The following is a 142456-nucleotide window of genomic DNA, read 5'->3' on the forward strand; positions in this document are numbered from 1 at the left end:
GAAATTTCAATCCACAGAAAATTGTTGGGACATGTCCGCTGGGTGGTAATTATTCCAAATCAATTAAAAAGTAGGAATCTGAATCATACTCCACAGTTGCTTCCCCCCTTCCCCAAATAAGGATTCTGATTCCTCCACAACAAACAGAAATTCAGTAAGCGACGTTTTCTTCAGCATTCAGCGTTAAGAGCAGAACACGTTTCACCTGCCCTTTCTTTCCTCACTGTCTTGCATCTGGTTGAAAGGCCAGGTGCCCAGCCACCAGTTGAGATGGGGGGGCAAGAATCTAGCTTCCGCTGCTTCTTAGGCAAAACACTGAATAAGCCTTTTCTTTCCCTTTTTATTCAGTCATGCAAATAGCCGGAGGGGTGCGTGTGCATTTGCTTTGCCTAATTCAAATGTATACAAAATCCTAATCACATTACCCTCTGAGTTGACAAAGTTTGCATTTTTATTAAATCAATCATAAGTTACAAAGGAGGAAAAAATATAGAATTATATGTACAGCATTTTCAAAGACAAGCCAAAGAGGATCATGGGATAGGAGGTGGGGCATTCCTTGGAGCAGCCAAAAATAAAAAGGGTTAAAAAGAGATAGAAGCTTCTTTTTGCCAGCGGGTGATGCAGGGAAGTGAGAGAGATTGGGACCAGCCAGGGAACAAGGCGAAATGGACAACTGGTTAGATTGGTTTGTAGGAATAGGAAATTTTGGCTCCATTCCCCTGTGTTTTTGTGGAAACCAAATAGTGGGATGCCTCAGTGCTGAATTACACCACCTGAGAATTTGACGCGTTCAATGAGCATTCCCCAGCTTGGTTGCCTCTGGCCAGAACTCCTGTCAGCCCCAGCCATGATGGGAACTGTAGTTCAAAGCACCCGGAGGGCACCAGCTTGAGGAAAGGCTGCAATAAATACATGAAGCTGCTGAAACTATTTAATCAGTGCCTAAAGAGGCGTAGATAGTCTACTCTATGCTACCAAATCAATGTGTAACTGAGGGCAAATCTGAGATCCTGTTGCTTCTTGAGATTGTAAAGATACTACTACACCAAATCAACCTCAATTGTCTCCTTTTTGCAGCCTGTTTGGCTTCTTTTTCCCCTCCCCTGGCAGCTTTGGTTCAGTAAATGAGTCCCAACATAATCAGGGCTGAGTGTAGCCTGTGATTCCTGAAGGAGCACAGAGGAAGCATTGGCTATGCTGCAAAGACGTGCTTCTCAGTGGCTGAGATGAGCCCCCTGCACAAGATTCCCAGGCAGTGGGGTTTGGGTGAGGCTTCCGTGCTTTTGCCCCTGCCATGTTTAGCAAATCCAGTATTATTTATTTACTCATTCATACCATTTATACCCTGCCCTTCCTCCCAAAGGAGGATTTATTTTATTGCCAAATAGCAAACAATATTATACAAAAATAGGAGAAGTATATGCACATTTGTATGATTTATGCTGGTCATAGAAAAGAGCTTTCCAGGATTTGCATCAACCGCATGCAGAATTTCAATGTTTCGTTTTTGGTATGCATTTCCTCCACACAGGCCTGTGACTACTAACCTTTGCTTATCATGAGCCAACTACTTCATGGCTACAAGCAGGGCCAGAGCCAAGTTGAGTTTTGCTGTGTTCGTTTCATCCGTTTTCTCCAGGTCTGTTCAGCAATCACCTTCCACTTAATGCCTTATAAAGTGTTGACAGTGAATTGTGCAGTCTTTTGACAACCTGTCAATTAGCCAACAATCCGACCCAATTTGGTGAAGCCATGCCAATTTGCAAACCAACTAAGAAATTAGCCATGGAATCCTTGGCTATATGGTACATTTAATCCATGGGGATAATTTTTGGGGTGTGGTTTGGATGAATTATATGTTGTTGTGATGGCCATCTGTTTAGGACGCAAGTGCTAGTGCCAGACATGCATGTTGGTAACTTTAACCAGAAATCACCAAGATGGGCATCTGCTTCAACCTGAGGTCTCAGGGCGCCACCTCTTGACTCTCATGGGCATGTTCTGACTAGACAAGTGCCCTTACAAATACTGATACAAAGAGAGAAGGGCTGACAAGAGAACAAAATGTGGCAGAATTTACCAAGGCTGCAGTCCTATATCCACTAATGAGTGACGGAAGGGGTAGGGGCTTATTTCTGGAGCAAATATGCTTGGGATTGCACTGCAAGAGATGAGAGCAAAATTAGAAAGCACTTATTGGAGATGTCATCCCATGACAGCAAGAGATAAACCCGAAGATGAGTGGCATGGCAAGATATCGCAAATCCTGCCAGATATATATGAGGACGGATTTCTGCCATAAAGTTAAATGAGGGGAGATCTCGCCCACATACGATAAGGTGACCAGCTGGGATTGCCAGTGCTGGAAGCTCTTACCTTGTAACAGATAGGGAATATTTATAAAGAACTGCTCTGTTTCTCAGTGAGGAAAGACAACTATATGCCTCTGGTCTTCCCATGGGCATCTGAGTTGGCCAGTGGGTGAACATAATGTTGGGGTGGATGGGGCTCCAGTCTGATCCAGCAAATTCTTGCATACACTGTGTCAGTTCATGCTAAATATTAGAGGGATGTCGGTGAAAACTAATTCCCTTCAACCACTTGTAGGAGGTCAGGGGCCAAGCTGAACAGTCATGAAAACCCCATCCTGTATTCTAATCCAGCTAAAATGGAACTCACAGCCAGCTTCATATATTAGGAGAGAAGTGCTAGACAAAAAGCAAAACAAAAAAACACTGCAGAATTTCCTTTTTGGTACATTCTGTGATTTCTAGGACATGCACAGCTTCCAGTTCTATAGAAATCAGAACCCTTTTCCAGTTCTGCTCTTGGAAATGTAACCCATGAGAGAGAGTAGCATAGCATGTTCTCTGTTAGGATCACCAAAGGTCTAACAAGCTCTAGCCAGTGCCACAGTCGAGATGGGACCTTTCCCAAGACCTCCAGCTCTATCAATACAGTACAAAGAATTTGAGTGGGGTTCCAATTGTCTTTAAGTAACATGTTTTCCTTAAAAAAGAAAACATGTCAAGAAACCAGATGGAGAGAGAACCTCTTCATCTTCATTGCTGAAAGCCATCAGGAAGGTTTATGGAAGGTAAAGGATAATAACACCTTATAGTGTGGGGCAGAGATTTGTTCCACGGAAGCAAAACTATGAGGCTTGATTGCTCTTACCCATGATAGACATATCTTTAGCCAGGATCAGGTGGGAGCTCTGCAGACACACCATTTCCCTGACTGTCTCATGGCCAGCACTGCTTGCAAGAGCTGTCTCAGTTATCCTCTCCCACATACACTTCCTTTCCTGCACATTTGGCTCCCCCCCTCACCTCTTTCCCCAGGTAGTCTCGCTTTGGAGCAGCCCGACGCTGATGCCATCTAACAAAGCGTGTGAGGGTCCTCCTAAGGTTTCCCCTCCCTGCCCCACCTTCCTGTTTCAGTATGGGGAGAACTTCTGCCTCTCAGCCTTCTTGCTGGCATTGGCTGTCGAGATCTTGGTCGTGTAGGTGGCAAGGCTGCCATTGTGCCCCGCGGCTGAGGAAGGCAGCGTCAAGAAGGGGACGGGTTTCAGGCCAATGAAGTTGGAGAGGGAGATGGCATAGGGGGCACCAAGCAAGGCTGGGGGAGGCGCGGCCACTGCTGTCAGCGTTGGGGCTGGCGAAGGGGTGAGGGGCTGGGAGAAAGTCATGCCGAGGTCAACGGGGGGCGTCTGGGAGGTAGATTTGGCCGTCTCTAAACTGAAGAACAAGAAGGGAGAAAGAATGAGACTCGTGCGCGCATGCACAATTTACACATACAAATGCAGCGTGTGAGGACATATACTTGGACGTATATGTGCTGTTATATGCATGTACAAGCTTGCACATGGAAAAATATGCATAGGTGTGGGCAGATATGTGCAGTTTGTATAATACATACATACAAGTATGGATATGCACATGCGTGCGCACGCGCACACACACACAAACAGGCAAGTGTTTGAGCTGACATGTGCAAAGGAATAGGTACACACAAAGAATGGAGCTAGTGAACAAGGTACTCTAAATCGCTTTTGCTTCCAGATAATGTCTTCTCCAGAGTCCTCTCCCTCTGGGACTACATTCATGTGGAGAACCTCCAGTATGACACAGGGCTTGTTTGGAACTCAGAAGTGGCTATGTTAAGGATGTTATACCTTGTCATGGTCCCTATTTAAACAATCATGGAATTGCAAAGCATTCCAGCCACATATCCTTCTTGGCTTTTTCAGGTCATTGACAGACCACTGAAATGAGAACCTCTTCCACGTGAGATGCACGGCACTGTTTATCTATTAACTTCTCCCAGGAGGAAAAGAATGGCGATGGGGGCTGTTAATTCTCCTTCAACACACAAATGCAACAAAAGTTGAAATGAGTTCTGGGGTCATCACCACAGGGAAAACTGATTACGAAAACGCTTACATGCATCCGTCAATGATGGGCTCCACGCCTTGAAAACTTGCACCCTGTAGTGGTGGTGATCCCTGAACTGTGAATGGCTATTTCCTGCTCTAAATCTTGAAGCATCCCAAATGCCAGGTCACAACAGCGACCAATGACAAATGTTGCTCTGTTTAAGTGAGGTTATCTTTTGGACAGGATGGGAGAATTCCCTGCTGTGACACAGCAGTTCTTCCTGCACTGAACTAAGGTCACATCCACACTTGACATTTAAAGCACTCTTATGTTACCTTTAAGCATCATGGCTTCCCCCGAAGAATTCTGGGAACTGTAGTTTGTTAAGGGTGCCGGGAGTTGTTAGGAGACTCTTAACATACCACTGTTCCCAGGATTCTTTGGGGGAAGCCAAGATGCTTAAAGTGGTATAAGAGTGCTTTGCAGCTGCAAAGGGAACATTGATGCCCAACATATTGTAGGCAAGGATATTAGAAATCACGGTGGCTCCTGAGAAACTCAAGGCCTGGTTACTCTCATGTGTGTCAGAGACAGGCAGGCATTAGTGTGAAAGACAGACAACAAAGCAATGAGAACACTTCGTGGTGCTATGCTTAGCACTCCTGTCTCTTGAGCAGAGGGCCAAGTGTTTGCAAACCGGCAAATTCAGCCATGACAGCAAGGCACTGTCACTTGCTCTCCGCAAAGCTGTCCATCTAAGAGGCCACAGGCTTGGGCACAGCAGGAAGAAGCTGCAACGAGACGGCTGCGCAAGTGCTGCGTTACTCCCCACTTGACCTGCCCAGCAGTCCTAATGGCTCTTACCAGGCTGTGATGAGGTACTGAGCCAAAGTGATGCTGACTGGGGTGCCGGTGATGGTCACGTGACGCTCAGCAGAGCCCTCGGTCTGGTTCCCAATCTTGATGTGTGCTCCGGACATCTGCCGGATCTCGCTGATCTTGCTGCCCTGGCGGCCAATGATGCAGCCAATGAGCTAGGAGGGGAAAGGAAGGATCAGTCTTTGGAGTGGAAGCGCGCTGGAAACCTCATTGCCTAAGAACTGGACAGGACTGGACAAAGCGAACAGAGAGCGCTACTCATTTTAGGCAACTCTTGAGTGAGTGGATGAGTGAACCTTCCCAAGCCTGACCTATAGTACACAATGGTCTGCTTGATTGATTGTTGTTCAGTATTGGATGAGTCTGAGCCACAACCCATCAAGGCTTCAGGCTTATCTACACTTTACCTTTCCAAGCCTGAGATTTAGCCATTTTTATTCACTCTCAAGGGAGTGGAAAACACGAACTGAGCCATGCAATTCAGGGTTCCTACCACACTGTGGCAGGAATTGGCCTATTTAAAAAATAAAACAGTCCAGATAGTTTCATGAGGCTTGTTCCATAGACAAAAACTTCAGAAAGAGCTACTTTTCCCCACGCAGGGTCGGGGGGCAGAAGTAAAGGTCAGCTTTGCCCTCCTGCCCACTCGTTTCCTGCCTTCTGAGACGCTACAACGGCCTCCTGTGTGCCCAGCAACACATGCTGACATCTGCAGAGCAGGCCTGGGACACTGGCAGCCGGGCTGGCAAGTGGGTGGGCACAAGAAATGCTGGCACATTCCTCTCTTATCATATTCACCCCTTCTGGGCTTCAGCTTCCACAGAAACACACAGAGAGAGCGAAGGACAGCTCACAAGGGAGTGATGGCGAAGAAGTCGAAGGAAGTTAACCTTTCCCACGGCTGATGCTCCTCTCTCTCAGAGGACTGTTTATCGCTGCCCCTTCTTTTCCCACCATTTATCTCTGGGCCATGATAAGCTTCACCTGCTTAATGTCTCTCCATGCCAGGCTGCTGTTAAAGCACAGGAGCATAAACATGTCTGTGTACATACTAATAATCTTGGGAACTGTACTTGGGAATCGTAGCTCTGATAGTTCCCAAGATTCTCTTGGGGAAAACTTTCCTTTAATGTGTTTTGAAGGTACAGTGGCAATTGTGTGGAGGAGAGAAGGCTTGTGAGGGATGAACTTGAGGCAGTAGCCCTTGATTCTGGAATTTGTGTGAGAGTGAGGATAGATAAAACAACCCGGGACTTTGCTGAACTTATCTTCCTTTCAAGGACCATGGCTGAGCGGCAGGTCACATGCTTTGACGAAACACTGAACTTTTGCAAGCTAGGTAACAGTACTGGCAGGAGGGTTCACAGCTTGCTAGGAAACTCTACTCCAAGACTGTTCCTAAATGGTCTCTCACCAAATGAGGGAGCTTCATGGAGGGTGCCCTGATGCAAAAGTTCAAGAGTTCTACAGTGGTACCTCGGGTTAAGAACTTAATTCGTTCTGGAGGTCCGTTCTTAACCTGAAACTGTTCTTAACCTGAGGTACCACTTTAGCTAATGAGGCCTCCCGCTGCCGCCATCGCACGATTTCTGTTCTCATCCTGAAGCAAAGTTCTTAACCCAAGGTACAATTTCTGGGTTAGCGGAGTCTGAAGCGTCTGTAACCTGAGGCACCACTGTAGTTTGCATGACAAGCTACACCTGGTGAAATTTCCTCTTCTACACAACAGTTGAAACTGCAAGAGCCCTGTCCCCTTTTCCAACCTAGTTTTGACTGAGAAAGAAGCCAAAGGACTCTGCAGCAAAATATTTAGGGCTGTTCAACTTTTGTTTGAATGGAATCACTCTCTGAAGATCTCCATAAAGAGTGGAATGGGTTTGGCTCCGATTATAACTTTTTGGGGCCCATGCACACATTTGCAAACCGGGGGAACTATAATGGGCACAACACACACAACTCAACACACACCACAACTTATTCCCTTTGGCTGCGATACAAAGCTTCTTTCAAGCACCAAGTGGGATGGGGAGGACCCTATGAGCACCAAGGAATACCTCTGTGGACACGTGTGTCAGCTTACTAAATGTACACCATACATTTAAAGCACATGACTACCCCCAAAATATATTTGGGAACTGTAGTTTGTAGAGGCAAACTTACATCGTTAGGAACCAGGAACTCCTGAGAGCTATTTTGAGCGTTCGTGTCCAGTGCTGAAAAGGGAGAAAAGAAGCACAATGTTACTGGGGCTGTTCTGTCCTGGCTCTTTCTTGCCTTCCTAAAAGGAGGAGCGCTAGGATGACCACATCACAAGGCTACAGAAGAAGGGAAACCCAAAGAATCCTTTCCAGGCACTGCACGGTGCAAAGAGCAGGAGGCACGTAAACAGGACTGGACCGTTTCCCAGCTCCTGCAAAGCCATCAGAAGCTCCAAGAAGAGGCTTTTGTTTTATGCCACTTTGCTTGGGTCACATTACACCGGACTAATTTTAGACTAAGGGAGACTGTGCTGCCCTCCTCCTGTCTGATGCAGACTCCCATTGGTTAATGCTGTTCTTTTAACATAATAAGAAAAAATCCTAGGTGGAAAATCCTTGGATTATTTTTCATAATGAATTAAAAAAAATCCTGTTGACAAGTATGGTGGGGTGAGAGAGGGGGGGGTATGTCTACATCTTTCCCCTGGCAATCGTAAGTACGTATGCATGAATCCACATTCCCTTGCCTTCAGATTCTTTTGTTGTTTTTGTAACCAAGAGTTCGAGATTCTCAGAAAAAAATCAACCCACCTCCCTTATTTATGTGTGTGCACATGCCAGAGAGTGCACTCCCGTTTTTAGTCTTGTATTTATCCAGTGTTGTGCTTTTTAAAAAAAATAAAATAAAAATAAAATACAGAGCAGGGATGCAGAACATGTGACCTTCCAGATACCGTTGGACTGACATGCGTATTATCCCCAAACAGTGTGGCTAATGGTCAGGGACGATGGGCTTTGTAGTCCAGCAATATCTGGATGGCCACAGCTTTTCCTGAGTCAGAAGATAAATGCTCCAGTTCTCCTTCTGGTATCCCACTCTAGCATAAGAGTGCTGATCCAGCCTTTGAAAAAAGACCAAGTGGTAGGTTCCAACAAAGCTAACCCCCTCCCTTACCTAGCAATTCTCCATCATTTCATGAGCATTTTGCTAATTTATTTAGTTCTTTGAAGGTCCTGCATTCCCCATTCTAGGGCCAATTATTCGTGCACCATGTTCTTTCCGTGGAGACCTGTTGCCTAAAGGCAGCTGGAGCACAGGCTCACTGTTCATCTGAGTAAGCCCCTAGGGCCATAGTCTGCCACAGAGGATTGTGGGAGTTTAAGTGGCTTCATAGCTCTTTAGGGTTCCTCACCTGCTACTATTGACGGAGATTGTCCCAAGGAAGCGAATGAGACAGGCTGCCCAGAAAGCTGCTGCAACTTCGACACCTAGATGAGAGGAAGAAGTCAGTGGAATGACAGCAAAACCTGCATTCCCATCTACCTGCTCACATTAGGAAGTAGATGGGTCAGCCATACACCTAGAATACAAGTGTTGGCTACTCCTGAGGTATAGTACTGAGGATGTGAAATTTAATTACCATATATTTTCATGTATAAGACGCCCCCATGTATAAGACGACCCCTATTTTTTTAACCCAAAATTAAGTTTAGCTTGGGGGGGGGGAGGTCACTTCCACCAATCGCTCACCCGCCTGCCTGCCTGCCATTGCCGATCACTTGCCACAGCCACTGCTGATCACACACCTCACCACGGCCGCCAATTGTCTGTCCACTCACCGCCACCAACAGCCCACCCGTCCATTTGCCGTAGCGGCCAATTGCCTGCCCAATTGCTGCAGCCACAGCCAATCACCAGCAGGCCTTGCCGCAGCCAATCACCTGCCCAATCACCGCTGCCAAATTCCTGCTTGCTGCTGCCATTAATCACACGTCCCCCTTCTGCATTCACTATACGTGTATAAGATGACATCCAATTTTTGCCTTTCTTTTTTTTTTGCAAAAGGCATCATTTTATACATGGAAAAATATGGTATATGAAATGGAATAAAATGAAAGTTACCAGTGGTGCTGCCTGCTGTCATAAATTATTGTATAGCCTTACCCAACAAGGTACTCTCCAAACGTTGCTGGATTACAGCTCCCATCATCCATAGCCTAGCCATTGGCCATGCCTGTTGGGGCTGATGGGAGTTGGAGCCCAGCTATGTCTGGAAGCAAAGATCACCAGTGTCGAAGCAATGATTCTTCAACTTTGTTGGACTGCTCGTATTGTGTGGAAGTCTGATTATCGTCTTCTAATGGAACTACTCTATTCTGAACTTTAAAATGGTAAGCGTAATCCTGGTGGTCAACAAAAGAGTTTCAAAGACTCTATTAAGGCAAATCCAAAAAATGTAGTATAAACACTGACAATTGGGAAACACTGGCCTGTGAGCGCTCCAATTGGAGAACAGCCTTTACCAAAGGTGTCATGAGCTTTGAAGATGCTCAAACTCAGGAGCGTGCTAAGAGGAAGGCATGCTTGGCAAACCCTCACCGTGATCAACTCCCGCCAGGAAACCTATGTCCCCCACTGTGGAAGGACGTGTTGATCCAGAATTGGCCTCCACAGTCACTTACAGACTCACTGTTAAAACAGTGTTCATTGAAGACAATCTTACTTGGCTATGAGTGATCGCCAAAGAAAGATGTCTGGAGGTACCAGGATTTGCCATCTGGATGCCAGGAGGGACAGAATGGGGAGGCAGAATGGCAAGTCCGTAACAGGCAAGCAGCACAACAAGACATGGGGAACAATGGAAGGTGAAGGCTTGAAGAAGCTGGTCCTAGCCATACATTGAACTACTTGGAAGTGTGAATTCAAAATGGAGCCTCCTTTTAGTTTGTAAAGCTTGACTTACCTCTGCTTGAGACATACCACTGTACTGTCCTTGCATGGAGAATCCCTGAAAAAAGGATGACAAAGGAGAACAGCGCTATAAAAAATGTGAGAGAATGAATAGGCCCAGTTCCAGATTTTGGAAGGGGGCTGGGGAAACTACCCTTGTTGCCTGCCAGTGCTTGCCACCACTCTGACCCTCTGGTAAAGGTAGCACGGTTAGTAGCCACCAGCCTCCCACTCCCCCTTGTGCAGGCTCATGAGGCATTGCTGGCAGGTAAGCACGCATGTTTGTGAGCACTAGGCAGCTGCCAGATTCCCCCTTGTGCTTGCCCACGAGAGTGGGCTTACCCTCACAGTGCTGGTACTGAAATGAACTGGAAGCAGAGCGGCCATGTGGCTCCTGGCTCATTACAGCACAGGATAAGTCAGCTCACAAGTTAGCAAGCAAGAGAGTGGGGTTGCAGGGACACTGGTGCTGCCAGGTGCTTAAGGGCCAGCAGGAGCTCAGGGAGCCAAGGCAAGGCATCAGCCCCAGGGGGCCTTGCTGCTGTAAATGATCCTTGGCCACTGGGTGCTGGTGCCAGAACTGGGAATAAGAGTGGATGGGCTTACTTGTCATTTGTATTTTGTTGATGGTAAATCTCAAAGGACTTAAATAAATAAGAAATTGGGGGGGGGGGCGGGGAGAGAAGCTCGCAAGAAAGTAGACTTCCTGAGAACTACTGTTGTTACTGAAATGTCACTTTTAAGGTGAGGAAAGGACTAAGACCAGTCAGAAAGAGGCTGTAGAAATTCCATAAGCAGTTTCATCATCCTACCCAGAAACAAATGAAGAAGCAATATGGGAGGAGTGAATCTCATTCATTTTGCTCACCTTAGAAAATGAGTGTAGAATAAAACATAGATGATAATTATAATCCTAGAATTGTAGAGTTGTAGAGTTGGGATCCCGAGGGTCATCTGGCCCAACCCTCTGTGATGCAGGAATCTCAACACACGATTCCCCATCTAATTTGAAACCATACTGGACCCTGCTTAGCTACGCAAATGTGCAAGCAGTTTTATAGCTGCACCACTAGGAGGACACTAGTAAATAATGAAGTCAGATGTATCTGTGCAATTCTCCCTCTTATCTTTAATATACAGTGGTGCCTCGCAAGACGAAATTAATTCGTTCCGCGAGTTTTGCCGTCTAGCGAATTTTTCGTCTTGCGAAGCACGGTTTTAACGGTTTAACAAAGTCGCAAGATGTTTTCGTCTTGCGAAGCAAGCCCATAGGGAAATTCGTCTTGCGAGGCAAATCGCAAACGGAAAAACCTTTCGTCTAGCGAGTTTTTTGTCTTGCGAGGTACCACTGTATGTGGTATTTCCAAACTCAGTGTGTTAGGTCTTCTATTTCTCTTAAATTCAGAATAGTTTATTCTATTGACCCCGAATTATGATGATTTCATCTGGCTGAAATGCAAATGAGTAAATGTTCCTCCTAATATAAAATTCAAATCAGTTATGCATCATTTCATAGTAAATGAAAGCTTAAAGTAGATTTGAAATGGGGCAGCAGATTACAGATTTACACCTAATATAATCTGTTTGGTGATACCAATAGGCTTTAGGCTTATTGTCTAGTGCCATTGTGTGGGAACTGGGTCACCATCTTACTGAGATAAATTATTCTTATACAGTTGTAATTTTATTTTATTCAGCCAATCAACACTTTTCAGCCTCAATTTTTGGTCATCTGGTAAATAAGTTCTGCTTTTTACTGGCTGTCAATACTACTCAGATGTTCTTGAGTGGCAACATTTGTTAAACCTGACTGTGTGCATCGCAGCAGGGCAGAATTTTGCAAGGATAAACAACTTTTAACAAAATAGCAGATGCTATTTTAGGCATATAGCAAAATATCCATGTTAAATCCCCACGTCCTATAAACTGGTTCACCGTAACGTAGATTCTCCTTTTTCTCTGTAAACTTTAAAAGATTCCATTGCGCTATTGCTGGTTTAAGCATACAAAAAATTAACAGCAACAACAGCAACAACAGCAACACCTCCCCGCCCCCCCAGCCCACAAAACCCCCTATCAATACCAAGAGTCTGTTCAGCAGCCTCAGTTTTTGCAGCTGGAGTCAGTCAGGGCCCTGCCCTCCCAGGCCAGATGGGGAAAAGCCTGCAAGGCAGGGAGCAAGTTTCCTAGGACTCACAGCCAAGGTGGTCCTTGTATATATGGTCTCTGAGGGATCTGACAGCAAGTGCTTGGTCACATGACACGGAAGAAGCCAGAAGTCAAGGTGGAAAGATAAAATCAATACCCATTAAGTCATTCTGATACTTTCTAATCTGGCTTGATATTTGATGTGGTGGTGAATGTAGGCGTGGGGGAAACTAGTGGCTCTCCAGATGTGGTTGAACTCCAACTCTCATCAGCCCCAGCCAGCATGGCCAATGGGCAGTGAAGAAAGAAGTTGTCACCGCACAACAACATCTGGCAGGCCGCAGTCTTACTCACCCTTTGATTACAGAGTAACAAAAGAACCAAAGCCTAATGGTTCTCTCTCTTTTTAACCTCAACAGAAAAATGGTCTCCTGTGAATTTATGAGTCCCTTACCTGATTGGCTGAAAGAAGAACTGATCCCAAGGACAGGCTGGGGTGGTAGGGAATAGTGGCGCCTTTTGGTGGAGACTGAAGGAAACCAAAGGAGGAATCACTGTACCATATACACAATACCACTTCCATCCCATCCCATCAGTATCCCCCCACCCATGACATCCTAATGGCCATGGTACCCTTGTTACTTCCTGTGCATTCCGATGCATTTCTTTGAGTTGCAAAATAGGCACTGGCTGGGATTATCTTTAACTAACTCCTGTTTGGTATGATATGATATGAGTAGTGCCTAGGGATGCCTGGTTCAGAGGAGAACAATAAAGGTGGCATGTAGTTTTTTTTAAAAAAACAGTCCCATGAGGAAAAGGTTGAAGGGACTAGGTATGTTCTTTCAGTCTTCCTCATGAGCTGGTATGTTTATTTTGGAGAAGAGAAGACTGAGAGGGGGACATGATGGCACTCCTCAATTTCTTGGAAGGGCTGCCACACAGAAGAAGGCAAAATCTGGTTCTCAGTTCCTCCAGAGAGCGGTACTAGATCTAATAACTTTCAGTTTCAGGAGGGGAAATTTCAGATGGAGAAGCACCAGATTTAAGTTGGTTTGGGTGGTTCTCCCGCAGAGGGCGCTGAGCCAAGGGGGAACAAAATACTACTACTACTACTACTACTACTACTACTACTACTACTACTACCTATATTTATACAGGTACCTACTAAGAAGATCTATTAAAAAGCAACTGTACCAAAACGAATAATTGTGGAAATAGGAAATATTGGGGGAGTGCCAAATTTTGTCCTTGCTCAGGACACAATATTACCAAAATCTGGCCCTGATAACAGCAATTCTGCCATGGAACCAGTGACCTCGAGGGATGATGCACCCTCCCTTTGCTGGAGATTTTCAGAGGATATTATCTGATTCTGTGATTTCACATGCATTGTGTTAAGGAGCAATGTGTGACTTCATGACACTGGCAGCAAGGAAAGGGTGATATATATTCCACTGATGGAACCAACTTTTGACAGGGCTGTCAGATTTACTGCAGGTGCCATTCATGCGGACTGAAGCTACCATGAGACATCTAGGGCAGAATTTATCTTCAGCTCTGCAAACAGCGTTCACTATGGGCCAAACTAGATCTGACATGTGAGCAGCCACTGAAGGAAAGGAGTGTAGGTAAGTGGCAGAGCATCCGTTCTGCATGTAGAAGGTCCCAAGTTTGATTCTCCAGGCGTCTCTAGGCAGGGCCAGGAAAGATCCCAATCTGAAGTGCTGGAGAGCTGCTGGCAGCCAGTGAAGACAACAGAGATAGATGGAGCATATTTCAGACTTGGTGCAAGGTAGCTTCCTATGTCCCACCTCCTTCCCTCCTTCCTTCCTTCCTTCCTTCCTTCCTTCTTCCCTCTCCCCCTCTTTCTTTCTTTCTTTCTGATTCAACAGTAGCATAGTAGGGAAAGTATGTTTAACCCTTTCCCCATGGACACTTTTTTTGTAATCAAATCACCCACCCAGCTGTTCTTCTTCTCCTTACAGGGGAAAAGTTACAGGGATCCGGTACATTTCCCCCTTAGAGTAGAAAGGCAGATAGGTAGGAGGATATTGGTGCTTGCAGGTATACACCCCTTCTTTGGTCAGATTTACAATGATATAAATGAATTATATTGGGCAATATCCAGCTGTTAAGGATTTACACTAGCAAAACGGAACTCCCTCCCACACACCATATGCACCCCCTCCCCAAATCTGCTTTGGAGGGTTGAAAAAATCAAAGGGGAATATCACTGATTTCTTCTGCTTTAAGGGGGGGGGGAGCCAATGTGACTTATGTTTGTGACATCAGCACCCATAGCACCAATCCCCATTCTCAACTGTGTCCTAACAAAGGGGGCAATGATAGTTGAGAGTGCTGATTGGTGCAATGGCAGCCGGTGTCACAAAGGCAGTACTGTTCCTTACTCTAGATATGGCTGATAACCCTGGTCTCTGAACAAAGCCACAGTGATGGGCTCCAGCGGAAAGAGAAGTGCAGGAAAAGGAAAAGGAAGCAGGGACCCAAGATACAGAAGCAGCAGATCCGTGGAAAGAAAGGTACAGCAAAACCAGCTGGGAAGGGGTGCAGCCAGCTTATAAGTATTATCACCAGTGGGGTGGCATTTTCTAACAATTCTCCATGCATGTTTGGAAGGAAATGTAGGACAGTCTAATTTGGAGATGTAGATACCCAGCCTTGTGTTGTCCTCGCCTGATGAGGTGGACCCAATGACCCATACCTCCAAGATGACAGCGCAGATCTGTCGCACGCACTGGATGATGGCATCTGGTACTCCAGAGACTGTCACAGCCCTCTCGGTGGAGTTGGGGAGGAGGTCTCCAGCCACTTGGACTTGTGCTCCTGTGGTCTGTGTTAGGGGCCAAAAGCAAATTCTCAGTCTTTCTGGGCATTCTGATGAACCCTGCCCACCCAGAGAACGGCCAGGTCAGAAACAGCACATGGATCACTAGAAGGGAAGTATTTCAGAGTCTTCTTCTAATGGTATGATTTCCTAAGCAGAGATTAATCTACATGCAATTAAAAGAATTCATGAGACCCTCTCAAAGAAATGTTTGTAGTTTAGCTCAAAATTTTGTTTATTACTATTATTTCTTATTTATTAAATTTGTATACCACCTCTTCTATTTCTCTAAAACTGTTTTTTTTTAAAAAAATAAACAACTCCTCAATGTCTCTCTATCCCTGCTTTCTTCAAACCTCTGCTGTTGTTTAAAACCAGTTTTCATTTCTGTGACCCTCCATCTCTGCTTTACTCAAATTTCTGTCGCTGTTTGAGTACAGTGAGAAAGGACAGAAAGTGAAAGGGGGGGAGGAAATGGCAGTTTCAGATTTTTTACTCTTTCATTTGTGCCTCACGAGGGGCACCAAACCCCATTAATCAGTCTCCCCTGGGTCAGTCTCCAACCCTCCACCACACACTCATTAAGAGTCCCTGACAATATGTTATTAACAACCAACCACACACACACACACACACACACCACCCATCCATTTAATTCTCCCTAACTGAGCAAGCCAAATGACACCTTTGCTCTTAAAGATGCAGTAACATATATCAGCTTTGCATACACACCCCATGCTGGTAGGAGACTGCAGAACAGGAGAGAGGAAAAGGCATGAAAATGTGGGAGGTCTGTGGGGAAGGGAGATTTGTAAGTAGGAAGTAGGAAACGGGGGACAAAGGTGATAATGTTGTGTGTGCGCAAAAGCGGCTGCCCAATAGGAGAACGCATAAGGCAGGGGCTGGCAAACTACAGACCGGGGGCCGGATGCGCCTCCCCAGGCTCATAAATCCAGCCTGCGGACCCTGCTGCCCGCTCGGTCAGTCCCTGTGCGCTGCGGATGCCTCGCCACGCGGGGACTGACTTCCTCAACGCTGGCACGGCTTCTGGGCAGGCGGCAATGCTAGTGCAGCTTCGGATTGGCTGTAGTTCCTGCAGCCAATCTGAAGTCTTGCCACCCGCGGCTGAGGTAAACCTGCCACAGCCATGGACAGAGGGGCCAGCTAGCTGGCAGCGGGACTGGGCCACACCATGGGCATTGTGACAGGCGTGTTGCAGGACCCCTGGCATAAGGCATGGAAATGTGTGTGGGGGGGTGATCTATGTGCAGGAGGCAGGTGGAGGGGGGAAAGGAGTAAAGGTGAGAAGGAGGCAAGGAAATGGGGTTGAAGAGGAAAGCATGAGCATGCAAGACTGCAGAATAGGCGGAGATGGTGGCTTCATAACTGGACAGAAGGTAAAAAGGGTGCTTCATATTTGCAATGTGTGGGTGGAGGAAGAAGCAGGAGGTTCCCATGGGGGTGGTTTGTGTACAGGGGGGGGTTGAACAAAAGGAGGGGGAGGCGTGGGCATGGGGGTGGAGATGCAAACAGGTGTGAAGTGGAGCTGCAGAACAGATGAGAGAAGCCTAGAAATGGGGTTGGGAAGGTGAAAAGTGAGCTTAGTACCTGCATGGGGTGAGAAGAGGAAGTTCTGGGGAGTTAATGCAGGGGAATGGCAGACCCTAGTTTTATAAAGAGTTCACTCAGGTATCTTAGGATGAGTAGCAAATATGAAAACTAGGAAGAAAAATGGTTCAGGTACAGAAAACAAACGTAGAAGAAACAGGTGTTCTTGTCCATGGAATGGAAAGGAATGAAGCAATAGGAGAAGACCTCAGATAATTGATTTCCAAAGTTTTTACCTCTCGGATCTCCTTGATTTTGGCTCCTGCTTTGCCAATGAGTGAGCCACATTGGCTGGCTGGAATGACCAGCCTCAGTGTGACAGGTGGCCTGGAGACAGTTCCTCCATTGGCAGCTCCTGTTCCCAGATCCTGAAACAAAACCATGAGGTTCAAGATTCAGTGGGTTCCTTCAGAATCACCTTTTTGGTAGTAGTGTGCATAGGACCATTCCGGATACACCACTGCTGTTGTGACACTCAGATGGTCTGATACCAACACCTGACCAATGAGGAGTTTGTCAGCAAATGGCAGAAAACCATGGATAGAAAAGCCACCTCTATTGGTCTGTCACACCCCCCCCCAACTTTATTACCTGGGTGATGAAGGCGCCCTAAAGACGTCAAAGCAAAGATTATGGGATAATACACACAGTGACTTGTGATCTCGATCACACACAGTCTGTATTCCGTTGGCAGTAGGAGTGCAATATGAGAATGTCTTTAAGTTAACACCTTACATTAAAAACCTGACAGTACCAAATTATCGAAGGTTATTCACCAAAGCCAGACTACCGTATTTTTCGCCCCATAAGACGCACTTTTTCCCCTCCAAAAATTAAGGGGAAATGTGCCTGCGTCTTATGGGGCGAATGCAGGCTTCAGGAAGCTCTGCGCAACCCTCGGGAGACCAGCTCCTAGGGTTGCGCAGAGCTGCCTGCAGTCCCGGGATCAGCGCAGCTCTGTGCGGCCACCAGGAGCCGGGGGAGAAGCTCCGCCCCGCTCCCGGTGGCCGCGCAGAGCTGCCTGCAGTCCTGGGACCAGCGCAGCTCTGTGCTGCCATCCGGAGCGGGGCACTAAGCTCCGCCCCGCTCCCGGTGGCCGCGCAGAGCTGCCTGCAGTCCTGGGACCAGCGCAGCTCTGCGCCGCCATCCGGAGCGGGGCGCTAAGTCCCGCCCCGCTCCGGATGGCGGCGCAGAGCTGCCTGCCATCCCGGGATCAGCACAGCTCTGCCCATCACCAGCCCCACAAGCTCGGGGGACAGCGGGGAGGCAGAGCGTGCCTTCCCACTGTTCCCCGACCTGGTTCTTCCAGCCCCGCACCTGGGGGGGGGGGAATAAAATTTTTTTTCTTTATTTCCCCCCCAAAAAACTAGGTGCATCCTATGGGCCGGAGCGTCTTATGGGGCGCAAAATACGGTAAATGTCTTTCCTTCTGCAGTGTTGGATGGCAGGTTGAGAGGAGTTCCCTACCAGGACAGACTTTGCTCGTGTGCTCAAGACATCGATTCTATAAAACATATTTTGCTGCACTGTGTAAATACAAGCAAGCCAGGGCTGAACTGATATTACCCTTGCTGGTACCTTTCCTGGGAAAATCAGAGACTCACTATGTCAGGTTCCTACTGGAAGACCAGACAAATGCTAGAACAGCAGTGGCAAAGTTTTTATCGGTGGTTGCAAGAACCAATGATCCCCATCTTTAAGTCTGAACAAAATGCTTGTTTAACCTGGAGGTAGGCTGTCTGAATTGTGCATTGCTTTGTAATGATTTGTTGGGTCTCTGGACCATAATAAAGATTGATTGATTGATTGATTGATTGATTGATTGATTGATTATTTCTTTTGGTACCACATCCTCCAGTTTCATCTGTACAAGGCACTGAAACTGAGGAGGAGACACCGCCATGTGGAGGTAGAACTGAGTGACCACCTTACCTCCTCCAGCTTGAAAGCAATCATGGAAACAGCTCTAAAAACTGCATCAGTGGATCCTGTGATAGTGGTGATCCGTTCTGGACAGGATCCCTCTGAAATTGTGATCCTGGCTGTACTCTAAGAAAGCAAACCACGAGTAATGTCATTAATAATAATTTAACATTGCTACCAAGTGTTTAGAATGCTTTGTTGATATAAGAATCCTGTAAGATGGGTTCCATATTACAGACATGCAGCTGAGAGAGAGAGAGAGAGAGAGAGAGAGAGAGAGGGAGGGAGGGAGGGAGAGAGGGAGAGAGAGAGAGAGAGAGAGAGAGAGAGATGCTTGCCTCTCTAAGGCAGTGTTTCCCAAACGTTTTTGGGCAACGGCACACCTGTTTACTGAAAAAAAATCTCGCGGCACACCACCATTAAAGCCCCGCCCCGTGACGTCAGCGCGCAGCGTCACGCCGGGAGGGACGCACAAAAGTGAAAGTTTTTTCCCTCCCCCTTGCTGGGGAACCTCCAAGCTTTGGGGGTGGGAGGAGGCAGCAGAGCGAGGGACTGAGGGACGGCGGCAACTGAGGCGGCGGCGGCTGCTGTTGTGGTGGTGGCGGCGATAGCGGGCGGAGGAGGGGGCGGCGGCGGGGCTTGAGGAGCCGTCACCGGGAGTTGCTGCTGCTGCTGCTGCTGCTGCCCGGACATGCCGGCCTCCTCCTCCTCCGCTGTCTCGCGCTCCTCCCTTTTGCACGCGCTGCCCCGCCGCTCGGCACCACCACCGCGGAGCCGCCCCCGGCTCGACGCGGATCCTCGCCGCCGCCTCAGTTGCCGCCGTCCCTCAGTCCCTCGCTCGGAATTCAGCTCGGAATTCAGCCTGAGGAAAACCCCAAGTCCCCACATTTCTAGTTTCCCCGCGCCCTTTAAAGGGCGATACAAGCCCCACGGCAGGCAGGCAGGCAGAGCTGGGAAGGGGGTTTCCAGGGGACACGGCAGCTCCTCGAAAGGCTTCTCTCAGCTGCGCTCAATCCGCCTCGGAGAGGATTTCCCCTCCGGTCCCATGCGTTCGTTTGGGGCATCGCTCCGGCTGCTCCCTCTCCCGCCGCGCAGGAGCGATGCCTCTCTCTGGCTCTCCCTCCGCGCAGGCTGAGGGAGGGAGGGAGGGGCGCGTGTGACCCGTCTCTGCTGGGAGACCAAACCCAGCGAGGCAGAGTCGCGCGGAGGCGCCCAGGCAGCGCTGCCGGCTGCGAGGAGGAGCGCCAGGCAGCAGCAGGAGGCGCGGCCTCTCCTCGCCGCCGCCGCCCCGCCTCTCGCCGCCGGACTCGCCCGCCTCCCTCCAGGCATCTCGCGGCACACGAGGCAACGTCTCACGGCACACTCCTGTGCCGTGGAACACCGGTTGGGAAACACTGCTCTAAGGAACACAGGAAGCTGCCTCACACTGTGCACACATGACCATTGAGACAGCTGTTGCACATGCACAGACACTTCACTGAATAGGTGTTCAGGTGGTTAAAAGCACAGAGAAACAAATCAGGGAATTTGCACCAGGCAAAGACATCCCTGCCCCCTCTCTGGTGTGTACAGCAATGTAAAAATGTGTCTTGAAAAGCAGTGAGGGAGTGGGGTGGTGGTGGAATCTCCCTGCATCTCAAGTCACTGATTTGCATCTCACCTTTGTCAGATAACAGATCTATCTAACTCTATTGTTGACAATAGTTCACAGTGGCTCCCTCTCCTGGGTTTCAGAGGAAAAAAGCCTTTCCCAAATCACAGTCCTCCCTGGAGAACCCCAGGGACTGAACCTGGAGTTTTCTGCATCCACAAAATGTTATCTACCAGAGCTATGGTATTTCCCCTCAGTAGAATAATCATGTAACTTTAAACTTCATCTGAATTTTAAAGAAATGCTGACAAACAAGGCTTGTGCAGGCTGCTCCCCTGCCTTGTGCCTCTTCACATTTCTCTGCATACTCTTCTCAATTCTCATTCAGGATACCCACTTTCCTCACAAAAAAACCTTTTACCAGATAAAATGTCCAGAATCGTGTAGGCATTCTACACCATTCCATGTTTGACCGGCAGCCAATTCCAATCTAGAATGGAATTACTTCCACACTTACTTGTTCCCGTATCCTCTTCACAGTCTCTCCTTTCTGTTGGATTAAGGACAACAAAGTTCGTCAGACTTCCGCAGCTTCACAGATGCAACAAAGAAACAGCCGCCACACACAAGAGCCTACATCAATCTTACCTTGCCTATGATACTGCCAACTTCCTGCAGAAACACAAAAGACATGAGAAGTTGAATTAAGGGAGATTTACAAATCAGCAGGAGTTTGGCAATGTCTGTATACTTTCTGCCACAAAATGAGAAGGCAGCACTTTTCTCCCCCCTGCCCCCCAATGGAAAACATGGGTCATTCAGGATTTGACAGCTTAAATGAGAGGGATATCCCTCTTCCCAGGCATTGGCAATCTCAAGACCTTCCTTATTGGAGCCTTTACAAATAAAAAATGTTACGGTGAATATACATGTTAATCCAGACACCTTGGCAACGTCTTCTGCTGAGCCTATTTTGTAATTCCAGCTCAAGATTCCCCACACAGAAAAGGTATTGTGTGTAGGAAAGAATCACATCCACACGATACATTTAAAGCACATGGCTTCCCCCAAAGAATCCTGGGAACTGTAGTTTACCTATAAAATAACTACAACTCCCAGCACCCTTAACTAAGTTGGAGGGAGAATCGTGTACATTAAATATATGGTGTGTATGTGACTAGTATTTCAAGATGCCCTCCTGATTTAGAAATAGGGTAGTGGCTCACTGAGTTTGGGGACTTAGGTTTGCATCATGGCCAATGTTCCCCGTCAAGGCAAACAGCAAATCTGATCCAATGAGAGGTCTGCTATGGACGCTAATGAAATCAGGATCACAACCTAATACGGGAGTCTCTGTTTACTTACCTTTCCATGCATAAGCATTCGAAGGGTGAGAGTGATGCTGAGTTCTGCTTCGTCTAATCCATTATCTGAGCCACTCATCCTATCTGGTGATGCCATGATGTAGGAATGCATGGGTCTGCTCCTAAGGAAACCAACACCCAGGGTCTAGCAGGAGCGGAAGGCGCCAAATCTGTAGACGCAGAGAGAGAAATAAAAGAGCCTCAGAAGGAACCTTGCTTGTAAATCAGCCCAGCGAGTTGGCAGGGCTGCAGCGATGAGGAAGCAGTGGTTGAGTTTCATGCAACGTCCTTTGATGCTTCTTGTCTCAGAGTCAGGGTGCCCTGGAGGATAATGATTACAACGATGAAGAGAAGCATCACATAAGGAAACATAGCAGCCTTTCCAGATGCAATTCACTGAAAACCCTTCAGAGAAACTCAGTCAAACATTATGATTTATTAATCAGATTTATATCCCAAACTCCCTCCAACAGGAGAACATACAATGATGATATACATATGCAATCTGGGTTAAAAGGTAGGTGACATTTAAGAATATCCTGCCTCTCGACAAGTTTATTTCGATAGTCTATTTGCAGAGTTCTTGGATGGTATGAAGTGGGGATCCCTGGGTCAAAGCCACAGTACCATGTCCTGCTGAACACTTGATCTCCATTTTGTTCAGATATGTGATGGAAATGACCAGCTGTGTAATCCCTCCCTCACCTCCAGTGTATTGCATAGCTGGCTGCTGTTCAAGTGAGCGAAATTCTTGAATATCATAGATACCATATATATGGGTGGGGTGGGGTGGGGGTGGAATATGAATCCCTGTGACCCACATGTGTGGGGTAAATAGCAAAATAATAGGCTGGGTGCCTGGATTCAAACACAGGGCTAAACTCACCCGCCAGCAAGAGAGAGTCCCCAGTAGTAGAACTTACACAAAAGTCAAGCAGTAGTATAGTCCTAGGAATATAGGTTGTTAGACCCTTTTATCCCATCTCATCCACTTGCAAACAGTGCTGCTCTCTTTCTACCCTTCTTACAATGAACAGTCCATACCCTGTTAATTACCGTATTTTTTGCTCTATAACACGCACCCGACCATAACACGCACGTAGTTTTTAGAGGAGGAAAATCCGTAGGCATGCCACCTGTAGGCATTCCCTCCATAACACGCACAGACATTTCCCCTTACTTTTTAGGAGGAAAAAAGTGAGTGTTATGGTGCAAAAAATACGGTAAGTTTAAAAAACTTTACTTACAAAACATTCCAAAGGTCAGATTCATGCATTTATCCAAGCAGCAGCAAGGAGAACATAGGCAGAATATTTTTGGGTAGTGAACACAGAAATATAGCTTCAAACATGTGCCCTAAGCTTAGAGCTTGCTTAGAAACATTTTCCTTTGTCAGTTACATGGAGTGGAATGAGTGGGAACAGGAAGAGAAGGCTTCACTTTCTCATCGGAGAAGGGGGGACATAGCAGAGTCTAGGAATCCAGGTCTATTTTCTTAACTCTTTGTGCGGTAATTAGCACTTATGTGTAGTTATGTTTGACTGCAATTCCCCTACTATATCTCTCTTTTCTGAATGTTTGGTAATCTGTTCTAGAAAGGCGTCAGCCATGTCTTCAGTACAGCTTTGTGGTCTATAGAAGACTCGCACAGAAAAGTTGCTGTTGTTTCCCTCTCCTACAATTTTTACCCAAATACTCTCAACCTCTCTTCCACCATCACTTGTGGCAACCCTCAAGACTTTTGGACTGGGCTGAGGATCTTCAGCCCCTTCCCCCTGTTGTTATTAACTTTTAAAAAGTTTGGTTTTATTTACTTTGCTTACAGGGTGGCTCTCCCTCTAAAAAAATGCCTAAATGCTCAACTATATCTATAAATTAGCATATGCAAATTTGCACCATGAAATTTTAAGGATCTAGCAACACCCCCAACCCTATTTTGATATCTATTTCTTTGTAAAGGGAGAATCTTTGAATTAATGCAGTTGCCTCAGAGATTCTTTGGATCATCTGGTTTTAATACCTGGGTTTTCTGCAGAGTCCCCTCTCAGTGTTTAGACTAGTTGCTCCATTATAGGCTTTTTTGTGAATCCATGAACACTACAGCTATAAAATAGGAGCAAGAGTATTAACTTTCTGCAAACCATGTGGACCAGAGGTGTTCCTCCTCCTGTGTTTTGTCTTGCAACACAGAGTGGAAGCCATGTTAGCCTGTTGCAGCAAAAAATGCAATTAGTCTTACGGCACCTTAAAGGCAAATGTATTATGTCATAAGCTTTCGTGGACTCAGGCCCACTTCGGCTTGCAAGGTAACTTCAGTTCACTTGAGAGGGTTAGAAATCGCAACTGACACAGAAGGGGAATTACGACACAGTTAACGCATTTTACATGTTCAGCTGGCTCGTTCACGAAGCCTCTCAAAAGGAAGATAATACTTTATTCAAGAAAGATAATACTGTAAAATTAAGGTCAACACGTTCATTACAGAATGCGAGGCCTTCTGTAGATGCACAGCTCTTTCTATCAGAACAATCTACTGCCAGCAATTTACTGTAATCCTAACTAATCATTCTGGGCTAGGCAATAAATATAAACCAAAATCTGCACACACACACATCCTCACTGCCAAGGTGAGGCATGTAAAGGAGGGCACTCCAATGATCCAGCGCAGGCATTTAGAGACATGGCACATGCTGGATGAAAGCACAATTTGGAATTCAGATACTACTGTATCAGGCAAAGTCTGAAATATTCATCAAAGCTTCTGATTCTATACCTCACCTGCTATTAAAGGTACAGCCAGACCATCGCTCTTGTCACAGTTCCTTTCACTTTTTCCTTTAGGGCACAGCAAAACTCAATCTGCCACAACCAACCAACCAGTCCTAGTGTTTTCCCCAGGTCTCTCTCCTTGCTCCTAGTCCAACATTCTCTCCACTGTGCTATGGGCCCCTGCAGATTAGTGTTTTATTGCGGGTGTCTTCTGCAACATGTTACTGAGACAATAACAGTGCATTAGTGGGTGGATTTATTCTGCTTTACAGTGGTACCTCTGTTGCGAACGGGATCCGTTCCAGAGGCAATTCGCAACCTGAAAGGAACGCAACCTGCACCAGCGGGTTGCGATTTGCTGCTTCTGCGCATGACGTCATTTTGCACGTCTGCGCATGCGCGAGTGGCGAAACCCGGAAGTAACCCTTTCCGGTACTTCTGGGTCGCCTCAGGACGCAACCTGAAAACGCTCAACCTGAAGCAAATGTAACATGAGGTATGACTGTCGTTTGTTCTGCAATGCGTCCCCAATGTTACCACATTATTGCTGGCCTGAGAGGCTATAGCGCAACAAATGCAGGACGAAAATAAACCAGAGCATTTAAAAATAAACCAGGCATTAAATAAAAGTTTCAGGATATCAGCAGAAGATTGCAGAATATGCACTGACTGGAAATGAAGCTTTTTCCACGGTATTGAAAGCAGGGTCATGTGTCACTGCGCCAAAAGCATCATGAACACAAATTATCACAAATGTACCCCCCAAAAAAAGTCTGGACAGGCCCTACTGTAACTACACCCTATTGATTCTATTTTGGTTTGGGCCTTTTCATATTTGAGGAAGCTAGACAATAACTTTTTTGTTTCATTTTTATTTTAAAAACTTGCATTCCACCTACTTTCGAAGGAATTCAAGGCAGCTAACAAATCCAAATACCAAAAACAATATATCAAATATAAAACAATCACTTTTCCTGAACCCAGCCATTAACATCACAAAAGTCATGGTACTAATTCGGACACAGCCAAGCACCAGGCAGAAAAATAATCCGCTGAAGGACTTTTTTAAACAGCAACATCCTTACCTCTTGCCTGAAACCAAGAAGTGAAGGGGCCTGGTGCACTTTGCCTGCCAAACTACTTGTCAGAATGGGCACCACCACACAGAAGGCCATAGCCCAGATTGCAATCAGCCACACCTCGTGAAGATAAGGAATCTGCATCAGAGCCGCAAATGATGGCCAGAGCATGTGGTGAGGAAAAAGCCAGCCCTTAAGAGGTGCACTTAAAATGCCAGAGTGGGTTTGGATATCATTTTTGTTTTATTTTTACTTAATAAGAAATTGCTGAATTATAAATATGTGTGCATACAATAATAAGTTATTGCAGCTTGCTGGAAAATTAAGTTTTTGCGACAAGGAAGATTGAGAACGGATCATGAAGTTGCTTCTAAGTAGATTTGGTTTTGGCTAAAAGAGCTTAACACACATAATTCAGTAGGTGCATGAGTACAATAATGTACATTCACTGTCATTTAAGATATTTAAAAAAACGCTTTGATGAGGTAAGAAGATGAGGAGCAGAGTTGCTCCACACTCAATAAAAAACACACTGAAAATTATGTCCCTTTAATAAGCATTTCTGTGGCAGCGGTGGCGGGTGCTGGGGAGGGGGGGACAGACTCAAGAAGTAGCATGCAGGAAAAAGGAACGGGATGTACACTGTACAAGCTCATACAATTTTCAGCAGTTGTGTGAAAAACTGCCAGTTTGGATGTGTCCAAAGTGTATTGATGACAGGTTTCCCATGTCTGCTTTTTGTGCCATGAATCTGTCACTTTGCTCAGTGGTCGCACAGCAAACCTTTGTACAGACGTCACCTTTTACCCTTTTGCTTCTGGTGGAGCAGAAGTGAGCACAGCAGCTGTCAAAGGCCTTCGCTCCCTTTCTTTATGGAGCAGCCTCATTCAGGCTGTCAAGTGGATTCAGAGATAGGAGAACAAACTGCAGCCCCAGCAATGGAGCCTTGTCTATCCTTCAAACGTAGGAAAGGGGAAAGCATTCCAAGCTCACTTACTCAGTATTAAAACTGTTGGACAGAAACGTCCTCTGGAGCCATTATTGCAAGCTAGGAAGTTCAGCAGGCAAGACACTCTCACCTCCATCACACTGGCAACAATAACAAGTTAATGCTCAATACCCAGGGAGCAGCCAGTATTGATTGACTGTTTCAGTGAAGACATCAGGGCTCTCATGTTCCTGGAGTACCGTCCAGATCAAAGAATCATTCTAGTCTTTATAAGCACTAGGAAGGATGGGGAATCCACGTCTCACAGAACGTGCTTTCAAATGAATTTTGAAGTGAACAGATACATGTTCTTTGTGTTTGATTGTCGTCAAACCATCTGATGATGCAATGTATATTCAAGAGGAGGCATGTGAGGGTGCCTGCTGCCACATGCATCAGAAACAGCAATGCTCCCATGTGAGATACGTCCCACCACAAAATCTCAACTGAAAGTTTCCAAAATTCTTCAGCAAGGAAGTCCAAGTTCTGGGGAGACCAGAATCTGATGGAACCAACATACTTTAAAAACCTTGTAGTTAAGGGCCATACGAGACCAAGCTTTTTTTGTGTGTCCACCCCATCTCCATATGGAAAAACGGTTAGTCTTAGTTGAGCAGAAAAATGAGAACATAGGTAAGCGGTGCTGATGAACTTTGTTTGCTTCTGTGCCTTACTTCCCCTCAGGCCATTGCTCCTCGCTTTTCTCTGACTGCAGTTCTATGATTCCTAAGAGCAGATCTGCCCCATCCTTGGCAGTCCTCAAAAACAATAATAATTCACATTGCTTAAGATTAATCAACCTGAGCTTTCTGCTTCTTTCCTCATCTTGGAAACAAGACCTTTCCAAGAGACTCCTCTCCGTGCTCTGCCTGTGTTGATTTGCCTGTTGGATCTATGTTTGGTCTAGCGTTGCCCTCTGCGCAACCTCCACCATGCTGCCTCAAACCCAACCTTCCTGCTAATAATGTGTGTGGCTCTCTGCGTCAGGCGCATCATCGGAGGCATCTGTGGAATGCAAACCCACACAGTGATGTGCCAGCCCATGTGCTTCCCCTCCCCCAACCAGAGTCCCTAATCACCCTCTTCTGAGGGAAACGAGGAGACACAGAAGCAGCAGCAGCGGAGGGCATGGGCTGCCCCCCTCCCCTTTTGTTTCTTCAATAACCCGAGCCAAAATGGTCTTAGGTCCCTTCTGAAAATCCATAAGGAAAACAGGCTGAAAATGCTAGTTAACCCAGTGATGAGGCGAGAAGGCGACAGCTGTGTAAATGCAGACACTGGACACCCACCCCCCTTTCTGATCTTTCTCAGCTGTCCCAGGCGGCAACTGTCCCTATCAAAGAGTCCTCAGGGGGCTTATTTAGACTCCAGCGCCTTTATTCTTGCCTGAGAGACTGAGTGCCAGGAAAACCTGGGGCTTTGTTTGGGACAACAACAAGTTATGGCAGGCGAGACAACAGAAGAGAAGCCATCAGGCCTCTTCTTTCATTTGCTGGGCTTGGAGGGCTCCTCTTTCCTGTCAGACAAAGGCTCCAGAAAAAGACCCCTCTGAGGCAGAGGACAGAAGACCGTGTGTGTGTGTATGTGTGTGTGTGTGAGAGAGAGAGAGAGAGAGAGAGAGAGAGAGTGAGTGTACCACAGACTTCAATTATGTAGTAATTATTGGTTGTGGGTATTAGGCTGTGTGCACAACACATACATTACCAGGGGAAAACATATCAAAACACTGTACAGCGGTACCTCGGGTTAAGTACTTAATTCGTTCCGGAGGTCCGTTCTTAACCTGAAACTGTTCTTAACCTGAAGCACCACTTTAGCTAATGGGGTCTCCTGCTGCTGCTGCTGCGCCGCCAGAGCATGATTTCTGTTCTCATCCTGAAGCAAAGTTCTTAACCTGAAGCACTATTTCTGGGTTAGCGGAATCTGTAACCTGAAGCGTATGTAACCTGAGGTACCACTGTATTCAATTTAAAAAATGCTAGGATGCACATGGATTTTGTGGCTAACACTGTGTGCATACCTCTTTGCAAACCAGCTGTGGGGGTGCACTGGATGAAGAGTAAACAGGACTACCTACACAGCCTAAGATTGGTCCTAGACACACAGGGCTTGGCTTTGCTTTGCCACTTTAATACAAAGCAAAAAGTGGGTAAGTCCCTAATATTGCAAACCGATATTTATGAAAGGACTTTTATTCTGAACCTCAGCTATTCCTTGGAAATCATACAGAAAAATAAAGAAACAAAACCATAGGTGCTCATGCAATAGCAAAAGCCATTACATTTTGCCACAAACTCCAGTTTACACGCATAGCATATACATCGTTGCCTCATTAGTACTGAAATAAGCATTCATTTAAAAAAAATTAAATGGAAGAAAAAAAAATACGTTGTCCTGTTTATTCAGGACATTTGGTCAATTGATAACTTTTTAAAAAGTCAGGCCTCCTAGTGCTAAAGGTCAAGTGAGACAAATATGACACTCTGATGTGTTGAGGAATAATTCAAACCCACCCTTTTAATCATTATACTTTTCAGGTATTTTCAGGTCAAGTGAATATTATGAGAAACCTGTGTCTTCCTCCATTCCCAAACCTACTTCCTGTCTCCAAGCTAGGAACAGATATTTATGTGAAATGATGTCATCATTGCATCACTGCTGTTGTTTTATATACAGGAAGAGAGATTTGTTTTTCGTATAGATACTATCATTAAAAATTTGTCGGTTTTGAGCTAATCAAAAGCATTTTGATTATAATTTCAATTATGATCATCAAAATATTTATTATTGGCTCACAAACATCTAATTTTTGATGACACTTCCTGAACCTGAACCAGAATTATAGATGAGATTTGTTGTTGTTTAGTCATTTAGTCGTGTCCGACTCTTCGTGACCCCATTGACCAGAGCACACCAGGCACTCCTGTCTTCCACTGCCTCCCGTAATTTGGTTAAACACATTTTAGTAGCTTCGAGAACACTGTCCAATCATCTTGTCCTCTGTCGTCCCCTTCTCCTTGTGCCCTCAATCTTTCCCAACATTAGGGTCTTTTCCAGGAAGTCTTCTCTTCTCATGAGGTGGCCAAAGTATTGGAGCCTCAGCTTCAGGATCTGTCCTTCCAGTGAGCACTCAGGGCTGACTTCCTTAAGAAAGGATAGGTTTGATCTTCTTGCAGTCCATGGGCCTCTCAAGAGTCCCCTCCAGCACCATAATTCAAAAACATCAATTCTTTGGCGATCAGCCTTCTTTGTGGTCCAGCTCTCAGTTCCATACATCACTACTGGGTAAACCATAGCTTTAACTATATGGACCTTTGTCGGCAAGGTGATGTCTCTGCTTTTTAAGATGCTGTCTAGGTTTGTCATTGCTTTTCTCCCAAGAAGCAGGTGTCTTTTAATTTCATGACTGCTGTCACCATCTGCAGTCATCATGGAACCCAAGAAAGTAAAATCTCTCTCTGCCTCCATTTCTTCCCCTTCTATTTGCCAGGAGGTGATGGGCCCAGTGGCCATGATCTTCGTTTTTTTGATGTTGAGCTTCAGACCAAGCTTCAGACTCATTGAGACTGAATGAGATAGATATATTCAAATCTATGGTTGCTGAAGGGCAGCAATATGGTAGGAAGCAGAGATATGGATAGAAATCATTCTTGTTTTGTGCTCTGATTGAAAAGAGCAAATGTATCTGCAAACATACTGGAAGCATGTTAAGATTTCTCATAACTTTCAGCATTTTGGCCTTGATTTCTAACATGTACTGTCTTCAGCTAAAGTTGCAAACTGGTCATAAGTACCACTGAATTTAATGGGACTTACTTCTGAATGCACATGCGTAGTGTTGGGCTTTATTCAGGAATTTTGCAAAGGTAGCTTTCTATATCTGAAATTATGTTCTGCTGTTTTCCCTAAGATAAACCTTTTTATGGTTTAAGATTTAACTCATTTTGCCCTGGGTTATTCTTACATCTCATGACAAATAGCAAGCTGTATACTGCATGGCACTTTTGTTACCTGAAAATTACATTTCAGAGCAGAATGAATAGTGAGATCGGAAAGCTCCTGGATTAAAATAAGAAATGGTGCATATATGCTATGGTTCTCCAAGAATAATAAAATTGGGTGGTGCCTCAATCTAGCCTATTCCCTGACAATGCAGAAATCTACTGGTGGAGAATCCTTGATATGTGGCCACCCAATCGGCTTAGAAACCTCTAATGAAAGAAAGTTCACCACCTTCCAATATAATTTCTGCCATTGTCAGACAGCTCTTAGCATCAGGAAGTAATTCCTCTTTTTAAGGCAAAACCTCTTTCCTGATCATTTGTACCTGTTAGCTCACATCCTACCGTCTGGAGTAACAGAAAACAAATTTGCTCCATCATCCGTGCAAAAGCCTTTCAAGTATTTGAAGACAGCTATCATATTTTCTCTTAAATGTTTTCATCTTCAGGCTAAACATACCCAGTGCCTTTAGCCTTTCCCCATAGGACTTGGTCTCCAGATCCTCACCATCTTTGTTGCCATTGCCTCTGAACACATTCCAGTTTGTCAATATGTTGTGCAGCCCAGAACACTATCTCACATCAAAGCTGACCAAAGCAAAAAGTAATGGCGCCATTACTTCTTGTGGAGCCAAACACTACATTTCTGTTGATAGAATTGCATTAGCTTTTTAGCGGCTACATTGCACTGCCAACTCCTGTTTTGACTTGTGGCCAACTAAAACCCCTACAATCATCTTTTTTTACACGTGCTTCTGTCTAGTTCTGGCTACCTCAAGATCGTTGGATGGAAGTATGCTTTTAAACTGTAATTGCTTTTAAAATGTTTTCAACTGCAACTGCTTCTAGATGTTTTTAATTCTAATTGTTTTTAGAGTGTTTTAATCTGTTTCAGAAAGTTTTTGCTTTGTTTTTGTTTTTAAATTGTGTATCTATTTGCTGCCATGGCCTCCTTAGCAAGGAAGGGTGTGATATAAATTCAACAAACAAGTCACGTGCCACCCATTCTATGTGCATTTGGTTTGTCCAACTGGAATGCAGAATGTTACATTTATCTCTGTTGAAATTCATCTTGTTTTGACCCAGTCATCCTGAATCCTGTTTTTATTTCTAAGGGATTAGCTATCGCTCCTAGCTTCATGTCATCTACAAAATGGATGTGTATTCCCTCTAATCCTTTGTCCATGTTATTTGTAAAGATGTTTCACAACACTGGACCCGTGACAGAACCCTGGGGTACCCCACCTGTTGCTCTGATGTTTTGTTTTGTTTTTTTAAAAAAATAACCTGTCTTGTGTGATCATTCTAGTGGAAGGCTATGTCTAACTGATTTTAACTAAAATGAAAACAAATAAACATTAGGAAGCAATTAATCTGGTGCTGAAGATTTGAATTCATTTAGAGGGCTATATTGCCTCTTTACTTATCTTGGGCTGCAACTTCCCTCTCTCTCTCATTTGGTCTATCTTTGCAAGGTTGAGCAGAGTATCGCTTGTGGGAGAAGAGAGGGCTGGGGCAAAGTAAGAGTTAATCAGTTCATTCTCCTTTGTTACCCACTAACATATCTCCATCTTCTCCATGCAGTAGATCTACCATTTCCCTCTTCTTCCTCTTGCTCCTAACATAGAAATAATAATCATCCCCTTTGTTATTTTCAACATCTTTCAAGCCTACACTCATTCTGAGCTTTAGCCCTTCTGACACACCTCTCCCTATAATATTTGGACATTCATCCTTGGTGGTTTGCCTCTCCCTGCATTTCATGCACATGCCCCTTTCAAATCTAAGCGCTCCTTGAACAACCAACCTAGATTTCAAAGCTTATTTTTCTACCCCTATTTCCCCGCCACTAAGTTCACAAATTAGTTCCATTTTGCTAATTCTTCCACTGAGATTGGTTTTCTAATACATTCATTAATAGACTGTTTTCAATACTTTTTTTTTTTTACCTACAAGTCAATGGGCAGTGGGGCACACCCGTTGCCAAAATGGTGCCATAAACAACTGCTGCCAAATAACATTGTCTCCCCCTTTTGTCCTAACCAAATATTACTAAAAAGAAATAAATTCTGCCAGCAATAGCATTCTCCTGGTAGAGAGGTTTCAGTCCTTGACCTAAAACAAGCATTTATAGTAATTACTGTGGAACGAGGAGTGTACAAATAAATCAGGATTGAAATATATATTTCTTATTCCCTGGGAACAACAAATCCGCTACTACCTATGCCACACACTGGCATGCCGCCACAGCCACTCGCCTGATCTACCACAGCAACATGTTTTGAGGAGAAAATTCCTCCCTTAATTTTTCCAGAGCAGGTGATCAATATAACCCCCTGCATGTGATTGAAACACAACCTCCTTAAGCATTTAATCCCACTTATACCCTGATCCTTTGTTAGTGACCACAGGGACTCGTTCAGAACTGGCTTAGTTTGGAAGTTTCTACAGTGAAGTCAATGGTGTAACAACAGTGGGAGTCCATTTGGAATCTGGATCTATTGCTCATACAATCCTAGCAGTTATTTTTGCCCTGCCAGGGAATCCTGTTACTGCAAAGTCCGCTCTGTAGATTACTGTAGGCATTTTACAGCCCCTTTCAGATTTCTGCTATAAAGCAGTAGGACTGAATTTTTGAGGTGACAAGGATGGGTGTTTCACAGGAGGAGAAGGAACCTGAGGAGTCCTGCGTTATCTCTCAAGGGATGCAGGTTGGATAAAATTTCAAAAAGGACATTAGAGAAAACTATGAAAGCACTGCTATTGAATTTTGGGGGAATGGTAATAAATAAACAGTCTCTCTCTCTTTTTTAAGGGATACATGGCAACCCCAAGACCTCCACCCTATGAAGTTCACAGTCCATGCCTCTGTAAATATCACAAATAAAAAATCCTGAACTGAAATCACCTGTGAGTTATCTGACTCCATCCAAAATCCCAAGCCTAAGGCTACAATCCTAAACATACTTACTGACTAAGGAGTAAATCCGATTGAGCCCACTGAGATCTACTTCTGGGTAAGCATGCTTAGGATTGTGCTGCACAAATGAAAAAGTGGCCTGATTTGGCTTTCGTTTTGATGCTTAGTTGCCCTTTTGAACGACTTCTCCCACCCCTTGAAAATTAGGGCAAAGGATGGTAAGCACAGCAAGCTAGATGGGAAATCCCAGCTCTGGCTGTTGCTGGGTTCTCAGAGGACGAGAAGAGCAAAGACGATACGGATCGTATGAGCAACTGGCAGCTTGAAAAGGGAGCAGATGGCATGAGTGACAATATCTGCCAATGGAAGGGATCATCAGCCCACGCCTCTTATTAGTGCCTGATCCATTGACAGCACTTCGGCTCCCAGGGCTCAGTGCAGCTCTCCATCAAAGCACCCAGATTACTTGGCAGAGGCTAGGAAGCCTGAGGAGAGGGCTATATTTTATCCAGCTGAAGAAACAAGCAGGACATACTGTGTACCCTTCCCCCAAAGCCCCCATTGAGCATGCTGAAGCCTTGGGCCAGAAGCCACAAGGAACAGCTCTTGTTTACCATCATAAAGACACTAAACTCTCCTAGTCGATGTTTTTCTGCTTCACACATTACTAGTTGAGTGTTTGCAGGCGCAGGGGTCACTTCCAGACTGTTGCTATTTTCAGATGGGATTCCGTCGCGCAAATTCAGGTTGCACAATTAAAACTGATTTGGTGCTCTTGCACAACACAAGTGTTCCTTGCACCCCACCCAAAAAATCGGTCTTTTGTGATAGGGAACGTGATGGGAGGAAATGCACCAGGAAATATGGGATAACAATTGCTTCATGCAACATTATATTATGTCCCAGGCAAATAAATCAGAATGAATGCTCAGTAAATAGCTGACATGGTACAATCTCCCCACAGACTGTGCAAACAAATCAGGACGAATGCTTACAAAAAAAAAAAAAAGCAGTCATGGAAGACCAATGTGATCATCCATCATATATACACCATAAAGAAATGCAATGCAATGCACACACCCATTTACTCCATAAAGTATGGAGCAGTCCTTAGATATTCCTATAAGCTGATATAAAGCTAGAGTGACTAGAATATCCCCAAAGGAGCGACAGACTAGGATCCAAGCAATTGTTGCAGTATCACCAAATATTAGGGTAATTACTGCTCAGATAGTAGCAGTATTCCATGACATAGTACCATTTGTGTTACATTCACAGGAGGAATCCATAAGCACTGAATCACAAAGGGATAGGGTGCAGATTCCTATATGTTGAAGGGAGCAATACCCTTTCAGATCACCACCACCACCATATGGACCCTTCTTTTGAGGCCAAACACTGCAGGACTAGACACATTGAGGCCTACAGGAGATGGATGCACACATGCCACATTAATCCTAGCCCCGAAATCCAATATATCTAGCCCTCTTCCTTCATAGAGCTATATGGAAACCATACAAGACTCTACCCAATACCTGCTAGATAGGGCTGGGAGACAACTCAGTCTAAAAGCCTGCCAGTCTGTGTAGACAATACTGAACTAAATGGAGCAATGGCCGGGCTTGGTACAAGGCAGCTTCTACTCCAAAGTCCTGCCCCGAATGTGCCATGAGAGAAAAGTGAGTAGTTTTTGTCATGCATGTGAATTGATATTTGCATCTCCATCTCACACCTCTATTCTGCTTCATCCTCATCTAGGGCACAAGCTGGGCATTTTGTTTCCAGCATCCCATACAATACAGGCATGCCTATTTCCATCGCTTGCTTCATGCTGAAGGCACGTACAAATTTTACAACCTTGGTCCAGAGGGACTCTTCTTTCAAGATCCCCACACTGTACATGCAGGGGTTTGCCTTGGAGAATGTAGTTGCAGGATATACCAATCAGGCTTTGATAAAGACCTCTTTGTCACTCTTCTACAAGACAGGCAAATTTATGAAATTAAATTTACACCCCACTCTTTCTCAGGGAGGCTTAAAGCATGAAAGTAAGACAAAGAGGGGTAAAACTTAAAATATTTAAAAACTGCAACTTTCACAGCCAGGTTTAAAATAGGAGCCGCTAAATTCCGTGGTGCAACAAAGGTCTGACCAAATAAATGTTTTGGTCTTCTATCTAAAAATGGCCAAAGCTGGGGCAGGGGGCTAATTCTGCCTGGGAGTTTCATACATGGGGTTCTGCCACAGAAATGCCTTGTCTGGTGTCACTGCTCTTTGCCACCTTAGCCAATGGGACCTCCTGATCATAGCATGTAGCCAGCAGGTGTTGAAAAAGGTGTTTTGTAAAGAACTTAGTTCCCAGACCACTTAGAACTTTGTACACATGTTCTGACCAATCGAGTTGGGACAGGTAGCTCATAGACAACCAGTGCAGTGCTTTGAGGATGAGAGTGATATGAACCCCTCTCACTGATCCAAATAACAATCAGAAAGCAGCATTCTGGACTGAGTGCAGCTTCTGGGTCATCTTCAAGGTGGCCCCATGTAATGCACATTACCATGATCTATACAGGGTTACTCTATCATGTCTCACTCTAGAGCAAGACCCCCAGCTTATTAACCTATAAAATTATCAACTTTAAGTTGGGGGGGCATTGCCCTTCCTGAAACATAATAGGGCAGCAAAAGATCATTTAAAATACAGCTTCTGAGCCAATTCTACCTCTAAGCCCTATTAAGGCCTTGGGCTGAAAATGCTGAGCCCAACACTTTCTATCCATAATCCTTCAAGTAAGAGAAACCTCTGAATAAAACAGCTGTCTTCTCAAAAGCTCACACTGAGCGTTTTGTAAGAGTTATAAATGTTGGCTTTTGTAACTAATGCTGAAAGTCGAAAGGATACCAGCTCTCTCTTGTCCCGGTGCTCCCTTCTAAATGGATTCTGGAGGAAGAAAACGAAGCCCCCTTTGTAATCTGATATCTGAAGCAAGTGGTTCATTCATGTGGTTTTGTGGTAAAGAGGAGTCTGCAGCACGGCTAGACCTGATCTTGGTATACTGCAACTTCATTTGTTATTTCATTCTGCAATCCTGAGAAAACAACTCCCAGTTTCACTACATCATCCACCTTTGACTAGGGGTGCATGGGGTGTTAGGGGAGGGGTATTACAGTGGGGGACACGTTGTGCTCCTTCTGGGGCAGTTTGTCCACCTTTGGTCCCCACACCCTGGACTCAGCTCTCACCTGTGACTCCTGGAAGCTGTCAGCATGCGAAAGTGGCCACACCCTGGGAATGGCTCCGACTGATTGGCTAAACCAGTTAAGGGTATCTGACAGGTCTCAAACCCTCAGTGAGTTAGGGGCTTTCTCTGAATGTGAATACAGGCTCCAGAAGATGAAGTGGACAAGACTAATAGTGGGTCCAACAGTCAAGAAGGTGGTATCTGCATATGCGGTAGAGGGAAGTGAGGGGCAGGTGGGGCTTGTCCACCTGGGAAGGTGGCCCATCTAGGAGAAGGAAAACTCTGCTGCCTTGCGGGATATCTTCAGGAGAAGTAAAGGCTAAGGAGTAAACCGTACACATATCCCTAAGACAGTTGGATGGAACCTTGTACACCTCCTTCCGGCAACTCCTGCAACCAAGCTGGTGCCAACGTATTGCTTTCCTTTCCTTTCCTTTGGACCACATCAGTGAGGCTGAGTGGGGGGTGGAGGTGGCCTTGTTGTCTGGACAGCCCAGGACCTTCACACATACTTCCCAGGCTGTGCCATGGGTAGGTCACTTTGGTGCTGCTAAAGCAGTGGTTTGGCTTTGTCCCCGGAAGAACAATCCATTGTCTCTCGAGACAGATGGATGCCAGTAACAACCGCTAATGCGTATATCTATCTTCAAAGTGCCACCACACATTCAGCTAACTGTAAGGACTTTCTTCTCCATTGTAGTGAAGGAGAAACTGAAACACAGAGGTGAAACCGTTGGGTAGTCTATTATCATGGCAGCAGAACCATGATTAACATTTAGCAGCATGTTACCCCCAGCCAATCTTTTGCTATTTTAAAAGACATTTTGCAGCAAAATCCTGTGCATGTGCGCTCAGAAAGAAGTCCCTCTGCTTTCAGTGAGTGAGGTTATAGGATTGCAGTCTTACAAAAGCTTTCAGCCCTAAAGGGGGACTCAAACATGAATCCAGTCACCCATTGGAAGGAATTAAAAATAGAACTCTTTAGGGCTGCAGTAGCTTACCACTCTGAAAATAGATATCAGCAGCTCGACTTTTTAATTTTTCTTTTATCACATGGTAGTGGCGGCTATAGATCTTTGGATTTAGTTTTATTCCCACCATGGGATAAAAAGACAATAAATCTCAAAGCACTTGGTGCCTTATGTCATCTCCTCAATAATGCATGTATGGTTCCCCCCGCCCCCCCCTTGAGGTGTCTATGTTACGAATTGTATCTTAGCTTTGTACAAAGCCACTCTAATATCTCTCCTTCCATCTCTTACAATCGCATCCAGAGTGCACAAAGAATAACATAGTTTTAATAAGCCTCCAGTGGAAGCTTGCTTGCGTGGGTAGCTTTCTAATTAATCCTCCCTCAACTCACCCCCGGCTTTCGCATGAGAGCGATCTCTTACTGGAGCATAAGAACAATTCCTGGTGTGTTCCCTGAATGGTGAAGAGGAGGAGAGTGGAAGCCCTTAGAAAGATGACCTCATAGCTGCTCTGAATATTGATGCGTAGCTCCCAAACTGAATGAGCAGGGCAGAGTTGGAGGATGTGTGGACTTAAAAGGACAAAGGGGCAAATGTTTGAGGACAAACGGGGAATTTGGATAATTCAGATGGAGTTGTAAAAGCACCATAGCAGGAGGATGACTTCCTTGGAACAGGGCTGTTACTGTAGAGAATGCCCTGCGGCCTTCCCTAAGAGAAGCCCATATGGAAAAGGCTGTTGGTCACGTGACAAAGAGGGCTGCCTGGAAAGTTTTCTCCTGAATTAGGAGGCAGAATGAAGGAGGCTGCTCTATTCCCAAAAGGCAGAGATCCTAATTAAAAATAACATTTCAGCAGTTCATCAACTGCTGTAGAAGATCTGCTGGGCAATTCTGCTTTTAAATTAAGGATACGCCTTTGGGGAAAATCATTCCTGTTAGGAAGGTTTAACTTTGCAACATGGTGGTGGAGTTGATGGAGGCATCATTATATGCTTTTTCTGATGCCTGGAGAAGGTCCATTCCAGCATAAAGTGACAGGGTTATGATAAATCTATTCCTTCTGAACAGCCAGGAATAGTATTTTACCTCCATCACCTCCTTCTTGTCCTGCTTTTTATGGTCCTTCAGCTGGACAAAGGCAAAAACAACAGGCCATTTTGGCCCCACAGCTTCTCTTGCACCTTAAAACGTATCTAGGTTAAGATGACTTACACAATGATTCTTAACATGTTTACTTGGAAGTAAGCCCTGTACGCAGACTGAATATCCTTAGGACCTTAAAATTCTTCTGTGGCAGCCACATACATTCCCCCACATACAGATGGAGCAATTACAGTATTGCGCCGCAAAACTTGCCCCAATAGAGCTCAGTACTGCCACAGCAGTCATGTGCAGACCATTCCACCAAGTAAGAAAAAGCTTTCTGCATAGCCAGAGATGGAATGAGTAATTTTTGGCCGGCTGAGACAACATCTCTCGCCCTTGACTGCCCCAGGGCCATCTTTTGTCATTATTTGTACCTACGTGAGGTTCTGGTCTGTATAAAGTGGCTAGAAATGACTGGGAGGGGACTGACATTCGGTAGAGGTTGGGAACAAAAGGATGTGCATTGTGAAGAACAAATGCAATCTGCTGCCAAACTCAGGGGCGGTCTGGGGGGCGGGCAGGTGCTGGAAATGGAGGCTGTGTCACAAATGGAATGAGCTGGGCAGAGATTCATCACCCAACACGTCCCCAGGGATCTTACCACAATAGTAAGCTGAGCTCAGAAGTAGGCCATGCCAGTTTGGAGATGCAAGGGGGTGGGGGGATGAATGGGGTACAATAGGAACAGAGGGCGGCGAGAGAGCAGACAGAGAGACGCAGAAGTGTGGAGAGCCGAAACTGGGGAAAGGCGCGTTAAGTTGGCTTGAGGGCGCGCTTACATTCGCTACTAGAAGGGTGCGGGGTGGGGGTGCAGGGGAGGCACATAAGATCAGAAGGTTTGGAACGAACAAACACCTGAATTTTCAAAGGAACGCATACAGGAGAAACAAATGGCACGAGGCAGGTGCTGAAGGTCATAAGAGAGCTGAGAAGAAAGCGGCATGAGGAGGATCGCGGGGGGCAGGGGTACCCAGTAAGTGCTTGAGGACGTTCGTAGGGTCTGGAGCTGGGAACGAAGTTTAGGTGGAGGGGGGACAAGCGTGCCCGATCTCCTCTTTATCGTCAGCAAGGACACGCCGCTTCTTCTATCCTCGGGAGTTGCAATATATCCCCCTTCCTCCGCTGTCCCCTCAATAACTTGTCTTCAACCGCGAGAGGCTACCGCAGGATCGCTCTCAGCCGCAGAAAACGAGCGCCGAAGTTCAGGAGAGGCCTCGGGTGTCAGATCATGCCCGCCGGGTGGGTTTACAAATCTTCGCGGTTCCGGGAAGAAATGAACTCTCCCCGGCCCATAGGAGGCTTTGCCTTTTTGGCCACGCGGGGCTTGGAGTGCGCGGGGCTGGCGAGGCATCCCGAGGCGGCGCGCAGTCTCCGAGGAGGCATCGCCAGCGCTTTCTCCTCGGCGCGCCTGCTCTGCGCTCCGCAGCAGCATCCCTTGCTCGTCGCTCCTTCGGCAAGTCGCTTTCGCGGAGGCGCACGGTCCAAATAGACGGCGGGCAAAACTTCGCCCCGCTCCCTTGCCCGGGATTCCCGCCGCTGACGGAGCGGCGCCCCCCCCCCCAATTTGCCAGCCTTGCGGCGCATCTTGGTGCAAAGTTGCTCTCGGCTTGTAGGAAATTTGGGGCGGGTGGGAAGGTGCTCTATGGAGTCCCCGACCCCCTCCCCGTGGCGGGGAGTCCTTCAGCGACCGTCCCCGCGCAACTCCCCCAAAGTTGGGTACTGGGCCAGACCCGCGCGCGCGTTCACACGCCTCGATTCCCCTTTTTTACTTACCTTCGGGGTCTGTCCAGGGGGGTCCTTGCCGTGCCTCCTCTTAGTCCCACATTGTCACCCGGAGAAGCGTCTGTGACAACTGGGAGTGACATCAGCCCGGAACAATGAAATCAAAGGCTTGACAGGCGAGGGAGGCCGAAGCCTCGGGACTCTTTTGCCTCCCCCTGCAATCCCGCCCAGCCGCCCTCGGCCCCTCCTTTGCTCGCCGGCTCCCTCCAGGATCCAATTACAGCGGATAAAGAAGACACTAAAGGAACAATGCACACTGGGTAAGACCATCTGCCAAGGACAGGGACATTCCACGCCCCCCCCCTCCCGGCAACGCAGATCGCTCACCCTCTTTTGTATTCATTTCCCGGAAAGCGACCCGCCGCGGGCCCGGGCCGCCTGGGGTCCCGCCATCGAGGGCAGGGTGGAGCTGGGAGGCTGGCCTCCTCCGTTCGGGCTGCAGGACTTGCACTGCCTCGTTTCACGCTGCTTAGCGCTCGCCCTCCCTTGATTTGTTTACTCGAAATCCAGGTGGCCGCCTTTGCCTGCTTGTTGTCTGCCCAGAAGCCTGCCTGATTTCTTTTGATCGTGCACTTTGGGTGGTTCAGAGATCTTGCCCCTGCTGCCCCACTCTGCGGGCTCTCTCTCAGGTCACTGGGCGCTTGCTGCGAATTAATTGTGGGCGCCGCGCAATTCTTTTAACTCAAGAGGAGGCCAATTGTTGGAAAGTGAAAGAGCCCCTGATTATCCACGGGTCACTCTCAGTGCTTTTAAACTTACGTAGTTCATTCATTGGATTTCCTCACTGATTGAGTGCACAGTTCTGAGGCTGGCGGAGACCCAGGGATTCGGGTTATTGCAATGAGCCTCTCCTTTCCCCAGATCCGTTGCATCAACTTCATTCAAGTTGAGCACAATAACTTGTCATTAATGTCAGCAGAGAGGAGAAACGCCATGGTGCATCTGCAGCAGCACAACTGGATACCTTAATTTGCCCCAACTGCAGCAAGACACATCTCCCACATTGGTCTCTACAGCATTATTATTTGGGTACTCTTGATATCTGTGTTCCATGCACTTCCCCCATCATGGTTTAGGAGGATTTGAGGTACCGGTCCTTGATTATTAGAGTAACAGGGACCCTTTCTTAGCTAAATTTGTCATTGTCCATCCAGCAGTGGGTCTTGTAATTCAACTACCTGTTTGCAACAGAGAATAGGAGAGGACTGAGAATTTACAATGGAAATAATGAAGTGAACTCCTTAGCATCCCATAACAGCATCCTGCTTGCCATCCTGTAGTCATGCAGCTACTGTTTAAGTGTATGTGTCTAGTTTAGCTTAATATAGAGTTGTTGGTGTCAGAAAAATAAAGGCATATAGAGTTGATTCGCATGTGCAGGTTAATCACCTGGTGGCTGCAGTATCATCATGATGACATCCATGTGTGAATGAACCATCATGGTCTTCCAAGCACCACAAGCATGTCAATCATCAGTCCCAAGCCCTAAACAAGGCAAGTTGTTGGCGTTAATATGTGTGGCTCCCATTTACTCATGCAAATAAATCTGTGAATGTGTGCATGCATGCACGCACACACACATACACACACACAGGCACTAAGGTGAAGGACCCCTGGATGGTTAAGTCCAGCCAAAGGTGACCATGGGATGCTGCGTTCATCTCGCTTCAGGCTGAGGGAGCCACTGTTTGTACACAGACAGCTTTCAGGGTCATGTGGCCAGCATGACTAAACCACTACTGGTGCAACAGGACACTGTGACGGAAGCCAGAGCGCACGGAAATGCCATTTACCTTCCTGCCACAGTGGTACCTATTTATCTACTTGCACTGGTACGCTTTTGAACTGCTAGGTTAGCAGAAGATGGGACAGAACAATGGGAGCTTACCCTGCTGTGCAGATTCAAACCACCGACCTTATGACTGGCAAGCCCAAGAGGCTCAGTGCTTTAAAACACAGCGCCACCCATACTGAACCTTTGCAACCTATACTACATTGTCCTATAAGAAAAGAGAAGGTACGTTGCAGAAAGGGATTTTCAGAGCACCTAGGTTTACTCACTGAAGTACATCTTTGGGGGGAGGAGAGAATACTCAAGATGGTCAGTTCCCAGTCTGACTTGGACAAAAATTCTTTCTCACCCCATATACTGGAGCCAGAAAGAGGGTGTATATGTGTAGAAAGAAAGGAAAGGAAGCTGTGTTAGACTATATCTCTATGATGCCACCCAATGCACTTGAATTTTCATCTTCTGGAAATACTTGATAACTGAAGTAGTTGGGTGGAAGAGAACTGCTACAAATGCAAAAGGGGAGGAAAAAACCCCTCCCTGGCCCTATTTGTCCACAACAGAATAGAAACTGAAGCATGGGATGAAGAATGCCATTTCTATCATCTAACAATTGCCAGCACAGCCTTGGCAGAGGAATGTGACACTCGTGTGGGATGAGAGAGAAAAGCTGCACAGTAATGTGATCTGCTGCTGCTGGCTACCCAAAGAGAGGAGTTGGGTGCAACTAACCACACAACAGGTTGTGTGTGCACTTCACCACAACTGCTTCGGAGATGGTGGGGTGGGGAGAGTGAGCCTGCCATTGTTGTACACCCCATGACTACATTTAAGGCTTAGTGCCAAGCATCTATCTGTCAGGAGCAGAAATGTGCCAGCCCTGAACCTACTGTAAGGTAGGACTGTGGATTGCGGAAGCAATGCCTTGTGTTGATGATGGAGCCAAGTCAGCGTTGCACAGAAATACCCCGTGCTTGTGGACAGGGCATAGATGGATGGGTAAGTAACAGGAGCTTCTTGGAAGGGAAGGGAGAAAGTGTGGGCCTAGGGCCATGGCTAGGAGAGGCAGATTTATTAACATTCTCTCTAGCAGTCCGCTAATGGCGGGGTCAATGTGACTACTTCTGGGGCAACTCTATGGCTGTGCAAATGTGGGGAGGTGGTTTGCCAGTCCCTCGATTGGCACCTAGATGGTTGTCATTCACGGGGCTTCAAAATTCCAGAGCATAGGTATGTTCCTAAACAAAGTATTAGCTGCTATGAGAAAATGAAAGGAAATGGCACTCTTTTTTTGCACAATAGATACTTGTTGGGTGGCTTTTATTTCTAGTTCTATTGATTTTACGATCATGTGTGGACATCCTGATGTTTCTCACCTCAGCTTCAAAGCAATGCAGCTACCAGTGTCAGTGAAAAACGGTAAGAGGCTACTCCGCCACAGAGCTTTCCACTTTCTAAAACTACTGCAAAGTTGACTTTTCCTTCTCAATTTCTAGCTGCCTTGAAAATCAGGTCTACCAAAGGTATGTAACTGCCTCTCCAAACTTATTTCTTTACTTATGCATACTCCATGTTTCCTTATGAAATAAGCTCAAAAGCAGCTTACCTGCCCCCAAAAGCTACTAAAATACATAAAGCCCTGAGGAAAAAATCCACATGACTAAATACATTTTGTATAATAAAACAGATTCAGCATAGAAACGAGACGGGATTTTAACCCATGCTAAAAGCTCAGCAAAATTAAAAGGTCTTAACAGCTCACCTGAAGCTTAAACAGAGAGGCTGTACAGTACTTGGCTCTTGTGGTGCAACAGTGATCTCAAATGGAAAGCAGGGGGAGCAAAAACTACATGGGGGGGCAGATGAGAAAGAGGACAGGGCTCCTGCTCCTTTAATAGGGGAGTAGAAGAGGGTATTTCAGTTGTAGTTTGTTGGAAAGGGGGGGCTTTCCCTAGAGGGATCTTTGCCCACAGCCCACTCAAACTGACACCAGGCTTGCCTGCTCCTCCTCTGCTCTGATATTTGGCCTTCAGCCAGTCAATGACTTCTGCAGCCTCAGCACAGGAAGCTGCCTTATAATTAATCAGCCCATTTCATCCATTTACCTCAGTACCGCCCATACTGCCTGGTAGTGGCTATCCAGGGTCTCAGACTGGGACATTCCCAACCCTATCTGAAGATGCCATGGATTGAGTCTGGGGCCTTCCCCATACACAGATGCTCTACCACTGAGCTATGGCCTCAGGCCCCTTTGTTCAAACTGGGTTGCAGTTGTATCTAGCTAGGCTCCAGGCCTGCCACTAATGTGGTTACACCTAGATGAATGGCTACCAAGGCTGTGTGAACTAAGATCTGCAGGAAGGACTCGTGTTTTGAAGTAGAATAGCAATAATTAATTGAGCTTCTGTTCTGCTCATATTCATTTTCAAAGTTCCATCGACAATCCAGACTAGATGAGATTTTCTTCAGACATTTTAGTCTTGTTGAATGCCAGCATGAATAGTTAGAGAAAATGGATTTTTTTTCTAGAAATAAGACACCCAGCTAGCATCTCTTGGCATGAAAATGCACTGAAGGTCACGTCACCTTGGCAGATTATATTCTTGGCCAATATAGCTGTTGCTGATCCTTGAGATTTGGATATCGCCCCATAAGAGATACTTATTTCACACTGATGGTATTCCACATATGGCTCCACTCCACATTCCATTTACTTTGATGTGTTTTCGTGCCACAAAATTTCAGTAGCGAGGAACCCAACTTGACTGACATGCCAGAGCAGAGCACTCTCCTTCCTTTGAGGTGCAGTCAATCCCAGTGCTTTAGATCCTAGCTATAGATGGAAGTTGCTGACTGTGTGGGAATCAGACTCCCGGACTTGCCAGCCCCCTGCCAGCAAATCCTCTGCCTAATAGGATAAAGTTTGTTTTTTGACAGCCATCACAGCCTTCAGCCAGTCAGGGTGCCATGTGACGATTAGAGTCCACCTCCCTACTTCTTACTGCTGGCTCCATCTGTCTGCTCTCCATCTGTGGAAAATGAGCACAAAGGAACCAGACCAGGTGGCTCTGGAATAGCCGTGCGGCTGACTTTAACCTGTCTCCCATCTGTTCACCTTGGCCATTAGTATGATAATCCTCTGGGCATTTAAAGGAATCCATTTGTGCTGTTACTCCAGGGGCTGGCAAGCATTTTCTCTTAAGCTGTAGAAAGCTAGAGCATCTAATTCCATCTCATGTGGATAATGGGAAGAGACAGTGCACTAATGATACAGGAAAGGTGGCAAGCAAAGGGACCATAGCTCAGTGGTAGAGCACATGTTGTGTGTTGGCCAGCCAGAACGGACCGTGTGAGTCTAGATTGATAATGGCTTCCTGTGTGTTCTGCACCAGTTCTGCTAGTAAGGCATTCCAGCACCTCCCATGATTTGCCTAGCTATATTTCCTATGAATCTCTTCTTCCTATACATTGCTAATTATGCCTGTGCATGGGCATGCCTAGCTAGGCCGATTAGTATGTCTATCATTTCAAAACCCTATTACCCAAGGCTACACATAATTTTGAAGACTGCTAAGGTTGGATAATAATAATAATAATTTATTATTTGTACCCCGCCCATCTGGCTGGGTTTCCCCAGCCACTCTGGGCGGCTTCCATAGAAACCAAGAATACACTAAAATATCACAGATTAAAAACTTCCCTGAACTTCCCTGGAGGACCCAAGACCAATATTGTTTATGCTATAGCCATGCATCATGAAATCTGAGTAAGTGCACATTTACTAAAACTAGAAATCTTTCAACAGCCCTAAAGGAAATTTTAAAAAACATTATTAGTTCAGATTTTGTCTTTTCCTTACAACTAGATTCATCATAACTTGACCTTGACACAACTCCCAAGACAGTGCTATTTTCCAGTGTTAGGTTCAAAACCCAGGTTTTGTGTTCTAAATGGCAGATTGAGCTTTCTGGATTATAATCACAATGTGCTCCCCATGTCTATAAGCCAACATGAAGACTAGTTCAACTAATAGCAAACATTCTTCCCAACATTCCCACATTCTCCAAAAACCTAATCCAAACTACAGTGTCAAATGTAATTGTGGAGATAGGATGATTCACAAATGTGTGGTTGAGCTATATTAAAAAAGAATGCATCGACAAAATAAGCAGATGTATAAATCAATGTTTTAATTGATTAAAAAAATTAGTTTCGACAAAATGTATCATTCAGCAGAAACTCACCGGAAAACCAGGTAGAGCCTGCACAGCTGATTTAATTCATTTTCTTTATCCAACTTTTATTATTGGAAGTCTGCACTCTTTGCTAACTTGGCAGTCCCTTTGATTCCAAGCAAGATAAAATTGTTCAGATATAGAGTAGCAGTGGTGAGTGATGCTTCCTCCCCCAGAGCACCCCAACTCTTCCAAGGTGCATAGCAGAGATGAGGAACATGTGGCTCTTCAGAGGTAGTTGGACTCCAACTTCCATCACCCCCTGCAAGCATGGCAAGTAGAGAAGGATGATGGGAGTTGTAGTCCCAACATAAGGAGAGCCACAAGTTCCCCAACAATAGTGTTCAGTGCCATTGCCATTGCATTTCTTCCTTCTACTATTGCAACCTTAGATAAACAATACTCTGACATATCCCATATGTTAAACTTCTAAGAAGACTCCCAGAACCATATAGTAATTCAATCACCAATGAGAGTGATAACCGTAGAGCACAAGGATGTTTCAAAATAGGTAGCCACATGTTCTTGCTGGGCTCAGGCAGAAGAGGTGATAGTATTTAACATATGCACATTGTTGATGAGCTGCAGTCCTATGCAGATTTCCCTGGGGGTAACTTAATGGGACTTCTGAGCAGACATGGGTACCAGATTGCACTGTTAGAAAGTGGAAGCCCTGGAGATGCTAAAGGTTTTGTCATACAAAATGATCCTCCCTAAAATCACTGAGTCAGCCTTAGCCCTGCCCTCTAATAATTGCTCACCACAAAGCAGCTGGCTGCCACCATGGCACGTCAAGAATACATAGCCTTGCCAACCCAAAGCAGGATGCAACAGATTCTGACAAAGAGACGGTGTGTACACCACAGCAGTGACATAGCAAAAGGTTCTGAAATAAAGACAGATTTTCCCTTGGCAAAGATGTCAAGGACAAAGATAGCTAAAAGTTCCACAGAGCAAGGCAGGCAGTCTCTAAAAAGACTGTTTGGTTGGGGAAACGTACATTGCCCCACCTTCATGACATCTGTTTCAGCTAACTCAGCATGCTGGCTTGTTGCCTTTTGTGTTCATTTAACTAAAATGAGGGGGAAATTTCACAATCATGGGTGAGTGATGAGGAAGAGGTGGATTTCACGCCAGATCGTGAAATGGCAAACTCACACTGAGGTGCCAATGTGCCTGTGTAACAGATCCATATTTATATATTAGGGTGACCCAATGAATCCCATGGCCAAGGGACAAATGGGGGGGATGTCACTCTGGATATGCAATTAATGGAACGCGATTCTATGATTCTATTAAGCAATGAGCATGTTTTGGATGCAGCATGATCCATCTGCTAAGTATTTTAGTTCTATAATTATTGTGTAGTCCCCAAAGGACTTGGCTCCTGTTCGATTGCCGACTGAATTGCAGAAAGAGAACCCAGTACCTAGGAAGCAAACACCAGACATTTGTGGAAGCCACTGATCATTGTGGGTGGGTTGGGAGCAGGCCAGGCCAGTTTGCTCTTCACTCTATGCTCTTCAGGAAGTCTAGAAGCCCATGGTGCCACTCATCTGGCTTGTCAAGGTAACAGGCATGGCCTGCCCCTTTCATCAGCATCACCTTGTGATTAGGTAAGTTCTTCAGGTTGTTCAGGCTCACTTCCCCCAGCTGGGCATCCTGGTCCCCATATACGATGAGCACTGGTGTCTAAGTATGGAAGAAGAGAAGTCAAGTGTGGTCAAGTCAACAAACAAGGAACTTCCCCCTTCTTGGGTGCTTTCAACAAATATCTCAAGTGAAACACAGGTTTGGGGTTGGAAATAACTCTATGCACATATAAACTGTATTGTGCACAAGCTCAGGAACTCTGCAAATGCAGTCCTCAATCGTACCCATGTAGTCACTTTTGCGCATGTGTTGGTGGCAGAGCTCACCACCCCAGTCCTCTCCCCCCCCACCCTGCTCCACTTAGATGTCCAATTTACCTATACTAAATGTGCAAATGTGCACATTGTGTCTGCGTGCTTCACTGCAATTGCCTTGATCTGTGCCAAACAAAAAGTTCAGGAAGCTAATATGTGCTTGCTGTCTCTTTGATCTCTGTGTTATTCAGTGTTTAAACCTTTATTAATGGTATTACTGCCAGTAGAATTATCCTTTCCTGGTTGCAGTACCTTCTCCTAGCAAGGAAAACAAACCTCTCCCACATTTTAAATAGCTCAGAATATCTGCGGTAGAGATGTTCAGGATTCACAGAAGTACAGAGAATTCCCACTGCTGTCAAAGCTATTGTCTTACAGGGTTACCAGGGCTAAAAAAAGGTCACATTTGCAAGGGGAGATTTTGCATTTGCCAGCCACATTTGCCTGGGCAAAGGCACACCCCAGAGATTAATAGGAGGAGGAGCTTAAAATATTAAAAAGTGAGGTATTTGGATAACAGTCAGATTAAGTGCTCTGCATTTGCAAGAGACATTACAAAGCTACACTTAGAGGTTAAGGAACGCTCAGAGATTTGCAGCAGTTACAATCTAATCCCTCTTGCTTCTAATGATGCATTTTCTCTTCTGAGTGTAGAAGCAGACTTACTTTCCTTGCTCATGTAAAAGATCACACTTACTCCATCAACCCACTAATGGGGAGAAGGCTATCAAAGCAGTTCTTTTTCTCATAATGGTGAAATGATCCCTGCATCACACTATCCTTGGAGCAGTTCTTATGAGATGATAGGCAGTCATTGCAGAAAGAAAAAAAGCGAACAAGCTTCCCTGTTTGTGTTTGTAGGCCTGATTATAGGCCTGCTTTGCATCTCTGAAAGCAGTTTTGTGCCTGAGAATGAAGCAGTAGGCACTGCCCTCTAGTGATTAGCTCAGGAACCCTTTCCCTGTTGTATGCAATTGCTGATACAGACGTACCTTGGAAGCTGAACGGAATCCGCTCCAGAAGTCCATTCGACTTTCAAAATGTTCGACTTCCAAGGCGCAGCTTCTGATTAGCTGTAGGAAGCTCCTGCAGCCAATCAGAAGCCACAGAAGCCGCATCAGATGTTCGGCTTCCATAAGAACATTTGAAAACCAGAACAATCACTTCCGGTTTTCGATCGTTTGGGATCCAAAACGTTCAGCAACTAAGCTGTTCAAATTCCAAAGTACGACTGTACTGCTGTTCTCTGTATTCCCCTCAATTATTTTTCAATGCCTTTTAATTCCCAGGGCTGGTGTCAGAAGTCTGCACTGCAAGGTACTGGCTGAGGCCCATACCCCTGCATTTGCCCTCTCCAGGAGTATCAGCAGTGGCAAGACTAAAGAAGAGGAGCTGCAGTGTGGTGTAGTGGTTAAGAGGGGTGGTCTCATAATCTGGTGAACCGGGTTCGCTTCCCCGCTCCTCCACATGCAGCTGCTGGGTGACCTTGGGCCAGTCACACTTCTCTGAAGTCTCTCAGCCCCACTCACCTCACAGAGTGTTTGTTGTGGGGGAGGAAGGGAAAGGAGATGGTTAGCCACTTTGAGACTCCGTAGGGTAGTGATAAGGTGGGATATCAAACCCAAACTCCTCTTCTTCTGGTCAGCAGTGCCAACTGGGCATGGATAGAGAGGGCTCTGAATAAGCAGTAGTGACAGTAGCCAGGAGATGGGCCCACCCAGGTAATTTTGGCCTCGGCGCGCACCCCCCCAACATCTGCACCTGACACTGTTAAGTGTCATTGGCTGAAACAAGACCTGCCCCAGTTTTAACCTCAGAATCCCCTCCCCTCTCCATGCCTAGCCGCCAGGCGGACATACTTTGACACCGGCATATTGTGTGGCTGAGAACTTCTCTGTGCAGATGGGTGCCACCGGGATATAGGCTTTAAGCATCTCACTGTGCTGGAAGAGGAACGGAAGCGAATACATCCCGCTGAGAGACGGGCTGATCACCACCGCCTGGTCTAGCTTCAGGGCCTCGAAGACAGACTTCAAGAAATTGGCTGGTGCTGGCTCTCCGACAGGAGCTGGGGCAGTAGCCTCTTTGGAACGACCTAATCCTGGACCGCAAGAAACAAGACACTGCACGTCACACATGTTCTGTGGGAAGCATGAATACTGAATAAATTGGGTGGAGGAATGAGTAGAGGGTGGCATTTCAGTGCTAACAAAGCAATGTGGATGTTGGGGGGGAGGGACACACCCTTGCATGCACAAGCAGCACCAATCCAGCAATGAACATGTGCCTGGAAGCTCCCATTACAGTGGTACCTCGGGTTATGTACTGAATTCATTCCGGAGGTCCGTTCTTAACCTGAAACTGTTCTTAACCTGAAGCACCACTTTAGCTAATGGGGCCTCCCGCTGCCGCCGCACTGCCGGAGCACAATTTCTGTTCTCATCCTGAAGCAAAGTTCTTAACCCGAGGTACTATTTCTGAGTTAGCGGAGTCTGTAACCTGAAGTGTATGTAACCTGAAGTGTATGTAACCCGAGGTACCACTGTATGCTCTGTTTCACATTAGGCTTGGAATTACACCAGCTTACAAACTGTGATTTGAGGGGGACTGCCAAACCAGGGTCTCAAAGCATGCTCTGGGGCTGGTTTTGAAACCACAATTGTAACTAACTGTGATTTGCTACTGCGGCCATTTATTTATTTTTCATCAATAGTGTGCATGGTGCTTTATAGAGTCCAAGAGGTCAGGTGTCTGACCCAAAGAGCTTTCAAATTAAAATCTGAAATTGGGGAAACAGAGGGAGAGAAAGCAGAGGGTGAACAGGGAAGCCAACAGCTGTTTGTTTCAGTTATACGTGTTTAGGCTTAGCCACAGGCTCAGTTATAGTGGGGCATGGGAATTAGGACGGGGATGGGGTTGCTGGACTTTGGAGGTAAATACATGCTCATCCTGGATCCAGCTGTTATGTCTGAGTTCAGGCAACGTTGATAAATCACAGTTATGGCCATTGCTGAGACTTCAGAGGACTGAAGAGGATGCTGCTGCAGTATGGAGATGAAGCTCACCATTGAAAAACAAAAGCAGGTGAGCAGCCCTAAACCTTGGTTTGCCTGTTATACCCAACTAAGCCCAAGCATAGTTTAGGATATTTATCTTTGGTTATGACATCCACGGCTTGGCAAGATAACTGAACTGAGCCAAATGTGTATGATCAGAACCCAAAGGCACAGACACCTGCATGACAATTTTTGCACATGTTCTTCCATACATGAGTGAGACTTACCACATTGTTAAAAAGCAAAACAAGAACGAGGGCCTGGATGTCAGCATCAGTTTTTTGACCTTGAGGAAGGGCCAGGTTCTTACATTTCAAATTATAACTGCACTGGAGTCGCCCACAGGTGTGGAAGTGATTCCCTTCACCTGTCGAGATCCAGACATACCTGGCAGGTCAACAGCCACAGCGCGGTATCCGGCTTCTCCCAACTTAGACAGAGTCTGCAGGTTTAGCCACGTCTCTGATGAGAAACGGATGCCATGAAGCAGCAAGACAGAGAACCGGGGGCTCTGCTGAGCAGGCTGGACCTGCCGGTAGAATAGCGTTTGCCCGCCCACTGTGATGGTGCTCTCGGTCAGTTGCGTGGTGGTAGCAGCCATCACTGCCGAAGAGGGTATTCTGGGAAGCCTGAAAATGAGAGCACCAAATAAAAAGAAGAAAATGGAACAAATAAATCATGGGGTTTTTTATGAGGGAGATGACACTACTTTATTTTCTGACTGACAAAGCTGGCACAAAATGGTGTGTGCACAAGTGCTAACATTTAAAGTGTTTAAAGCCCTAAATGACTCAGGCCACAAATATCTGAAAGGCTGCCTCCTCCTTTGCAAGTCCCTCGGGTGCTAAAATCGGTGGAGGGAGCCCTCTTGGTTGTTCCACTGCCCATAAAAGCTCAGGGTGGCGGCAGCCAAGGAGAGGGCATTCTTTGTGGTGGCCCCTAAGTTGTAGAAGTCCCTCTCACAGAGGTGAATCTTGCATCTTCATTATACAGCTTTAGGTGAATGCTTATCTTGGCTTTTGACACCTGAAGCAAAGGATCGTTCATTAGTATTGTAGGAACTGCAGGAGGAAATGCTGGCGGGGCTTTGCCTCCTCTCGCTGCTAAGCCTTTTCTGGTTAAAAACCACATTCTTGATGCTTCTTTCCTCAAACTGGCCACAGGTTTGCAATTGGGGGGCAATAAAAATGTTGAGCCACATGTGCAGATAGGTGACAGCTGTATGTGTACTGTGACACCATTGAAAAGCATTGTGTGTAGATGGAGTGGAAGAACCTTCAGATCTGTGATGGCCCAATTCACATGTGCAAATTGTCATCTGAGTTTGCATTGACCTGAGCAAGGTTTGCAGAAGCCTGCTCACAAGACCTCATTTGTACAGTTCTTCTCCCTTCAAATCTGGGCCTATTCTAGTGTGCTCTGCAATCCAGTAAATAATCTCCTAGCTCAAGATCTGACAGTTGTGTGAATTCAGAGGAATGCCAACAGCGCCCTTTTATGAGCCAGTGCTGCCATTTCATCTCCTTACAAACTCAGAAAGCAAACAATGCTCTCACCACCTCACCTAGTCCAGCCCACTTCCTCTGGGGGTTCAAGGTATCCTGAGCAAAAGGGGGTAGAAAGGTGGTGTGTGTGTGTGTATGGATATAATCAAGCACACAGGAATAATATTAGAGAAATCAAGTGGTGTGCATCGTGCTATCCTGTTTGAACCACCAGCACTTATCTTACTGCAGTGCAAATACTGCGAGAACTGGGGTGTAATCTGCTGTCATATATAATTGTAAAATAATGCAAGAGGCCGGGACACCAAAGTGATTTGAGGCACTGGCAGGACTAAACTATGCAGCCCATTTTCTCCATCAGTATTTATCCAGGGGACATTTTAAAGAGTGAGAAAGAGCACAAACACCTTTGAGTATCTGTAGATCATGTTCCTCACCTGGGATTAGGGAAGTGGGCGTAGCTTCCAAGCAGCCTTAGTTTCACACACTGATTTTAGCGTTTTGTCCAGATGTTATTTCCTGCCAACCTAGCAGTTCAAAAGCACCTCAAAGTGCAAGTAGATAAATAGGTACCGCTACGGCGGGAAGGTAAACGGCGTTTCGGTGCGCTGCTCTGGTTTGCCAGAAGAGGCTTAGTCATGCTGGCCGCATGTTCCGGAAGCTGTATGCTGGCTCCCTCAGCCAATAAAGCGAGATGAGTGCCGCAACCCCAGAGTAGTCTGCGACTGGACCTAATGGTCAGGGGTCCCTTTACCTTTACCAGATGTTATTAACTCATGTGTGATTATTTACACAAAGGGCATTCACATGGTACATTCAGAGAGTGTACACTCCCATCGCCCACAAAGATAGTTGAGCTGTATAACTCAAGAAGTGCACACTTGGTTCCACAAAGGGGTAACTTTTGAACAAGTCTATAGGGTGGGGGAGAATTTAAGCGGCCAGGATTCATTTTATGCAACCACATTCTATATGACTTGCAAGCCGCTTGGGAACCCAGCAAGAAGCAAGGTGCTCTGCTCCTTAAACTCTCCCTGCCTGGGTCTTTCCTGCACCTTCTTATGAGTGCATGGCGGGGCGGGGAGAGACAACTTCTGAACTTTGTCCCGTTTCCTGGCAGCTGCAGTGGAATGGCCAAGTTACCAGCTCAAAACGGAGGAACAGCTCTTTGAGACGGCGAGGGGACAGGCAGGCAGAAAAGCGAACCCACCACCTTACCCTCAAGTTGCTCCCTTTCCGAAACAAAGACACTGGAAGCTTCAGGAATGCGCCACTGTCCGTCGTGTCCGATCGCCGAAAGAGTTGATGCTCCGCTCGACTTCCGGATCCAAAGGTACCGTCGGAAACCCGACGAAAGAGAGCAACGGGGGCGGAGGCTGGAGGGGAGGGACAAAATGTGGAAATGTACAGCATTTCTAAGCAAAGGTTCGCGCGAACACTAGCGACACCTAATGGACATCAGCGAACTCATCTTGACAAGTAATGGCACAACAAGCGATCTTAGACGAGCAGCCTAAACACCGGGAGGTACGCAACACCTGGGCGTCCATGCGCACGTAGGCTGCACTGCACAGATCCAATTTTGTCCCTCTCGCGCACTTTCGTCCACATATGCGCGCTTTCCGCTTAAATTTGTCTCAGTGTTTCCCACCCACTTTTGTCGGCCGTGCTTGCTGGGTTATATTGGCCGTGTGTGATGTCCTCTTCTCGCAGTTAGTACAGTACTGGATACCTGAGGGCCATTAAGGGCATGCATGCAGGTGTTTTCCTGCACGGGGAGACTTCTTCTTCCTTATACTTTATCTGGAACAGTGCAACAACAAAATCCCACCAAAGCCAACATTTCAAGCATACTCCAAGTAGGCAAAACGGCCAATTAAAAAAAAGAAATAAATAAAAGTGCAAGAGTAGTTCCAAAATTTAAAACAAATGCATGTGTAGCTCATGCACGGCCACTACATAGAGAGTGAGTGAGCCATTGCCAGTGCAAGGAACAGCCAAGCAGGCGCAGGCGCTGAGATCTTACCTTTTTCTTCCTTTCTCCTTTTACCTGCAAGGGCTGTTGTTTTTGCTTGCAATGCAGCTATTTTGAACAAACGCTGTTCTACATGAGACAGTTGTTGCTGCTGTTTTTAAAATACTGGGAGTGTGCCTTTGGCAGCAACCTGTAGAAGTAGGTGCACTGCATCTTTTTCCTTGGGCTGGTGGAAACAAGATGGCTAGGCTGCGTTCAGGACTGAGGAGACAAGAAGATAATTTGAAGTACTTTGGGATTTGTTTTTAAAAAGCACAAGCCCAGACAAACTTGTTGGTTTAAAACATGACTGTGCAGGGAGTATATGCCAGTGGTGGAAAAAGCTGACCCTGAGTGGTGCCAGAGACAAATGCTCTGGATTACCTAACCCATAATAAAGACATCCATTCATTTTTACAGCCCTTTCCGGTTGTTCTGTAACTACCTAAGGGAGGGGGAACACTCTAATTAAAAAGCCAGGTACAATAAAAGGGAAATTAACAGGGAGGAAGAAACTCTCATGGGAAGTGTAAGTTCAGGAAGTGTAAATTGCCACATAAAATGAAGTCGCCCACCTGTGGTTTGAAACAATTAAAGATTTGAAGTGCTAAACTGAAATCAATCCCCCCTCCTTTTTTTTTTTTTTTTTGAAAAAAACAATCAACAGGTACAATATGTTGTGGAGGTGAGGGGGGGGTGATTAACAAAATCAACCCTCCTGGCAAACTGGGAATATCCCCTCATTCACCCAAGTTTAGGATATTCCACCATTCTTCAGCAGAGTTTCTTTTTCTATGATAAAAATGAGCGGCTCACATAAATCTAAACTAAGTTTTAATAATAAAGAAAACTAACAAAATAACATGATGAGAGAAACTTCTACCATTCAATTTAGGCCCCTGTGTTTTTCTTACACAATATGCTTCAGCATCATTTCCAAGCTTTTCTCTGAAACCACAGAGACTAGGAACTTGGTTGTTCTCACATGGGTTTCCAATTCAAACCAGTTTGTATTGTATAATAATATCACACACCGTGCATGTATGCATGTGATTTGCTGCAAAAGGGTTGAAATGTGAGAAATACAATACTGTGAGAAAACAATACACTTTTTCATGTGAGTGTAATTTGTAACTGGATCCATGGAAAGCTTGGCAGATTTTGGAACACACATCAGAATGTTTGAAAGGGAAGGCAGAAATGGTGGCTCTGCAATATTTAAGTTGAAATACGGGAACAGCATGGGCAGAGGAAGGACTGAAAAGGTTGGTGGCTTGTCTAGTATCTTCTGCTTGTAAATTAGAATGCTATTGTATCATACGTATGAGTGAATTCATGAAAAATTACCATACACATCATACATCACTGTTGGTGAACGTTTACATAATTATAGAGTTCTGTAAAACTGCATTCAACATGCTACATGAACTTTAAATGCTAAAGGTTTTCTCATTATGCTTCTATCTCCTCAAAGTGATAGAAGTATTATATAATTGAGATTTTTCTCCCTTTCTAGTTTGTTTTTCCCCCTGGCAAGTTTTTTTGTACCTTTCACAGCTAGACCACAGGTGGAAATTCAACAAATGCACACCTGCACTGCTTCTGTTGTCAATGAACCTGGCATTCCAATCACAAATTGGAGTCTGATAGTCACTGCAAAGGAAGAGAATCATTCCAGTGAAGGAGAAATGTATTTTTGTGCTTTGATTGAATGAGTCGTGTACACTTTTAATGCCTATTAATGTGTTCATTCATGTATTGTATAAGAAAAGCTGGTTTGTTTGTTTGTTTGTTTGTTTGTTTGTTTTTGATAACCAAGCCAGGGGATTAGACTTCAGAGATAGCATTGTAAGTTTGGGAGGGATTAGAAAGGAGAGAGTCTAAATGAGTGCAAATGTTTCTTATTTTCAGCAGGCCATGTTGTGAAACACATCCTTTATTAGCGAAACTACAGGTAGATGACTTGAGACCAGAGTGAGGGTTTGGAGATGATTCATCCCTATTGACACCCACCCCTTGCCAGGGAGACCAGGCAACCTGACTGTGGATGGAGAACCACAGACTGCAGTTTGAGTAAACCGAAAAGAGACATCCAGAATTGAGCTTTGGGGTTTGCACACCAACAGCATTTGGGAGGGAGGGTCTGGTTCTCTTTCTCCTTCCTGAGATAGGATCTGGAAGCAGCAAATCTTAGAGTAGGTTTTCTTAATGGCTAGATAATGTATGATGTTTGGGGGGTGGGTGGGAGCAGATTAGTTTACACAAAGGCTAAAGAGCATTGTATATTTAAAGCATATTAGTAAAGGTAAAGGGACCCCTGACGATTAGGTCCAGTCGTGACCGACTCTGGGGTTGCGGCGCTCATCTCGCTTTATTGGCAGAGTACAACTTCCGGGTCATGTGACCAGCATGACTAAGCCGCTTCTGGCGAACCAGAGCAGCGCACGGAAACGCAGTTTACCTTCCCGCCGGAGCGGTACCTATTTATCTACTTGCACTTTGACATGCTTTCAAACTGCTAGGTTGGCATATTACTTCCCACCAAAGAATCCTGGGAACATTTAAGATTATACAACCTTCTAAAATCAGTGTATAATCTTACCCTATAATTATACAATAACAATTTAACAATTCATGGGCAAGTGATTTTGAGTGCTCCAGTGTCTTCTTTCTGGGTGACTTAAGCTGTTTTTTCTTGACGTCCCATTGCAAGTTAACAGAGCTTGCACACCATTTTCCAGAAACTGGAGCATCTTATAATTCCAGGGTTCTTAAATGCTGAACTTTGGAGCACACAGAACTGCCCCTCCTTAGTGTTCTTCCTGCACACCTTCTTCAGAATGTCCTTAGGAGCCAATCCTCAGTGGCCAATTCACCTCCTTTCACTCTGATGAGCGTCTCAATTGCTAAAAAGCACCCCTTTCTTGCTCATTGGGTGGCTTGCTGATGCTGGATGCAGGCACCCTGCTGCAGAAATAATAGCAGATCTTGAACCCCACCATCACAACTGGACTTCAGGTTGTAAGTCGCTTTTACTTTTTGCAAAAAGTACTAAAGAATAAGTGCAATTAATAATAAGTCACATTTGACAGTGTCATTGCACCCAAGGCAGATTTGGGCTGGGGGGGGGGCACTCACTTGGAGTTTTGGATGCATGAGTTGGCACAGCCCAAAGCTACTGTGGGGTACACACGTACACACACACAGAGTTCCTAATTTGCCATCGCAATCTGCGATCATCGTGTATTCATGAGCAGCCATGCATATGAATATGCATAAGGCAAGCAGGGGATCTCCCGCCCTCCGCAGCTGACCAGGCCCCGACCACGCCTTCTGCGTCGCTCCTGCCCAAGACGCCGCGTAGTCCCTCCTCCGGCCGCTAGGTGTAGCCTTCCGCCTGGAGGAGAAGGGCAAGGCACGCAGGCCGACGGCTTCTTCTTCTGCTAGGCCCCGTGGAAGCGGGGCGGGGAGGCTTCGCCGTGGCGCCATTCGCTCCGAGCCAGCCGGGTCGAAGTGTGTCCGCAGGGGGCGGGGGAGGAGGCAGGACGCAGCTGCCGCCGAGGCTGCTAAGTGAAGGTACCGTCACGGGCCGGCCGGGCTGTCCTCTGGGCGGGGGAGCAAAGTGCTTGCCGGGCTCGCTCGCTGGCTGCCTGCAAAGCTCGTGGCTGGCAGAGGAGAAGCCGCCGCCGCCGTCGCGCGCAGGGACTGGAGATGCGCGCGCTCCCTGTAGGGGTTGGGGAGCTCGGACGTGGGGGAGACCAGCCGGCCAGACCCGCCAGGAGGGGGTGGGGGAGAGAGATGTGGGGGTCAGAGTTGGCTAAGAGACTCTCCCGCCTCCTCTCTGCAAGGTTTTGCATCGAAGGAGGCGAGAAGCCTAGCTTGGTTGTTGCTAAGCGCCGCGCAAACCCTTCTTTGTTTACTTCAGGAATTTTTATTCCTTTTCGTTTTAACTCTGCAGCGGCTTCACCTTAAACGGCAAAAAGCACACTCCTCCATGGCAAAGAACGCCCTCCCTTCTTTCCCAATTCTGCTATACTGTATTTAGTTTATTGGGATTTTGACCAGGCCCCCAAGACCATTGAAAATGTATACCTATTTGTTATCATTGAGGGAGTTTTCCAAAAGAGGGATGGAGCAGGTGACATTTTGGGGCTCCCTGGTTTTGCTTCCTTCTTCCTTTTTAAATCTATGAGCACCTGTGGCTGCAACTACATGGGAGACTAGTTTGCTGAGTAGAACATCTGGGGGTTCTGGGATGTGGATGTTGGCATGCATATAATAATACAATTGCCATAACAACTGACAACTCAGTTTTGCATCTGTGTTCAGCAAGTGTCTAGTTAGGGTTTCCTCATCGGAGGTGCCTGCTTTATGCTCCTTTTTGTGTCACTGAAGGAATTGGAGGAGGGGAAAAAGGGAAGGTGTGTGTGCAAGTGGGAGGTTAAAAAAAAAGGCTTGTAAACAAGGGTGTGTCTTGCTATACTTAACCAGGCAGGAGCAGTGGGAAGCTGTGTGCTTGTCCCGGCAGGAATGGTCTCTGCTTCTTCTTGAGGTTGTTAATGTTTCCTCTTTGCTGAGGTGAATGGCTGGGGCTCAGAGGCACCCAAGAGATAGTAGCGCTATGCTCCTGAAAGACGGTGGAAGAATCCGTCGGGTGCACCTCTCTTCGTCCGTGGCAAATTCGATACAAGAGCTGTTGGAGCAGATAATATCTGAGCGGGATGCTTTAGGTCAAGCCCTGGCTTCTCTCTCAGCTGGACTGGCCAGACTGGAGAAACACCTGGAAGAGACGGACCGTCGGGTAGAAGCTCTGGAAACAAAGGTGGTGTCCACGCAAAGCTGTGTTGTCAAACACTCCACTCTGATGAGGGAACTGGCGGTAGGGCGCCTGGTGGCCGACCGCAGGCTGGAGAGCCTAGAGAACAGAGTGCGAGCTCGGAACTTAAGGGTCACTGGTGTCCCAGCAGCTGTTGGAGATGTCAACCTCATTCCGTACCTAGAAAATCTGATGCCAGCTGCCTTGGATTTAAATGGGAAAGAGGTTCCCATCTGCATTGAAAGTGCATACCGTCTCCCAGCAAAGCATGCCTGCGAGGGTAGTGGCAGTACAGTGCTAATAACTCTCTCAGATGTACGCCATCGGGAGAGGATACTGAACGCACCGTGGGCTTCCCAGACAACAAAGTTCAACGGACACAAGGTATCCTTCTTTCCTGACCTCAGCCCTGCCACGTACGCCAGGCGGAAGCATTTCGTTGCACTCAAGCAACAGTTCCTGAAGGCAGGAGCTCGGGCTTACGTCTTGAGCCCTGCAAAGTTAAAGGTGGTGCACCAGGGGAAAACCTACATCTTCAAGGACAGCAAATCTGCAGCCCAGCTGCTGGATAAAATCCAACAAGGTAGCTGGTGAAAGGTTATGGTGAATAAGGATAAGTCTTGAAGGATAAATTGAAATCTGAGCCAGGAAGCTATGGCCCTTCTTTCTTACAATTTTGAATTTCTCACTAGTGTGCAGCTTTGTTTTGACTATCTCTGTCCCTTCTTTATTTTGAGTAAAAAGTAGTTAGTAACTGATACAAAGGAATGAAAACTAGCTAAGATTTACCATCACCGCAAGCCTTGTGAGGTATGCAATATCTTGGGAGAGCTTCTGTGAAAGTTGTTTATTCCTGTGAAGGAAGGTTGCAGCATTTGGGACTCTTCAGTTTAGAGAAAAGGCAAGTAAGAGGTGGCTTTATAGAAGTATGCATAGCATGGAAAAAACGGCTAGAGAAAAGTTTTCCTCCCTTTCTCATAACACTAGAACTTGCGGAGATCCAGTGAAGCTGGATGTTGAAAGATTCAGGACAGATTAAAAAAAGCACTTCTTCATGCAGTTCATAGTTAAATTATAGAAGTGGTGATGGGTACCAACTTGGATGGCTTTGAAAGAGGATTAGACAAATTCATGGAGAAGTCTAGCAGTGGCTACTTTCTATGGTGACTGTGCTGTGTCTCCACAGTTTGAGGCCGTACTGTTTCTGAATACCAGTTGCTGAAAATCAGCAGCACGTTTTGAAACATCTTCGGAATCTGGGGTCCCTTCCCTCTTTTGCCTCCCTCTTATCAAGGTGTGTTCTGTCTCACAAAATGTTACTGCAATTTCCGTCATCCCTGACTGTTGGTCATTCTGGTTGGGGCTCATGGGAACAGGAATCCCCCCCCCCTTCCTGCCCACTGTTGAGTGAGCTGCACAGGACCTCTTGACCAGGGCTGGGGAACTGAGGGCCCACCAAATGTTAGATTCCTGCCCCTGTTTCATTGCCCATTGGTAATAGCATGTAATGATATGATTAAAATGCTGTTTTACCAGAGAATATTGATATGACGGTTCACTCACTGACAGCTGCAATATTAGCTGTAACTACTAAATAGAACAAATATCAGTCTGCCTTCCCTGGAGAAAAAGCTCCTAAGAGTGTAGGATATAGTTTATGGTTGAATTAGCTATTATCGTTAGAATCAAAGGAAAGGGAGATTTAAGAGGCAATGCATTTACTAAAAAAAAATGAGCCTTTTCAATGTCTACTGGAATGCTAAGAGTTTAGGATGATGTACAGCCTTAGGCACTATAAGGAGAAGCATAAGGATAACTTTGTTTCCTATGGGAACATGTTTCCTATGGGAATAACAGCCTAGTGATAAACAAGCCAACGAATGAGAGTCCGTTTAGAGATACTAGCTATTCCATTTGGCTGCGAAGTTTGTATTATTTGTTACATTAGGTATATAGCATTATGCTTGTTTAACATGTGTGTTGTGAGTTAGCAAAATAAATTTTTGAAAAAAACTGGGGGGATTTGGAAAAGGTATTGGGAAGAGGCAACAGAGGGACACCTAGCAGGCTCCCTCTGAACGGGTATGAGAAAGGTGGGTTGCAAATGGGGAGAGAGAAAAGAGGATAGAGTTGTCACCTTTTCACTAACAGGTCTCCTGTGCAATAATAACAGTGTGAGTCGCTGCTGAATTTCTGCATTCATTAGCATAGAAATCCAGTAAACTGGGGAGTGAAACGCATTTTTGAATTTTTGCCAGATGTGTGCTGATAAAAACACGATAGGCCAGCCTTCTAGACAGACCCTGACCACTGTGCTGGGGAAGAGGCATGGTGCAATATACATTCTTTTTATTAATGGCAGGTTGTCAGTGTCAGTTGCAGGTTTTGGAGAGCTCTCAGTCAAGTTATCATTAGTCCCCTGCCTCTTAGTACAGGCCCAACCTTCTCATTGTTTCAAGCTGCTGCTGTACTTCTTTTCATTGTTACTGTCTGCTCATCTGCCATGGTGTGAGCAAGCAGGCAGTTGTTTACTCCGCCCTCTGTAGGTGAGGAGCACAAGTGCAGAGCTCTTGGTTGGGGCCCATTAAAAGTGTGGCCCATGCCAGCCCACCTTTTTTCTTTGCCTGGTGTAAAATCAGAGGGGCAGCCCTTCTGAGTGCCAGGGCAAACAGTGAGGGAGTGCCATTGTGCTCATGCCCAGGTTGTGGGCTTACCAGTGGCATCTAGTTGGCACTGCAGCAAATGGGACCCAGCAGAGCTCTTCCTGGAGGATGTACTGAAAATGTGTAGAAGCAGGCTGAAGCATTAGTAGAACTTAATTGTTCTTAAGCTGCTTGGGCAATTGCAACTTTTGGGCTCAGCCTACCCAGCTCCAGCAGGTATTGTAAAGACTTGGAGAATATCACTGATGCAGGGACAAACTTGAAGTAGCTAATGTTGAGCAAGGTGGGGTATCTTGGGTTCTCTGAACCTCTCAGCAAAAGGACTAGGTTTCTGTGGTACAAAATCAGAAGAGGTTTTGGGGATATACGGTTCCCACACTGAACCCGGATCAAAGCACCACTACCCAGTGGGATCATTTTATTATTTATTTGGAGTATGCATGCTGTTACAGAGAAAGCCACATGCCCAAAGAGAGGCTACTCTGGACACAGCCTCCTTAATTTTTCCTGAGCCTTTCTCCATTGTAATCCTGCAATTTGAGTTGCTGTATAGCAGGGGTGTCAAACTCAAATTCATCGGGGGCCGCACCAGCAGTTTCGTCACCCTCAAAGGGCCGGTTGTATCTGTAGGACTATGTGTCCACTCTTTATTATCACTTTCCCATCCCTCCTGAAATTGCCTTCCCTCTGCATCAGCTCCGCCTCCGCCACTTCCACCGCCCCCCCCCCAAGGCCTGGTCGCTCTTCTTGCGCTTGTACTTGTCCTTGTACATCTTGTTGCGGTGTCTCTTGCACATCCAGGGCTTGCGCTGCTTGGCCACTTGCGTGGTGGTCTTGCTGCAGCCTTTGTAGGTGCAGCTCTTGCAGCCGCCGCCTCCTCCTCCTCCCCCAACTGGGCGCTGCCCTCCTCCTCCTCGTCCAGATCCTCCAGGCCTCCGCCGGGGCTGCCGGCACTGTCGCCTCCGCCTCCGTCGCCGTCCGCGACGCCCCCCGCCGCCGGGCCCAGAAGACCATGAGGCCTGAGGGCGCCTCCGAGGCCCCCCGCGATGGTGGCTGTGGCTGCCGCACCACCTGGGGCTGCAGCAAGGCGCCCACTGCCTCCCCGCCCCCGCCGCAGGGCTGCATCACCAGCAGCGTGAGCGGCTGCGGCGGGGAGGGGGAAGGCGACAATGAGGAGAAAGTGGCCGAGCTGCCGCTCGTGTTCCTGGAAGGCTCCGTCCCTCCGGCAGGCCTCGCAGCCAGGGCCTCCCGCAGGGCCCCTCGGCTGCCACAGCAACGGCAAACGGGCGCCATGTGCCAGGCACTGACAGGTTGCCGGCTATTACGCATGCGCGGGGAAGGAGGCGCACACGCGACCTCCGCCTCCTTTCCCCGGAAGCTCACTTAAGCGCGCAAGCGCAGAGGCAGCACCGGCGGGGCTTTCCCCCCAATCCTTCCCCGCCTGCGCATGCGCATTGCACGCTCGACGTCGCGCATGTTCAAAAAAGGCCGCTAGGGTAAGCGATCTCCTTTATGATATTGGAGTTAGCGGGAGGATTCGTCGCACGCATGCACCGTCGCGTTGGCAGCCTGTTCGATGGGCGGGTGGGAAGCGACTGGGCTTCTAATAGCGGGCTGGGGCTACACGGGCCACATAACGAGGTCTGGCGGGCCGGATTCGGCCCGCGGGCCTTGTGTTTGACACCCGTGCTGTATAGAGTTCATCTGTTTCCTTGCCCGTGTTCAAATTCTCTGATCCTAGTGGTTTCTCTTCCTTCTTTTCTGTCTCAAACTCTTTCAGAAAAGATGACTATGACTTTGATCCGCAACAGGCTGGGGCTGCTGGTCTTAGGAGTCCTTGTCACCTTCGTCCTCTACCTGTTGCTGCCGGCAATCCAGCATGAGAGATTCACATCCTCGGTAGACATCCCCAAGCCACGGGCTATGGAGGAAGAAATGAATAAGGGTCAAGGCACGGGCAACATCACCATCTTGACAGGGACAGTCCTGCAAAATCCCTCTGTTTTCTTTAGAGAAGCTGTACAGGTACAGAAAGATGGGCCACCCTTCACTGAAAGGTAAGCCGCCCCCCCCAAAACTCTGACTATAATGAGATAAAATGGCCCTTGTCACCTTAAATAATAAACAAGTTCCATGGCAGCCTGTCCATACTGACAGTTTGCAACTGCATCAGCTTAGGTTATGATTCCACTAGTGTGTCCTCATGCAATAATCAGACTACTAGAGACAAAACAAATTTTGACAAATTGTTCTTCCTTTGATCCAGCAGTGCATTCTGTGCCTCTGCAGATACGCAAGCACTTGTTGACTAAACCAAGATGGCTGTTATCCAATGCATCTTTGAATTAAAACTATCCTGGTAGCTGCACTTCTGCTGTTAAAAATGATCCTTCAGCACTTGGGAGAATAAATACATTTTGGATTTTCAGTTACTTTTCCACTCAGAGGTGCCAAAAGATGATCTTTTTGTTTCTTTCCAGCAAAGTGCAGAAATGTTCAACGTAGCAATAGCCTGCTGAGTCTTGCTGATGCTGAAGTTTTCCTCCTATGTTTGTTGTGCTAACCTATTGGACTTTTCAGGTGGTAGCTTTATTGTGCAAGTCCTAGTACGCTATTGCAGAAGATCCAAACACCTTTTTCCTCAGCTAGCACATTTGTTGTAAAGAATCTCATTTTCCCAGCTGTCAAGCACGATATTTCAGCACTAAAGAGATAGATAGATTCCACCCTTGTCAGACCCAAAGCAACTAGATAATTTTATGTAAAGCTGCCAGTTCCCAAAGTTTTGTAAACTATTACCTCAGATGAGGAAATTCTTTCTCTTTCCAATATTTCACTAACAAAATCCTTGCTGTTAGTCATATAATGTAATAATTTCTCACTTTCTTTGACATGAGTTCTTATTGGTGAGCGCTGGTGACATCAATGGTGACGATCTGCAATCCTCATTCCCAATACCCACACCTATAAAATATTTTACTTTCATTTTTCTGTGTTGGAGAACCTGAGTACTGTTTACTATGCCACTGTACCTTAAATATGTGTATATCCTTTGCTGCAGTCCTGTGTTACTGTGTGAACTCTCTTCCTCATTTACATTTAATTTTAGGCTGTGTGTAGCTCAGAAGTGCTGGAGTGCGTATATACCCTCCCTTTCAGAAAATCTGTACTGCTTTCCTACCCCCATCCAACCTATCATTACTTCTGTATTTGTTGTTTGTTTCTTCATTTGCAAATAGACTATACACTCTGTTTCCTTTCCCAGGTTGGCAGTGATCTTCCTGCATGGTCAGTCCTTCAATTCCAAAAATTGGGAAGAATTGGGGACACTAGCTTTACTTTCTGAGAATGGATATCGTGCAATAGCCATTGATTTGCCTGGTGAGAATAAGCTGCAGACTTACCCATGTTGGAGCTTTATGTGCTCTTGCAGTTCATCAGGGAGAAATAACATAAAAATGTGTGTATCTAACTTCATCACTGGCACTTTAGTTGACAGTGAGCAAAGGTGTAAGAAAAAGCACCACTTACTGTGTTCACTGAACTACTCCCACATAACTGGGGCAGGGGTAAAGGTTTGGCGTGTAAGGGTGTTAGGGGAGAGGTAGTACAGTGGTACCTCAGGTTACAAACGCTTCAGATTACAAACTCTGCTAACCTGGAAGTAGTACCTCGGGTTGCAAACTTTGCCCCAGGATGAGAACGGAAATTGCGCACCACCAACAGGAGGCCTCATTAGCAAAAGCACACCTCATGTTAAGAACGGTTTCGGGTTAAGAACGGACCTCCAGAATGAATTAAGTTCGTAACCCAAGGTACCACTGTACCTCATGGGGGGGACGTGTCATGCTTCTCCTGGGGTAGTTTGTCTATCATTGGTCCCCACTCCGTACTCAGCTCTCAACTGAGGCTCCTAGAAGCTGTCAGCATGCAACAGCAGCCACAGCCCAGGAGCAGCTTTGACTGGCCATCTAACCAGGTGAGGGTAGCTGATGGGTCTCAAACCCTCAGTGAGTTTGGGATTTTCCCTCCATACAAAGACAAGCTTTGGCGAATTGATATAGTGGCTCCAACAGTCAAGGCGGCGGTTTCTGCTCATGTAGAGGAAGTGAGGGGCAGACTGGGCTAGTCAGTCTGGGAAGGTAGCCCTTCTTGGACAAGGAAAACTCTGGTCCTAAACCTTCTCTGTTTTGTGGGACATCTTCTGGAGAAGAAAAGGCTAAGGAGTAGATCCCTAAGACAGTTGAATGGCATCTTGTACGCCTCATTCTGGCAACTCCTGTAGCCAGGCTGGTGCCAAACGTAGTGCTGTGCTGTCCTTTGGACCACATCAGCAAGGCCGAGAGGAGGGTCTTGTTGTCTGGGCAGCCCAAGACCTTCACACACACTTCCCAGGCTTGCACCCTGGGGAGGTTACTTTGGTGCTGCTAATGCAGCGGTTTGACTTCACCCCAGAGGCACACTCCATTGCCTCTCAAGGCAGATGGAGGCCAACAACTGGTAAAGCAGTGGTGGCCAAACTTGGGACTACAACTCCCATCATCCCTAGCTTACAGGACCGGTGGCCCGGGATGATGGGAATTGTAGTCCCAAAACAGCTGGCGGGCCAGTTTGGCCACCACTGTGGTAAAGGGATCCTTAACTCCTTCACAACATGTATGCCACAGAAATAAAGGACCTGCCAAAATCCCTGTCCCATCAATCACATTGGGGGAAAAGTGACTGAAGTACTGTACAAAGTCAGGAAGTTTTCTTGAGTTCCCCAGCTGTTAGACTATAACTCACACCATTCCCAGACAGCTTAGCCCAATGGCCATGAATAAGCCAGTTATACTTCTGGCTGGCAAATGATTGCCTAGAAGATCTTCCATGAGGCCACCAGATTCCAATGATGCTTTCAGTGTTCTTTGATCTTAGGACCTTAGATGCTGTTGGACTACAGCTCCCATCATTTCAGGGTGCTGTAAGGTCTGTGACGAATGAGACAAGGGAAAACAGCACTGCCCATCTTTCTTGGATATATTCCTCTTTCAGGCAACACTGTTCACTAGAGGGCAATGCTTGGTCCCTGCTCTGGGATTCTTTGTCATAGTTACTCATTGCCTTGGAGATGTGACAGAACTAGCCTAGATAAGTTTGGCTTGCATTAGAGCACAAGGTGGCTGCTAATTAGCAGTAAGCAGTGACCTATGAGTTGAAGGTTCTTTTTGCTTAGTGGTATAAATTTTAGACAGATCGCTGCATCTTCTCCAAAGGAAGCCAGAAGTAATTGCTAGTAAGTTCAGGATGAAAATTAGTTGGTTTAGCAGCAAAGCCATGTAGTTATCTCTCCTTGAATGTTCAGCTTCCTTGAGTCTTCGTTTCATAGGAGCTAAACTCAGCTCTGCATTTTGCAGCAAACCTCAGTGCTAGTGGAGTGATTTCTCCCCCCACCCCACACACTTAACGCTGGTGCAGGTTCTTTAAATGACAATGATGCTTAGCATTCATAATCACTGCATTTTTGAGAGAAGGAATCAAATATGTTGGTAATTCCTACCATAGCACTGTAAGGTAATTCAATAATATTGCTCCCATAATACTGAGAGGCTGTGACTTGCAGGAGACCAACCTTATAGATTACTTGGTTGATTTGAAATGGAAGGCGCTTGGCTCATGGCTCACCCTCTTAACCACTAACTAACTAACTAAAGAAACCACCACTGGCAAAGATCAATTAACTCTGTCTCTGCAACCTTCCTAAGACCCTGATTGTCCACAGGATTGGACAGAGGAAAACCATCCTCTTGAGGAAAGAACCTAGATCTGTGTGCTTAACAAAGTGATGATAGTGGCCTGAGCTTGTGCAAGGCATAGTTTTCTTCACTTTGGGCAATGGGGATCGGTTGGTAAAGTTAGTAGCTGGAATCAGTCTCATGTTTTTCCACCAGTGCATGTTGATTGTTGCCTGTGTGTGTCCTGGCTGTCTTAATTACCCCAGTTCCTTCTGTTTCTCAACAGGCTATGGGGAGTCCCCAAGCTCCAGCACTGTTGAGACAGCACAAGGCCGTGTTGCTTTCCTGCAGCAAGTCTTCAAGGAGTTGGGACTCCAGCAGCCTGTTTTGATAAGCTCTTCCATGAGTGGTCGCTATTCTATTCCGTTCCTTCTGGCTAGTGGGGAGCAGCTGAAGGGCTTTGTGCCCATTGCACCTGTAGGCACCAAGGACTTCACTACTCAGCAGTATCAGCAGGTCAAGGTAAGAGAGAGGGAGCTGTGTCATGGTGTCCCTTCTAATGTTGTGGCCTGGAGCTCATTTGATAAAGATATAATGGGGGCAAGTCTTAGCACACGATTCTAGTGGTGGAGCGGAAAAAGTGAATGTCAGCCTAGTCTTCGTTCACAAGTGCATCTCTCATGCTTTGAAGGGAACCTGTGTATAACCAATAATGTGTACACACAGCAGGTACAGAATTTGGCATAACATCTGGCATCCCAGGGAAGCTGACCTACATTGTTTAGAAGGAAGCTTTAGGCCTGCTTGACTTTTTTTGCAGGGGGCGGGGAATGGAATACATACTGGATTAAGGATAAGAAATTTCAGGAAAATAACAGAGTTCAGTAACTTTGAACAGCTTCCAGGCTTTTCTGCCTCCTTGGGTTTTAGTTAACCATTTTTACTCAGAGTAGATCCATTGAAATCAATGCTTATGACTAACATTATTTTTAAAGGTTCTACTCTGAGTAAAAGTTAGTTTAATACAGCCTCTGTTCCTGGTTAGTCATCTTTCCCACCATTCCATTCTGTCTCTGCCTTTTGCTGCCTCAGTATTAACTCTTCTGTAGAGTGGTACCTCGGGTTAAGAACTTAATTCGTTCCGGAGGTCCGTTCTTAACCTGAAACTGTTCTTAACCTGAAGCACCACTTTAGCTAATGGGGCCTCCCGCTGCTGCCGCGCCACCGGAGCACGATTTCTGTTTCCATCCTGAAGCAAAGTTCTTAACCCGAGGTACTATTTCTGGGTTAGTGGAGTCTGTAACCTGAGGTGTATGTAACCTGAAGTGTATGTAACCCGAGGTACCACTGTATATGGAAACAGTTTCTTTAGGTACGGAAATGTATGCTCTCTTGTTTCATCCGCCTGATTCTGGGTGCAACGCTTCTGCAGAGCAGAAGTTGCACAGGACTCCACCCAGATTACAATGAGAACAGGGTTCTTCTCTCAGTTGCACTGGCCTACCTACTCCTTATAGCAAGAGGCAGCCACTGTGGTTCCCATCGGGTGTTGCAGACAACATTCCTGACCGCTGGCCGTGCTAACTGGGGCTTATGGGAGATGTCGTCCACAGCATCTGGAGGGCACTTCATTTGCTACTCTTGTACATCTTTCTTCTGTGCCAACACGTTTTGTACATTTAGTCCCTTTAGTCAGTTACAAATAAAGCCTTTTACAAAACAAGTCGCTCCTCACATGAGCGTGCAGTCATGTAAGTTTGTAATAAGGTATTCCTTTGGGAGATACTTGGTTCCCAACATCCTCTTCTGCCTGAAGGTCTCTAGGTAGACTTTCTGCTTTGCATCTTGGCAACAGGCACACTTGTTGAATCAGATTTATTTGGTGTACATTGAAATGCATAATTAGGAAGGAGATGTGGAGCTTTGCAAAAGTGAAGTGATGATGAGCGTTGCCAGGCATAGCAATCACCCTGGCTTCATAATCACAAAAGAAAGAAGCTGGTGGAAATAAGCCCTGTGGCCAGTCGCTTGGCCATTGTGTTAGTCCAGATGATGTATACAGCATGGTATGTAGCTGACCATATGGGACAGTGGTGCATCAAACACTGGCTGTCCTATCTCAGTTAACTCATATATATATATATATATATATATATATATATATATATATATGCCTTTCCATATCTGAATATTGTATGAGCTGCTGCTTTATGGAAACCCAGTCAGATGGACGGGGTATAAATAATAAATTATTATTATTATTATTATTATTATTATTATTATTATTATTATTATTCTCATCAGGTGAGAAAATCGAGGGGGAATAGTACGTCTGCAATTGTAAATCCCAATCTCAAACTTCCTACCAAGCTGATGATTGGCCCCTATAACCTTTTCACTTTCAGCTAAAATGTATATTATAAGGGTGCATAGCCTTATAGTAGTTTTCAATCTGCTGCTCTTTAATGTTCTGATTTATGTGTGCTTTTGTATGTCATCTTGAGCGCTTGCTTTGGCTGGAAAGGAAGCCCAGAAATGTTACAAATACATTTCCAGCAGAGCTTTCAAAGAAGCGCCCACAAGTGCCCATACATAAAAGTATGGCATTTCTTCATCCGCAGTGCTCCAGGGATTGTACTTCCCATGCTCACTTCCACCAGGCCCATTAGAACATTACTGATGTGTTAATGTTTTGATCTCTCTAGATTCCAACGTTGATTATCTATGGAGAGCATGATACTGGCTTGGGCACTCAGTCTCTTCAGAGCCTTCAACAGATTCCCAAATCCAGAGTTGTCATGCTCCTTGGAGCTGGCCATGCCTGTTACCTTGATAAGCCTCAGGAGTTCCACAAAGCACTCCTGAACTTCCTCGGTGAGCTGAAGTGATTGCGGTACTCTGTATATCTGCCCTGCCCTGCCGATCTCTTCTGGGAAAAGAATTAAGACTGAACCTTTGCCATGCCGCTGGGGTGCTGTGTGTTTGAATCCGTTTCTCCATATTTAAAAGGGCTGTAGGACTTGCTGACTGTTGACAGGGAATTGCTTCTCCCTGCTTGCTCTTGAGGCTGCTTTTGTTACGACTGCTCCAGGCTTGACTGTCTGAATCCTGCAGAAATATTGGAACAAGGCTACATGGAGCAGAGTGACACCGTTTTCAAGCTATTTGTTGTGACTGTGGCTGGAGAACTTGATCTGCACATCGCTGTCAGCCTCTTGCCCCATTTTTAAGAACTGATCCCTCTGGACAATGATGCAACTTCAGCACCAGTTTCTTCTTTCAGGAGCACAAGCAGCCCATGTTACATCGAGGCCGCACTTCTCCATCATCAGCTGACTACTTCAACTGGTGTGTACACTCCTGTTTTAAGGATTGAGTGTTTTCTACATGTATGTTGTTTTACTGCTCTCCTCTTTCTTGGAAGGGATCTCCTCAAACTTGCCCATCGGTGGAAGGCAACTAAGTGGGCTGTCGTGCTGAATTGTGGCACCCCAATAAGATGAAGAGAGTGTGTGTCCTTGTTTGGAAGATCTGAACAGGAACAAACCACAGCAAACACAAATATATATGAAATTGGCCAGGAGGCCTTTGAGGGACTTGGGGGAATTCTTTTTCTTTCTTTTTTTCTTTTTCTCCTTCTTTTCTTTTCTTTGGAAAAGCACTATGTTTAAATGTCTGTTCCATTTAACTTTTGGTGATAATTGTGATGCCTTGGGAACCCAGCTGTAACAAGTTGGCTGGTTGCGGGTGATTTTGTTTTGTTAGTGTTACATAGATGATCACCCAAGAAAGAGGAGGTGCGGGATAGAGGGGAAACGATGCTACAAGGTTTTCAGGGAATGTAGCTCATATGTCAGGGTTGTGGCTGATTGCTTCTATTTGGTGTCATAAGCTGTTTAGGGATACTTTTTTTTAGTGTTGCACAACTGCTAAAGGTCAATAAATAATTTGTACAGATCTTGTTGGGTGTATGTGTACACACACATGCTAGGTAGAGACTGGGTGGAGCAAGAAAGCCTTGCCTTGAAGCAGCATACAGTCATACCTTGGGTTGCGAACGTGATCTGTGCAGGAGGCATGTTCACAACCCGCAGCGTTCGCAACCCACAGCGCCACATCTGCGCACGCGTGTGATGCAATTCGGCGCTTCTGCGCATGCGCGTGATGTCATTTTGTGTTTCTGCGCATGCACGAGCGCCAAAACCCAGAAGTAACCCGTTCTGGTACTTCTGGGTTCGGCACAGTCCACAACCTGAAAACGCGCAACTCGCAGCGTTCGCAACCTGAGGTATGACTGTACATGCTTATTTGCTAGTTGTCATAGAAGATGGAAATTTCCCCTATACATTCCTGTGTGTTGGGGTCAGCTTACTCTCTGCTCATCCATGTGAGCAAATGTAGCTTGATCTATTCTTAGCTGATAACAGGATCCCTCCCCCTCCAACTCAGAGGATGCTCAACCTCTGAAGACTTTTCCAAATTAAGACTAAGAGGCCTCGCTGTTGCCAAAGACTTCAAAGCACCTACTACAAAGGAGCCACTGCCTTTGGCTTTATGATGCCTCACAAATTAAAAGCCTGATAACAGCTCTTGGGCATATTTGTGATACTACTACAACACAACTACTAAGCATGCCCCCCCCCACTCCAAGAAGACTTCACATGCCTTTTTAAAGCAACATCCCACCTCAGGTATTGTAAACTTGCACTAAACGTTAATAAATTCCCCTTAAAATATGTTCAGGTGATTGCCATCCTAATTCCTTTGCACACCAAACTGTTCAGGTTGAATTTATTTTAACTGCTGAGACGAATGAAATAAAAGGTTCTCCTTTGAGATTAAAGCAATTTAGTTGCCTACTAAGACACAGCAAACGTATGTTCAGACATCTCTGAGTAGAATATCCTCAGTGGGGTCAGAGTTTTGTGGATGACGTGTCACGGTGCAGACTGTGAGTGGTTTGAAAGCTAACAGTACAAAGTAGTAGGTAGCTGTTCTTTATAGAGCAAAGGATAGATCTGTCTGGTGAGTTTCTGCTTTGAAAACTAAATTCCATTGCTGAGCCCCTGCGAAGTAGGGACACTACAGAGATAGTTCTTGCTAACTTTCAGGTCTAAGTGCTGGTGTTAGTTTAGCATGGTGTCTATCCTATCTTAGTTCTTTAGGAGCCAATGGCCTGTCTTTGGGTCTCTCATTCATCTAGCACCTTCATGCATTTCCAGCTGACTCCTACTCACCTTTTATGGGTAACTATTTCTGGTTGTGGTACAAGTACTCTTACTTGAAAAGAGATACTGATGGAGTGAATGTGCTGCACATTAGGATTGGATCTGTCTCACAGCCTCACTGGGAGTGGTGTGCTCTTTGAGGGATGGTGAAATTATAATTTACTGTGAGTAAAATTGACTATTACTTAATGTCTCTAGGACTTCTTAGTTGCAAAATGACATGGATAGGAATTGTCTTCTGCACTTTGGCTCTTACTCATAGAGGCAGCCTAGAACTGGAAAGAATGCCAAGATTCAAAGGAGCTCGGAGGGGGGCAGGGTTAAATAGCACCAGATGCTCAAGATAATTATTAAAATGCTAGTTAGGCAGCAGTGCACAGGATACAAAGTCCAACGCTTCATTTTCTTTCCTGCACATTAGATCACTATTTTACCAAGCCAGATTCCAGTTAGGAACATGGAATGCTAGGAGCAAAATAATGGATAGAGTGCCTGCTTTGGACATTACATGACAATATGTTTGCTGTATAAAATCAGTGCTTTTAAATGATGGCGTGTATTTGACAAACTGTATTTGACAACTGTAGCCAGTTACAGCTAATTGCCATGACATGTGTCTACTACATTCTTTTCTGTGTTTACTGCTGCAAGCACAATAAAATCTGGAGCCGGAAGCACATCCCGGTGGATGTGCAGTATGAATACACATGCTGACCAGCTCCACTGGCCAACTGTGTATCTCCTGTACACATGCAAATCTGTCTATCTGCTACAAAAATATGAATTGGTCCTTAAAAACATGGCCTTTTTAGTATGTAACAGAAAAAGTATAAGCTTAATTTTATAACTTAGTTTTTTTAGAAACTTAGAACACAACCCTTGCATAAATGGGGAGATTCCTGTAATAAACGACGTTCCTAGGATTCTTTAGGAGAAGTCACAACAGTTCACTGTTATAAAACCAACAAATACATTTCAAGAATAGTCCTAAAAGTGATTAGCATCCAATCTGGTTTTCAGAGTAATTCTCTTCTACTCTCAAGCTTTAAGCCATTCCTCCTACTTTGAGTTGTTGGCCAGGAGTAAAATAAGAGCTAAAATCCAGATGATATTTCCAGGGAAGGATTCTCACTCAGAAGTGGGGTTGTTGGTAGAGAAGGCTCCAACATGCTCCTTGAAACAGAGTCCTCAGCCAGTCTGTTGCTGCAGCTCTTTGTCATTCACCTAGATGGAATTCACCTAGATGGAAAATGCTTCAGTCTGCCCCCTGGATCTTCTGAGTAAGTATCCTAAGTGAACTGCACACCTACAAAAGGCAGCAGCAAAGCCTTGTTGGAGGAAGAGGGTGGCTAGTCCTGAGAGTCCCAAACAGTGTTACAAGATTCCTGCCTCTGGCTCTCAGGAACCCTAAATAGGAGCACTCCTGTTAGGGGCTGGGGATATGTACTATTATAGTTTACTGACTCGACTGGAACGGTCATCACATTGATAGATCAAGTATCTTCACTATGCAGATGGTTTGCATATGCTAACATTGATTTTAGTCAGCCACGTAAGGAACCAACTGAAACTCTTAACTTTTAACAACTGTTTTCATAAATTGGGATAGAAGCTTAGTGTTACTTAACTTTTGCCATCCTGCCTACATCAGGTTCAATAATATGCAGAAACTTCAATGCCTGCAAATGGGACATGTGCCCATATTCTCTTTGTGATTAACATACCAAACAAATATCTCTGTTATTTTGGCAACCAACAAAAGTTGGAAAGAGATGGCCCTGCCTAAAACTATTTTATACTTGTTATAGTCCTCTGCTTTCCATTGCTACTTCCTCTTCTTCAGGGCATTGCTCTTAACTAGTTCAGCATGTAACAAAGAGGAGCTGCTGGAGATAAACTTATTCAGTGGCTTACAATAGTGCAATGTGTAAAAATTAAATAGGAGTAATTGCTCAAGGAAGCATTGACCCTGAGCAGGGAAGATAATGGGGGTTTATTTGAATCTGAATGACAATAAGCCTTGAGTAAGGTTTTTAACATTTGAGGTATTACTCTTCTCAGTGGAAATCTACTACACATAAAAGGAGCACATTGACCCTCAGAGGAATGAAAAACATAGTATCACATTGCATATAACCTGGCTATTGAATCTGTAAATGGCTAGTTAAGAGCTAGTTAAGTGGGATCACCATTTTTATTCAGGCTTCTGAAAGAACTGTATATGCTTGCAATCAGTGGGAAACACCTGCCTTTTCTACACTAGTAGCTTGCAATGTCAGCATAGATGTGCTACATAGGATGGGTGAGAATGTATTTCTTTATCAACAGATAAAATGCTATCTTTGTTCTTGCTATGCCTGCTGCACCCAGCACTAAAAATCTTACGCTCAGTGGATATGCGATATTTGTCAGATTGGATTTGCTACATATTCTTTGTTCTGCCTGGTGTTTCAAGCACGCTGAACAACATGAAATGAATGAGAATTGCAAGCAGCTGTACCCTTCCAGAGAAATAGAACTTTTAAGAGGCCTGCGCAGACCCACCCACCCAATGGAACTGGAAATTGGGCGCTGTGTGAACATGACTCTTTAGAACAAACACTCAGTCTTGCACACAGCGAGTATGGGATGACACTTAAAATTCAGAGCATGGCACAGCAAGTGCTGCAGTACTGAGTGAGGACAGTGACCTCAAGAGGTTCTGGGAAACACAACATGCAACCATAATGAATTTGGGAAGCTGCCTGAGAACTTAGGGTAATAGGATATGCACTGTCATAGCTATAGTGCCATCAAAGGACTTCGGCTGTGCAACATTCATTTGAAGATCTACTGAAGATCTGCAAGGACCTCTGCCCTTCCTGGCTGATTAAAGCCATGGTGTGGAAAGTCAGGTCCAGGGTATTACAAATGCATCATTGCATGATGTGGTGGGGCCAACCATGCTTAAAGAGGCAGTGTTGCAGCCACTGCTTCAAAAGTCATCCTGGAGCCGGTGATGTGTGATGACTACTAGGCAGTTTCCAAAAACCTTTTTGAGGGGAAGGTGGTGGCAGAGCAACCACAAGTGTTGCCGGATGACACTGGTTATCTAGATCAACTTCAATCTGAGTTTAGATCTGGTTTTGGGACTGCGTAGGCCCTGATCACCCCAATGGATGATCTGTATTAGGAGGCGGACAGGAAGTACAACCTTCTCAGTAGCTTTCGATACCATTGACAATGGTATCCTCTGATTGTGGGATGCGTATCGGAGGCACTGTTCTACAGTGGTTCTATTCCTACCTGCACAGTCAAGTGCAGACAGTACCATTTGGAGAGTGCTCTTCAGCTCCCTGACACCTGTGCCATGGTATTCCACAAGGCACTGTGTTGTCCCCAGGACTGCTTAACATCTATCTGAAGCTGTTAGGAGTGGTCATTAACAATTTTGGAGCACAGTGCCATAGGGATGCTGATGACATGCAGCTCTATTTGTCCATAACATCTGAATCAGGAGAGCCTGTGCAAGCCCTGGACCAGTGTCTTAATGCAGTGGTGGACTGGATGAGGGCCCTGAGGAGACATATGGGGAGGTAGTTCCTATGTCCAGAAGACAGGCCAGCTGCCTGTTGTGGATGGGGTTGCATCCCACCCCAAAGGAGCAGGTGTATATCTTGGAGGTACTCATAGATACATTGAAGTGACCTCTGTGGCTAGGAGTGATTTTGCCAGTTTCATCTGGTACACCAGCTGCAGCCATACGAGAAACACGAGAACATGAGAAAATCCAGACTGAGGGAGAGGAAAGTGCGGAAAGGAAGTGTTTTAGAGAAAAACATTATATGGACAACCCATAATTAATGAAGGTACAGGAATCTTAACTATCCATGGTAAACAACAGTATGGATGAGCCCAGAGTCTAGGCACCAATATTCCCTTCCTGCTGATTATCTCTATGGTACGGGCAATGGTTGAAAGAACAAGGAGTACAGGAGGGCTTGCTGATTGACTGGGGTAACTGAAAGGAAGATACGTCTAGTGCAGACATTTTGGCCATTTTAAGTGCACCAATCTCTGCTTCATAAAGTTCAATTTATAAATAATTTAGGAGAGAGTTGAAGCGTCACAAGGAATTACATCTCAAAGGGTTATGTACTGTGAAAACCATTATGCATTAAATAAATGCAGTAGGAGTTTATTGTAGGTTGTTGTGCTCAGTAAGGAAAAGAAGGCTTTCGATCTGCCTTCCAGGGATATAAGAATTGCATCTGGAAATATATGCAGCAATACTTTCCTTTTTCTAAAGTGTTACTAGTGTAAAATTGGCTATACACAGATGAGAAGGTAGTTGATGTAGTGGCTAAAAATGTGGGCTGTGAGCCAGGAAGTTCTCAATTAAAATGTAGCATCAACCATGAGTTGGCTAGATTTTATTACATTTGGCAAGCCAGTTAATAGCCCCTCAACCTTCATTTGCAATCAGGCAAAGTATGCTCTGAAGGAGGTGGATTTGGACAAGAAAGAGGTTTGAGGGGACCAGTGTGACTGCTTAAAGTCCCTTAATGATCAGTGACCACCCACACCTTTTTAAAGGGGAAATTACAGGTAAAACATTTGGAAAAGCTATGAAATAGCTGAAGATGATGGTTTATTTTTAAGCCACCATCCTCTGTCCCAGCAAGGATGACGTTATCTAGGTCTGTGTGTGTAAAGCAACAAAGAACCCAGTTTGAATCTGACTGAGAGCCTAATACATAGGACACGTAGTCATGTATTTAAACAAGCATGCCTACTGACTCCACACGATTTAACCCCCCCCCCAAAAAATCATGGGAACTGTAGTTTATCCCTCACAGAGCTATAGTTTACAGCACCCTTAACAAAAACTATTCAGTAGAAAAAGCGGTACGGGCCCACTTCTGGATTGGAGTTTTATATCAGTTTTTGTGTGTGTGCTGAAAACTGCTACTTCCTGGCTGCTTACCTCCAAAAGTTCTGTTTATTGCAAACAACACCGTCGGGGGCAAATAGAAGTGGATGCTTTTCAGGAGAAAACCATGAGCCTGGGGCTCCTGCTACCTCAGCATAACTAATTATGTTTATTTAAACATATGTCACATGTAGCTTGGATTGAGACAGAAAGGAGAGTTGTAGTTTAGAGCTCTGGAAGGTACCGTTTGGGGATGCTCTTTGGGTAGTGATGTAAGAGCATGACTGGCTGGGGCACCCCAGCCAGATAGGCAGGTTATAAATAATAAAATTATTATTATTGTTTAGTAAGACTATTATGCTATCTGCCTTCACCCATCTTTAGCTTGCTAATGAACTCACATGTGACAAAAATGCTGTAGGATTCCAGTGATTTCTCCTTCCAAAGAAATCCAGGTTCAGGTGAGTGCTGCCCTTGGAACTACTTGCCACTTGGTGCCAAACAATACTAATTTATAGGCATCTGTAAGGTTTTACAACAAAGGTAACGTGTGAAGCACTTTGAATGCTCTGAAGTACTAGACAACATGCTAAGCATTAATTTCAGGATAATGGCTTAATTTCATTATCACTACACCACTCGTCTGACCCTGCGTTTCTGAGCCTTAATTTTAAACTCCATATTTCTACATATTACTAATCAAACTGCATATTAAAAACTCAATATAGGATATTCAGTAAACAGGCTGAGAGCTATGGCAGGTGAAGCGAGTATAAAAATATGCTGCTGTGTTAGTATTCTGCCTCCTGGTTAAGCCTAAACTTGAACTCTGCCCCTTTTCTTTTTGGAAGGGGCAGGAGTTCAATACAGCATAAAGAAAGTGATTACGGTAACTGAAACTTCTACATATTTATGCAAAAGTAAGTTCCGCTGGCTTTTAACAGAACTTACTTCCCCCAAAGGACTTGCGCCCTTAGTCAAGAGCTAGAACTTTTCTCAGCAAAAGCTATCCAAAGGTCTGGTGGGAGTAATCCAATATCCTTTCTTCTGCACCAGGGGCGCATTTTAGGAGCCCTCAGATTGTAGGAAATTTTCTGAAAAGGACAATAGATTGATGGGCTCCCAAAGATTCATAGGAGCCAAATAAAATGAGGGGACTAGGGTCCCCAAAGTTAATGGGCAATACCTTTCAAATTGTGTATGTGAACCGCGTCATGTGATCGATTCTGCGGGGCGGGGCTTACCTGCCCCTCCCCTCCAATTCTGTATTCAAGTTGGCACCTTTGCAAAAACTCTCGGTGGAAGTTAACTTACTTTCCCCTGCCCCACTATCTTCCACCAGGGCACCCACCCATTATGTCGATGAATACACTCACCTACCTCACAGGGCTGTGGCAAAAAATCGCAAGGCGATGTATGTGGAGCGTTTGAAGGCGCTCTCAAAAAGGGGCTGGGGCGACTTAAGAGTTTGGAATTTCTTAGCTGGGCTGCGAGTTTCCGCTCGCGGCTCGTGCTGTCACCCTCTAGCCAGCCTGCTCAAGAGAAGAGCAGGCGCTGGGGAGCAGGAAGTGCTCCCTGTGGAAGGGCCCTGGACGTGCCCAAGCCTGCCGTTTAAAACCTGGCCTTTGCGCGCGCGCTCGCTCTCTCTCTCTGGTTGGCAACCAGGATTAATTCACTCGGGCCCGGGCGACGGGAAAGGGGTGTTAAACCCCGGAACTTGGCGCCAAGGCCAGCCCTGAAGGCGAGAGGACAGGCGGGACCCCGCTGCAAAGGTGCATTGGCGCGCTCGGCTCTCTCCTCCCTCCCTCCGCAGTAACCCTAACCAGCGCCCTCCCTCCCAGGAAGTCCTGAACCAGAGGCGTCTTCTGCCTCTTCCCGAAAGCCCCCCCCCCCGCTCGGCCACGTGCGCCAGAGCCCCCTCCTCCCACTCGCCCGGCTTGGGACGGAGGCAAGGCGGCCCGGCTGCCCCCCGTGGGATTGGCCCCGCCTGAGGCCGGCGGGCGGGCTGGAGGCAGGACTGTCCCCGCGCCCAGCCTTCCTCCGCCGCCGCTGCTGCCGCGAGTGCAGCAGAGCCCGGCAGCAGGAGGAGGGCTGGAGGCAGGCAGTGACTTCTGCGGCGACCGGAGAGGTGGGTGAGCGGGGTAGGGCGGGACCCGGGGAGGCTGCCCGAGAAGGTCCCCTTTAGGCGGCCCGGGCGAGGCAGCGGCAGCGCCTGGCACCGCCGGCCCTTGCGCCTGCAGGGAGGAGGGAGAGAGGTTCCTGCGGAACTCCTTGTTTACTTAGCAGCCGGGGCGGGAAGGCGCGTCCTGAGGGGGCTGGGGAGGGGCGAGCTGGCTCGGCGCCCCTCGGACGCCCCCGCTCCTGACCGCTATCCCCATAAACGCGCCTTTCTCTTCTCCACGTTCAGCTCCGCTATAGGACGACCCCCCTCTTCGGAATCGACTGCGGCTTCCCAGTCCCGCTGCCTGCGTTGTGTGGCCGGCCTTTCCCCTTGTCAAGTGCAGCCTTGCGCCAAGTTACGGGGAGAACAAACGCGTTCTCTTCTCCCCTTCCCTCAAATGCTTCATTTAAAAAAGAAACGAGAAACGAAAGCCGCAGCATTTTCCAGCACTCATCATACGCTGTCATGCCCCAAACTTCCCCTGGCCAAATCTGCCTCTGCTCGTTTTCTAAAAGTTTCCCTCTCGATCCCTGCTGCCTTAATAACTTGCTGCCCACAACGCCCTGTGCCTGTTTAACACGAATCTAGCTTTGCAAAGCAAGTCCACCGAAGTTACAACCTCTCGCGAACTTTTTTGCTCGCCAACTGTACCTATGCCTGCCTATTTGAAGCGCCTGGTTGCACTGACTGTGGTAGATAAGCGACTCTACAAGCCTTCCTTCTTGCCACACAGGTATTGCCACACAGCAATGTATTGTGGACTCGGTGCTGCTCATACATTCAGTTTTTTTGGGTGTTTTTTTTAAAAAATGGATAGCATCAATGCTGTCCACATGAAACTGCCATCCCATGTTATTTTCCTGACTAATCAACTATGATGTGTGGATGTTATGAAATATTTCCATGCTTGAGCAGCACCTTCTTCACAATAAATTCTGCTGGGCAGAAGTGTCTGCAGTCTTTCTTCCCACACCTCTTCTTTCAAAACAAAACAAACACCCCCAAAAAACCCTACTTCCCATACTTGCTCTTGCCCACTTAATGCTCCCTTTCCCAATTCTCTCCTCACCAATTTCCTTAACACCTAATCACCAGAAATTTCTCCTGTGCTATTAATTTTACCAGCCTCCCTTCTATTTTAGTCACTACCATGATGTCTAAAAACCCCCAATATTGAATCTTCAATATCCTACAGCATTATTGTCTTACTAAAAGGAGAGCACAAACTGTGGATCTTTATATCATAGAGTTCCCTCAATACGAGTCTTGAACCCAGTGCTTTTTTTCTTTAAAAAAATGTTTAGTGATACTCTCATTTTCCTACTCGTGTTGAAATACTGCCCCTCAATGAGGCCAAACTCAGATTCACAAAATGTTTCAGGGTATGCATACCCCCGCATCCCCCCAGAAAAAAGCACTGCTTGAACCCATCTGTTAGGAGCAGCTACACATTGATAATGCAAGTTGTACCCATTTACAGCTGTCTGACTGGCAGTAATTCAATGGATGCAGCTTTCTTCACACCTGTAGGGCATGGCTATCTATACCTGTGGAGTTTCTGTGGTGAATGCAGGACACAGTCAGCAGGGTGTGTGTGGAGGTGGCAACGCTACTCCCAACTTGTAGGTCAGTTTCGCACCCTTCTGTGTTTCCAGCACCTTTTGCTAAGCTGCCTGTTTGAATGCTTCCATGTAGGTGTTAAGAGAACACATCACCCGTTACTCTTGCCATTACTGTACAGTCATTTCTCATTTCCAGCAAAAGTTGCCTTGTGCTCTAGCCCAAGAGCTCTGTAAGAGACACAATACCCAGAAGAAGCTGTTGTAGAAAGTGCACATGGCCATGCTCATTTTCAGATTAAACCTTGTGACCTTCATAGTAGTAGGTGTAATTGAGTTGAAAGAAAGCCTTGATTGGGATTTTTTTCCCCACTTGGGTGCAATGATGATTTCCCTCAAGTGCTGAGCTCAGCTTTCATAGCTTTGGATGTGTGTTTTTTGAACCATTACAATTTTGGGAGCGAATCCATTTCGGGGAAGTTTTTTAATCAGTCAATTATTGGTGCCATCTGGCAATTTCCTCCTGTTGCTGCAGCCTCAGGAAAGCGAGAGAAGGCACAGCAGGAATTAAATGTGGTTATACAAGTTAGTACCTGTAGCAGCGCAATTCCACTCTGAACAGTAAATAAGGGAGAATGATATTCTTGCTCTTGCTCTCTGCATTTCCTATGTATTCACTTCTTAATTTCACAGAGGACTCTAATATCCTGTGTCCAGAAGGCTAACATGCTGCCAGAGAAAGACCCTAAAAGGCAAGGGGAGAAGGACCCCCAAGAAGATCCATCAGTCACCCTCTTCCGGGAATATCTGAGAATCAAGACTGTCCAGCCAGAGCCTGATTATGGTACGGAGGGTGTTTTCTTTTTCCTCCTTCATTTTAAAAAGGCGAAGTTCTGCTGCTGTCTACTTGACTGGTGTCACTGCTGGAGCTTTGCAGAAACATTACATAATCAGCAACCAATGGGAGTCCATTCGGAGGCTGGTTACTTTAGCAGCTGGAGGTAATGTTCCTGCATCATTTGCCAGAGTGAACAAAACAAATTGATTTCTTGAGTTCATTTGAAATGGTTTTATCTCACCTGTTCTGGCTAAGATGCACTGAATTCATTTGTAACATACAGCATAATTTAAACAGGAAAAACCATCTAGTTGGAATTATGCATTCCTGGATATATTTACATAGACCTATGATTATCTGTGCTGTGCTGTGATCATTCGGTCCATATGAATTATTCTGAGTACAGCTTGTAAGTATCTATCTAGCACCACCACCCCATGTTTCATATGTATTATTTTCAATATTTAGCCTTTATAATCACATGGATAAGCCTGACTTCCATTGCCCCTCAGCACTAAAACTGTGCTATAAAGAGTGAGGAGAAATATCTTTCCTCTCACTTTATAACATGCATTTCATTGCTTTCTTTTTTAAAACAACATCCCATCAGAGTTTGCCAGGACCTGATTGGTCTCCTTCTATGCCACTGTTCCTCTGAGAAGCTCAGAACAACATTTTAGCCTTATTAAACACACACACACAAACACACCTGTGACCAGGGATATTTTTGGGACATTTTTTATTAAATTGTTAATTAAAATATCCAGATAAGATATGTAAAATTGACAAGAAAATTAACCGTTATAATACAATCCAGTACATTTGCCATCTTTTCAACGCATCATTGCATTTTCTACTTCAGAGTCAGAACATTTCTCTAGACTCCTTTTACAACTTAATCAAATCATAACATAAAAATACTTTCAGACAGGGTATCTTGCAATAATGGTAACATGTCCCATGACATTTTCCCGTGGTTTGGTTTGCTGCCCGTAGAAGACTAGAATGTAAAGAAAGTGGTTATGCTAGAACCTTTTCCGCTGACAAAAAGTTTTATATGTGCGAGCAACATTTTTATATGCGGAAATGTTCAGCCATGTTAGCCTGCCACCATCTTCAGTCTGAGTGATTCAGACCAGACACAAACTTACTATTTCTGAACTAGGTCAGTAAAATTTCCTGAGGACTAAATGCACAAAATTCCTTACTACGCTGAAGAACCAGCATAACTTGGTTGGAGAAATTCTTAACATTAGGAAAACAGGGAAGCCACAACTGATATGGAGTAGGCCGATGAAAACACAATTCAACACAGTTAAATAAGGCGACAGACAGCCCTGTACTCACTTCTGTGAGAGTAAGTCCCACTGAGCCCAATGGGGCCTGTTTCAGAGTGGAAGGGTGCACATAGGATTGAACTATTAACCGCTTAACAGGTTTATGCATGAGTCTCTCTTTGTTGGATTATAGCCTTCTGCCAAAATCCAGAGAACAATTTTAGAAGAACACAAGGTCTTGAATGCGCCCAGTCGGACTTCTGCCCTTTCCCACTTTGAACAGCAAATCACCATACTGTAGCACAAACAACTTTTGACACTTTCTTGAGTTTCGGAAATACTTGGCTGGAACTTTTGATAGCTACTACTGCACATCAAAAACCCCAGTGGTCCTCAGTAGGCAGAGGAGCAGAAGAAACTTGCTAGACCAGAATGGAATGTTTCATAAAATGCAAGTCACATAGAAGCTTAAGTCACATAAATGCAAGTCACTGGTTTCAGGATGTGTGTGTGTTTAAAATTTCTGTTCCTTGCATGATTCAGTCTATTCCTCAAAAGATTCAAGTCACATTTCCAACCCATGTACGTTGTTTCAGCAGACTTAACCTTCCTACCTTCACCTTCCTAACCATGATTCCTTCACAGAGCAGATGAGCACAGTATAGGCCAGGGATGAGGAACCTGTGACCCTCCCAGAGATTTTTTGACTCCAGCTCACATCAGCCCCAGCCAGCAAAGGATGTGGGAGTTGTAATATCTGGATGACCCTAGTTTCCCCACTACTGATAATAGAATGCAAGTTGTACCTCAGAGGACATCAGATAGGGATGTGATATCCCTTTCTCTTCCTCCACCCCCACTCATGCCTGGTGGACAAATCCCTACATACGGATTTTTGAGTTGCCATTTGAAAGAAATAATGTGTTCCATAGCTGTCAGATCAGAAAGTAATTTGGAGGGGTTTAATGGTGATATTTTGCACCCAAAGCTACTCAGAAGTGTGAAACAGCAGATGTTAATAGTTTATCTAAGAAACACTTTGCTGCTTTTCGAACTTTGGTGCTGAGTGAAGTCCACATTCCAGAGCTTACTTCAGACAAGTATTGCCCCTCTGTTATCCTGAAGTATTAATGAGTCACAAAGTGAGAGGATTTAAGCCTTGTTTTCATGGCAACAGGAGTAAATCTGTATGCACTGAGCACTCAAGTGAGTTAAGCTGGAAGAGAATTTTTTGTCTGTCGTATACCTTGGCTCTCATCCACTTCGTTCAGGCAGACATTGAGTTGCAGTCATGTGAACCCTTGTCCTCAGTGTACTCAGCCTAAAGTTGGCAAAGTTAGCCTTTCTAAGTCACCTTGTAACTTAGGCTCCTGTTCCCATATCACATAGCTTGAAGTAAGGCCATGGAAGCAAGTAGGACTACAGTGGTACCTCTGGTTACGAACTTAATTCATTCTGGAGGTCCGTTCTTAACCTGAAACCGTTCTTAATTTGAGGTACCACTTTAGCTAATGGGGCCTGCTGCGCTGCCGCTGCATGATTTCTGTTCTCATCCTGAGGTAAAGTTCTTAACCTGAGGTACTACTTCTGGGTTAGCGGAGTCTGTAACCCAAAGTGTTTGTAACCCAAGGTGTTTGTTACCCGAGGTACCACTGTACTCTGGAATGAGTGGCTTAAAGGCTGCAGTCCTAGCCTGCCTGGTGCATCTGAATTGCATTACATTGGCCTTTTTGAGCTAGGGTCAAAATTCATATGAGAAGTGAGATTGTGTATTTTAATTGAAAATACATTGTATGGGGGGCACCCTTGCATGTCCACCTACTGCATGGCGTCCATTGGAAAGTTGTTGAAAAGAAAGCCTCTGTGTGGTAGCTCCCTTATCTACCCCCTGGCCTTATGTACCTGCCACATGCTTGCAGCGTGTGCTGGATATACCAGAGGGGAAAATGGCTCTTGTGTAATGCACACTGAAAATCAAATCCCAGGCATAGCAGAGGGTACACATGACAGGATTGCTATGGGCAACCTCATTCAGTCTTTTGTTCACACTGTCACCAACTGTGTGTTTGGCTGGTTCTGTGAATAGTCTAAAGAAAACTGGCCAAGTCATTTTGGAAAAAAATAAAAATGATTTTATTATTACAAAGCTGCACTGGATTACTATTTGCATTTTACTTATGTCAACTTGCTTCAGTTCAAGCAAAGCAATGGCTTACTGCTCCACCGCTTTGCCAGAAATAACACTTATAAGCACTTTTGTAACTAAGAATTATTGTCTTAGCATGCAATCCACACACCCCCTCCATCTGCTGCATGCGGTGATGGTCGGGTGTGTGCGTGTGTGTGGATTGCATAGATCATTGTTCAAAACATCTCCTTTGGCCTTTAGCCTGGCCTGGGATTCACTAGATCAGGCATACTGTAGGCAAACTCCAGCCCTCCAGATTTTTGGGACTACAGTTCCCGTCATCCCTGACCACTGGTCCTGTTAGCTACGGATGATGGGAATTGTAGTACCAAACATCTGGAGGGCCGGAGTTTGCCTATGCCTGCACTAGATCCTGAGCTACCCACCCACCCACTGCCATCACTTGGTGGCATTAGACTTCAGCTGCTGCCTGGCTGGGGTTAGGATTGCTTTCGCGAGTTTGCCTTTTTCCTCCTTAGCAATTCATTTCCCTTCCATTTTGTGTATTTTAAATTATAAACCTGAGGGTAGGGTCCATCTTATTACAGGCTGTTGTAAGCTGGTCTAGGAGCCTTTTGCAGCCGAAGAATATACTGAAAAATACTTTAGGTAAAATGTCACAATCCTATTTAGCTGTATAGGATATGCAGCCTGGGATGCATCTCACTTTGTGAATGTTAGTGGGAGAAAGAAAAGTGCAAGAGAGCCATAATTAGCTGTTGTGCGTTTTCCACTTACAGAAGCAGGAGAAGCCCATTTAAGTGTTGCTTGTGAAAAAGTCTCAGTGGAGAAAGTCTTGGCTTGGGTCCATGAAGAGGGCATCACCTCTTCAATGATGAAACCATTAGGTTCCTACTGGACTATCATTGTTGCACACTTTTGAGCTAGGCAGAATGAAACTGTATGAATTGTTTCCTGTGTCCAAGGAGAGAAGGGCAATAGGAGGACTGCGCCAGAAAACTCCAGCACAAAGCGTTTGCAGGGAGAAAAGATTTGTTGTTGAAATCCCCCCCACCCTCCCCTGTTTTGCTGGAGGGGCCCTGCAGGGAGAAGAATCCATCAAAGGGGACTTAATAAGGTCTGTTTCCTGTTTGCTTGGCCAAGTAAACTCCTGAGAGGAACCACAGAATGAAAGCAAAAGATTTTTACCCCCCTCCGTTTGTTTTGCCCTACTGGGTCAAGGAGGCCCACATAGAAGGTTCTGAAATAGAGAGGGGCTGCCAGAAGGAGAGGGCTAGCTTTGCAAAAAACAACAACACTTAACACTCTCTGGACACAGTCAGTAGTATGCAGTTGACCCTGTAGTCCTTGCAGAAATTGTACTTTTGATTTCATCTACAAGGAAAATTAGGCAACGCTGCTCCATGCAGGCCTACCATCTTTAGAAAGCTTTAACTTCTCAACATGCCTTGGCTGGTCCGTGTCAAACTGGCTAGTCAACTTAGGGGGCACGGAGAATGGATGGATATAAAGTGTGCAATGGGAAGCATTGGAAATTAGCAGCACCGACAAGACTTGAGAACCTTTCCAGATTAAATGACAAAATATGTCAAAATAATCCTCAGAGCAATATTCAGGCAGAAGAATAGTGGAAGGGGAGGGCAAGACAGTCCTTTTCTTTACTTGACACACTGAGCTTCAGAGAAAGAAAAATGAAAAGGTGCAAGTCGCTCTTGTTGCTTCCCCCTTGCCCAACAACTGTGCCCATCTGCAAAAAGCAGTGTGGAGTGAGAGATCAGCCTCTGTCCTGAAGCCTCATCTTCTGCCAGTTTCAGGGTTGCATTATTGCCACTGCAATATAAGAGAGCCTTCCATAGAAGCAAATGCTGGAATGACACCCAAAAATTCTACGCTTTTTTGGGAAATATTCCTTGTACATAGAAATATTAGAGGTTTGAACACCCCTTCCCAGTGATGGCATTCCAGCGTGCTATCAGAAGGCAAAACGGGTTCACAATTTTGGACAAGAAAAAGGAGAATAACTATGATCCAGCTGGCAAAGTGCTGGGTGGACTTCGGAAAACCAGTGTACCAGGTGATTTTATGCTTTCTGCTGTGTGTCTTTCCAAATACCTCTTTCTACATCTCTTTACCCTGCCTTTTGACATGAGGTGTATGTTTTTAGGACCATTCTTATGTCTGTAATTATGTCTGTTTTAATATTGTGCTATGCTGTGTTTGAATGTTGTAACCCACCTTGGGGTGAAGAGCAAGTAATAAATAAGAATATAATACAGTAATGCTTGCTATCATTCAAAACGTTCAATGGAAAATACTTAAGACAAAGAACTGCTTTAGCTAATCTGAAACAGAGGGCTCAAACAAGAGGCCTCTGCGACATTCTGCAAAAAAACATGTAAAAGCCAGAGTATGCAAACAAGATGTATTCCCAAAAATATTTTAAAACCTTGTCCGATGCTTCAACTCCATTTGCTGTCCACCTCTGGGGAAAAGTTCTACTGCTCATACTGCATTAGGTACAATGGATGTGCAGCTTTTTGTAGAGGCTACACTGATGATTTGAGTAAGTTTTATTGAATTGCTTCATGTTGTATGCTGCCTTGGTAATTTATGGTTTGATGTATTTATTATTGCATTTCTATGTTGCCTTTCCTCCAAGGAGCTTGAGGTGGTGTGCATGTTTCTTCTTCCTCCCCATTTTATCCTTACAGCAACCCTGTGAGGTAGACTAGGCTGAGAGTGAGTGATTGGCGCAAGGTCACCCAAGTGAGCTTCATGGCTACGTGAGGATTTAAACCCTGGTCTCCCAATCTCGGTCCATCACTCTAAACACTACACTGGCTGTCTCTTAAGGCCAATTTATAAATGCTTTTAGTAAATGCATAAGTAAAACAAATGTCATTGACCGAAAGGTGGTTAAAGCAATGTATTTCATTGATATGTGGTTTTTACAGCTTCTTCTACTCTCTCCTTCCAGACACAGCAGTGAAATTCTTGGAGAGAATAGGCTCTGAACTTGGCCTACAGTGTCAGAAAGTGGAGGTAATTAATGAGAAAGCCATTGCCCCATCTCAGTTCTGTCAGGATGTCTGATCACCCATCTCCCAATTTACTGTTACATAGTCTCTCAAAGCTTATGACTTGGTAAAGGAGGTGCCATTAATCTCCTGTCATACAGGAAGCTTTGGGCTAAGGTGAATGGTTCCTGGCTCTCAAGAACATTGTTTTGTTTGTTCATTTAAAGTACTTCTAAGCCTCCCTTGACCAAGACACATTTCAGAGCTGGGTACAATGAGCATGAATAAAACTATTCATACCAGATGCAAAAACAACATAGCATCAGTATTAATAACGAGCTAGCAAAATGAGAGGCATAATTACAACTGTAAAACTATACTGCCTAAAGAATTATAACGCGGAGCTCTAGTTCCACCACCACAGACTCAAATTTGATAATCACAATGGTATATGTCTTTTAAATTCCGTCTCATCTGCTTATTCTCTTAACATCTGCAAGAGGGATATTTCTTAACATTCTTGGATTGTTGTCACTGTCAAACTTCCATCTGTTTTAAGTACCAGGAATAAGAAGATGGCGTTGGATTCACAGGAGCAAAGTGTCCACAAAACTCCTGTTAGTCATGGGTGAAATGTAGACCACAATTTTAGATTCCTTAGTTGGAATCACTGCATTAAGTTTACAACCCCTTATTATTTCCTTGTGGCCAAAAAAATGTACTCTTTAACACTTCTCCAGAGAAGACTTATTATTGACAGTTTGGGCCTGAGATACAGATAATCAGTCAGTCCTAGTGGTGAAATAATGTTGGCATTCCTTATTTGTTAATCGTGTAAATCCTCTCTGCAGGTGGTGATAATGTTTTACACAAATGATCACCGGTTCTGTTAAAATACTGGTGTCCAATACCAGCACCTAGTACGGAGGCTGGAGTCAGAGCCGCAAATTAATGACCTCAAAATAGTGCCTAGCAGAGGTTCCAAAGAGACTGAGAGCCATATTCTCCTAATGAGTCCTGCCAATACAAGGATTTCCACTTGCACAATGGGACTTTCCCCCTTCCCTCCCTGTGTGTGCCTTGAACCCTCCCCCAAATCTTATCCAAAGGGTTGGGGGAACCCCTAGAACAGATTTAGGGGATGTGCAGGGGGGGAAAACATTGTAGAAAGAGAAATCCAGAGTCTCCCCTCCTATCCAGAGTCAGAGGCACTAACGCTTCTGAATATCAGTTGCTGGAAACCACAGGAAGCTCTTGTGCTTGGGTCCTTCTTGCAGGTTTCTCACAGGCATCTGGTTGGCCACTGTGAGAGCAGGATGCTAGACTAGATGCTAGACAAGGAGGCCATGGGGAAGAAGAACTGAGGATCAAGGGAGGACTTGGGATGGAGCCAAATGGGTTTTTTGGTGGGGAAGAGAGAGGAATTCCAGAGATAGGGCTCTTCAGGACCACATGTGTTGGCCTGACTTGAAGGGTGAAATAGAAGCATAATAAATAAATAAATGGCAGTCTTGAACAAGTTTTGATTAATTATGCCCCCTTGATTTGTGTGGTTCAAGGTAGTGGTGGTGAGGAATGTCTTCGGATTTATTCTCAGGCCACCTTCTGATTAAGCCACGCTGTGGGAAGCATTCTGATAATGCTGGTGCTCATATTGGCTGTTTTATAATTTGTTGCAGCCCTCGTGCAGCCTATAATCTCTTCATGAGCTGGCTATCCCATTAATCTCTTATTACCATGTTCTCAGGCTATTCTTGAACAGATCCAGCCTGACCTTTCCTGCATTGGGGCCTGTGTTTAGACTGATGATTGTTACAAATTAATGCCATGCAAAAACGAAAACTTTTTTTTTAAAAAAAGAAGTGATTTGTGTTCTTTTCTCTATTCCTATGTATAGTTAAAGGCTAATTCTCCCCCAAAATGTTAAAATTTAAATGGGTCAGTTTCAAATATTGGAGTTTGCCTCTACCTCAGTCTTTATCATGATAGTCCAGGGTACTTTAAAAGGACTAGCAACCATAAGCCTATATGAATTTCCCAGAGTCCTGTATCTGTTCCGGACTCCGTCCAGTGATTTCTGGAACTTCTCTGTGTTGGAAAGTACTGCATTTTATTATGCCGTTGGAGGACTGCAGGTGTGGACCTGGATCCACAGAAGCAGTTTGGGGCTGCCTGATTTCGCCACAAGGAGACACTGTGTTTGCCTGAATTCCGAGGCTCATTTTGATTCAGCCTGTGGCACTGTACCTCACACCTGTTTCTTTAACTCACAATGAGCAGGGTTGTATCCAATGCCGGTCCTACTTCGAGTAGATCCATTGACGTTAATGGACCTGAGTGACTCGGATTTATTAATTCCAGTAGGTCTACTCTGAGTAGAACTTGGTTGGAATACAACCCACACTGTGCTCAGCCTTGCAAACAAGTCTACAGAAACTACTCACCTATAATGCTTCCCTCGCTACCCATTTGCCCCCCAAGTGGCAGTTTTAAAACGTTTTTCCTGCCTCGTCACCTCACGGTGATGCTTATTTTCCACAAGTGGCTACTGCAGAAACCTGAATTGAGACAAAGCCACCTTAAGGCTCCAGTGTGCTTGCTGTCCATCGAATTCTCCCTTAATTTAATGGAACAATTTGCAGAGAAGAAAATAAGACCCTATGGAAACTCAAAAATGACTATAAAGCCCAAGCCACAATAAGGTAGAAGAGTGTGAGCCAGAACAGGGCTGCTTCTCTCTCATCATCATCATCCATCAGCCCCTGTTGCTGCCTCTCTGCATTGCACACAGAGAGGTTACTACCTTTAAAAAAAACTGTTTCCAAGTACTTGGGAACCATCTGCGGAGCTTTTTGTCCATACTGATCTAGTGACAGGACGAGCAACCCACAACTTGACTTGGTGTTCTTTTGCAGGTCTGCCCTGGCCGTGTGATCACCATCCTGACCTGGAAAGGCACAAACCCACATCTCCGCTCCATACTGCTGAATTCCCATACAGATGTCGTGCCGGTGTTTGAGGTTAGGAGAGGATTCAGGTCTCTGCATCTTGCATGTGATATTGCTGTTCAGAAAGGGTGTTGGTAGTACAAATGTGCCCCCTCCTTCAGAATGTTTTGAAAGACCCAGGGAAGCGTGATAATCCTTGCTTGCTTCATGTTTTGAATATATAGAGGACACAGGTGACGGTGCTTATATTGGTGTGATGCATTTTCATTCACATCAACACCTGTGTATTCCTGGGGGATTAGTAATACATACCGCAGAGTTCACACGTTCTAGGACGACAACAGTTGAGGGATGAGATGCAATATACCTTTGAGTAAGCCCTATAATTTAAACTCAAGGAAACTCTGCCCTCTTCGTCATTCTAGTCCTCAGCTTTATACCAGCAGAGTGCCACCTTCAGGGAGAAATAAATAGCTGTAGGCATTTAGATGGTTTCTTTAATACAGTGGTACCTTGAGTGGTACCTCTCAAACTTAATGTGTTCCAGAAATCTGTTCCCAAACCAAAGTGTTCCAAAACCAAGGCATGCATTCCCATAGAAAGTAATGCAAAAAGGATTAATCCGTTCAAGAGTTTTAAAAACAACCCCTAAATCAGCAATTTAACATGAATTTTACTATCTTATGAGATAGTAAAATGAAAGCAATAAACAATGTACTGTACTATAAAATACAGTGGTACCTCGAGTTACAAACATTTTGGGTTACAAACACTTCAGTTTACAAACTCGGGATCCCAGAAGTAGTACCTCGGGTTGCGAACTTTGCCCCAGGATGAGAATTGAAATTGCGTGGCGGTGGTAGCGGGAGGCCCCATTAACGAAAGCGTGCCTCAGGTTAAAAACGGTTTTGGGTTAAGAATGGACCTCCGGAATGAATTATGTTCATAACCCGAGGTACCACTGTAAATAAAACAGCATTGTAGATGATAAAAATTAAAATTAATTTTTTTTCTTGCCTGGTTTTATCCTTCTCTGCAGTCACACAATCAATCAATCAATCAGTAGCTGAACTGGGATCCACACGGTCTCAAAAACAAATTAACTGAAAAAGCCTCAAAGCAAAAAACACAAAATAAATAGCAGAAACAAAAGCACCAAATATAAGCTCCAGATATCACCTCAGAACACTGCAATCGGAAACAGAAGGCTTGAATCACAATTGGGGGGGGGAGGCAAATTAGCAGTGCAACAGGAAACACAGGGGGACGCAAAACAGAGCACATTCGGCTTCCAAAAATAAGTTCGAAAACCGGAACACCTACTTCCGGTTTTGCAGCGTTCGGGTTCCAAGTTGTTCATGAACTAAGCGGCTCGAAAACTGAGGTACCACTGTAGTTAGTCTCCCACAGTGTTGTTTTTTTAATTGCACTTGTAGTGGCATCAGAGTGTTTCAAGCAGGCACACATGCCAAATCACATAGGGTGACAAAGAAGATATGGATGGATTCAGCGCCTCATGTCCTCCCATCACTCCTATCTTCCTGAGGTGCTCTGTGCTGTTTTCCTTCCCACAGGAATATTGGCGCTATGATCCGTTTTCAGCCTTCAAGGATTCTGAGGGAAACATCTATGCACGTGGAGCCCAAGATATGAAATGTGTTTCTATCCAGTAAGTCCATCCATGGTGGAGGAGAGGACACATGACTGAGAAGATTATCTCATCCTATCATAGTTCACGTGGAGTGATCATTTCAGTTAGTGCACTTTAGTGAGTGTAGAAGTCAGTGGAAAACTTAATCCTGATTGGCCAGTGTGCCTTGGCTTAAATGGTAATGGGTTCAGTGCCCCAAAGGTAAACAGGAATAGATAGACTGCTAATACACACAAATGCTGCCTGCATAGTATGTGGGTGGTTAAATCCTGCAAGTAGCAAAGTTTTGTATAACTTTTGTAGCCATCTTGTTTTTATTTTATTACATTATGTGCAGCTTAATTACATCATAAGCAGTATGCAAGTAACTCAACATCATAAAAATAAAAATCATCTAAAACCATAAAATCAGAATTCAGTTAAAATACCTGCTTGAATAAAAAAAAAGTCTTCAGTAGTCATCGGAAGTCCAGCAGGGAGAGGAACCTGTCTGATCTGAACTGGAAGGAAGTTCCATAAAATTAAGTTCACTGTACTGACGCATGGGCATAGCCAGGATATTTGCTGCGGGGGGAGGGGGGCAGGACTGACGTGATTGGTCAGTTAGTTAAGTATTTCTATTGTTTTACTTGATGGGGGGGGGAGAAGCTGCCCCCCTGCCCCCTCCTTGGCTATGCCCATGTACTGAATGCACAGCTTCTGGTAGATACAAACTGTGCATCCGAGCCATGGGGGGTCCCTGATGGTGACTCCCTCAAATACATCAGTGGTTGGACACGAATCTATGGAACCAGGCAGTCCTTGAGGCATCCTGGATCCAAGTTGTAAAGGCCTTGTAAATTAATATAAGAACCTTGAACCTCTCCCAGTAGCCTATAGCCATTCGGTGCAAGCTTTTGAACATTGGAGTTGTGTGTTGGCGATAGTCCGTCTGCATCAACACTCTAGCTGCAGCATTTTGTACTAGCTGGAACTTCCAGAAAAGGCTCAAGAGTAACCCCACATAGAGCAAATTACCAATGCATGAATTACCGTGGCCAAACTATGAGAATGGCCATAGTTGGCGGACTAGCGGTAGCTGGTAAAAGGCATTCATAGCCACCAAGGCTATCTGTGCCTCTAGCAATAAAGGCAGAACCAGGAGCACCCCCGAATTCTTATTAATGTGTGGTTAATACAAATTACTTGTCTTGCTCTGCCCTGTATGGTATATCTTAGAAGTCAATGGACTCTGATCCAGGCTTCAGCTAGCTTCCAATTGCCACCCCTCCCCCAAAACCCACCCTCCCTTTCCCTCCTTTGTCATTCCTGCACCTGTGCATGATCCTGACTGGGTGTAGGCCAAGCATCTCTGGATTGTCCCAGGGGTATCATCAGCCACTAAATAAGGCTCCTTTCCTTCCAGGTACATAGAGGCCATCCGGAAACTAAAAGCCGAAGGGAGACACTTCCCACGTACTGTTCATATGAGTTTTGTCCCAGGTGAGTTAACCAAGGGCTTATTCTTTCCCATTTACTTGTATTTCTTGCCCTAATAGTTTCTCCTCCTTCCATATTTCTCTCAACCCTTTTGAATGAACTTTAAAAGGCCCAGCCCTCCTCTTTCCTTAGATCTCCCTCCCAAAGGACAGTTGAAGTAGTAGGAGTTTGTGTCCCTCCCCTCCCCTCTCAGCTTGCAAATTACACCAGGCAAGTCAACCCAACCTTTTAATCCCTGCCATACAAACCTTCACTGTATTGACTGCCCTCAATCCCCTCTCAATAACCAGACTCACCAAAAACAAAAGAAAATAAGTCGCCACCATCTCCTTTGGTAGTTGTCTGTTTAAGAGATGCTATAGGAGGCGGCTGAGGGGAACCAGAATTTAATACAGTGGTGCCTCGCAAGACGAAAAGAATTCGTTCCGCGAGTCTTTTCGTCTTGCGATGTTTTTCGTCTTGCGAAGCACGGTCCGTCGCAACTGCGCCTCTTCAAGCGGCTTTTAAAAAAAAGCACAAGACGTTTTCGTCTTGCGAAGCAAGCCCATAGGGAAATTCGTCTTGCGAAGCAACGCAAAACCGAAAAACCCTTTCATCTACCGAGTTTTTCATCTTGCGAGGCATTCGTCTTGCGGGGCACCACTGTATCTGGTAGTGGCGGTGGCTGTTCCTCCTCCACTGCTGGAGGCTGTATGCCTCTGAATACCAGTTGCTGGGGATCACAAGTGGGGAGAGCGCTGTTGCACTCAAGCCTTGCTTGCAGACTTCCCAGAGGCATCTGGTTGGCCATTGTGAGAATAATGTAAGTGGGCCTGTAGCCTGATCCAGCTGGGCTTTTCTTTATGTGGTCTTTGTAGCTGCCCAAAACAAGGTTTTTGCTTGTAGATCCTTTAATAGACAGCCATTCTTGTTCCATCCTTGGAACACTAGAGGGCACCTGCAGAGGATGCATGTACCACAACCAAGGATTTTGGGCCTGACTGGGTGTAAATGGAAAGTCTGTGTTCTCTCCTTATGCCCTTTTTGTGGTTAAAAGCAATCATGGTACCTCCCAATTTGGGTTGAGACCATGCCACTGGAGGGGTGGGTGTTTAACCCTTTCCCTTCACACTACTTCCATGGCTTAATCACTCCCCACATCCCCACAGACTGCTGCTATTAACTGCAATATAGGTTCATGTCCCCCTCCCTTCTCTGCAGCATATAACCACATAGGTTTAATTCAATAAAAATACATCAGAGGGGATCCAAGCACCGTTCTCCCATAGAATGTTTCTTCTGGCCCTCTGCTGCAGCCCAGGTAACCAGATACTGATACCTGCTATTTCTGCAGCCTTTTCCGTATTAGTACAGTCTGCAGTTTCCTGGCTCTCCTGAGCAGACTGACTGGCTCCTGCTACACAGCAGGAAACAATTTGAACATCACAAATCTCTGTGTCATTGCTAAGGTGGATCATCACTGTGAGCTGAATCGCCACAAGTGAAATCCCTCCAGGTTCCCATAGGGAACTGTGAGTTGCCATAAGCTCTTGGGCCTGTTTTGACTCTCAAGTGCAGAGAGAAATGTGGTTGGTCTCTGGAGAATGAAAGCAAAGGTGTTTATGTGGCAATTGGTGATTCACTTACCTGGTCTCTTTTCCCTCTCCTGCAGATGAAGAGATTGGGGGCCACAAGGGGATGGAAATGTTTGTGAAGCGTCCTGAGTTTGCAACGCTTAATGTTGGCTTTGCCTTGGATGAAGGTGAGACTCCCATCAGGGAAGCTATTTTGGACTTGAGTGTATGAGGGAACCAGCCCATACATTTTGCTTTACCCTTGCTTCAGTTTATCCTTGGTGATTACCTGGGCATACTTCCTCTCTCACTGCCAGAGAGAGAGAGGGGGAGAGAGAAAGAATGAGATTCTGTTAGGTCACAGGCTTAGTGTCAAAAAGGGGCATACAGTGGTGAAGATTCTTTGTTTTACTGGTGCAAGGCTAATGATGAACTCACTTGCATGAGATTAATGAATCCCCAGCCACTTTGCTTTCCTGGTCAAAAGGCGCTTCAGAAAGCCTACTGTGTCTTCTAGCTAAATGTGTTGTTTCCTAATTCCATTCTCTCTCTTCCCCCAGGCCTGGCAAACCCGACAGACACTTTCACTGTATTCTATGGCGAAAAATGTCCATGGTGTGAGTACAATCCGGGATTCCTTCTATGTTTGTGGGTTTGGATTTTTGTCTCTGTTTGTGGTTCCCTCATGGCTACTTCTGGTCTTACATGATGTTTGCTTGCATTTTCAATACAGATCTTGGGAGAGATAATGTCTTTTGAAAGAAAGAATTGTTGAGCCTCTTTCACAGGGAAGTCACGAATTCTTCTGAGTAGTTTCTGGAGTTTTGCCATACCCATGTCTTCACTGTAAAATAGTCACACATGTAACACTTCCTAGAGCTTTCGGGGCTTTATGGAGGAGCCAGAGCAGATAATGAGACCAGCATCCTGTTGAAATTGGTTTGGGACTTCATAATTCTTAGCCACAGCTGTTTTTCACTTTCACAGTAGATTTGAATCTGTGGATTTTTAGTCACAGTTAACATCACTGGAATCAACTTGGAATTTTAAGCCTCCTTCCTTGACTGGTTTTTTAAACCTTGGGATTTTCAGTAAGGGCTTGTAACTTGTGAGTTCGGATAATTTTGCAGTGAATGTCTGAAAGTCGGCATTCACATGTGTGTGTTAACAGATTGTATAAGTGTGATTGCCAGCATCCCCTGCCTTATATCTGTAAAAGGGAGTGGGGATTCATATCAAGGTAACAGGATATCCACCATTTGTTGGATATACGAATGGTAACATTGCCATAAAGCTGATTTACTATAGTTTGCTGCTTTTATTCCCCTTCCTAGATGGCTTTGCCTCACATTTTCTCCCCCTCACCCATGCTTGCTTTCTGGCTCCCTCTCTTTGGGATACTGCCACAGTCCAATGTCTCATCTGCTGCCTTACTGCTGTATCTTTAGCTCTTCCTCAATTTATTCCTATGGTGCTCTAGCCCATCCCTGTTGCCTTCTTAGTACGATGCCCACAAATGGAAAAAGTTTTATCATTCACCCATTGTTGCGGACAACTGCTAGAGAGATAATGGAGGAAAATCTTATAGGGTCTACTCCATGATAGTAAAAAAAACCTACTTTCCCACCACTAAGCATATCCACTCAGTATTATACAACAGAGCATTTCTGAATAGTTAGGGGCTTTTTACAACTTGGAAACAATTTTTTTCTTGTACCTACTCATGACATGGATTCAGGTTACATGGAAACTAGGACAGAGGTATGCATCCCACCCTTCCTACTCCATTTGTAGGAATACCAGGGGTCAGCAACCTTTTTCAGCTGTGGCCTGGTCCACTGTCCCTCAGACCTTGGGGGGGGGGGGCGGACTATATTTTGGAAAAAAATATGAACGGATTCCTATGCCCCACAAATAACGCAGAGATGCATTTTAAATAAAAGGGCACATTCTACTCATATAAAAACACGCTGATTCCCAGACCGTTTGCGGGCAGGATTGAGAAGGTGATTGGGCCGGATCTGGCCCCCGGGCCTTAGTTTGCCTACCCATGGAATAACCTTTGTTTGTTCTTTGAAAATTCACTGTAACGCAAAACGTTGCACTACAGTTTGCATGCAGTTTTGTTTTCGTTTGTTTGGGCGCACTACGTTTTAAAAATGGGGCTCTTAAAGTACAGACTATGCCATTTCCCCATATAAGTTGAGAAACAATGGATGCAATATGGATGCAAATGATGTGTGCAGCTAGGTTGCTGCGGCTTTATCAGCAACAATTCCTGCTGCTGAAGAAACAAGCCCACTATTCAACTGCAGAAGCCGTTTGGCTCATCAGCCTTGGGGGTCTGTGCAACACTCCGGTACTATTCTCTCTTCTTTGTGCATGTTGATCCTTTGGATCATGGCACGCTTCCTCTAAAAGATGTGTTGAATGTGGTTCTCACTTACTGTAGGAGTTGGGCATCAAGGTGTTGCTTGGGCTACCTTGCTTACCATTCATGTTTTGTGCTTCCTCTGAATACTTTGCAGGGATTAAAGTGAAGGTAGAAGGGAACCCAGGACATGGATCCAGATTCATTGAGAACACAGCTGCTGAAAAGATGGTAAGAGATTAGGAATAGGGGCGAAGTGGCGTGGGAGGCGAGGCTGCTTTTGTTTGGCAGGGGACAGAATTGTTTGCTTAGATCTAAAAGCAATGCCTTCAGCCATCCGAGCTGAGGTCTGTTTTCATAGACCTTTCTTTACACAAGCCTTTGAGCCTGGTACCATCCAGCTGCTGGGCCACCTTGAAAAACATTTGCTCATTAGAATATGTATCCATGTTTCCATATTGTTGCATTGACTTTTCTGCTTTCTTGCCCATAGCACAGAGTGATTACTTCCTTCCTGGAGTTTAGAGAGCGTGAAAAACAAAGGTGAGGAAAAAAGAAGCCCCTATGGGAAGCCTGACTGTGTTGGGAAGGGGGCTTCTCCTGACCTTCTCTATGGCTCACTTTTGTTTGCTATTTATTTGGTGACCATTTCTAATGTGCACAGGCCTTTCAGTCCTTAAGTTTGTCCTCGTAACTGAGATAGAGCCATCCCTTAGGACTGATGCTAGCATTATTCATTGGGCCACACGGATGCGTGACTCGTTGCCATCTGTGTGGGTTGAGGAACATTCAGGTTGTTGTAGAGCCCATGAGCAACAGCCCTGCTGGGCAAAGGCAGAGAAGCTTTATTGCAGGGAGGGAACTGACCTATGGCCCTCCAGATGTTGTTGAACTACAACTTCCACCAGCTCCAACCAGCATAGCCAGTGGTGAGGGATGGTGGGAGTTGTAGGCCAACTACATCTGGAAGAATTCTGGTCCCCTATCCCAGCATCAGTGGCACTCATTGTTCCTGAGACAAGAGGCTTGCAGTGGAACGTGTCTATGTTTCCAAGACCACTTGTAAGCTGCTGTATGAGTCACCTGTCATTTGGACTCCGCTTCTTATGGGCGGGAATGTTAGCTGCTCTGACGATTGAAAATACCCACTGTTCCTGCCAATACTTGGAACGGTGATGTTAGCCTCCTGTTTCTTCACCCTTGGGACTTAGGGAACAATTAAGTGCAGCGTTTCAAAGATGTGGGGTGAAAGTCTTTCTCCCTTGTTTCTTGCAGGTTGAAATCAGAGAAGCACCTTACCTTGGGAGACGTCACTTCCCTCAACCTGACCATGCTCAATGGGGGCATCTCCTTCAATGTGGTCCCTTCTGAGATGTCTGCTGCCTTTGACATCCGCATCCCTCCCACAGTAGATTTAAAGGTACAGTATCTGGCTACTGACAGAAAGGAAGGAGATAGGGGAAAGGAGACTAATCTTCAGGCTGTGGGGTATTACCTGGAATATGCTTACTGGGAAATGGCTGGGGAGTGTATGTTTACTCTTCCTGCATTGGACTGTGTCACCTGGAGCTCTCGTTCCTAGGCTTCTTATGTTAAAATTGTTTGAGACATCCTATAAAATATTACAAAATGTTATAATTTTTTTTGTCTTGCATTGGTTATCATTGATCACATGAAAGCACCTTGCAACCCTAATCCTAATCTGGTTATGGTTAGGAGAATTGAAGGGGTGGATTTCTTTGTCTGTAAGGTACCTCCAAGAGCCCTGCTGACTTTCCCGTTCCACTTTTCCTCCTTGCCCTGAAGGATCGTCTCCAGTTGCAGGACCCGCCTTCAGAGGCTGCAAGAGAGGAAGGAGCCAGTTGGGGAAGCAGTTGAGGGAAGCCTCTGAGGTTTGGCATGGTTCTAAGCCAGCATGGATCCTTGGATCAGTGGTTAAGCTTAAGGAGCATTTGATATTTTTTTATATATATTTGTGGGGGTAAGAATGGTGGTTAACCATGGCAGGAAGGAGTGCAGAGGATTCTGGGATGAGTTAGAAGACTGTGGGATAAATTGAAATCAGAATCATTCTGAGATCAACTAACCCCTTTTACACCCAGCTGATCACCTGCAGAAGAGAACCCTCTCCAGATACCGTTTCATCAGGAGGTCCTTTCTGTACAATGTACATTGCCTTTAGTGTGGCAGTACTTACCCCTTGGACCTCCTTTCTGCTACGTACAGATCAGAGAGATTCTATTTTTCCAGCACCTATTGAAGACTGTGCTTTCTTAAACAAGCCTTATAAGTTGGGTTTTTTAAAAAAAATAATCCGGTCTGTTATCTGTTATTACATCTGAAGTGACTTTTATATGTTTTTGCTGATGATGTTTTTATTGTTAAACAGATTCAAGATGTTTCACAGGAAGCAATTCCTGGATGAAATAAATAACCATGTTGCTTTGTTTCTGCTCTGCAGGCATTTGAGGAGCAGCTCACAGCCTGGTGCCGGGCGGCTGGGGAAGGTGTTAGCTATGAGTTCCACCAGGTAACTGTGGAGACGAGGGAATATTCCAGCAGCCTGTTGCCACCCCCTTAGATCTAGACGCATAGCTCAGTTCCTGGCTTATGGCTACATGGCCGCCTGTGCTGCTGCAGCTGCTGCTGCCACCTCTCTCTCTCTCTCTCCTTCTCTCCTCCATCTCCCTCTTGGCCCTCTCCTCTCTCAATATGGCTGCCCTTCTGTTCTGCCTTGTCTCCCTCAACCTCTCGCACTCCTGCTGCCGCTTCTGCCGAGCCCTTGCCACAAGTCTCCTGCACTGTAGGTGCCCTGTTGCCTCCTCCAAGCTTCACCCTCTACCCTTTTCTTTGGGCTAGAAATACACGGATCAGTCGGTGACCTCCACAGAGGAATCTGACCCCTGGTGGAAGGCGTTCAGTGGCACCTGCAGGGACATGTGAGTAAGACGCCTCATTCCCCCCATTCTCACACGCACTCTTCTGAAGACACCTGTGGAGGCTGGTGGCTGTTTTCACCTGCCGGACGCAGAAGGAACTGTAAACACGACATCATTTTGGAGGGAGGGATGTGTGAGGGGGGAAACCTAACATTCAAGGCATTCAGAAAAAGACTCCCCTAGGATCAGTATGGAGAACAGGAGAGTGGCCCAGTTATCCTCACCCTTCCCAACGTCTCCCATTCTGTTCATCCGAGGTACCCTGTGCTCCATTTTTAAAAATTCTCACCATCCGAATCCCGCCTTCAGGCAGCTTGGAGCCTCCATGGCAGGAGAAAGAAAAGCCTAGCTTAGCAATGGGAGCTCCCCTGTCATAGTATCTCTGTCTTTGTCAGGAACATGAAGCTGCAATGCGAGATCTTCCCTGCTGCCACAGACAGCCGCTATATCAGAGCGGTGAGTGCAAGTGCGTTTCCTGTGTGCATTTACCTTGTCAGTTGATTTCTTCCAGTACTTTGGTTGAGCTTCTCTTGTCTCCTCTTCCCCCTCCTCCCCCCACTGTGTTGCAGGCAGGACACCCGGCTATCGGCTTCTCCCCAATGAACCGCACCCCTGTGCTGTTGCATGACCACAACGAGTTCCTGAATGAGCAGGTCTTCCTTCGCGGGATTGAGATCTACGCCCATCTCATCTCTGCACTGGCCAGTGTCCTTCCCCTGCAAGCAGAGGCCTGAATAGGGGCATGCAGAGCAGAAGGCAGCAGTCCGAGGGAGAGAGATACCAAAGAAAGAGAGAGAGAGAAGCTGAAAACCTGCATTGCTTCCTATTTTGAGACCGGACCCTGCTAGAGGGGACGTAGGCCTTAGATGTTTTGATTGAGGGCTAGGGCTTGCTGAGATCACACCCAAAGCAGACTGTTGCATTCCAGCATCCCTGAGTGGTACACAAGGGGGGCAAAGCATGTTGGAACCAGAAATGTACACTTACACCAGTACATATAAAGTGGGGCTCTGTAGGCGTCGGCAACTGTTTCTCTGCTCCTTACCAAAGCACTTATAGTCAAGACCCTTGTTTGCACAGTTCCTGCATCAGGTCCCAGAGCTCCAGCTCTTTATCATCACCAGCTACCCATGTTGCGTTTTCAAGGATAATCCTCAAGCACCAGGTTTGTAGGACTGAGGTTCTCACCACTGAGGTTTCTTGGGTTTTGTGGCAGAACGTTATTGCCTTGTCACTGGCTCCTTTCACCGCCTTCTCCCCTTAACACCAATGCTGCACCCTTCTGCCATGTGATTCCCTTCACATACCAAACCCAAGGCCAAAGCAACTGGAAAATCAGGGTAAATCCTAAGCTGCAGGATTAATCAAGCTCCCCCCTGGTTCCTTCTTCCCTTTTGTGGGTTGATGCTCTTGACACCTAGCTGGTTTTCTCTGCTACAAGGCATGCCTAGTTCTCAAAGATCCAGCAACCTCAAATTTTCAATGGGAGTCCAGGCACCATGGAAAAGCCCCAGTTTTTCCTCCATTATATGCTGTATGGTGTTGGGCAAATCTACACACTCTCTCTGTGCCCCTCACTTGTAGAGGGGCATGAAATGTTGCCACGGGCGCTTTGCCACATGAGATCTTCCTACAGAACTTGGTGAAGATGAAGGAAAAGGCAGGTTTGCTGAGGGAGATAGTAATTAATATTGCCTTACTTGGAACCTGCCTTCCCCACACACCAAAGTAGGATTGGCATGGGGATGGGGTGTCTCTCTGGATATTCACTCTTTGGGACTTAACAGCAGAGGTGCTGGCTGCAGCATGGTGCCTTAATTTTCTGTTGGACTGTACCGAGTTACTGCTGACACTTGCCATTCCCATGCAGGTAAGAGTTGGGTGAACAAGATTCAGCCATAAAGGACAGCCATCTCCTCCCCGCCCCAGAACGCTCCAAGGGAACAACACTACTTTATGATGCTTTTAGCAAAACTTGCCCTTGCTTGGAAAGATCGTTTTTCACATTATGCTACAATATAATTCCTCATCCTCAGGTTTACATGATATTTGATAACATCATCTGGAATTGCCAGCAAATTCCCTAGAAACTATACTCGCAATCACTGACATTGTAGATCAACATGTACTTAAGCAATGAGGAATACCTGCCCCTTCATCTCCCTGTTACCAGCATGCGGCTTGAGCAATAGATTGGATAACGGCATGATGCTTTAATTTGACATGTGTCCTTGCTAGTATCAGTAAAATATCACCCACTGAAGTATAGTGAGGAAGAACATGGGTTTCACTTTAAGTTTTGTATCCCAAAATTCCCCCATGCCAGAGTAGGCCTATAAACCAGGATACTTTTAAAAAGCCTAAAGCAAAAAACCCGCAAGATGCTTGTTTTACAACTCAATCCTAAGCATGTTTGGCAATAACTCCCACTGTTTTCAGTGAGGCTTACTCTTTGGTAAGTGTGCACAAGATTGCTGCCTTGGACAAAGAGTTGAATGGCTACCTTTATGAATGGCAATATGAGAAGTTAATGACTACAAGGGGTAGGGATACATAATGTAAATATTGTGATACGACCCTCCTCTTGGCAAGTGGGAACTATATCTACATCTGCATTGGTAAACCTATGTTTATAGAGCTGCCTTTATGTTCATCCCCATAACATCACCTCTTTATGGAGGTATATTTCCCCTCCTCTCAAATAAGTTTAGTGAAGAAGAAGAAAAAAACAGCAAGTGGTTGTTTGCATCCCAAAGGGGTGTTGCCTCTGGGATTCAAGGTGCCACATCCCATCCCAAGTAAATGTATTTGACAATTTTAAGCACTGCTTCTTTGTGGAGCGAAAAGCCTTAATAGTGGCACAGACTGCATAGTCAGCAATGCCTGCATTGCACAGGAGGAGGAGCCTTCCACACCTGCAATGTTTTTGCTCTCATTTGAGAAAGTGGTACACCCCCCTCAGTCATCCTGGGGAAAGTGCAGGGAGCGTGTAGCTCCCTGCATTGCACAAGCTGCTTCCTCTGGTGGGGAAAGGGAAGTGCTTCTTGCAAGATGGACCATCCCTGCACTCCTCCCTCTCTTAGGTTAGCAAGTAAGGTATATGGAACCTGGCAGTACAGCATATATAGTATGTCACTTTGAATAATGCTTAACTTGAAAGTGCGCAATCAACCAGTAAGTTCTCCTCTGCAAGTGCCATTAAACTTCCTGGTGGTTTGTGCTGATTGTGTCTACATCTCCCTATCACCTCGTAAGCACACCTTTTCACAGGTAGAAACCCTAAATGTGCATAGCTTCCACCATAAGATGCATATCTCAGCATATATATATTTTTATTCACATTGAGAAGATTAAGTACTGCAGGCCAACAAAAAATGTAAAGGTGTGTAAGGCATGAATATGGAGATAATGAACATGATCGTTGAATCCTGAGAGTTGTTCTATATTCCCCTGCGGATTATGTCTAAGGGCTTATTTGTTGGGGTTTTGAAGATTTGACACCTGGCCCTCTGTAGTCTTAAATTATCTAATCTGCTTGCTGGCGAAATGAAAATAATAACAAGCTTGTTCTGATTTAGAAACGTTAGAAAACTTCAAATTTGCTTACAATGTTCCATGTCAAAAGGCCAGAAATATACAAACTTGATTTTAAAACAAAAATAGGATGAAGGTATTAAAATATATTCAGATTTCAAAAACTCAAAAGGTGTTCAGTTTTGTTGATGTGATAAAATGTTCCTTGAGGAGGATGTGGGACTATAACTTTGTTTCCCACCAGATGGCGCCCTACACCTGACTATCCTCTGGCAAACGCTAATTCCCACTTTACAGGGCACTATCTGCATTGTAGTGTTTGCTGCAGTTTGGTGCAGAAAGGGGCAATGCAAATCCCTTAGTACTTGGCTGCTGCTGTTTTATCCATTTCTTTTTGGTTTCAGGATTCACGTTGGCAAACATGCTCAAAGAAGAGAGTTTTTAGAGTACGTCACAAGTTTCAAAGCACAGATAGCATTTATCCAGCAATTTTGAATGAATATGAAATGACTGAACTGATTAGTAGTGTGCTTACTAATTAAGGAGGAGGTTGAGGAAGAAAGGGATGCACCCATGGCAGTTATAAAGCCCTTCTCTGTGCTGCAAATATGTAAGGGGTGTTGGGGAAGGCCAGAGGGTGATCTGCTATACTTCCCACTTTTCCGTTGAGAAGCCCATGCAGGGAGGCATATGCCCACTGGACTAGAGGATTGATTTGGTTATTCCTGTGTTTGCAAAACAAACAAGCAGAAAACCCTAACAGCGTGTCCTTGAATGGACATCAGTGGCCCAAAAATGGATTGGGGGGGGGAGAAAGGAAATACCTTTCATCTGAAATGTTCACATTGTGAGATAGTCATGACATAAAGAGTGTGCTGAATTGGTAACAAAAATTGGTTCCAAAAAAAGAAAAAAGCTGCCAGTGGCTGGTTTCAGTGTGAAATGTACACAGCAGAGTATGCCCTGTGTCCTGCCGCATCTGTATTAGGAACCTGGAAAGGGATGTGAAGGTTGGCAGAAGCATTAAGCACTGGTCCCTCTAAAGCAAACTGGAAAGAACTTCAGCAAAGATGTCGCAAGGCTGAAAGAAGCAGGCAGTGGACGTTTCACATTGGTCACTTCGGTAGCAGTGGGGAGAATCCAACTACGATTATATCAGGGGGGGGGAATACTTCTCGCTATACATGTACAATATTCTTGAGATCTGAATTAGTTGAAAACACTTGGAGGAAGGGGGAAAGATCCTGGAATAACTGTGGTCAGCTTGTGGGAAACATCCACTCAATTTGCTGCAGCTGTCAAAAAAGCAAAACCAAATGTTGGGAGACCACTAGGGAGGGCTTGGTGGAAAACCACAGTACTCTTGTGTTGTTGCTCTGTTACGATTCCTCTGATCTACGCATCTGGTGCTGGCTAAAGAAACAACTGTGTCTTAGGGAGACGGCTGGTTTGACTCGGTAATGGTGTTCTTGTATATTCATTTGAATCTGCTTCTCAACACACTGTACAGGTAGACAGGGCATGCTCAGAACTCAATAATATCTGGTGGGGGGTGTTGTTCTAAGAATATGAAACACAGGTGTGATCAAAGCCTCCTGGAATAGACACAGCCCAGTCACATCTGGGATTTGACCTGGATCAAGTTGGGCCCCAAAGCTTGTATGTCACGCTGGACATTTTCTCCCGCCAGATAAATCAAGCCAGGTGTGGAGTGGCATAATTCTGACTTGCACTCCTTACGCCACAGTGCAAACATCCACATGGTGCAATGAGATGTTTGGGGAAGGGCATCACATGGGAACAGCGTGGTTTCCCTCTTTGGAGGGAAAGTTGTTTCCACAACAGCCTGTTGAGGTTGCGTGCAAATATTTGCAGAAGCCCCCTTACTCTGCCGCCCTGCTGTCTCCTCTCCACTCAAAACACAACAGCAAGCGGAATAACTTAAAGGCAGCCGTCAAAATTGAAATCAGATGAAATGCAAAAATATTATGCTTTGGGTCTGAACTTTCCCTCTCCTCACAAATGAGATCCACGTCTCCCAAGGCAGGGGCTCTCTCTTGGGGGCCCCAAACCTGCTCAACCTGATAGAAAATGATGAGTGAGCAATTGCGATGACAGGCACAATGGGGTGAGATGGATTAGCAGTGGGGCAGGTCTCAATAGTTCAGTTCAGTTTCTTGAAGTCAAGATCTTAACCCCTTAAGGAGATGGCACAGGGTCTATCGCCAATCTGTTTCTTCCTATGCCAAAGATGCAGTTGGCCAATAACTAATCCCATTGCCTGATTATTGCTGGGTCTTAGGAGGCAAAATGAGAGATTTCCAGGGGGAATTTGCCGGAATTCAATTCAGGCACCTCTCAGGTGGGTGCCATTGCCATTCTAAGAGAAGGAGGCATTCATGGTGAGTTCCGGCACCTCTTTTCCTAGAAAAATAGCACTGGAGATGAGGATTCTGGATTAGTCCTATCTCAAAAGAAGCCTATGCTAGCTGAAAAGTTTAGTGTTTCAGCTTCCTCTTTTCACACTGGCAAATCTGTTATGGAATATTAATATAGAAGAATGCTATAATTTGAAGTTGAGCCAGTGGTGCAATTCTCAGGGCCAAAAGCAACCATAGATTTATATTTTGTGACATGGTGGTATCCAGTGAATAGAGGGCTTTATTGCATTACAAAGCATCTATTAACATTTCTTAATCCAGGCAATGTGCTGAAGTTGGTTTCACAAAAATAAATTATTTATCCGTATTACTGACAAAGGAAATTATTTTCATTCATCAGTTTAAAAATGGCACCTGTGTTCGGAGTTACTGGGAACTGGATAAAAAAGGATATAACCATATTTACTAAGGAATAAGCTGCACCAACACCTTGGGACTGACTTCTGTGCAAACAAGCATAGGATCACATTGCATATTATTAGTTAAAAGCAAGTCAGTTTACCAACTTAAAACACCACCATTTTGTCTTTCTCAGATTAAAGATGTTTGTATTTGTTATACATATTAGTTCCAGGCATGGCAGGAGGAGGGTACCAGATGTACGTATGGAAACAAGCATGGGAGTGGGGACTGAATCCAGCTCAGTCTCTACAGCCCACTTTTGACATGTGAGTGAGGCTGCCTACCTGTCTATCACCTGGTGTCATACGAGGTCAGGTGATACTTCCTCTGCAACCCTGGTTTGAATCCAAGCTGTGTCTGCAAAGATTCCTGCTGAACGTTGGGCTTGCATTTATTGATTGATTGATTGATTTAGCACCAAATACAAGCTCTGCTTTCAAGAGGGATTGACTCCACTAGTGAACTTGGCTTGGGAGCCTCCAGCTGGAGCTGATCCCAGTGGGATTTGCAGCCTCGTTGCCAAAGGAACAATCGATGCACCTGTGCAGTCCCAGTGGTTCCTTGGCAGATGCAGCTTTACCTCTCCTGAACCTGATTAGTCAGATCATGTCAGGTAAGTGAGAGGGGGGTGTGGCCTCTGAAAATAGCTCCATGGCATGCATAGAGTGGCGGCTTACAAGCTTCAATGGTAATCTACTTAACCTGTTCCTTCCCACCTATCCTGCTTCTCAATTAGTTGTTGGCTCTTCTCCAAGCATGACTGGCTAGCTGACTCCTAAGGAGCCCAGAGAAACACGCAAATGTGGGAACAGGGCAGTATTCAAGCCCTGTGGGTTTGGCGCAAACATGATCCCATTTGCCCTGAAATTAGTGAGGTTTTTTAGCCATGAAAAACAAGAGAAGTTTTTGAAAATACAACATTAACTACAATGCCTCTAGCTTCTCCTGTTTCATTTGGTGACCAACACTACAATAATAAACAACTTTTTGAATTGCAGCAAGTACATTCATTCCATGTAATTTATGGTGACTGCATGGATGCTGAGGAAGTCAGGCCCTTACACCTTTAATAGTTTGTAAAAGTGGAAATTTCAGCTGGTGCAGTGTTTCTACCCCCACGCCTTGCCTGATAAAATTCCCTCTTCTATGCAGTGATTAAAAGTACAAGGACCCTTTTCATCTGGTCTACCCAGCGGTGATTGCTGAGCCCTTTTTCATCCCCACCTCGCTTCCAGAAGTGTATGTGAAAATGGAAGGTAATCTCACATTACATTTAATACTAAATGCCTCATTGTTGCATATGAGGATTTGTTTGTTTATACTGCTGTTCTGTGCTCTCTTGCCTCATTATAGTGTTACGACTCATCCCTGTTCCTTCGCCGTACTTAACCACAGACTGCTCTGTTTAAGCTTTCCTGTAGTGAATATAAGCCTCACCGATTGACCAGTTCAGACCTTATTTCTTCAGCCTACTGAAATAAGGCCTCTGGGCAATAATTCTGAATGCAAGAGCTTCTAGTGTGCCTTAGCCATCTCTTTGGTATATATTTTGCATATTAGCTTGTTTTTGGATCACAGTTGAGTATAAGGCTGATGATTCGGAGCAGGAAACATTTTGAAATATTTCATTGATTCAGCAGGGAAGAGAAACCTGAAGAAAGTTGGGGGTAGGAACCAGCTGGCTGCCAGATGACTTTACCACCAAAGCCACAGGGCCCTGCCTCTGGAATTACTAGCCAAATAAACCTCTGGCTTAGAGCACTGGTGATTAGCTAGGCCTAGCATTGAGAAAAAGTTGTTAAGCAGTGAAAAGGGCATTCACCAAGAATAACAATTTACCAACTGGGAAGCTAACCTCTCCCAGCTAAAACTAACCGTGAGGGATTCCATGCTGTGAAGGTGGCAACTAGATTAACCGTGTAGATAATGGTTGTGTGTAGTTAAGCAACTGTAGCTCATCTCTGTGAACTGAATGAGTTTGCTCTCTGTACATGGAAGATAAGCTATTGTGCCGTTTGTAAACGATGATGCCTAATGTGGAAAAGGTGCACACAATTCACAAAGATGTAGTAAGAAATTTAAGCAGCCTCTGTCCAAGGCGTTAACATCCCAGTTACAGTGGTACCTCAGGTTAAGTACTTAATTCGTTGTGGAGGGCTGTACTTAACCTGAAACTGTTCTTAACCTGAAGCACCACTTTAGCTAATGGGGCCTCTTGCTGCTGCCACGCCGCCGGAGCACAATTTCTGTTCTCATACTGAAGCAAAGTTCTTAACCCAAGGTACTATTTCTGGGTTAGCGGAGTCTGTAACCTGAAGCGTATGTAACCTGAAGCATATGTAACCCGAGGTACCACTGTACTGCTCTCCAACAGTACCATCTAGCTGGTTCAAGAGGCCAGGGCCGGCCCAAGACATTTTGTCCCCTGAGATGAACCACCAAATGGTGTGCCCCTCCTCCCTGCAAGTGAATATGGGTTGAGTGAAGATCTACATCAGAAACAAGGACTGGGGAATAAAGATCTACATTGGGATGTGCTGCCCCTATGGATCCTGCCGCCTGAGGCAGTTGCCTTACTTGGCCTCATAGGTGGGCTGCAGTGGCGTAGCATGGGTTGTCAGCACCCGGGGCAAGGCAAGTAATTTGCGCCCCCTAACCTGTGGATTTGCGCCCCCTAACCCGTGGATTTGCGCCCCCTAACCCTAACCCCCAGATGTTGCGCCCGGTGCGGCCGGCCCCCCCTGCACCCCCACGCTACGCCACTGGTGGGCTGGCCTGCTTGCCTTCCTACTTGCTCCATGTCCCACTGCAGTACATTGCTGCTCCTTTCCACCACCTGAGTTCTGACTGATCTGGCTGCTGGATTTGAATGAGGAGACTGACTGACTGATGAGAGCAGGTAAGTGGTTGTTCTGGCAGTACTATACAGAGATTTAAGCCTATTAGAATCTCCCATACTTTACATGGAGATATTCCAAGTTCAGTTCTTTGACATCTCCAGTTGATCTTTAGTAGTAGGGACTCAGGCTGAATCGACACATGAGGTTGCACAATGGATTGTACCACTTCAGCCTGCAAGTGGGAGATATTCAGTAGATGATCCCCTACATACGAAGGGGTGGGAAAAGCTTCAAGTAGAAAATTAGCTCAGCAGGAAGAAGGTTGAGCTAAAACATTATTCATTACTGTGCTAGTTTTCTACTTGCACTGAATTTCTGTACACAAGAGAGCATTCAAAAACTAATTCCACTCCTTCCAGTCTGAAGTGGTACAGTCCACTCTACCACTTCAGGATTTTAGCACCTCATTCTGTTGCATGTTAAGATCCAGACTACGGCATAGCTGACCTTAAAGTTGCCTGCAAATCTATCAGTGCAAAACTTGCGGTGAAAACAAATGGGAAAGGAATTTCCAAAGATAGAGTAGATGAAAGAGCAGCTTTAAAAAAAATGGGGTCAAACAGGCAGTGTTAAGTGTGAAATCTAACGTAGTGATAGTCCCCATAGCTTGCTTCAAGTGGGGATGGTAGATTATCTACTTTGTGACCATGACATTCACTACTCTTTAAAGCATGATGTTCTAATGAAGAAACAAAGACCTTTTGTGTCAGCGTCCCCTACCTAAAAAGCTTTGTAAATACAATGTTAAGTTGCCATGTTAGTCAGGCCCGTTCCAAGCAAAACACCAACTAGTCTTCGTTTCAGTAAAACCCAGAGCTTAATGGGATCAGAGAGAATGGAACAAGGCCTTTGATGCTAAGGAGAGTCTTTGTGTTGACCTTTGCTTCTTGGCACAGAATGGAAACATCTATCTGAAGTACCGCAGGCCTACAACTCCCATGTCTTGAACTTCCAAGAAATATAAGGCATTGCCATAGAGGTTACATAAAGAGTACTTGGGAGAAGAGTTGACTAATCCTGGGATACTGTGGAAGAATGACTGAAAATGACAGCTTTCGATTCCAAGAGGGAAGCTGCCTTTTATTGAACTTAAGAATGGATCAGACTGAAATGCATCTTGTCCAGCATTCTGCTTTTGACAGTCAACAGCTTCTGGGAGTTCACAAGTAAGGCCTTATCACAATGGCCTTCTGCATCATCTGGTATTCTGAGGTAAACTGCCTCTAGGTGGGCTGCTATAGTGGACATCTAGTAAGACAGCTTGATGGATTAAGAGTTAAAAACCAATGGCTTGGCATGAAAGAGAAGATAGTACCTTCCCTCAGGACTAGATTTTTTGCTGACAGATCTGTGGAATGAAATTCTCAGAAAGAGACTGAGCAGTGGTATCTGAGGAGCAAGTTTCCTGATCTCCATACAAATATCCCAACTTTATTCTGGAGGAATGCTCAGTAGCATTCAGTTCCTTCATCCTTAAATACTGGGGGAAAGGTCAAGAGCCGGGGTGCTGGGGAGAGGTGAGGAAGTGAAGGTTATCTCGGGCGAACACGACACTTTTGAACCACCAGCTATGTAGAGTTAATCTGGCTGCAACCGTCCTAGGCTAGATTCCAGTCAGAAACAAACAAAAATAATTTAGCTCCCTGTATAATAACAAAGCCTGACTTGCGAATAGTGGGTTTTTATTATTCCCTGGCAAACTTCAGCTTTTGATTCAGTGACATTCCTATTACTGAACTACACCAGTCCTCTCTGACTGATGCCTAACTCCAAAACCCCTTTCCCTTTAAAAGTCTCAGCTCAAACCTTGGTCACTGGTTCTTAGTGGAGCAGAAAATTCTGCCCTGGCATCTGCTTCCCACTTTCATCTCCTTTCTCCGAGGAAGCCACTGAATGGGGAGCAAGTGGATGTGGGTGAGGGAGATCTGACCTGAGGCGTGTGTGGCGGCAAAGGCATTTTGAGCAAGCTCAACGTGCCTGGAACAATAAGGCCATTGGTAGTATTGCTTAGATTGGGGTGGGGGTGGGTGGGCTGTCTCTGGATCACTGAGTGGCAATTTTAGGCTTCGTTGGTGGGTGAGGAATGTTAATGGAAAGGGCGGGAGCCTCTGCACATGGTCAATCGCCTTCCCTCCTTGAAGGAGCTGAAGCTCTCTCATTGCAACCAGAAACTGACCCTTTCTCTGCTTGTGCCTTCAGACAGTGAGAGGAAACGAGGCACCCCCTTGACAAACAAAGCTTTGCTTTCATAGCTGTGACCTCCCTTTCTCCCTCAGTTCAGTGCTGAGGTGTGACTGCTTGCCACACTATTCTGCCAACACAGTACAGACTTAAAACTGCAATTCCCTCCCTCCTTTCTAATCTACACAACTTTTCTGGTGCCTTTCAGTTATGATCAGCAACTGCTGCCCCTGCTCTGTCATCTGCTGGCTTGGCCAATCTGTAGTGTCTTCAGGATGTGGCCTTCCTTGCTGTGTAAGTGGCTCTTGCCCATCTCACTCTTTTCTTAATAGTTTGTGCAGTGATGACAGATTTGTTAACACATGAGGACCCCAAGAGTTTCCATATATATCCTGAGGGTTTGCATATCCTGAGAGTTTACACACACATATATATTACCCACTTTATTCCTCCCACAAGAAGTGAAGACTTGGATTTGTGAAACAGACATCGCACTTTAAAATGCCACAGACAGAGCTTTCGTATCACTTGGGTGACCTGAATCCAAGCCCAACACTTCTCAGATGAGGCAGGTCACATGTTCAGTTGCAAGTCACAAGTCACGAAATAACAAGAGACATCCGTGCAGGTGCAAGGCTGCCCTTTATCTGCCTCAAGTAACTTGCTCTGTCAATAGATGTGGCTGGTATGTATAAGCTCATAATTCCTTTGCCATTTTAAGGTGGTGAGATTTTTCATATTCAGTCCTGTAGGACTCATAGATGCTATCTAGGGCTATAGGTATGAACTTGAGGCTCAGGTTCTTGATGGATATTAGGACATTTTTAAAGTGAGCGAGACTAGTCGGAGTTTAAAATTTCATTTTGCACCCTGAGAGATAACAGTTGTACTTTCTTACAATGCATTAAGTGGAACATTGTTCACAGTGCTTAGTGAATATGCAGGCATTGTGCTCTTTGCAATGTGCACCTCAAAGACCTACCAGAAATAGAATCATGCAGACACTGCTGAAGAGAATCTTATTGAGAACAGCCAAGCAGCAGCATAAGGAAGATGATAATGGTGGAACCTAACCATCACTGTGCGTGGTCTCCCAACAACATGGTACACGGCTACCTTTGGCTGGATTTGGTTGCACAGAAGCTGGTCAGAGTTTAGAATTCCACAACACTTTATTTGGCAGCCGGTTATACAACAATATTGTTCTTCTACCCTAGGCCATAAGGAGAGTGCAGAGTTTTCACTGCCTCTAAAAGCCATGAGGATGAACGGACCACTTCTATGCCAAAGCATCAGTCAAGCATCACTAGGGAGTGACAACAACCCTTCCGTTGCCACCATACTTTTGCACAGCGTGGCCCTGGCACAGTGGCAGCCATCTTTAGGGTCCTGGGTGACAGCATCTTTGGTCTGGACTGTAACAAATAGCATCTCTGCTGTTTGACTGACTCCTTGCCCCTGCAGAGCGCATCCCATTAAATCTAACAGTAGGGACCATGGTGCTCCCGCAGAGGAGATATGCGCTCAGACAATAGAGCCAATGTGTGCTGCTTAATGAAAGCATCTGACTCCAATTACAGCTCCCTTGGATTTGCATTTCTGCTTAATTGAGGAAGTGAGAGTGAAGCTGGCATGACTCCTTGCAAACTCCAGCAGCCTTTTATCTGACTATAATGTGTGTTTAATTAGCCGGCAGTGAGTTGGCTACAGTTATCCCCAGAAGGACTTAATGAAGTCATCTCCCAAGATGCATTGCCACTCTGTAGGGTCTCTGGGAATAAGTCCCAGGGTAGGTGATGGAGCATACACGATGCCCATCCTTAGGCGCTGGGGACAAGAGTCTTGGGAAAGTATGGGTGGCTGGTGCATGAGTTTTGCACAGGAAAAGGATAAGGCCTGCACATTTGAAGTTCAGCTTCTAAAACAAAGAAATGTGAAAGTCTGGTTTGTTTCATGCTGCATATAGACTCACAACATATATAGTTACTTATCTTCATGCCTGGTAATGTGGTCATGATCAGTTAGCACTTTGTACTCTGTATGCACAAAAGCAGAAGGCAGGCCAAGACTCTCCTGGCTTTAATTGGTGTCTCACTTTCTTCAACTAAAAAAAAAAAAGTGTAAGTGGAGTGACTTTATTTTGCACTATGGGTCTTTCTCCTCTCTCCTTCCCCCGAGCCTGACCTCAGCAAAGTGCCATTTAGTGGTAATGTTGAGTACAACCCAATATAACTCCTCATAATATAAACTACATAAATGTATGAATGTAACTCAGATGTTACATTAGAAGCATAAAGAGGAAGTACAAATCACCAGCTCATCTTCTCTTTGCCTTTCATGATATTTTGCTGCCTGAGGCAGAACATCGAATGGTGCTCCTTCCCAAGTCAAAGGAGCTTTGGACCAAAGTTATTTTGGCACCTGAGGCAGAAAATTCCATAAGCACCTTGATTGCGGGCTGTAAAAAAAGTCATCATAATTAATTAAGTAACTAGCAGTTTGCTGCATTTTCCTGACACCGCAAATCAGCTGCCTAAGGCAGCTGCCTCCCTCTGCCTAATGGTAGAGCCCAACTTGTACTATTCATGTAATGTTTGCTGTGGGGTTTCTTTGTTGCCAGAATGGCTTCTAGCTAGTACTGCTGTGCTGCAGTAACTGTCTTTCTGAGATCTAAGACAGGTAGCCAAAGTGGAGCTGTAGTATAACAAACGATAAATTCTGTCTCCTGTTATTATGGGTTAGAGCTAAGATTCTACATGATAGCTGATTCTTTTAGTTGCTTTATTTCCCTTTGCCTATTGTTATCTATTACTACAAAGTGAGTAATCTTGCCTTAAATAAGAACTTAAGAGGTGCCCTCCAGATGTTTTGTATGATAACCTCATCAGTTCCCCTCAGCATGGCCAACAGAGACATTGGGAGTTGTATCCCAAAACATCTGGAGGGAACCACTTTGGCTACCCATGATTTAAGGAGTAGGAAATTAAATTGTTGTTGTTGTTGTTTCCTTGCTGGTGTGGGGTGACCTGTACTGATTATTCCTCCAGGCCTAATCCACTTGTCCCCTTGGGATCGGTCTGTTGCCAAGTAAACTGTTGCCCAATCTCAAGTCTAAAAAATGAATCGTTTCAGGCTATAGGTTGAGATAGTCATGCTTTGCTTATCTATAGCAGCACTCAGAAGGCCTGGCTCTGGGTCATGTCCAGACATTTTACACCCTACTGTAGTCTTCTGCCCCCGCTGCACTTATAGGGTCTTATCGCACTCTTCATAAATACCTTGAGGGGAACCATATCTCCAAAAGCAAGACCTGCTGCGCTTGATGGTTTCCTCCTGTGTGCTTATCTTTTGGTAGGCTCCTGTGATTCCAGCTCAAAGGGATACAAACCAGGGGAAAGACCAAAGGGCCTTCCTAAGAACCCCACTTCAAAGTCTCATCAGATTTGGGACTTTCTGCTGCTGCAGGGAGATTATGAACTGCAGTTGTTCCTGATGCACTAGGCACATCTGGCTCTTTTACCCTTGCCCCATGCCCAAGGTCATAAGAAGTGCCAAAGCATTTGGCCTGTGTGACCACCTTCTAGTGCACTAGACAGTCAAGGGGCATCTCACTTGCACTTTTCTGAGATGGCCTACTCTCTTCCAAAAGCATTCGATAATTGGAAAAGTGTTATCAGCTGTTGCCAATAACTTTTCAGATTTGCCCCGAAAACGTATTTTTGCTTATTGAAAACAACCATAGGCGCCGACTCCATGGGGCCTGAGGGGGCCCGAGCCCCCTCAAAAATTCGTTTGGGGGGGCTCAGCCCCCCCAATAATCTCGGGCGGCGGTGGGCGCGTCCGCGGCTTTTATAGGGCGCCCGGCGCGCACCAGCTCAATAACGGGCACCGGTGCGGCGGGGGGCGCCGGGCCGGGGGAGGGGGGCGGCCGGCCTGTCTCCTTGGCAACCCCATTGAGCAGCGCCGGCTCCCCCGGGAGGGCCATCCCCCCGCGCCGCCGATCGCCAACACCGCCGACGCTGTGGCTGCCCGAGCCCGAGCCCGAGCCCGAGCCCTACCCGAAGCCCGAGCCCGAGCCTGAGCCTGAGCCCGAGCCCAAGCCCGTCAGTCAGTCAGTCAGTCAGGAAGGAGAAATGGGGAGGGAGACGAGGGAGGAAAATTGCGCACAGGCTGAAGAAAGGAGAAGGGCGAACGAGACGAGCTTCCAACCCAAAAAAGGGCTGGAAGACTGGGAGGATGAAGGATCGGGAAAGAAAGCGACGCCTTCCCCGCCCGCGACGTCGCCCACTTGTCATTGGCAGCGAAGCGGGCGCCCAGAGGAGCTGGGCACCGGTGCAGGGCCGCTCCACAGCCGCGGAGGACAGCTGCGTGGCTAGCAAGGTGCGCCGCGTAGAGCGCGGCCCTTGTGTGGCCCGGTGGCCAGGCAAGCTCGGGCGCGGACCCCCATGCGAATCTAAGACGGGAGAAGAGGGCAGAGCAAAGGGGGTCCCTTCCCCAACCTCCGGCTCTGAGACTTCCCTGCGCCCCAGAAAAGTGAAAGGATTTTCTCTTCTTTTTTTTTAATAAATATTTCATTAAGTTTTCAAATACAAAGTTAGAAACATACACTGAAGAAAAAAGTAAAAGAACAAGAAAAAGAAAAAAAGAAAAAGAAGAAAAGAAAACCAACCATTCAACACATTTTTTATATAACTAACTGGACTTCCTCGCATCTCCCTTACCCTGCATTCTTTATAATAAAGATATCAGCAAATTATTACCTTGTTTCGTACCTTATTTTGTACTTTTCAAATACTATACCTCTAAATTTAACATACTTTTCATCAGTTACTTATATCTTAAATTAAACATAGTATTACCTTAGATTTTGACCTTTTCTTACTTAAAATATAATTTCCTGTTTCCCAAATCTAATTGCTGAAGCTATAGTTTCCGAATCGTGTAAATTTTTAACATTCATACAACTTATATTGTTTTTGTAAATAGTCCTTAAATTTTTTCCAGTCCTCTTCCGTTGTTTCTTCTCCCAAATCTCGGATTCTGCCAGTCATTTCAGCCAGTTCCATGTAGTCCATCAATTGCGTCTGCCACTCTTCCAGTGTGGGCAAATCTTGTGTCTTCCAATATTTTGCGATAAGTATTCTTGCTGCTGTAGTTGCATACATAAAGAAAGTTCTATCCTTCTTTAACACTTTCTGGCCAACAATGCCCAAGAGGAAGGCCTGTGGTTTCTTGGGAAAGGTATACTTAAATACCTTTTTTAACTCATTATAGATCATTTCCCAGAAGGCCTTCACTTTTGGACAAGTCCACCAGAGGTGAAAGAATGTCCCTTCAGCCTCCTTACATTTCCAACATTTATTATCAGACAGGTGATATATTTTTGCAAGCTTGACTGGGGTCATGTACCACCTATAAATCATTTTCATAATATTTTCCTTCAAGGCATTACATGCCGTGAATTTCATTCCGGTGGTCCATAACCTTTCCCAGTCCTCAAACATGATGTTATACCCAATATCCTGAGCCCATTTTATCATGGCTGATTTGACTGTCTCATCCTGCCCTCCATCCTCTTGCAGAAAACTCTTTGCCTGCCCTGCCTGTATCTCGTTTTTGCTTTTTAATTCCACACACGCACCCTTCGGACTTCGTGGCAATCGGGCGCACGGGTGCGTTTCCTAAGAGAGTGAGGACCCCCGCCTCCTCCCCACCTGCTCCCTCGCCAGCCAGCCAGCCGCGCGCCCTAGCCGGAGAGCCCCGGCCGTCCCCGTCGCGCAATCGGCTGGATCTCCCTTCAGCAGGCCGTGCTCACAACTCGGCCCAGGGACCCCCAGCAGCGGATCTCCGGCTCAGCTGAAGAATCCGGCAACAAGCCCCCTCCTCCCTAATCGCTCCTCCGAAATACGCTCCAAAACCCCCCAGATAGGCTGCCGGCCGCCAAGTCTAGTGGCGCCCTGAGCGAGGGTCTCTCCCCAACACCGCCACCTCGAACTGCGTTCTCCCGGCTACCCGAGCGAACCAGCGGCAGGACCCCGGTATGGGCCCCCCCAATATTTTTTATAAGTCGGCGCCCCTGAAAACAACCCCATGAAATTAACTAAACCAAGGACTTTCATTGTAATAACCCATTTTATTTTAAATTAATGTGTTGTTTGTCCTACAGACAAAGCTGATACGGAGGACGTTCTGAATTATAGGGTCTAGGCTGGGGCTAGCCAACCCCCCCCCCCAGGCATGGGGGCTATGTGGGTGGCAGAGAAGAGATGTGTTTCCCCAAAAGATTTCTTATCCTTTCAGTGTCTGGCTTTAAAAGCAAATTCTTAGACTACAGACCAGAGTAAGTAGTAGTTGTTTAGTTGTTTAGTCGTGTCCGACTCTTCGTGACCCCATGGACCAGAGCATGTCAGGCAGTACTTCAGTATAAAATAAAAATCCAGGTAACATTAGGATTTCCAGGCAGTACTTGCTATTACTGTGATAACTTTTGAACCCTCTTCTTACTCTCAAATGGAGAAGAAAACAATATCTTGTAGAGGATGCTATAGACAACTAGGATGAGAAAAGGACTGTCTTTGTAAAAGAAGGTAGATGGGGTGTGTCACCATCTTGCACAATATTATAGAGGGACTGGCTGCAACAGGTTTGAGCTTCTTAACTTGCAATTAGGAGATGCTCCAGGTTTTGTGTTGCTAAGGAGTGGATCTTGTTGTAATACAAACTAGAGTTAGGCAACCACCTAGGAATCCTCCTTCCTAGCCTCTTGTCTGTTTCCCCCATGCTATCCCCACATAAATCAGAACACATGTTTTCTCTTAGGTTACCAGCAAATCCAATTGCTTCCAGACCCATTAATCTCTGTCAAAATATTAGTTTTCTGAAGCTAGAGGTCTCCCTCTTATTTAATCATCAGAAATGTTCTCATTAGGAGGGGTAATGTCTTCATTCACACTCTTCCTGCATCCCAACGTGACATCCCAGTCAGGGTCATTGCATGGGATAAATTTAGCCCTGTGCAACATTTAGGCTTCAACCCTATGCATGCTTACTTTGGGAGCAGGCTTCATTGGCATCAATGGGATTTTTATTCTTCATTCATAAAACACCTAATTTTTTGTAAGTACTGTACAGATAATCCCGCCTGCTGGCATGCAATTGAACATGCATAATGTAAAATGAAAAGGGAATGGGGAGTGAAGGGGAATGAAGGCAAAATAGGTGTGCAGCCTTAAAGCTTGATAATTGAACTTATAGCGTCCAGATGAGGAGACAGTTCTGCAAGAGGAAAAGCCAAAATGGCAGTAGGTCCAGTCCTAACAGAGTGAGCATGGCTGTCTGTCCGAACTAACACCCATAGGATTGTGCTGTACTTGGTGTCTGTTCTGCAGAGAGCATAGGCAACAGCAGACTTAGAAGCCAGTCATCTTAGCATACCAGAAAGTGCCTTTTCCTACTTGTTTATGATGTCACTAGTGGGGCTGTCCTACCATTAGACAGAGTGAGGCAGAGAGCACAGCCCCCCCCCCCGGATGCCCTGATTTAATCGGGGCAGTTGAGGGGGTATGATGTAATGCACAGCGTTCCACACTTTTCATGTTGGTGACACACTCTTAAGACATGCATCATTTTGCGGCACAGTAATTCAGTTTTACTAGCCAAACGGAAGTTACACTGACCCCTTTTCAGCCCTGGGAGGAGCTCAGGGAGCTTTCTTGTGACACACCTACACACTGCAGCTGACACACTAACGTGTCGCAACACAGAGTTTGGAAAGCTCTGATGTAATCAATATGGAACCTTTTTCTGTATCCCTTTTATGTATGCCCAAAAGGACACGTATAAGAATTCTACTAACCCAGAGGACTTTGCAGACCCAGCTAGGTTTTCAATAGGACTGCCTGTGTGCATGTATACTCAATATATGCCCAAAAGCTTCACTCAAGCTGCCTCTGTTTGGAGTTTCCCTTTTGGCGCCCCAGACAATGAGCCCTGGGCTAAGTTTCTCCATCAAAGGTGATACCAGTGTTGGTTAGGAATCTGGTCCATTTTCTCCCTGCAGATTTACAGAGATATTTTAGGTATTGCTGCCTGCAGGATAGTTTGATGGAGAAAGATGATGTCAGGAGTGTTGTGGACGAAATGAATAAGGATCAATCACGTGTCCTTGTTATAAACGAGGTAAGGGACATGTAATGAAATTAACGGGAAACAGGTTTGCAACTGGGGAAGTGCTTTTTCATACATCATCCAACAGATCTGAGAAACTTCAAAGAGTTATGTGATGCCTGTTAGGTTAACCAAGATCTCCAAATTATTGAATAAATATGTAGAGGATAGCTTCATTCATGGCTATTAGCCAAGCATACAACTCCATTCCTAAGGTATCAGTAAATCTCTGAAAGATTTTTGATTTTCTAGTTCCATGGTTCTCTTAATGGAATGCAGGCTCCTTTAAAAGCCCCAGAAAAAGTCAGGGGCAACTGTTTCCCTCCTTTGAACACCTCCAGCCCAACTACCTCAAACTTGAATTTTCTGATTAAGAATTTCAGGGTTACTAATTCACCCTCATTTTTGGAATAGAATGTTTTGTTTTCGTTTTGTTTTTTTGCAAAGACTTCTGGATTTCAGTGACAATTTGCCCTTTTGGGGGAGCAGAATAAAGACTGCTTCCCCCTTTTATTTTAAGATTTGGGAAATGGAACAAGTATCAAAAAGGCAGGTCCTGAAATAACAGTTTAATTTTTCAAAATAATCATATTTAATATGTAAGAGGAACAAGATGGAAACAAAGTATTATTTGTTTATTATTTATATTATATTTTATTGTTTATATATATTTGTGTGCGCGCACACACATACAGTAGCATGTCATATACTATGGTAGAATCTACATACATATAAAAAACGTTCTGAAAATGTTTTTTAAAGCGTTTTTAAAAATACATTGAATTTTCCATAAGGCTCACCATCACTATCTAGTGTATATTGCACTTAAAACACACTTAAAACATGTTATTTGCAGCTGTATAGCTGAGTCCTATGTCTTTGGGGATAATAAAGGCTGTGGTCAGTATTCAACTACTGCATTCCGTCAGTGCAAGGATTTCCGCTTGTGCAACGGGACTCTCCCACTGTGTGTCCTGTGTCCTCCCAAAATCTGCTCCAGAGGTTTGAGGGTATAAAGCAAATTTAGGATGGACAGAGGGAGGAGAGATGGAGAAGCAGAAATTCTTGCACTGATGGAACATTCACTTAGCGTTACGTTGGATACAAGTCCATTGGATCTCATAAAGCCTCATTCCCCATACTGTAATCTTATGCCTTGATTTTCACTACAGTTCGGTTTGGAGCATGTGAAGCAACAGGAAGAAAGAGAAAGCCCTCAGCATTTACATTGTGGCTTTTTCCTCACAGTTGAAGAAACACAACCAGTTGACAAAATTGTATAGGTCATTGGGTGATAGAATATTGAGCGTTTGCAAACATCTTCCCCCTGATGTAGATGCTCACATTGGTTATATGGTTTTGATTAAAATTTATAAAGTGACATTTCCGGGAGAATTTTAAAAAATGGTTTTGCAAAATTGTAAACACATTTTATAAAACACCAGGCTAACTGTTTTTATTTATTTATAGAAAACCCAAACAATTTTGGAATTTAAAGAGTGGGGGAATGTCCATTCTGTGTTAAAATACAAAGAGGGATTGTATTAACATTGCATCAGTCTGTTGAACTGAATGTTTGACAACCTGTTTGCTTTTGTCTAGAACTTCACAACCTCTCCTCAACCCCGTAAAGTATGAGTCATCCATAAACTGTAGCTGCATGTGTTAGAATTTCTTTAACACACCATTTCAGTGGCACTGTGCTCAGAAACCTTTTGGCAATTACCAGCATGGGATCAAATGCAACACATGTACCACTGTTTTCTTTTTGTTTTAAAGTACAGTATCTTGGCTTTATTTGAACTTGAGGGTTCAAATTTCTCCCAAGAAAATTGACCCACCTGATCCTATGCATGCTTACTCAAAAGTGAAGGCTACGGAGTTCAACGAAACTCATTCTCAAGGATTGCAGCAGGTCTGAAATATCAAATCTGTCTCTACTTTTAGCTTTTAAAATCTTGGCTCTTAAATTACCCATATTTATGAAGAAGAAAAAGCCCAAACCTCACATATGCTAGAAAGGCAAGGAACAGAAAGTTTAAATTGATTCAACCTTGAAACGTTTATGGATGCAAATTAGATCAGGAAAAATGTAATCTTGTTACAATTATCTTGTTTGTTCCCAATTTCATTATTACATACAAAGGGGACCATAGCTAGTGAAATTTCTTTTGCTATGATAACCAATAAAAGAAAGCAAAAAAACCCCCGCAACATTAACTCCTTCAGTGCTGTTTCTGCTGTAATACCTGAGAAATAAGGAGTTATGACTCATGAAAGGTACCGTAATCTTAGCTGTGGAGAACTCCCCCCCCCCCAAACGGGCAATGTGAAGGGTGTTAAACAACCTCATAACACTCCTCACTATAATTTACTGTCTAGAGCGGAGGTTGTCAATCTTTGGGGCCCTATTTTGAATTTTGAGAAAGTTTTGTAGGTGCCTGCTACAAAATGGCTGCCATGGGGGCATATAACTCAAAATGGCTGCTGTGTGGGTGTGGCATAACAAGAAATGGCTACCATATCTAAAACAGTAAAAAAGAGATGGGGCTATAAAATGGTGAAGGCATACCCAGTGGCAGAGCAACATGCTGCAGCCCTGGAGCAGAGAACAGGGGGGCATGGTGCGCGTCCGGGGTTGCACTGCGTGTGGCATGTGTCTCTGGGTGTGTGTGTATGTGTGTGTGTGTGTGTGGCTGCGATGGCACCCTTTCCCCAAATGGTGCCCGGAGTGGTGCGCTCCCCCGCCCCCCTTCATACGCCAGTGGGCATACCCCCCCACACACACCATTAAGCTCCCTATCAGCCCCATCCCATCAATGGGGGAAAAGCACCTGAGCCAGCCATCATTGCTCTCACTCTCAGAGAGAAGCTCTTTGCACCTCTCCTTTGTTCAGGATGAAAAGTTTGGTGTGTGTCCAGTCCTGACATCCAATGAAATGTGAGCATGTTTAATAGTGCATGTTCAGTGTAGTAGCCAAGCCAGTGCAAACAAGATGTGAGTAGGAGCAGCAAACAGTCTCTCACACATCGTGAATTTTTGATAAATTATTTAATGGGAGCATTCACGGGTGCCATTCAAGGTACTGGGCAGGCACACTGGTGCCCATGGGCACCACAGCGGGCACCCCTGGTCTACAGCTATCCTTGTCCTGCTCATTAAAGTTGTTAGTTTCAGAACTTGATCAAGAGAATTCTGCCAAGCTAAGAATGGTTGTGGTTCTGATGACAGCACTTTGATTCCAAAGGGTTTACCTGGAAAAAGTGTGCTGGGCCACTCCTTTCTGTGCGCTGACAGGGTACAAGAAGTTTGCCAGGGCTCTTGCTTGCCTGAAGAGGGAGAGAGGTGTGTTTGTGTGTAGAAACATCTGACTTTGCCTGGCCAGATTGCACCAACTGTAATGTTCTGTTGTGGGTCCTGTGTATGAAGGCAGACCCTCCATGTGTCCCTATTTTCCAGGGGCATCCCTGATTTAGAGAAGCCATCCCAGTTTCTGGTTTGACCCTGGAATGTCCCACTTTTCCTTAGGATGGCCCTATGTTCATTGGAGAAATGTTGGAGGGTATGGGAAGGAGCAGAGAGAATAGGAGATAACACTTTGCTTTCTTGGGCAGATCTTGTATACCTCTAATATCACTAGTGCTGACTAATGACATTGATTGTAAAGCCATTTCCCTTCTCCGGACTAATGGAGTTGTGGGCTGGACACGAACCCACCCCATGCGCGGGGGTGTGGCTAGCCCCCGCGTCATAAGGAGTCCCCTCCGTGTCACGCCCCAAGCCGACCAATCCAGTCGGCCAGGCGGCATTGGTGTGCTCTATTTAAGCAGCCCGTGGGGTGTGAACTCACCCCTTTTTCTGGTTCCCGCTATTTCAAGGATATTCCATTAAAGGAATCTGGAGGGTGTGGCACCATCCAAAGCCCAGGCGGAGACTAGGGCCCTGGCACGGCCCCTATTGGTGACCCTGGGGGGAGTTCCTAGTTGATGTGCACCAACAGGGCTCCCCCTACTGGTGGTTAACCCTTCTGAGACTTCCTGCAGGCAGGCAGGAGTCAGATATAGTCAGTTCAGTTCCAATGCCTAAGCCAATGGGTAGGCAAACTAAGGCCCGGGGGCCAGATCCGGCCCAATTGACTTCTAAATCCGGCCCGTGGACAGTCCAGGAATTAGCATGTTTTTACATGAGTAGAATGTGTCCTTTTATTTAAAATGCATCTCTGGGTTATTTGTGGGGCATAGGAATTCATTCATTCCCCCCCCCCAATAAAATATAGTCCGGCCCCCCACAAGGTCTGAGGGACAGTGGACCGCCCCCCTGCTGAAAATGTTTGCTGACCCCTGGCCTAAGCCAATACCACTTATGGTACATTCTGTAACCAATAAAGTTCTGGCCTTTTTTAGCCCATTAACCTAAAATACTGGTGTCAAGTGTCTTTATTCCAACAAAGAGAAGGGTTTGGGGCCTTGCCATGCAACTGCGCTTACTTTACGACTGCCAGATCCCATATATTGCACACTGCCGAACCAAAACTTCAACATGGGGGAATTCGGCCCTTGGACTGCAAAAAGTTTCCTCACCCTTAGAGTACAGAATCAAGTACCTAGCGTCACATCTAAATTGGGTCGCTGGTTCTTGCAGGTGCAATTTGAGCATGCCAGCTCAAGGCCGTACCTTGCTGAGCCCGGAATCCTTGCACAGTCACAGGTCAGACTAAATGTGGCACAGGTGCGTGGGATGCTGCTGCAGGGGCAAGCTTTTGACACATGGCTGGAATCATGTTCAAAGTGAGTCTTAGCTGTACAGGTTTGATGGGGTTGAGTACTAGTGGGCAGAGCCGAAGTGGGATGGGTAGGAGGGTCACATTCTTGCTGGAAGTAGGGAGAGCAGGGAGGCATTTTGTCTCTGGGGCCTGGCTGGTACCGTCTGCGCAGCATTGGCAGTGCGTGAATGTTGCTCTAAATGAAGAGGCCCTTTCCTCTCTCGCTGTGATTCATTTCCAGCTGGAGTTCAAGCCTAAGAAACACTATCCAGAGATAACTCTGTTAGTGTGTGATTTATGGGGCTCCATTCTCTTCACTGACCTGCCTTTGAGCACCTAGATGGAGTTCAGTGTATTGGTTGGGAAGCCGCTGTGCTTAGAGGAATTCTGCATATGTTTGCACTGATAGGCTTGAGGGAAGGAGCCTAGGAGCAATGGACTCATTTCTTGGACTGCTGCAATTTGTTCTATGCCTGGAGGATGACAGCCAAGAAAGTTCCCCCTCTCCTCGACCTTAGCCAAGATGCAGATGAAAAGCTTGTGCACCTCCCAGCTGAGCTGTGGAGTGGAAAAGCTTAGGAGGAAAAATGTGGACGCCCCCTCCCCCCGGCAGCTTGCTCCAGTGCTCAGATGGGCACCCAAAGGCCTCTTGTTACCCATCCTACTAGTCCCTATACCTGCTGCAGTGAGAATGGGTTGACCTTATGACAAGCTTCTGACTTGGGGCAGTGTGTAACAAAACCAACCCAAATAGGACTACGTACATTCCCATCAGTTCCAGCTAGCCTAGCTAGCAAACAACATCTGGAGGACATCAGGTTGCAGAAGGCAGTGTGGTGCAATAGTTAGACCAGTACCTGAGAGACAAGGGTTCAAATCCCCACTCAGCCATGAAACTTACTGGGTGACCTTGAGCCAACCCACCGTCTCTCAGTCTAACCTACTTCACCGGGTGGTTGTTGCAGGGATTACCAAATGAGGGGGAGAACTATGTTTGCTTCCTTGAACTCCTTAGAGAAAAATGGGGAGGGGTCTATAAGTGCAACAAACAAACACAACAAGCAATGCTGGGAATTCTTATTTTAGTGCTTATAGTCTTTTGTTAGAAGAAATTAACCTGGGGTGAATTTATTTTTATTTTTTAATCCAGTTCTTTACATTTAAATGGTTGTTAACCTGGTCTACATTTGTTCTTGTAGATAGGCCTAGAGAATAGCACTTGGCTCTAAAATGTCATGTCTCCTTCTGTATATAACCTGTGTGTCAGAATGAGGGTGCCACTCCTATTTACATTTGATAGTCATACTGAATTATAGCATGAACAAAACCAGCTTGGAGAAAAATACCTCATCAGGTTGACTTAAAGCATATTCCTTTTTTTGGCCATCCTTAAGCCATTAAACCCCTAAATTAAATATATTGAAAGCTATGGAAAATTTAATGCACTCTGGAAAAATTATAAAAGTATAGCCAAATCGTTTTTATGTTTCTGAAAGAGTAACCAGCACCAGGAAGAGACATACTTTATAATCTAGATACGTGCTTGATCTGGGGTTGCTTGCTGAGTAAAGGCATTTGAAGCATTCAACAACCTAAACAGGAATGGAAAACCAACTGCTAACAAGAAATCACACACACACCCCTCATCCCCAACCATTTCTCTCTTTTAAGTTCTCTTCAAATCACAGTCTCCTGTCTCTTTTGAAACAGCCAGCCAGCCAGCCAGCAGGATCAGAGGCAGTTTTAGCTTGCTCTGTACAGCTGTGAGAGCAGGATGGATTACAAAAGCAATATTAGGAAATTTGAGAGGAAGGTGGTGGCGTTAGGTGTGGAGAAAGCAGCCTCTTGGAAGGACGACTCAACTGGGGCATTGCTCCCTGCTTGGGAGGCTGACACACCATCACTCAGTGTCCATCCAAGATCTCACAAGCCAGACGTGAACCTCATGCTTTTGGCTTCTATTTTAATTAGGAGTCTTGAAACCCTAGAGCGGGGAGCTTGGAAGGGGATCCTCTAGTATTAATGAGCCTTTCATGAAGTCAGTGGCCTGGAGAACTTGCCCCCAGAGAGAGGGGAAGGTCAGAGAAGCCTTGAGTGTTTTAGGGAAAGGGAAGCCTTTTGTTTTTCCCTTTGACCTTGCAGGCTGGAAGCTTTTAATTATGTCTCTGTTTCCCCTCCTGGGGCTCAGCCAGTTAGACATCTAGCTTGTCAGGCAAGCAACGCTGGCCACCTTCGATAATGGCACTGCTGCCTGATGGTTGGGCACAGCATCTGGGAGAAAGAAAATCCAATGCCACGTGCAGCTAGTAGCTTCACAGAGAGATTTGGTGGGAGGGCTGGAGAACCATAATCATGGTTTTGTCCTGCCATGGCCTCTGGTTAAACTAGGGTTGCCATATTTCAAGAAGTAAAAAATCGGGACACTAAAGAGTTGTTGAGCTTCAAAAACCCAGACATTGTGCCAATTTCCCCAAATTTCCTCCAGACCTATGGCAACCCTTGCTAAACGGGTTTTGATGTTTTTTAGCTGAATTCTGCAAAAGGTGAAGCTGGCTCCCAGCAGGATCACTGCAAACATTTTGCTGCAGACTGCATCACTCCCTGAGTGACTGAAAAGTTTGCAAACTTTCTGTGGATAATGCATCAGTTCAGTCAGAGGTCTCCCTGCAACAAACACAGTACTGTATAGCAACTGCTACATTCACCCTATTTATACCAGTGGTGTGAAGTTCCAGGGACGCAGTGCTTGCTTACTTACTAGGTTTAATTTCCTTTGGAATGATGTTTATTCTGTTTTGTAATATCTGAGTTTACTTACCCAGATGGGTAAGTACCCAGAGTTTATCCTTCGATAGGTTGGGAGAAAATCAGGCTCCAAACTGTTCCACTCAGGGTTGCAGATTATTTATTCTAGTGTTTTTGGGTGAGTAGCTCAGTTGTCACTTTTTGCTACTCCCGTTTCTGTGTCCACTACAGTGGTACCTCAGGTTAAGGACTGAATTCGTTCTGGAGGTCCGTTCTTAACCTGAAACTGTTCTTAACCTGAGGTACCATTTTAGCTGTGCCGCCACCCGATTTCTGTTCTCATCCTGAAGAAAAGTTCTTAACCCGAGGTACTATTTCTGGGTTAGCGGAGTCTGTAACCTGAAGCGTCTGTAACCTGAAGTGTCTGTAACCCGAGGTACCACTGTGCTTTCTCGGTGATTTAATCCCCCCCCCCCCAGTGCTCATAACTATTTCCAGTGTGCTCCTGAAATACACACAAACATACAAACAAACACATTTCTTTTGATCCATCAGATTTGCACAAAATCAGAAAACTGTACAAGCAAACCACATTGAAAATTTCTACATTTGCAGCAATCTGAAAAGTGTGTAGTGAGAATTTACCATTACTTTCCTTTCTCTTCTGGCTCTGCTTGTAACTATTTCCAGCATGCTCCCAAAGGAAGGACTGTAGGCATATATATTTTTGCCCTTTAAGCCCTCAGATATGCGCAAACCCAAAAACCTGCACAAGTAAATCTACAGCTGCCTGGCTGTGTGTTTTTGCACATTTCTTGGGTGGGGAAACCTATTTTTTTGAAACACACATGCCTTAAAATAAAATCAACAAATTGGAAGGCAGGAACAAACAAAAGAGAATGCTGACTGGTATGAATGGGAAAGGCTGATGGTGCTCCTTGTATACAAATTCAAATACAAGCAGGTGTGAACAGTTCCAGTCTAAGTAAAATGCAAGGGACGAGAATGGATTAACAGCTAAATATTGCCCAAATGTGGGAAAGTCCTAGGCATGTATAAATTGGGACCAATGGGTCCCATTCTCCCCTCTTTACCCAGACATTTTCCAAAGTATCACTGTTTCCTGTGTCTGTCTTTAATAGCATTCTGTATATATTAGAAATGAAGTGTTTTTATTTCTTCAAAGGTTTGTTTTTCAAACTGTGTTGGTTGTCTTGTACTCCCCGCTTGTTATATTCTAGTTTGTTATGAATTTATGTAGCTGATATATCATACCAATGATGTTGTCCAACATTGCTAAATAATAGGTGACACATCAGGTTGAGCAATGCTATTGATGGCACTATAATACCCATTTGGACGTTCCAAAACATTTTGGTAAGTTGGTGGTCCAGCTTATGCATTTGTTTCTACTGCTTTCCACTCACAACCAGCTTGCCGCCCAGTCCCACCAGCTGGTAAGAGTAACAGGGATGAATCATCTTCTCCAGATATCTCCTAGCCTTCTTGGGCCACTGACCTGTAGTTTTCCTAACAAAAGGTGTGCCAGCAATTTCAGCACTGACTATTAGGGAACCTCCAGACAAACTTTCGGGTCTGTCAGCCTTCTCTTGTCCAAACACCCATTTGTACAACCATAAGCAAATTATGTTTAGCTCTTTATTAGATTGCCCTTAGAACAGGTCAACCTAGGGGACTAGCCAGGACTGTGTGTGCACAGTGTGTGTCATTTATAAAGGTCTTGATGGTACAACTAAACTCCACTTGTATTTTAGTTTTGAGGTTGTTTGTAATGTTGCCACGATGGTGAGATTGAGGTACTTTTAAACAAGTTTGCTGCAGGAATTGTGATGAAATCTGCTAATATAAAAAGGCATGGAGAAACTTGATTGGTATTCTACCCCCCCTTTCTTTACAGAACCCTAGCATTCTGTTTTCTGCTCTTCTGGGCCTTGTTGCCAGATAACTCACTGTGTCATCACCAGCCATGCATGGAAAAGTTAATCCAGCCCATTGGAAGGTTAAGCTCCAGAGCTATAGCTGTATTGGGGATAAAGATGTCAGCATCAGTGACTTCACTTGATTCCCACCATTTGGCACCCATTCTCTTGGAGCGTTGCTCTTGGATTTGGCCAAGGCAGTAAAAAAAAACAACCTTCACTGACTCCTTCTCTCTGCCAACAGCTTCTAGAGAATAGGCCCCTGAGAAGACATTGGTAATGGAGTATGACACATGGCAGGGGGGACTAATAAACAGAATTTCCCACACTATTTATTTATTTAGATTTATAACTTTTGGGAAAGGTTTTTTTAAAAAAAACAAATTTAAGGCTTGGGCAGGTAGCATGATTTAAAACGAAAACGGTTCCATCATGCTGTGTTCTAACTATTGAAAAACAGCCACCAAGGCAGTCTTGAAGGGCCGGTGAAAATTCTCAGTCTCCAGAGGACAGGAATTCCACAGCTATGAGAGCAATCATAAATATGTCCCTACATGTCCTGGTATTTTGAGTTGGTGCATGAATAGAATAGTCAAGGGGACACTCTCGGCTGATCCAGGAGGGTGATGTTTTGTTTTGTTTTGTTGCAGGGACAGTGGAGAATAAGGGGTCTTTTAGATGTGGTTTGGTTTTTTAAATAGCATTGCCAGGGTCCAACCCTTCCCAAAGATCACATCTGCTTATCTGGAAACATATTATAGGGAACTGTACTTTGTGTGGGTGGCTCAGTTTGTCAGATTGTGATGCTGATGATACCAAGGCATGGATTCAATCCCCGTATGGATCAGTTGTATATTCATACTTTGCAGGGGGCTGCACTAGATGATCCTGCCAGCTCTGCAGTTCTATGATTCTATGAGAAATAGAGCTCATCCACACTTTCACCTGACCCATATTTTGGATTGTACTGTGTACTGATGAATTCCCTTGAGTCAGAGAACTTTTCCGCGGCTGTGCCTTGCGAAAAGCTGATCTTACTCAGTGAATCAGATACAGTGGTACCTCGGGTTACAGACGCTTCAGGTTACAGACTCCGCTAACCCAGAAATAATGCTTCAGGTTAAGAACTTTGCTTCAGGACGAGAACAGAAATCGTGCTCCAGCAGCGCAGCGGCAGCAGGAGGCCCCATTAGCTAAAGTGGTGCTTCAGGTTAAGAGCGGACCTCCGGAACGAATTAACCTGAGGCACCACTGTATTTAACAGATGAGCAGAAAATCCAGAGAGAGCTTTTGCTTTCTGATCTTCTGATTCAGTGGGTAAGATAAGGTTTTTTGCAAGGCACAGCCGCAGAAGAACGAGAAAAGCTCTCAAACCTGGGAGAATTAATCAGAACACAAATACAATCAAGATACAGGTTAAGCAGAATGTGGATGAGCACATCGTCTCATCTTTATTGCTGCTTTATATATTTCAGGGCTGAGCTTTAAAGGGTTCGTTGCTAGGGCATGACCTGCCTGTGGCTTCTCCTACCCCAATCCCCTCTCAGTTTCTTCCTTGTCCCCTGCCAGCAGCAGGACAGACCCCTTGCTTCAGCTGGTGGGGAAGTAGGAGAGAGAAAAGGCGAGGAATGGTACAGCTGAAGCTATGCCTATATTTTGCTCAGTTTTTCAGGACTTTTAAAAGTATATGCAGCATCTCTAGGTTGTGACTTGGCTGTGCTAATATTGTGTGTGGTACAGGTTGACACTGGTACCTTGACATTTGTTTGTAAAGTTACAGGGTGGTGCCTTGTAGCCCTGTACAAGGACAGATTAGATCAGTGTTCTACACCAGCTTCAGTTTCTGAATTCAAACAGTCATCAAGAGCAACCCCAACGCAGAGTGTGTTACAGTAGTCTAGCTTTGAAACTAGGTCTTTTTTGTGTGTAAAATTATTCACCAGATCGATGTCTGACACATTATGGTTACCAAATAATTCACCTTCAAAGGTTGTTTTAATTAGGTGCTTTAACATTTTTCTGTGGTATTCCAATGAAAAGTTTTGTTTTAATTGGAAAGTGTGTTTGATTTGAAAATGGCCCTCTTCCACTTTCTCTTTCTACGGTGAATTAGTGATATTCCAAAGTGATACATTCCAGACTAAAAGGCATTCTTGTGTGATAAGCTTTCAGCTGGAGGGAGTTACCAGACTCTCCTGAGCCCAAAGAATGACTTCAGCTGATGCGAGGTCCAGCGCCGAGGGCCTTCTGGCGGTTCCCTCATTGCGAGAAGCAAAGCTACAGGGAACCAGGCAGAGGGCCTTCTCGGTAGTGGCGCCCGCCCTGTGGAACACCCTTCCAGCAGATGTCAAGGCGATAAACAACTACCTGACATTCAGGAGACATCTTAAGGCAGCCCTGTTCAGGGAAGTTTTTAACGTGTGATATTTTATTGTATTTTTGGTTTTTATGGAAGCCGCCCAGAGTGGCTGGGGAGGCCCAGCCAGATGGGCGGGGTATAAATAATAAATTATTATTATTATTATTATTATTATTATCTTGCTCTTACCGCTTTGACAGAAACCACAAAAGTGGATTCAGCTTAGAGAGAGCTGTGGAAGCAGATCCCCAGTCCAGAAAGAAAAATAAGCAGGAACACCAGCTCTCCAGCAATGCCCTACAAGCAGAGCAGAGCCGTAGCTAGGTGATCTTGCACCCCTGGCAGAACCACCCAGATTGCGCCACCTAGCCACGGACAAATTAGCTCTTCTTTCTGTCTCTCCCCAAACCCCCTTCCACCCATTCAATTTACCCTCTATTTAAAACCATTTCTTATAAGGAAATAATATTTATATTTATGGACATATTTTTAGCTGATTTTGCGCCTCCCCCATCGCGGGGGCCCCTGGCGGGGGCCCACCTCACCACCCTCTAGCTATGGCCCTGCCTACAAGTGGGGCTCACTCACTTGCTTTCTCGATTTCTATGTCAGCAAGAGAGAGGAGGGAATGGGAGAAATGACCTTCTTACAATTTCTTTTATATGTTATTGGAATTGTCTTTTTTTCTGGAAGGGCTCCTGTGTAGCAAGCAGATATCCAGCTTCTTCTTGTTGTTGTTGCTGCTGCTCACATTATCTGTGCCTTTAACCGCTGTAAGGAAGGCTGCAGGTTTCCCCCACTCACTCCATCTTCACGTTGGAATGTCCTTTCTGCTGATTATATAGCACTGAAAGGCAGGTTTCCAGTAAGAAAGGATGATAGCACTAGTAGAGGAAGCACATTCCACTATGGTGGAATCTCTATTGAGAATGCCTCCTTGCATTCCCTCATAGCCCACATTGTGCACAGTATACACAATGCAGAGGACCTTGGCTGCATACACACCATACATTTAAAATACATCTAATGCACACACACACACACACACACACACACACACACACACACACACCAGGATCCTGTGAACTGCACTTTACTCACAGCGCTACAATTCCCAGAACCCTTAAAAAACTACGGTTCTCATGATTCTTGGGGGAGGAGTGCTTTAAAAGTATGGTGTTTACACAGTTCTTCTCTGTTTATTCCAGAGATTGTAATGAAACACAACTTTCTTTTTTTATTAGTCCTTGCTTCTGTGTCGTTGGGCGCAGTCTGACCTGCAAATTTAGCAGGTGTTGCTAATCTCCATGTTACTGACAGCTTCACTGCTGATAAAGGCTCAGGATCTGGCTGTCCTTATTAGCTGGCAACTGCTAAACCAGAGGTCAGCAAACTTTTTCAGCAGGGGGCCGGACCACTGTCCCTCAGACCTTGTGGGGGACCGGACTATATTTTGGAAAAAAATAATGAACGAATTCCTGTGCTCCACAAATAACCCAGAGATGCATTTTAAATAAAAGGACACATTCTACTACTACTACTACTACTACTACTACTACTACTACTACTACTACTACTAATTTATTATTTATATCCCACCCATCTGGCTAGGCTTCCCCAGCCATTCTGGGTGGCTTCCAACAAAATATTAAAATACAGTAGTCCAAACATTAAAAGCTTCCCTAAACAGGGCTGTCTTCAAATGTCTTCTAAAAGTCTGGTAGTTATTGTTCTCTTTGACATCTGATAGGAGGACGTTCCACAGGGTGGGCACCACTACCGAGAAGGCCCTCTGCCTGGTTCCCTGTAACTTGGCTTCTTGCAGTGAGGGAACCGCCAGAGGTCCCACGGCACTGGACCTCAGTGTCTGGGTAAAGGTGAAGGGACCCCTGACCATTAGGTCCGGTCGTGACCAACTCTGGGGTTGCGGCGCTCATCTCGCTTTATTGGCCAAGGGAGCCGGAAACACATAAAAATATAAAAACATGGTGATTCCCGGACCATCCGCGGGCTGGATTTAGAAGGCGATTGGGCCAGATCTGGCCTCCGGGCCTTAGTTTGCCTACCCATGTGCTAAACTGAACAACGAAAGTGGTCAGCCCTCGATGCTTCAACTCCTGCTCTTATCAGATGCTTATCCTGTGGACATCCTAGCCAAATCAGCCTGAGCTGCTGTTATAGATGCTGAAATGTTCTGGGTTTTTCCCTGGGTTTGGAAAAGACGAGAACCCCTGCTTCCAAGACAGCACGAAAGCATGCTGCCTGAGTGCGTAAGACACTTTGAATCCTGGTGGGGGGCAAAATGTGCAATTATATTTTATCAAAACTTGCAATTGCATGCAGTCCAGCACTTTGAAGGAAGCAAGTTGTTGGGAACTGCCTACCCTGTCTGTGCAAGCGCTGAGTAGCCTCCTTGTGAACTCTGGGTAGATGTAACTAATGTCCAGAGAGAAGGAATCAAAGATGTTGGGATTGTTTAACTATCTTGGTTTTATCTTGATTCTTTCCTGCAGTCTCTGGTCGAGGTCAGCATTCTAGTTAGCCCTGCATTTTGCAAATATGTTTTATTTCTAATTTTCTGCATCATTCTATGGCTATTAACTTTTTATAAACACATTTCCATTCTTCTCAGAATCCTTTCAGCCGGAGAAACTAATACTTTTGTTTTTGAAACAGCTGCATAGGTTAAGACCTCCCCCCCCCCGCTTCCTCTTAAATGTTATTTATTTAGACTACGGCCCTGTAAGCAACAGGGGATAAAAGGCTTACACTGGCATTTTGGATTCTCACCATTCATTGTCATGGATGGATCGGGACAACTTTGGGGGAGTGGGGGAGGGGAAGATAGGATGGCCTCCATCTTGGTAAAGAAGAGGACGAGGTAGGCCTTCTTCGTTGCCAATACTTTTGCGTGTGTACTTTCAAGCTCTCACTGTGATGACACGCAGGCTGCCGAAGTGAAGCAAATGAAGCAAAACATGCCACTGTTTCATTCAAGAAGCCAAATGAAGCATGCCTTCGTTTAAAGAAAGCAAGCTCACGAGGGCCGCCCGTGTTATTTCCTCACAAGGTGATGTCAGGGTTGGCATAAGATTTTTTTTTTTTTTTGCCAGAGCCGCAGCAGTAAATTGTGCCTCCTCCCCAGGAAAAGGTGCATAATACCTAAGGCTAGCTACTTTTTTTTTTTTTTTACACCTGAGCAGAGGACCCCATAAACACTTCTCTCCTTCCTGGGAGAGAAACATTCAATAATTTGCTGCTCTTTCCTCACACTCCAAATCGGCTGCCTGAGGTGGCCACTCAGTCTGCCTGTCTGTGTGGGGGGGTTTGAGTGAGGGTTATCCTGCAAGGTTGGAAGGACAAACACCCGCCACTCACTCCTCAGCAGTCTGGAGGGCTCACCACCCTTTCTGCCTTATGAGTACATGGCTTGTAGTTGCTAGCCTCAACTAGATTCCCCCTTGGATGTATGGACTGCCTATATGAATCTGTATGTTTAAATCTGGTTTGGTGGACTATTTTTTTACGTTAATGTCAACCGGCGAGTTCTTTCTTTTCTGTCTTCCTATCTATCTTTTTGTTATATTTAAAAATAACAATTCTTTCAGAAATAAAAGAACCCAGTGTGTGAAAGCTCTTGCCACCAAAACGGTGAAGTGATAGGGAATGTTTCCAGTGCTGGATTTCTAGTAGTCACAAAGCGATTAAAAGCCCAGAAACCCTGCCTTGAGAGGAGGAGAAAAATGCAGCCCCCATGCTCTGGAATAGGCTTCTACTGGATTAGGGATATGAAGTGGAAGCATATGGGGCATTTCTCTGCCTCCTGTGTGGTATTACTGTAGCAAATGCCCTGCAGAGTTTTCTCACTGCAGAATTTCCATTCAAAATGCTGTTTTTGCCTGTTCTAGCAGTCCAGGCTTTGCCAACCTGGTGCTCTCCAGATGTTTTAGACTACAGCTCCCATCAGCCTCCCCTAGCATGGTTGTGCCGTCTGCGGCTGATGAAAGCTGTTGTCCAAAATGTCTAGAGGGCACCAGGTTGACAAAGACTGGCCTAGCCATTCATAGAGGGGACTGTTAAGTATACTTATAATGGGGGTGTTTAGTGATAATTAACCTGTCAACACAATGTCTGAGGAGAGAGTTGTTACAGGAAGCCACCTCTGCTCTTGTCGGAAGCAATAAAGACAGGCCCCATACATTCTGACAGTACTCTCTTAGTTCAAGTTACTGAGACCTTAAATTGGTGGAGATGGGACTTGGTTTGAAAGAGTTGCCTGGCCCATAGAAGCACAAAAGTGAGGGGCGAGGTTAATTGATTTAACTTCTTGCTAAGTCACTGCTAATATTAGTCTCTCCTACCCAGCTTCCCTCACCCCTCACTTCCCAAGATGGGGATGACCAATGCAGTCAAATTGTTTTTAATTCATTTCGAAGCCTAACACATAGACATACCCAATGCATGCTGCCTGACAACTGATCCTAAAGGAGAGCACACAACCAAGAATCAGACTTCCTCTGCATATGACTAGAGGTGGGCGTGGCCTCACCTGTGCAGGTAAAAAAAGCATAGGACTGGTCAGCCATCTCTCTCTATCTGACTACTGTACATTCGTCGAAGAAGCAACATCTGCTTAGCCAAAGATGCTCTCTTGGCTTCCCGCCAAGAGAGGACAAAGGGACTGTCTCCGTCTGCCTTCTGGGATCCAATTGTGAACAGAATGTGAGTGAGTAAACTCTTTTTATACTTTTATAGAAGACTGTGTCGTGTCTTATCTTTTATGAGGGAATAAGGGGGAAATACCAGGACAGTTAGAGGCTTTAGCGAGCCTGAGCAAACGCATCTGCTGTGTCAGTTTAAAAAGGGGAACGTTACTCTGCTAAATTGCGGAACAAGGTAACACAAGTTGGAAAGGCTATAATCAAACAATATATCCTTTCCTACATCCCTGAACATTCCCACAGAATTAAAATAGAGTTTATGCTTAAACCACTTCCATCTGATTAGGAAAATGAAGCCATGGTTAAGCTGAGGTGCGTATGTTTCAAGAAACGGTTGTGCTTGCTCAGATGACAGCTTTAATGAATTGGAGTTAAACAATGTCAATGTCGGTTTCTGTTCCCACAGTGGGGGCAGGAAAACGTGAATTGCTGGTCCCTAGTCATTTATTATTATTATTGGCAACCACCACCATTGTTGAACCTTGCAGCACTCATCATTTTCAAAATTATTATTTAAGTACCAGCCTCCAGAAACTGGAGAGAGGAGAGATGGCAATCAGTGAAAACATGCACTTGGGGGTGGGGGTGGAATTGTTATTTAAAACCAATTTCATCAGGTTTGGGCTTCACGCTTTCATGATAGTTTAATGCAGGTAAAGTGATCTCTTTTACTAGACCGACATGGTTTGATTAGATTTTGCCAGCTTTATTCCGCCGAAGCTGGTCTAATAAAAGGCATCATCTTTCCTATTTTATGCTGAACCAGCACCATCTTCCAATGAATCACTCACAGGACGAAAGCTGAACTAGACATTACATGCAAATACATATTATTTACTCCCAACAGCCCTCTTCCATCCATTCCTGGAAAGCAGCTTGAGAAGGGGATAGTTTGAAAAATGGGACAGGTTAAGAGCAGAAGAGGAAGCTTAACCTTTCCCCTGCCTACCAGCTGTGCTCTCCAAATATTTCCTTCCAGCTTTTCCCTGAATGGGCAAAATAACTGGGTTCAAGTATGTGTTGTTTATTTTTTTATAATACATGGAAGATGGATCTCCTTCAGGAGGTTCTGGACTCTCCTTCCTTGGAGGTTTCTCAGCAGAGGTTGGATGGCCATCTGTCATGGATGCTTTAGATGAGTTTCCTACGTTGCAGGGGGTTGGACTAGATGACCCTTGGGTCCCTTCCAGCCCTATGATTCTATGTTTTTCTGCTTCAACAATATTTTATTATGCTCCTATCGTTTTATGTAATTGTATTTTGCATAAATTATAAAAATGTGTTTCATTTACAAATATGTTCTATTTACAAGCAAAACATTTAAATAGCTACCTTTCTGCCGGTAGGACGGGGTGAGGGCCACAGGAGGGAAACAAGGTTGGAAGGGGGCCACAGTAGGAAAAAGGTTGGGAAACATTGCTGTACTGGACCAATCATAGCTATATTATAAAAGTTGGAGGAGGGGGTGGATAAGGGGCTGAGAAAGGACCTTTGTTTGGCATATCACCTTAAATGGATGCATGAAAAATGAAAAAGAAAGCAGCTTGTGAACCAGGCCCCCTTTGAAGAGACAAGGCAAAAAGACAGGGATTAGAAGGGATTGCCTCTCGCCAGGAGATCAGTCATAGTAAAATCAGTTCTAGTCGCTGGTCTGTATGGATGACCTCTGACTTACAGTGCCCTTGAGGTCAAAGTCTGGCAAATTAAGTGCTTTTTAATTCATAGAGTTATAGGATTTGGTAAAATCCCTTTCCAAGACTTCTGCATTTGAAGAGGTTCACACAACACGCACTCAGCTGGGGCACTTGGCCAAGTCTTCTCTTCCCTTTTTATGCCAGCACAGGAATGTGGGGATGCAGCAGCCACACAGAAGGTGGAGGCCCAGGTGGGAAGAACCACAGCCGGCTTATGTTGTTGACATGGTTCTTCGTGCACAATCTGCCTTTTTCTCATGGTTTCTGCGTTACCAGAGAGCAGCGTAGAATGGAGCCACTTGGAAATGGCAGCCAGGGCACTCTTGTAACTTAAGAGCTGGTCCTAAGAGAGTATCTTAAGTGGAGAGAGATTTATATTCCTACTGTGTGATTTTGCTTTGGACAAACACCATGGCTAAGCGTAGGTTCCTTAACATTGAGATGTGGTTAAGTAGTGCATCACATCTGTCGAAATTGCAAGCATGCACTCCGGGGCAGGTGGGTCTCCTCCCATTTCTGAAGGCATTGCCTGTTTCTAGGTGACAAGGCTGTCCCCCTTCTGGTGCTGCTGACTCCTGTTCAACCTTCCCATTCAACTGAACAAAGCCCTCCCTGTTATCCCCTGAGGCTCTCTGTTCTGCAGGAAGGTTGAAGAGGAGAGCCAGCATCCCTAAACCCCCTTCTAAAGTGGCTGAAGTCAGCTGGAAAGGGGAGATCCCCACTCCTGGCACCTCCAGGTTCCTACAATTCAGATCCCCCCCTCTGTTTCTTCTTTTTCCTCCTCCTCCTCCTCCTCCTCCTCCTCCTCCTCCTTCATTTGAGCCTGCTACTCCAAACCTGATTTTTAACAGTGCTGAGAGGCTGATGGCACTTTGTTGCACATTATACTGTACGCACTCATTAAATCCAGCAGATCAGGCAGGCCAAATCAGGGTTTCCCAAACTTTGGTCTCTAGCTGTTTTTGAACTACAAGTCCCATCATCCCTGAGCACTGGTCCTGCTAGCCAGGGATGATGAGAGTTGTTGTCCAAAAACAGCTGGAGACCCAAGTCTGGGAAACCCTGGGCTAAATGGAGAGAGGATTACAGTTTCTTGGATTCTCCTAACTGCTACAGTATGGATTGATTGTGCTTATAACTCGCCATTCACAAAATAGTCCTATGGCAGATTATTTGTATTAAAAGAAGAAAATAAAAGCACAAAACAAGCAATGACATAATAACTAAATAGCAGGCAAGAACAGCAGTGTACAGCAGCGCAGGATGAGTAAATGTAAGAGGTGTGTGTGTGTGTGTGTGTGTGTGTGTGTGTAGTTATGAGTTTCAGAGGTGGATGGAAGTTGAGACCCTTCTAGCCCTTGGACCTAGTAAATGTTAAAATATAAGCCAGACTAGCTGTTGAGGTGATTGCTTGGGTGATGGGCCATTAAGAGAACTAAGGATAGGGGATGAAAAATGGGTGGGGGCTCTCCTCAGAGGTAGTTAGAAAGACAAAGCCTGAGTTTAGAGTTTAGAGTGATGTGACCTAGAAGAAAAGCAGGAGAGAGAGAGAGAGAGAGAGAGAGAGCGAGCGCACCATGCCGGATCTCTGAATCCAAGGCTGTGGCTATGGGAGAAACAATACCCTTTTGGGGCGTTAATGCTGTGAAGCCCTCCATCATAGGCTCAGGTTGTATGTATGTGCAAATAAGCCACATATCATAGAGACACCACAGCCTCCACTGTGCCACATTTCCAAAAGGAAACATGAACCTCAGGTAAGTACCAGGAACCCCTGTCAGGAACTGTATGAAAGTTGGTTTCCTTTTATTTATTTCTAATTCTATTTATTAACAGATATAAATGTTAGTTGTAGTATGCAAGATTTTCAAATAGGCGACTCAGGATGTCTTGAACTGGCAGTCTCTGAGATTGGCTTTTTTTCTTTTTTAGCAAGAGTCAAACAGATTAAAAAGTTATTAAAAACAAACTTCATTGTGAGTTCCTCAGTGCAATCAACAATTGATCTCACGTTGCATGTTAACAGCTGTATAGTAAACGGAAAACAAGATATGGTTTTGTGTAAGAGCATCAAGCCTCACTTTGCTATAAATGAACTGAACTGGTCTAGCATTGGGTAGTTATGAAGTAATTCCACTGCAGGGAGTTTGTGAAAGCTGACATGGTGTGGCTGCTCCACTGCTACAGCCAATTATTGTGCCAGCTGCTTACCCAAGTCTTTCCTGGCTTGTTTCTCTGACCATATTCTCCTCCACTT

General features: G+C 45.4%; 4 protein-coding genes, 1 long non-coding RNA gene and 1 pseudogene across 10 annotated transcripts; 3 read left to right on the forward strand and 3 right to left on the reverse strand.

The window, feature by feature from the left end:
* Positions 1 to 429: 429 nt before the first annotated feature.
* PCBP4 (poly(rC) binding protein 4) lies at positions 430 to 41367 on the reverse strand. Of its 2 annotated transcripts, none has more exons than XM_083488749.1 (13): positions 40900 to 41367; positions 21674 to 21842; positions 20957 to 20980; positions 20826 to 20858; positions 18727 to 18843; positions 17031 to 17162; positions 15064 to 15192; positions 12793 to 12867; positions 10204 to 10248; positions 8653 to 8728; positions 7422 to 7474; positions 5247 to 5416; positions 430 to 3743 (listed from the first exon to the last, which is right to left on the reverse strand). In XM_083488749.1, exons 2-13 carry the CDS (start codon positions 21782 to 21784, stop codon positions 3443 to 3445), a joined length of 1266 nt encoding a protein of 421 aa, XP_083344875.1. In that variant the 5' UTR covers positions 21785 to 21842; positions 40900 to 41367; the 3' UTR covers positions 430 to 3442. The 2 variants fall into 2 exon arrangements, with proteins under 2 accessions (XP_083344875.1, XP_083344874.1); XM_083488748.1 differs by lacking the exon at positions 40900 to 41367 and adding an exon at positions 40564 to 40873.
* Positions 14187 to 33413, forward strand: LOC310700016. Of its 2 annotated transcripts, none has more exons than XR_014522356.1 (4): positions 14187 to 14881; positions 18653 to 18862; positions 22146 to 22189; positions 33325 to 33413. It is a non-coding gene; the product is annotated as an uncharacterized lncRNA (long non-coding RNA). The 2 variants fall into 2 exon arrangements; XR_014522357.1 differs by lacking the exon at positions 33325 to 33413 and adding an exon at positions 29046 to 29186.
* A 5169-nt stretch (positions 41368 to 46536) lies between the features above and the next one.
* Positions 46537 to 55294, reverse strand: LOC310700005 (putative protein-lysine deacylase ABHD14B). Of its 2 annotated transcripts, XM_083488799.1 has the most exons (5): positions 55091 to 55294; positions 54283 to 54440; positions 51947 to 52188; positions 50363 to 50604; positions 46537 to 48288 (listed from the first exon to the last, which is right to left on the reverse strand). In XM_083488799.1, exons 3-5 carry the CDS (start codon positions 52158 to 52160, stop codon positions 48106 to 48108), a joined length of 639 nt encoding a protein of 212 aa, XP_083344925.1. In that variant the 5' UTR covers positions 52161 to 52188; positions 54283 to 54440; positions 55091 to 55294; the 3' UTR covers positions 46537 to 48105. The 2 variants fall into 2 exon arrangements, with proteins under 2 accessions (XP_083344925.1, XP_083344926.1); XM_083488800.1 differs by lacking the exons at positions 54283 to 54440; positions 55091 to 55294 and adding an exon at positions 53502 to 53586.
* A 3046-nt stretch (positions 55295 to 58340) lies between these two features.
* LOC310699968 (uncharacterized protein) lies at positions 58341 to 72229 on the forward strand. Its single transcript, XM_083488723.1, has 5 exons — positions 58341 to 60477; positions 64338 to 64614; positions 65823 to 65938; positions 68558 to 68793; positions 70977 to 72229. The coding sequence occupies exons 1-5, from the start codon at positions 59661 to 59663 to the stop codon at positions 71157 to 71159; spliced, it is 1629 nt and encodes a 542-aa protein (XP_083344849.1). The 5' UTR covers positions 58341 to 59660; the 3' UTR covers positions 71160 to 72229.
* LOC310700903 lies at positions 61680 to 63682 on the reverse strand (annotated as a pseudogene). Its single transcript has 2 exons — positions 63238 to 63682; positions 61680 to 61686 (listed from the first exon to the last, which is right to left on the reverse strand). The product of its transcript is annotated as an uncharacterized misc_RNA (transcript).
* Positions 72230 to 79919: 7690 nt separating the features above from the next.
* ACY1 (aminoacylase 1) lies at positions 79920 to 106058 on the forward strand. 2 transcript variants are annotated; one of them, XM_083488747.1, is made up of 15 exons: positions 79920 to 80183; positions 82825 to 82975; positions 89373 to 89437; positions 92328 to 92432; positions 93935 to 94029; positions 95417 to 95493; positions 97142 to 97231; positions 97604 to 97660; positions 99572 to 99645; positions 99908 to 99957; positions 100690 to 100834; positions 101876 to 101944; positions 102274 to 102353; positions 102749 to 102809; positions 102923 to 106058. In XM_083488747.1, exons 2-15 carry the CDS (start codon positions 82858 to 82860, stop codon positions 103085 to 103087), a joined length of 1251 nt encoding a protein of 416 aa, XP_083344873.1. In that variant the 5' UTR covers positions 79920 to 80183; positions 82825 to 82857; the 3' UTR covers positions 103088 to 106058. The 2 variants fall into 2 exon arrangements, with proteins under 2 accessions (XP_083344873.1, XP_083344872.1); XM_083488746.1 differs by lacking the exon at positions 79920 to 80183 and adding an exon at positions 80231 to 80539.
* The last annotated feature ends 36398 nt before the right edge of the window (positions 106059 to 142456 follow it).

Source organism: Podarcis liolepis (genome assembly GCF_965112155.1).
Source record: "Podarcis liolepis genome assembly, chromosome: 2".
Lineage (NCBI taxonomy): Eukaryota > Metazoa > Chordata > Lepidosauria > Squamata > Lacertidae > Podarcis > Podarcis liolepis.

Coding starts and splice junctions, on each gene's coding strand:
- PCBP4 (XM_083488749.1), bottom strand. CDS start 21,784: ATGCATTCCTACATCATGGCATCACCAGATAGGATGAGTGGCTCAGAT. Junction 10,249..12,792: donor TTCTTCTTTCAGCCAATCAG/GTAAGGGACTCA, acceptor TCCTTTTTTCAG/GGATTCTCCATGCAAGGACA. Junction 3,744..5,246: donor CAGTACCTCATCACAGCCTG/GTAAGAGCCATT, acceptor CTTGTTCTTCAG/TTTAGAGACGGCCAAATCTA.
- LOC310700005 (XM_083488799.1), bottom strand. CDS start 52,160: ATGGCTGCTACCACCACGCAACTGACCGAGAGCACCATCACAGTGGGC. Junction 50,605..51,946: donor TGTGGCTGTTGACCTGCCAG/GTATGTCTGGAT, acceptor CTTGCGGTCCAG/GATTAGGTCGTTCCAAAGAG. Junction 48,289..50,362: donor CACAATATGCCGGTGTCAAA/GTATGTCCGCCT, acceptor TTCCATACTTAG/ACACCAGTGCTCATCGTATA.
- LOC310699968 (XM_083488723.1), top strand. CDS start 59,661: ATGGCTGGGGCTCAGAGGCACCCAAGAGATAGTAGCGCTATGCTCCTG. Junction 60,478..64,337: donor GCTGGATAAAATCCAACAAG/GTAGCTGGTGAA, acceptor AAACTCTTTCAG/AAAAGATGACTATGACTTTG. Junction 65,939..68,557: donor AATAGCCATTGATTTGCCTG/GTGAGAATAAGC, acceptor GTTTCTCAACAG/GCTATGGGGAGTCCCCAAGC.
- ACY1 (XM_083488747.1), top strand. CDS start 82,858: ATGCTGCCAGAGAAAGACCCTAAAAGGCAAGGGGAGAAGGACCCCCAA. Junction 82,976..89,372: donor CCAGCCAGAGCCTGATTATG/GTACGGAGGGTG, acceptor CTCTCCTTCCAG/ACACAGCAGTGAAATTCTTG. Junction 101,945..102,273: donor TTAGCTATGAGTTCCACCAG/GTAACTGTGGAG, acceptor TCTTTGGGCTAG/AAATACACGGATCAGTCGGT.